This window comes from Mauremys mutica, chromosome 4 (genome assembly GCF_020497125.1).
Source record: "Mauremys mutica isolate MM-2020 ecotype Southern chromosome 4, ASM2049712v1, whole genome shotgun sequence".
Taxonomy (NCBI): domain Eukaryota; kingdom Metazoa; phylum Chordata; order Testudines; family Geoemydidae; genus Mauremys; species Mauremys mutica.
In genome coordinates, this window is record NC_059075.1 from 110,038,939 (window position 1) to 110,160,834 (window position 121,896).

Consider the following 121,896-nt stretch of genomic DNA (forward strand, 5'->3'; position numbering starts at 1 on the left):
TTACTCAATTGGTAAATCATAGATTCCAGATCAGATGCTGTCTTGTGCTGAGAGCTCAGTGGTTGTGTGAAATCAGGGGTAGAGGATTGTCAGGAAACCAGTTATGGTTCCCTGATTCTGAGAGAGAATCTGCACCAGCCATGACTGCTCTAACTTATGCCAGCTTGGTACAGCCCCAGTTGCTGCCATGGTGAATGGTGTGTGAGTTGGCTGAGAGTTCTCCCCACCCACACATTGAGGGAACTCTCACATGGCTAGCTACAATCAGATTTGGACTTCTTTGCACAGCCAGATTGGAATAGAAAATCTGGCCCTCTGATTTGAGACTCCTTAGATAAAATTCTCTTCCCACATAGATAACAGTCACGAAAGCCCCATGCAACCTTGGCCTCTGAGAACTCCTTTCCCAGTATGTCTAAACTTATGCATCTAGTTAGATGATAGCTTGGACCTAATAATCCTCTCCCACTAGTTTTTCACTGGTGTAACTCCTGTGATATTGATGGAGAGACTTTTGATTTACACCAGTGTAGCTAGAGAATCATTGCCAACATATCTCTGTAAGTCTCCTTTTCTGTTACAAAATGAGATAGTGTTCCCGCTTCAGTTGAAACAAAGATATTTTCCCCACAGTTAAAAATAATGGAACCATTTTCCTTTAGAATATTTAATGCAAAGTGTCACTCAAATTCCAGGATTTAAACTAGGGGAGTTTGCAATAACCTTTTATAGTCTTTCCATGTCATAATGATTCTACCTATCTAGGAATGTGTTGCCTGCCCCGATCACAAATTCTATGCAAGGAACAATTGAGAAACCAACTAAGTTTAAAGTCAGTGGCTACAGCCAAGTCAGTAATCTCAGAGATCTGTTTTTTTGACATGATCCAAGCAAGTTAGAGCTGGTGAGCAAAAGAACTCACAAAGTCCTTTGCCTTGGCATCATTCTAGCAAGCCAGAGGAGCTGAACCAGAGTCCTCATAGAAATTTGTATCTTCTTATAAACCCACCAATTGGAGTTACTGATCCAATGACTCCCAAGACCTATACCTGAGCAAGCTACAGGTTTTGAGCCAGCAGGGCCGTAGCAACAAAGAACGTGGCCCTCTCCGAACATATGTCCGGGGCCCCTTACAATGCAGAAACTGGAATGCGGTATTTATTTTATACAATATACAGGGTTCATATTATGTATACATAGGCCTACAGTGTACATGTATTCTGTATTTACGCAAAGTGCTTCTTTCGAGCCTTGTTCTCCGCAAATTGGTTAATCAATGCATCATAGTCCAGAGATCTGGCAATCTTGTTTTCAATTGAGATAACTGCAAGCACAGAAAGCCTGTCATCTGTCATGGTTGAGCGCAGGATATTCTTGATCAGTTTCATTCTGCTGAAGCTCCTTTCAGCACCGGCGACAGTAACTGGTGTGGTCAGAAGAATTCTGATGCAAATGCAAAGATTCAGATATATCTCCTGAAGGCTGTTCTTGTATATGTACATTAAAAAATTGTTTGCTGTGACAAGTCCTCTCTCTTTCTCGATGACATAAACAAAACGATTCAATTCCATTATGAGTTTGTTGGCATCAATGTCTCCCATTTTTCTTTCAAAATTTTTGCTGTGATTCTCCAGTTCATTTTCTCTGTGACACTGCTTCAGGCTGTTAGCGTTGTACAGAAATCCAAACAACTTATACCACTCCACGAGTTGGTCAAATCGCGACGAAACAGAAGATATGGCCTGATCAGTGAGAACAAGAAAGAACTGCGATTTGAATTTTTCTTCGGCAGAAAGACGACTCGAATCATCAGCACATTCGTAATCAAACATTCTCTTCTTATGTCACACCCTGGTTTCTGGAAACACCTGCTCAATACTCATATGCTCTGCTATTTCACGTGCATTTGTGACCACAGAGTTATATCCTGTATTTCGATAGTCTTCCAAAAACTTCATTGTAACACCGACTTCTGCCTGCAGTACGTCAATTGACACATCTGGTGACTGAATTAATGTGCTGGTTTTATTGACGTGAAATAGTATATCGTGCCACGTGTACACAGTCAGAACAAAAGGCCACGTAGTAACATGGTCTAAAAGCGCACTGGCTTCTGTTGCTGTATTGCCATCTTTCTTTTCGAGCGCATATTCTCGCAAAGATGACAAAGCATTGCACAATTCTTCAAGGTGATAACGCAATGGCTTCACAGCATCAATTCTCGACTCCCAACGAGTGTCCGATAACCCTTTAACAGATATTGGCATATGTTCTTGAAGTATATCCCAACGTGAAGGTGACGAAGAAAAGATAACGTATATTCTGTTAATCAGACCGAAAAAGTCAACGGCATATTTCGATGACTTTGCCGCGTCTGAGATCACAAGATTCCAAGTATGAGCTCCACATAGTACATACAAGGCACGGTCATTTATTTCTAGCATGCGGGCTTGAACTCCTTTATTCTTTCCTCTCATATTTGTGCCGTTATCATAAGCTTGGCCTCTCATGTCAGCAATGTCTATTCCTAAGTTGTTTGCCTTTTCAAGAAACGCTTCCAATAAGCCCTCGCCAGTTGTATCATGAACATTAAGAAAACCAACAAACGCTTCACGAATATTGACACCATCTTCACCGTTGCATTCAACAAAGCGTAACACCACAGACATCTGTTCTTCATGTGACACGTCGGGAGTACAGTCCAAAATAACTGAATAATATTTTGCTTTTTTAAGCTGCGCTATGTTGGCCTCTTGAATGTTACTGGCAACAAGTTGAATCAGCTCGTTTTGGATCTGTGGACTGAGGTACTGAACATGTGTCTCTGCCTTCTTAATCCTCTGTAAAAGTTCGCTGAGGACAGTATCATACTTTGCAAGCAATTCAAACAGTCCCAAAAAGTTGCCATTTGAAGGATCGCCGAGCTTTTCATTACTTCCTCGAAATGCCAAGTTTCTTTCAGACAAGAAAATAACGACATCAACCATGCGTTTGACAACATTTCTCCAGAAATCTCTTTCTTTCAGAAAAGCCTGCAATTCGAGTTGGTCAATAGATGTACGGTTTACTATGCCTGACCGAAGGTCAAACCATTTCACCATACAGTCTTGATGACCTTTGCCTGTTTCATGCTGCTGAAGTCTTTTTGACAGTGCTTTCCAAGCAGATGTTCCACGACGTAGCGGTATGTCGCCAGTGCCAAATAATTTACAACAAAAACAAAAAATGGCATCTTTCTAAACTGAGTACATTAACTATGAACGTCTTATTTTCTCACCATTTGCCATGGTTCGATAGAAATGAGTACTTGTGAACCTCTGTCTTTCCTCGTTAAATGGAAATTCATAACTTTCATTCTGCTGCGGTGGGCCACGTGCAACAATGTCACACACTTGCCTGTCCGATATTATAGACGGCCAATATCCTGGATCATCAGTCAGTGGTTCAGATTCAGATACTTCTTTCCCGGCAGCAGCTGGAATATCTGTCACAGTTTGTTTGGTAGAACAACTGGCTTCACCTTCGACCTCACTTGAAGCACTTCTGGATACTTCTGGATACGATTCGTCGCTGCTAGCGCTGTCCGTTTCATATGCCTGTACCTGTACGTTGGATTGCAGCGCAAAATACGTTGACAACTTTGGAATTTTCTCAAGTTCCTTCTCGGCATCTTTTGCTGCCTTTCGTTTACTAGCTCCGCTCTTATACGTTCTCTTTGACGTCACAAAGTACACTAAAATTCGAAACTGACCGACAGACAACTGATGTAGCCAATAGCATTATGATGTATCATAATGACTTCACGGTTTTGTCAGTAAAACCGACATGGATTGTGCAATAGCGTCAATAAATGTCACTTACCTAGTTATACCTTACAGGTTTTTTTGCCACTTTTAGGGGCCCCCTTCCTTGCGGGGCCCCCTCCGGTCGGAGGGTACGGAGGGCGCTCGCTACACCTCTGTGAGCCAGCAATCTCATGGAGATCTGTGCCTTCATCAGACTAGCGAACTGTAGATTTTAAGCCTGTCCCTTGACATGAGACCACCAAGGGAGATGTTCTGAGCCAGACACCTTTTAGAAGTCTCAACCTTCACAAAGCCCAAGAAAACTCCAGCTGTTTACCTAATGCCCTGTGAAAAGGCCTGCACTTTGATATAAGACCAGACCAAGGGGCTGTGCCAGTAACTTACTTCACAAAACCTTGGTTTCAGCCCACCAAGCGAGAGATACCCAGCAAGAGACGTTACAAAGGCTTGTGTTTTGACATCAGTCAGGCATGCTAAAGCTGCTGGGCAAGTGAGCTCAGAGACGCATGATTTAATAACATCTCAACAAGCTAGAAAAGATGACTCAGAGACCTCTTTTGAGAAATCTTTGCCTTGCCATCAGACTGGCAAGCTAAAGGTGATGAGCCAGTAACGCACAAAGCCTGTGGCTTGACAACAGGCCATCATCAGCCCATAAGTGGACAGGGCTTGACTGAAGCTCAAAAGCAACCTCTTGGATCATGAAATCAGGCTGGATATTTCCTGAGACCAGGTTCTCACCACATTTAAATATTTTCTGTCAGCAGTCAAGCACTAAATGCCAAAAGAATGTTTTCACAGGATTTTGGTATTTCTGATGAATCCAGGAATCCCATACAAATGTGGAAACAACAGTTACATTTTTTTAAAAGGAACTCATTTAACTACAGTGTTTTTAAGCTCAAACAATGTTTGGATTAGATTCTGTTCAAGGTTTTGATAAAGATTCAGGGATTTTTAGCTGAATCAGATCACTCATCCGTCACTTCTGCCAGGAACTTTGTATTGAGGGTTTAATCCTCCAAGGCACTGAGTACTTCTTTGTGGGAACTGATACCTCTCAGGATAGCTCAGAACATTGCAGGATCAAGACCTGAGTTAGGAAAGTGAATAATCACTAACTAAGGTAAAGATGCATCGTGGTAATAGGAAATAAAGGCCTTGGTGTGTGTGTGTGTGTGTGTGTACACCAGTGTGAGTGATTGTTACCGGAAGACGCCCAGAGTACCCTGTGAAGCGAAAGCTCGTGACCAGGACTACTCTAATGCAAGCCCGGTAACTAGTGGATCTTTAGGTGATCCGACCCATGGTGGGCTGACGTGGCCTGGCATTGTCCGGCGAGGAAGCTACCTGGGTCTAGGAGTGTGTGAACCCATCTTCCCTCCCCTTTCCTTTCCGTGTGGGCTACTGACAGTCTGATCATCTCACTGGACGCAATCAGAGTAAGCGGTGCCGTCTCCCAGAGACTAGCCGACACTCTTTGCTGAAGGGAGGTGTAGGAGAGTCGTGGTCATCCTCGTTAGCCTCTCCTGTATGAGTACCCTGTAGGGAGAGATCCTTAGTTTATGAGCCGCTAGCGCGGACAGGGCATCCTCCCTGTGTGTGTAAGTGGAAAATGGGGGAGGGACAGTCTAAACATTCACCTCACCCCCTAAGGGTACCCCAGCATATTACATGTATGTACATTATGGTCCTAAAATCTGCAGGTATTTAGAGAATTGGAATCTTTACACGCGTGAAAATCCATCTAAACAATGCCCACTAGAAGGAACCATCAATATAGATAAGATCATACATCTCAGAGGAGCTTTTAATCACCAAAAAAGCCTCTGACACAGTGTGAGCAATTTGTCTATTGAGGAAAGGAACAGGTTAATTTGAAATTCAGCCTGGCCCAGAGATAAAGAGAAAGTTGCTCTGCATTCAAGGTCAAGAATCAACACAGACTATGCTAAGTACAAAGAAAAACTGCTTTCGGCTCCAGCTGGCTGTGGAAAAAAATATAGACAGAGGCAAACCAAAGGCAATGCAAGTTACAGAACTGAGATTACATTTGCAAAGCTTAACTGTCCAGTGAGATCCAACAGTGTGCCTTTGCGACCCCGGAGTGGTGTGGCTTGGTGACACTGGAGAAGCCACAGGCAGCTGACCTGGACTGGAATCTCTGAAAGAGACACCGCAGGAGATTCCAATTTAATATTAAACATAATATTTTTATGAGTTGATAAGTCCTAATCCAAGGATAATTGTTTAGTTTTCCTGGATTGCATGTACTGCTCAGCTTCCCCTCCACCCCCACTGTCCATTAATTTAATGGTAAGTAAAGATAGGGCAAAATGGAGATAATAGTTAACAACTAGCCTAAACAGGTAGGAGCTGCACTTTTAAAACAATTAATCATTAAAAGATGCATTTAAAAGTGAAGAATAGCATGATGTGAAGTATTGGGGTTGCATCAAGGGATCCTCGGTGTTCTGGCAACAGCGGATAGAAAAATATTCTAAGAAGTATGACTATAATGGGGAAAAACAGATTAATGTTTCCCACTAAGTCAAACGTAAGCAGCATGAAAGATTTCCAAATAAGGTGCTGTTATACTTTGTTCTTAATAAGAGGTATCATATTAAATTAGGCTAATAACAGTTGAGTATAGATGTGTGTTGAGAGAATGAAGAACTTTAGAATTTATACAGTCTGTTTTATTTATGTTATAGGAACATTTTCCACACACTGTTTCATCTAGTCAAGATGGCTGTCTCTACTGCATTCAGTGGATGGTAGTAGCAGCTGAGAGAGTACAGAGGTGTTTAGGCCTGCATATGTAGTGATGAATAAACTGGCCCTCCCCTGGCTCAGCCCTGCCACACCTCTGAAGATGCTTCTCTGATCTGCTGTAGAGTCCTCCCTGTGTTCGCCCACAACTTGGCCTACATTTTGCTCCCACTGCATTCAGTGCCTTGGGTTGGTGAGTTAGAAATACCAACAACCTTTCAGGAGCTCTTTTCCTTTTATGATTAAGCTAGACATTGAGATGGCAACACAGAGATGCCTAAGCTGAGGAATTGAAAATTATGGGCTTGATCCAAAGCCCCTTAAAGTCTTTCCATTGACTTCAGTGGCCTTTGGATCTGGCCCTATGTCATCAACTTGACCACTTGACACAGAGAGCTGAAGCCATGCTCTACCAGTGCAACGTTATGCCTCACAGAAGATTGTTGGTTCTAGCTTAGTCCTAATAATGCCACCCAGTCACAAGGCTAGATGTGAAAATGGTGCTGCTGGAAAAAGGCAGGTGTGCACGTCAGGAAGGAATCAGTGACTGCCATCAGAGCTCAGAAGTAATATTTAACTGGGCATTTGCTGACAAAGCTGAAGTCTGTTCTGAAAAGTTATGGAAAATTTTCTTAATCGTGCCTTTTAAGTACTGTTTCTAGGCTAACCCTTTTTCAGTTTTAACGCAGTTAGATTCTGTATTCCAGCAACACATGAGCACACCAAGGCATTGAAATAAAAACAAGGGGAAGTCAAATTTGGGGCTTACCCTTGACACAGTCCTTCAGTGTAAGAGGCCCATGAAAGCTTTATTTTTCACATGATGGACTAATGTACACGTAGAGAGGCTGAGAAAGGTTTTGTAACATACGTGTAAATCAAGTCAGATGGCAGAGCTGTTAACTATCTTTAAATGATTTGTCAGAACAAGCTAATTCAAATTAAATCCCAAGCCCCCACCCCACAAACTGAGTTGTGACTATATCCCTGAAAGCTGTTCAAGATTTATCTTAATCTGCATATATTTTATTCAGTAGTAGTACAGTAGGCTAGTAGTAGGTCTATATAGCTTATATAGCCATATAATGCTATGGCCATAAAATACTATGCAGTACAGACATCTGCATATGTCTTATACAGTAGAGAAGGTTAGTAGTTGAGTTTTATACCCATATAATGCCAAGCACCTACAGAGATACTGCACTCCAGATAAAAGTCAACCTACCAGACAGTCTCCTTTTCAGTTCCCTAGCTGCAACTCCAACAGCAGAGCCAGTGCTAGTCCATTGGGGCCCTAAGCAGGAATATCCCACCCCCGCAATACTAAAACAGGCAAGTTCTTATAATAAAAAGTGAATAGGTGGCCACCTTGAACTGCTTGGGCCCCTAAGCAATTGCTTAGTCTGTTTGTGCCTAGAGCCGGCTGTGTCCACCTGATTCTGGTACCACTAGGCTACGGCAGAGATTAAATTTCCTAACTACCCACCCATGTGCCCCATATGGAAAAGTTATGCTTCAGCTCTACTTCTTGGATTCCTGGCTCATGTAGTGGGAAGAACCCAGTGGTATGTGTGTATGGAGCTGGGACCCAACAAATATAGAGTGTCACAAGATCTGTGGCCAGCCCTGATCATATGCAACCATACATTTGTGCAAGAGAGGTCAAGCAACAGGTAGAATGTATGCAGGCTTGTATTTGTTCGTGGACTGAGATTAAACCCAGATCTTCATGGAACTGAACTGTGCAGAACATATATTAAGAATTCAAGTGCATACCAGAACAGCTTCATGATCACAGAGGATTGTGAGGAGGGAGAAGAAAAGAAAAAGAAAAGCTATTGATCAACCAGAGTGTGAGCATGATCTTGTTATATGTTGGCTGCTGCTGAAGAGTATGGAGGGCACCATCTTTCAGTGTATTTCTCCTAGCTATTTTCACTGGTGTAGGTGAGTTTCTCTCTCAAGTCAGATCTATGCTACTTCTCAAGCCTTCCCATACTATGGTGGCCATTCTGATTTTAGATGTTGTTAACATAGTGAACTGCCATTTTCAGTGAGCTATGTAAGACTGAGCTGTCTAATTAACTGAACATGCAGGATGCAGTTGGGATTCAAATAGAACAGATATTAAACTTATATCCATAGAGTTTATCCCCACACAGTACAGTACATGCCATATTATAGGCATGGTATGCCAGAAGGAAGTAGTGTCATGGAAAGTCTTTGATTTCTTGAAATGTTAGGAGGAAATTATTAAGAAATTTTCCCAAGGGTTAGACCAGCTTGATCAGATCCTGTGCCAACCCCAACCACCTATAACAAGAAAAGTTTTGACCTTCCCTTTGGTGTACAAACCATTAAACCAATAACGCACCATGTCATAACAGATCTCTTTTCTTGCTGGACTGGTTACAACATCTCTGAATCTTTACAATTTGTCAATAGCTATTTTACATCCCGTTAACTCTTCCAGCTCTAGAAGTGGTATGGACTCGGGGACTATGATGTTTCTCAAGTTGCCTAGAACATATCTCAGATTTCTCTGGAATGTGAGGTCATGTGCTGCTTCTGCAGATGCATCACAAACTCACCATACACAGGATATGAAAATGGCAATATTAGATAGTGGGGGATTACAATTCATTCATGCTTTTTGCAGTTTACAGCAAAGGAGCCATCAGATTTTATTTTCTCTCTTTTGGTGTATGAAATAGAGAGGAGTTCAACATGTTCAGAATCTGAACATTCCAAAGTTTGGCTTGTTTGATCCCAGGATTTGGTTCAAACATATTGGAAACTTTTCTATTTATAGTGGAGGGAGGTGGGCTCTGGTCTCAGTCACAGAAGCAGAATATGTGTAAATGGGACCTTTGTCTATGTATAGTAACTCAAGACGATGCCTATTGCAAGCAGAGACAACCATAATAAACCCAGTCTGAAGCTCCACATTTTAAAAAAAATCTTTTCCCCCCTTATTTTGGTTGAGGGCTAAACTTTAGCACCTAGGGCAGAATTACAGATTGAGGGCCAGGAAGGTGATTTTTCAGTCCAGCTTTGTACCACTGCAGAGGTATAAATGGACCCAATGGATGGCAGAAATGGCCCCTGGAGAATGCCACTGGCATAAGGGGATTCCCTAGGGAATGTAGATATTCCCAGTTTAGGGGATGTGTCAGGAATGTGTCCAGCAAGGGAGTTACTCCCTTGGGAGCTCTGCATTAGAGATAAAGTTAGAGCAGCTCTGAGGTTGCTTACTTACAGCAGGGAGGAGCATGCTTAAAGTTAAGCAAATGCTCAAGTGAGTTCCTGAACAGCTATGCACTTAAGCACATGCTTACATTCTGTCCTGAATCAGGGCTTAAAAGATGGTTTTCCAGAATTTGTTTCTCGTATGTCAGTTACTGTATTCAACACAGTTATTACAGCACAAACACAGTCCTAGCTATTTGCAGAAAACTGGGATGATAAGGGTTACTTGAGTTCAAAGTAATGCCTTTGACTTTTTTAAAACTATATTTCAGTGATTTTGTCCTTTTCACTAGGACCAACTTATGACTTTTCCTTAAAAAATGCAGTAACAAAACAATAGCCCTAGTTATCAGTTATAATTGCAAATCACTTGGCAGTGAATGTGGGGAGAAAGGACATTTATTGCTAGAATTTCCTTAATACTTTTGGCATTAGACACAACAAAGTGAACAAGACTTAGAGGAATACTTGTTATAAAGCCACTGGGAGTATTTGTTTAAGTCCAACCCACCATGACTTTTAAATAAACAGCACACAAGAGGGGATTGGTTCATAGAGAATAGCTTCTCTTTTTACGAAAAAAGTGTCATAAAGATGGTAGAGCTGACAAACTAATCTAGTCATGGTCCATCAAACATTTTCCACTCCATATTTCTGATCTGGATGTCACTTCATGGCATTGCAAGCATTCCGTCCAACCTGGAAATTAAACACTTTGCTTCTTTTTACCAGCAGCAAATTGAAAAATTAACCACGTATGGTAGATTCAGGAAATTTTCTTTCAGCTTTCAGGTTTCTAAATTGTAGAAATGTCTGTGAGGGCCATAGACTATCCCAGCTTCATGGCATAAAACAAGTATTTTTGCCATATATTCCAGGAACATTATTTTATTATATTTTGTCATAAATTTAGTGCTCTACTAGCATTCAAAATGGTGTGCATCTCTGAGAGCGGGTGAGTTGTATGCTACAAAAAGGGCCTTGTATAGGAACATCATACAAATTGGGCAAAATACAAACATTCTACACTTCAAAAAATTCTCTCTCTTTTCCTGCTGTTAATGCATTATAAATGGAATTCAGTTGGACTTCAACATTGTCATGGATTGGATTCAATCCCATTAATATTGTACGTAGATATTGATTGTGGTTAAAGCAATATTGATTGAACAAATAGTTCACCTCCTTTAAACCTGTTCTTGTTAACATATTAACAGCGATAATAATACATTGCATTTATACATATGCTGGTAATGACCTCTAATTAATAACAGTGCCTTTCTTCATGAAGGATTCAGAAGTTCTCTGTGTAACAATCTCTATGCTTTAACTGCAAATGTATATTTTAAAAGTGAGAAAATGGCAAAGGTCACCTTTCTACACTAATATTAGCCTCATTATTTTGCAAATACATAAGATTTTCTATTTCTGTTTTTCTTGTTAAATATGTAACAGCTTAATATATTTCCGTTCAAGTTATAAAAATATATATCACAAAAATTAAACATGCAGGATACATGCATCATAAGTTAATATTTCTGTAGGAATTTTTCATTTTCCAACTTTTTTAACTGTGCCAACTGGTTTTTGTATTTGATTAACTTTGGTTTTTTTAAAATACAAGAGGCCCGGGGCAGAAGAAATTACCCATATTTTTTAAAATAGCCTTTAAATGGTCCCAACTTTTTTTTTTAAATTTGACACTCATTGAGAAGAATGGGATAAAGCCTGAGGAAATGCATCCATCTCACTGAAATGATGAGGGTGAATGAATTAACACTTCTGGCTGATTATATTGTTTTCCCGGAGGGACTTTTCTGCAAGGTTGGGATAGTTGGGCAGCAGAACAACAGTTTAGTTTCGGATGGTGATATTGTGGCCACTTAAAGGATGCAAAGTTGGGCCTTCTCTTATATGCAGAGTTGAACCAGTGTAACTAAGGAGATGCCTTCATGGCTATAAAAGGTCTGTTTTCACGTTAAGATTCCTAACTCAAGATAGATAGCTCAATGTCAAATCTTAGTGGAGACAAAGCCCAGGTAGTTTTAACCTCAATGCAGCTAGCTGAGGTAAACCCCAGATAGGGGGTGTAGAAATGACCTAAATTAGCTACATTGAGGTAAAAACTACCTCTGTCTTGTCCCCACTAGGACTTTACATTGAGATAGCAATCTTGAGTTATGTATCTTGAGCAGGGTGAAAGTAGCACAGACGAATTACCATTACAGGGACCAGCTCCAGGCCCCCAGAAGGGGCAGGGACTCGGGTGGAAGAGGCGGGGCTGGGGGGTGAGCCTCCCCCAGCCAGCCCATCCATGCTGCCTGGCCCATGCCGCCTGGGGTTCCAGCAGTGATTTAAAAGGCCCCAGGGCTCCAGCCACTGCTGCAGAAGCGGCGGCAGCAACCAGGAGCCACGGGCCCTTTTAAATCACCGGGCCCCAGGGCAGCTGCCCCTTTTACCCACCCCCACCCCCGTCGCCACGGCCCAACTGGGCGGGGGGAAAGGAGCAGCAACATTAAAGTGCTGCCGCGGCAGCGCTTTAACATCGGCTGGGGTACCGGCCCATACTGGCCTACTTTCGCCCTTGATCTTGAGGCAAAAACACATCTTTTTTTATAATGCAGACATAGCCTAAAGGTGAGATTTTTAAACGGTTTAGTTAAACTGGTTTAGTTACACTGGACACTCTTATTTTGATTTAAATCAGGCTTAGGCTGTGGCTACACTTAGCGCTTCAAAGCGCTGCCGCGGTAGCGCTGCCGCGGCAGCGCTTTGAAGCGCTAAGTGTAGTCAAAGCGCCAGCACTGGGAGAGAGCTCTCCCAGCGCTGTCCGTACTCCACCTCCCTGTGGGGAATAACGTACAGTGCTGGGAGCCGCGCTCCCAGCGCTGGGGCTTTGACCACACTGGCGCTTTGCAGCGCCGCAATTTGCAACGTTGGAGAGGGTGTGTTTTCACACCCTGCTGCAGTGCTGCAAATTTGTAAGTGTAGCCAAGCCCTTATTTTGGTTTAGCTTAAATCGATTAGGAACAGGTTTAAGCTAAACCAAAATAAGCCACTCTTAAACCTAAAGGAAAGTACTCACACAGGAATTTGTACCAATTTAACTAAACTGATGCAAATTTGTACGTAAACAACCCTTTTGACCCCATGATTAGGTAACAACCAAGGGTATGTCTACACAGGAAAAAAAAACAAAAAAACACAGCAGTGAGTCTCAGAGCCTGGCTCAAATGACTTGGACTCATGGGGGTCACACTTGTGGGGCTAAAAATATCAGTGTAGACATTCAAGCTTGGGCTGGAGCCTGGCTCTGAGACCCACCTACTCCTCAGTGGGTTTTTCCAGTCTGAGCCCAAATGTCAACTGTGCTATTTTTAGCCTTGCATGAGTTTGTGTCAGTTGAACTGGGCTCTGGGACTTGCTGTTGTGGGTTTTTTACTGTGTGTAGACGAACCCCTAGGTACATTCTTATTAACCCAAATAGTTTCAATGAGTTCAATGGAACTGTTCACAGAAGAAAGTAAAGCCCATGCATAACTGTTTGGAGGATAGGGGAGTTAATGTGTGTTTAAATGAAAAAAAAAAGAGTTTTCAGAGCACAGAAGACAGTCCCTGACTGTATGGGACCCACACAGGGTTGCAACTGTCTAATTGCACAAACACCCTTGCCCCCAACCCCACCGCAGCCCACCCCACCCCATCTCACCCACCCCCTTCCCTGAGGCCCCACCCTTGTCCTTCCCCTTCTCTGAGGTTCCACCCCCCGCTCACTCCATTCCCTCCTCCCTCTGTCGCCTGTTCTCCCCTACCCTCACTCACTTTCACCAGGCTGGGGTGGGGTGGGGGGTGCAGGCTCTGGACTCGGGGGTGGGGCTCAGGGTTCAGAATGTGGGAGGGGACTCTGGGCTGAGCCTGGGGCAGGGGTTTTGGGTGCAGGAGGAGGTGCAGAGTGCAGACTCTGGGAGGGAGCTTGGGTGTAGGAGGGGCTCAGGACTGGGACAGGGGACTGGGATGCAGGAGCAGGTGCAGGGTGTGGGCTCTGGGAGGGAGTTTGGTTCCCCAAGCACCGACTCCACAACTCCCATTTGCTGGGAACTGTGGCCAGTGGGAGCTGTGGGGGCGGTGCCTGCAGGCAGGGGCAATGCACAGAGCCGCCTGGCCGCCCTGCACCTAGAAGCCAGAGGGACGTACTGGTCACTTCCGGGAGCCACACAGAGCCAGGATAGGTAGGGAGCCTGCCTTAGCCCCACTGTGCCGCCAACTGGACCTTTAGTGGCCTATTAAAATCTCCTGGATTGCTTTCAATAGCCACTGGGAGATTGAGGCTGATTCTGGGAGACTGCCAGCCAATTCAGGAGGGTTGCCAACCCTAGACCAACAGCTTTTTCTTGTCCTGAAGTTAAGACAAGATTTTCTTTGAGATGTTGGCTATGAATAGTTCAATGAGATAACTTCCATTATGCATGTTCTGTTTAGGTATTTATGTGACTCCCATTACCAAGGTATTTAAGCACCTCACAATCTTTAATTTATTTATACTCACAACACCCCTAGGCAGTCGGGAAGAACTATTCTCCCAATTTTAAAGTTGGGGAATGGAGGTACAGAGATACTAAGGCCTGATCTACACTTAAAACTTTGATCACCTGGCTACTTTGCTCAAGACAGAGGGAGGAGGGAATGGAGTGAGCAGGGGGTGGGACCTCAGAGAAGGGGAAGGACAGGGGCGGGGCCTCAGGGAAGGGGGTGGGGTGAGGTGGGGTGGGCTGCAGTCGGGTAGGGGACAAGGGTGTTTGTGTTCGTGAAAAATTCACCCTCCTGAGAGGCATAGTTAAGCTGACCTAAAGCCCATATAGAAACCACTAGGTCAACGGAAGAATTCATTCATTAACGTAGCTACCACCTCTCAAGGGGATGGATTTACTACCAGGGCTGCCCAGAGTATTCAGGGGGCCTGGGGCAGGGCTGGGTCTTCGGCGGCAATTCTGAGAGGGACCTGCCGCTGAATTGCCACCAAAGAATGAAGTGGCGGTGGTAGAGCAGCCTAAGTGCTGCTGATCATGGCTTTTTAAATTTTTTTCCCTGTTGCTAGCGGCACTTGTACTCACTGGGCGGTGCTCCGAGGCTATGGCAGCACATCCGTGGCGGGTCCTTCACTCACTCCAAGTCTTCCGCTGCACTGAAGGACCCACTACTGAAGACCCGGAGCGAGAGAAGGGTCCGCTGTGGAAGTGCCGCCGAAAACCTGGATCAGCTCGCGGGGCCCCTGCGGGGCCTGGGGTAAATCGCCCCACTTGCCCCCACCTCTGGGCGGCCCTGTTTACTACAGTGATAATAAAAATCCTTCCATTTCCATAACAACTGTCTCTATTACTGTGGCCAGCTGTGGCTGCTTGTATGGACATATCGTAAATGACTTATCAAAGGTCACACAGCGTCCTTATGGTAGAGCAGGAAATCAACCCCCACATCTCCCCAGTCCCAACACAGTGTTCTAACCGCTGGGGCTTCCTTCATTTACAGCTAGAACATTTGGGTTGGGCAATGAGGATGTCTACCACGACATCACAAACAGGATGGAGCTTCCTTAAACTTTGCTAAAAAAAATAATTCAGCCAATGTTTGTTGAGCATGCTCAGAAGTGATTTTGATTCACATACGCTATTATTCAAACTAGATAGCAGATGTAACACAAAATGGATACTGTTTATATGCCAAGTTTCAGGGTTCATCTGTTCTCTTTCTTTCTTGATTTTTATTGGTTTTCTTATAGTTATTACAACAATAATATCTAGATCTATAGTTATTACAACAATAATATCTATCTGACCCCCTTTAACATAATACCTCCCTGCCTAAAATAAGGATACTTTACAAAAGCTGGAAAAGAAAGATGGTAGGGGGATCGATCACAAGGACAAACAATGTTAGATGAAAAATACACACTGAATTGCTGGATAGAATGTGTGGTAATTTTTTCCAGCGGGAAAACTCATATTTGGCTGAGGCTAAGCATGGAAAATATCTGCTCCAACGGAAACTTTTTGGATAGTTACATGAACAAAAGAAAAGAAGTGGTTCCAAGGTAAACTGCTTTGCAGCCTTGATACTGTGTTCTTTACCTAGCAAACAGCGTAATAATAGGGAATGGCATATCCATCACTGAAATGCAAGGCATTCCTGGGGCAGCTGTTTGAGAACACACAACACTGACAACAGCTTAGGATAGGAAAAGAAGAATACCTTATTTACAGCAGCTGAAAGTACAGGGCAAATTTAAGTAGGCAGAGTGGAATTACCCAAACTGGAATTTGGCCAAGACTCCAGAGCTAACACGGCTACTCTTGGGCATTTTAATGGCCACAATTTAGAAATAAATAGTGAACACTGTTTGAGATCCCAAATCATTAACAGAATGTATGTGTAAACTTTTAAAATTACACATTTAGCCAGGTTCCTTGAATATTAACCTGATCCTGAATAAGTAACGTGCAAGGAAGTATGTTAACATTTTATGGTAACTTTGCCTTAATCAACTGTTTTAAAACCAAAACCAAAACACAAATAAATTCAGCTTTTCTTGATTATGACCGTTGTTTTTATGGTCTTTGAAAAAGAGCATCTGGAAGCCTTTGAACAGAGATGGTTGTACAATTTGTACAATGGTGATACTTTTATTATTTGTATTGCACTAGCACTAAGGGTATGTCTACACTGCAATTAAAAACCCATGGCTTGCCCATGCCAGCTGACTCAAGGTCTTGGGGCTTGGGCTGAGGGGCTGGTTAATTACAGTGTAGACATTTGGGCTCAGGCTGGAGTTGGGGCTATAGGACCCTGTGAGGCAGGAGGGTCCCAGAGCTTGGGCTGCACCCTGAGCAAGAACAACTACACCATAGTTCAACAACCACACAGATGGAGCCCCATGAGCCTGAGTCAGCTGGCATGGGCCAGCTGTAGGTATCTAATTGCAGTGCAGATGTACCCTTAGAAGCCCCAACAAATTGGGGGCTTATTGTGCTTGGTGCTGTGCATAGACAGTGAGAGCAAGTCCCTTCCATGAACAGCTCACAGACAATATAAAGGGTGAGAGATAAGAAATATTATTCCCACTTTACAGATGGGGAAACTGAGCATTGAACCACAAATCTCCTAAATTCCAGTTCAGTAGTGTAACCATAAACCATTTATCCTCCCTAAACTGGGCAGTTGTTGCCCTAGACAATTTCAGGAACACCTGAGTTGGCATGAAGGGGCATCTCGGCCAGCCAGAATTCCCCTTTGAGGGGGTAGGCCCTGAGACCCACATGTTGTAGTGGTAGCTCAGCCATCCTTGGAGTGGGCGCAGCATGAGCTGGGTAATTATAGGCTTGTCAGTCTGACATTGATCCCTGGCAAGATAATGGAATGATACATGACTTGATTAATAAAGAATGAAAGGAGGGTAATATAATTAATGCCAATCAATGTGGGTTGATGGAAAATAGCTCCTGTCAAACTAACTTGATATCTTTTTTTTTTACATGTTTGGCTGATAAAGGTAATGGTGTTGATGTAATATACTCAGACATCTGTAAGGCATTTGACTTGACAATGCGTGACATTTTGATTAAAAAAACAAGCACAATATGAAATTAACATGGCGCACAGCAAATAGATTAAAAGATGGCCAACTGAAAGGTCTCCAAAGGCAACTGTAAACAAGGAATCATCTTCAAGAGAGTGTGTTTTTAGTGCAGTCCTTCAGGGGTTGGGTTTTGGCCCTACACTCTTTAACATTTTTATCAATGACCTGGAAGAAAACACCATCATCACTGATAAAATTTCCAAGTGACACAAAAATTGAGGGAGTGATAAGTAATGAAGAAAACAGGTCACTGATGCAGAGCGATCTGGATTGCTTGGTAAGCTGAGAACAAGCAAACAGTATGTGTTTTAATATGGCTAAATGTAAATGTATATAACTAGCAACAAAGAATACAGGCCATACTTACAGGAAGTGACCTGAAAAAGATTTGGAGGTGGTGGTGGATAATGACCTGAACATGCGTTCCCAGTGCGACACTGTAGCCAGAAGAACTAATGTGATCCTTGAATGCATTAACAGAGGAATCTTGAGTAGGAGCGGAGAGGTTATTTTACCTCTGTGTTAGGCACTGGTGTGATCACTCCTGGAATACTATGTCCCAGTTCTGGTGCCCACAATTCAAGAAATATATTGATACATTAGAGAGTGTTCAGAGAAGAGCACAACAATGATTAAAGGATTAGAAAACACGCCTTTTAGTGTTAGCTTCAAGGAGTTAAATCTATTAAGTTTAACAAAGAGAAAATTAAGGGATGACTTGATTATAGTCTATAATTACCTACATGGGGAACAAATATTTGATAATGGGCTCTTCAGTCTAGCAGATAAATGTATAGCATGAGCCAATGGCTGAAAGATGAAACTGGACAAATTCAGACTGGAAATAAGGTGTAAATTGTTAACAGTGAGGGTAATTAACCATTTGAACAATTTACCAAGTGTTCTTGTGGATTCTCCATTACTGACAATTTTTAAAATCAAGATTGGATTTTTTTTCTAAAAAATATACTCTAGTAATTGTGGGCAAGTACTCTAGTCTGTGTTTTACAGGAGGTCAGACTGGATAATCACAATGGTCCCTTCTGTCCTTGGACTCTACGAATCTATGAGTATGCACCATACCCAGCCAACCTCAGTGGCCAATGTCGAGGAGACAGAAGCTTTGCCTTCTTTCCAACCTTCCCTGCTGTTTTGGACAGCTGGTCCGTGGTGGAGTACTAGAAGGGAGCAGGTACTATGCTGCATAATGATATTGTAACAGGTCATTCTATAGAGTACAAAGGGCAGGGGAAGCTCCTTGTACCCATATGCAAGGATCAGCCAGTATCTATTCCTAAATAAGTGTGTTTTGATCTTACTCCAAAGAGAAGGTGGATTCCTTGTATTGAAAAAGTTGTCAAGCATTGTCTTCTCTGTTGAAAACATGTCAGTAATATAATCCCCTTAATAAATCAGAAGTCTGGACACACATCCCTGAAAGTAACAAAGGAAGCAATCAAGGGCATTTAGGGAGAGTTTGTTACATAATCTTGCTGAAAATGTTGAGTTTAAGATACAAAGGTTAGCCTTTCATAGATTAATGAGAATCGAGAAGTCCTAGTAATGTTATTCATGAAGAAGGGCTCCAAGTTGTGAAGAGGTTGTATAAAGAAGAGTTTTTCCAAGGTATTGGTCTGATGCCACACTTCGCAGGTAAGTTCAGGCAGAATGTACTTTGCTGATCTAGTGCTCCATTGTGCAAAGCACTGAACATTTCTTGTTAAAGTCAATGGTACCCAAGAGAGTTGTCAACTCTGCGGACAGCAGGATTTAATTGTAAGACAGGACATTTACTGCTGAGTATTTTATAAGAAATGATATGATGGGTTGAATCACAGAAACACCCTGGGAGCTGCCACCTGATGTGCCTAGACTATTTCTGCCCCTGCTTTCCTGCCCCATCAGCTTAGGACTTCAGTGCCCGTCCTGGTTTGAGCCAGACTTGCTAGCCTGCTGCAAACCCAGACCCAGGTCTGAACCACGTCCCCTAACCAGGGCAGGCTCTACAGTTTTTGCCACCCCAAGCAGCGCACTGAATTGCCGCCGTGGCCGGTGGGGGCAGCCCGTGTGCCCTTAGGGCGGCAGGCGCGTTTCTGCGGCTGCGACAATTCAGCGGCAGCTTCTATGTTTAGCTGAAGCTGCCCCGGACAGCTAAACATAGAAGCTGCCGCCGAATTGCCCTCACTGCGGAAACGTGCCTGCTGCCCTAACGGCTCACGGACTGCCCCCGCTGTCTGCGGTGGCAATTCGGCGCGCTGCTTGGGGGCAAAACAACAGAGACTGCCGCCCCTTGCAGAGTGCCGCCCCAAGCAACAGCTTGGAATGCTGGTGCCTGGAGCCGGCCCTGCCCCTAACAGATGTAGGCTTGGCTGAAAGCAGCTCACAGAAGTGTTCCTGTCTTTAACACTCAGATGCCCAACTCCCAGTGGGGTCTAAATCCAGATAAATCCGTTTTACCCTGTATAAAGCTTATACATGGTAAACTCAAATTGTTCACCCTCTATAACACTGATAGAGAGATATGTATATCTCTTTGCCTCCCCCAAGTATTAACACATACTCTGAGTTAATTAATAAGTAAAAAGTGATTTTATTACATACAGAAAGTAGAATTTAAGTGGTTCCAAGTAGTAACAGACAGAACAAAGTAAGTCACCAGGGAAAATAAAATAAAACACGCAAATCTATGTCTAATCAAACTGAATACAGATAAGATCGTCTCCAGTTCCAGAATGCTCCCTTTTACATACTAATCTCCTTTTAGTCTGGGTCCAGCAATCACTCACATCCCTTGCAGTCACTGTTCTTTGTTCCAGTTTCTTTCAGGTATCCTTGGGGTGGAGAGCCTATCTCTTTAGCCATCTGAAGACAAAATGGAGGGGTCTCCCATGGGCTTAAATAGACTTTCTCTTGTGGGTGGAGACGCTCTCCTCTCTCCTATGCAAAGTCCATCTCCAAGATGGAGTTCTGGAGTCACCTGGGCAAGTCACATGTCCATGCATAACTCGCAGTTTCTTACCAGGTAGCAGCCATGGGTCACACGCTATCTTGAACATCCTCAAGTAGACTTCTTATGTGGATTGGAGCATTCCAAGATTCATTGTCCTTTAAGTGTTTCTTGATTAGGTACTTAATTTCAACATTCCTTTATCCAGGAACTGACCAAATGCTCTACTAAGGTTATTTAGAAATCAAGCCAGTACACAGCCAATATTCATAACTTCGAATACAAAAATGATACATGCATGCAGATAGGATTAATAGATTCAGTAGATCATAACCTTTACATAGATATGTTACATAGCATATGTAGCATAGATAGATTCAGTAGATTATATTCCAGTTATGTCATATTCCCATAAAGCATTATGGGGTACAGTGTCACAATGGAGTAAGTTCACTAAAGAAGATTTGTTAGGAGGGCCGCTGTAGGTATGGTTTAATTCACTAGTCAGTTTCTTCTCCAGGATTCAAATGTATTTTAGGTCACAAGTGAAATGGGCCTGTTTGTTACCAAACCACTGCACACTGGTAGTTTGATGGAATGAACAAACTCCACTCAGAGAGATCCAAGGCCTAAAAATTAGTCATCGCTGAAGCAGTGGCAAAATGCGATGGACAGAAAAGAATTGAGCCCACCTCAGGGAGTTACTGTTTGTAAATATACACCATCCTTTTTGGATATTTGGTGATTAGCTCTGTAGACCACAAGCTTAGAGGCTTCCTTGGATTCGGTAACCAAGTTGTCTCTTTACTGCTTTCTCAGAGGGGGATAGAGTCCTCCTAAGCCCATGGTGTAACAGACCTGCTCTTACTGCGTCATTGGTGTTCTGGAACTCTCCCTGTGGTCACATTTGGGACCTTTGTGCCAGCACTTTGCTGTATATGTCCTCTTCTGCTGGATGGGTTCTGCTGCTGTGAATTTCAGACTACATGAACCCCTCCAGCCACTCGAGCCCAATCTCTAGCATTGCTTAGCTGCTGCTGGCTCAGCTCCCTGGCTCACTTCTCAGGCTGCTCTTTCCACTAGAATTAGTACAACTAGCTACCGCACCCACTCCTCGGTGGTTCCCTGAGCCTCTTCAAGCCTCACCATACACAGGTCTCTACTAGGCAACTCACCACTCCTCAGCCCAGCTCTAAACTGTTTTTTCTCCCACCTCGGTAGAGGTCACCTTCTCCTGAACCCAATTCTTCTGGGCTCTGTCTGTGGCCAGCCATGCTACCCTGCTTCCTGGAATTCTTTCTGCAGCTAGATCCCCACCTACTGACTCCAGCCTTCTGATCTCTCACACACGCCAGCCCTTTGTTCGAGTTCTCAATGCCCTAAGCCCCCATTCCTCCTCCTCCATTGTTCTGGATCATGCAGTGCCCTCTACTGGCTCGATAATGATATTGGTCCCTGAACCTTCAGGAAGAACTGTCACTCAACCCTTTCCCCCTCTACCTCACAGTAAAGAGAACACCTGGCTACTCATTAATGAACCAGCAGTTTCCTTACACTGTGGGCTAGATTCACAAAGAGACATAGGTGTGGTGATGCTTAGCATCACCTTGCCTAACTTTTCGGTGCCTAGAAAATGACTGGGATTCATAACATCTGTGTTTGTTGCCTAGGGTCCCAATACAATGAATAGGGAGAGATAAGCACCTCTGAATGGGATTCACAAAAGCCAGCACACTAGGCCACTCCTCACCTAACCTAGCCATTGGGAGATGCCAAACCTAGGGGTGTGTGCTAAGCCCTGCCCTTCTCTTGCAGATCTAAGTCCTACGCCTCTTTTGGCGATAGGCACCTAATTCCAGGCTGGCGGGAAGCATCTCCCTCTGCTTGAGTTTCTTGTTGGCAAACTCCCTCTTGGCATTAGGTGCCTATGCTGTTTTAGCAAGAAGCTAGGAAGGGTGAAGGGAGGAGAACCTCCCTTATAACTTTTAGGCAAATGGTTAGGGTACTCACCTGTGATGCGGGAGACCCCTGGTTCAAGCCCCCCCACTAAACCCAATAGTCTGATGGAGCACTCCTTTAGTCTCTGCTCTTGAAGCAGTGAATGAATAATGAAAGACTCACTGAGCCAGAGAGAGCACACAAGAATAAGAATGACTCTGTATCCTGGTGCTTAGAGTATTCACGCGGGAGACCTAGGAGTCAGTCCTTCTGCTTCAATTTTTATTTATTTATTTATGATCCAAAATGGAGCAGCTTCAATAAGAGTTAATGAGGGACCCCAAGCACCATCAGAATATCGCCCAGCCTAATGGTTAGGACACTCACCCAAGAGGTGCCATATCCCTCTTCAAATCCCTTCCCCCCTGAGATGGAGGAGGTACTTAAACTGAAGTTCTCCCACATCCCAGCTGAGTACCCTAATCAGTCAGCTACAAGTTATGAGGGCTGTGGGCATGGCACCCCTCCATTTTGTGTAGGCTTGTCTAGTGGGGCCAGAGCTGGTAGGCGAGCTCTGAGCATGCTTACTAGATGACTGCCTCGCTCACCTGCAGGGCCCTAACACCTATCTTCCCCAGGTTGATGCATTGCTCTGAGGCTTAGGTGACTGGACACCTGCTGTGGGACTGCAGTGCAGAAACATAGGCACCTAGGGAAATGGAAAAATTTAGGCCCTAGTGATTTTAGGCAACTACAGGGTTTGTGAGTAGCTGAGTGTGTTTTTTTGTGAATCCCAGTGCAGCCTGATTCTGGGATTTAGGTACCTAAAGTGGCAGTGAAGCACCTAAGTCCTTTTGTGAATCCAGCCCCATGAGTTTGCATATGCAAAACTCACTGTACTCACCTCAGGTTTGGGTTTTGAAGTGGAGCCCAATGACAGATGAGTGAAAATATTCAGAAAGATGAGAAAATGAGAGAGAACTCACAAGAATGAAATGGTTAATGCCTTAAAGTCCATTAAGGAAATCCTTCTATATATATAGAAAGGTAAGAACTCAGAGAACAGAGTTTTGTTTGCCTGAGTAATCTTTTTCAGTTTTTTTAATCAATAACATTAAATTAAAAAGATCTGTTTCCTTGTAATGAATTGAACACAGTAATCAAGCCTGTGGAGATGATACAACAAACATTGTTGCTTGATGGAATTTTGCAAGGTACATTTGTGCAAGGAACCCTTTCTAAAACTCAATAGCAACAAAATATATCCTATCATTAGGGTGATTCACTTGTGCTTACATTAGATTTTGAAAAAAGTAAAGGCTTTTAGCAAGATAAAAGCTTTGACTCAACACTGCACATATGTCTGAGAATTTTCTCAACTCTCCATATTGAATTTGTCCTAAATCCTATGTGGTCAGTGACACAAGAGGTTAATGATACTTCAAAGGAAATGCAAATATGCATGAATGATGTATTAATTCTATTGAGCATGAGTTTTCAAAAACAAATGTTATCAAATGCATCCGACAACAACATTAGTGACATACAGTAGTTCACTTCATTAATGCCTGTCATGCCAGCGTCCCAAAGCATGTCACAGTATAGTAAGATTACAGCCCAGTTTCTATATACGAAATGGAAAAACATCACACTAAGCTTAGATTCAAGTGATAAAAAATGTTTGTACCACAAGTAAAACAGGGGAGAGGCTCTGAAACCCATGATTATGGCAACTACAATTACTGAATGTAAGATGACAACAACTGTGGACTTCTAAAAAGAGACGCCTCATGAGATCTCAAAGCATGGGATGGAGCACAAGAAATAACAGGAGTAGCTAGATAAAATTCCGTGGCATGTGTTATAGAGGTCAGACTAGATGAACGAATGGGTATGTCTGATCCAATCACCTATGAATCTGTAGAAATGAAAGGTCACTGAAAGGGCCAGACCAAATTAATGCAATGGCATTATCACAAATTAGGATGGAAGAAAATATAACTGGATATATGTGCTATGGTGAATGCTGGGTATGACTAAGAACCCTGGCAGTAGCATTCTACTTAGTCTGTAATCTGAGCACAATCACTGAAGTCAGGCAAGAGGATAGAGTTCAACTCTGATTTTCCACAGAAAACATATTATCGTCCAGGAAGACAATGTTCAAGCAAGTAAGCAATACCACCTCCATTCATAACTTGTTGCACTAATCCCAGGGGGAAGGGATAGCTCAGTGGTTTGAGCATTGGCCTGCTAAACCCAGGGTTGTAAATTCAGTCATTAAGGGGGCCATTTAGGGATCTGGGGCAAAAATCTGTCTGGGGATTGGTCCTGCTTTGAGCAGGGGGTTGGACTAGATGACCTCCTGAGGTCCCTTCCAATCCTGATATTCTATGATTCTATGTCTCATTTCTACAAATTAAAATTATTCAGAGACCAAATTCACAGGTATGCTTTGCAATGCTGAAGCATACCAGTAAAGCTGTCCCACCTGTCATTGTTGTAAAGATACAGGAAGGATCATTTAGTGAAATTGTGCAGGAGGAGGGTTGGGGGTGTGTGTGTGTATATTTGTTTGGGTTTTAAACAGGGAATATCTTTACTCTGTTACTCACTTTTCTTTTATCCTTTGGGCAGGGCTGGGTTAGCCCTTGACCCATGCCTGGGGCCTAAACTCCTGAAGTCATCAGATAAGATCAGAATCTCAGCTTCCATTAAAAAATGTAAGTGGGAATCAAAAGAAAGATTCATGTTGCAGTTTCATGTTGCAGCACCTAACTTTTAGGTGTCCTGCTGCCAAACAGAAGTCACAACCCTCAGTTAGGTGCCCAGACTCTCCCTGTACAATTCATGGGCAGAGTTAGGCAGTTAAGAATGTGATTAACAAAAACCAGCATGCTAAGCAAGGAGCCACCTAAATTAACCAATAGGAAATGCCACCTAGAGGGCCGTGGCCTGAGCTCCACTCCTCGAAGGGGTTAGGTGTCTAAATCCAGACCAGAGGGAGGCACCTCCCTCCACTTGGGAGTCACAGCTGTGACTTTTCTTTTTCAAGAAAAGGAGGAGATGGTGTCCTTATAACCTTTAGCCCAGTGATTAGAGCACTCACTCAGCCAGATTCGAATCTCAGTTATGTGGAAAGTATAGAATAGCACCACTGGCTTCTGAGGAGTTACTCCGGAGTCACTCACCACATAACGGAGGTCAGAATCCGGCTGAGAATCCATCCAGATTAAAATCATGTAGCCATCATTTATTGGAATGAACAAAATGTTTGACATGTGCTCAGTGACATCTCCATCTGTGTGCCCCTCTCAACCCCAATCATATTTTTTATATTCCTTCCTGATTTCTAATGTTCCTAGCAAATGCTGAATGTATTGACAGTCAGCAGTTATATTTGCAGTTTAAGACTACAAATAAAACTTGTTCTCTTAAGGAGGAAAGACTGAAACAAATGTTTTTCAAAACACTTGCCTTTGTTAAATCTGTTGATCTTTCCACCCTTCTTGTGTTGACTCTCCGGGTGTATATGACGGCAACGAAGGCAATAAGCAAAGTGATCCTAGACCCTTCACTTAAACAGTTCAGACAGCTTAGATTCTCAGCAAACACTGATGATTATTTTCAGAAGTATCATGGACACAAGTGGGAATTAGTAGATCTTTATTTCTCAATAAGTCCTATTTAAAATTCTAGAAGTGCTGTGTCAAAAGGATCAGTGGGCAAGCAAATGGGTATATGATTAATGTAGTGGGTATTTTATACTAAACACAAGATGACTAACTCTTATTCACACTGATTTTATCCCAGTGCAAGTCCATTGACACTGAGAAATAAAGATCTTCAACTAATTCCCACTTGTGTCCATGATATTTCTGAAAATAATCATCAGTGTTTGCTGACAAACTAAGGGATCTAAAGCTGTTTGAACTGTTCAAGTGAAGCGTGTAGGATCACTTTGCTTATTGCCTGGGGTGCAGTCAGATACACCCAGAGAGTCAACACAAGAAGGGTGGAAAGATCAACAGATTAAGCAAAGGCAATTGTTTTGAAAAAACATTTGTGTTTCCAGAACCCATTTCTCCTCTTATTGCTAGTGTAAGTGAGAGGAGAATTGGGCCCAATAATCATGGAAAGTGGATGAATCAGACCTGACACTTCACTGCCTTATATTTTGTGTCATTGTTTTCACAGCGGGTTTAAATGCTAACCAATCAGAATGACACTGTTTTATATCTGGTTTGCCCTCCCTTTGCACAGGGGTAAATGACCGCACCAGGCACAAAAAAAGTGGCTGACCAGGCCCGCCACATTGAGTTGTTAAAAATGAGTTCTAGAGTTGGGACATAATATAACAGAATGTTATCAAAGCACCAGAAGGGTCCTTGGAGCTACTAATAGCAGTAGCATGTTATGTTATCCTGTTAACGTGTCCTGTTAACAGCAGCACTGTATTCTATGGTGCCATGTAGGAACAATCAAACCTTGATGTACTGAATAACTGGGTGATTTTGTAATGTGGGATATTTTTCATTTAATTCATTTGCAAATGCTGAAAAAGGGAACCCATCTGTAGGCTCTAAACACACTTGACATAACTTAAAGAATACATCATATAAAATATCCTAAGTGCAGCAGTACAGTTTTATGTAACCCATCCCCAGACAGTCAGGATACTTAAAAAAATCTCCATCCTGCCATAAAATTCCCCAGTCTAACTTTCTTCTGCCATTTTCAAATGCCTTGATGGACTTCAGAGCTAAGCTATTTCAGACCAAAGGGGCTGGGGAGTGAATTCCATAGCCATGGGACTCTCACAAAGAACACCCTGCTAGAAGCCCCTACACCTTTTTTTATACCAACATAAAACCATCTTGAGCACCTCTGCTGATCTGAACTATGACCATATGGCATGAGGAATGATAAGGCCAAAATTTCATAATCTGTGCAACAAGAAAGACCAAGGTTTTACTTTTTTATGAAGGACAGAATCCTGTCATCAGTTGCATCCTGAGCAGCTAGCCTGTGTGGTGACACTCTCCTTAGGGGCTGAATGTGGGGGATTAGGGAGCAAGGCACTGGAGTAACTTCCACTGCACCTGGTCCCCTTTCCTTGTGGTGAAACAGTCGGTAGATCCATATAGCCATGAATTCATCAGCCCCTTCCACACCCCATACTCCCAACGTGCAGCAAAACTTAGTAAGCTTTCTTGGAGCTGAGCTGTGAAAGAGGGGCAAAATTTTCATCCCAGAAAAATCAGTTGCAAAACTACCATTGGCTTCATTGATATACAAGATTCCCTACATCCTACCCATTCCCCATGTACTGGAACCACTCAGGCTATACTGTAGATGGGTTGTGCCATGCTCCTGGAAATGGAAATTCCAGGTAACTACATTCTGAATGTTCTTTTCTTTTCATTCTTGTCAAAAAGTCAGATGGCAAGATGTATTATCCACAACATATATCCACTGCCCCAAAGGACGAAAGGGATAGTAGAACCAAATACTCACATATATATGTCGTGTGGCATTGTCTGTCTTTGGGATGCGTTATATATCATTATCATTACAATTGTCAGAGCCAGCTTTAGGAGTAGGCTAAATAAGCGGCCACCCAATTTCCAGACTTCTACTAGCCACGCCACTCCACTCCCTCACCAGCTGGGACAACTCGAGTGGGGATCTGCCCCTTTAAGGCCCCTCCACTTTGCCCTGCCCCCTATATTACTGTGAGCTATTTCAGAGGCCAGGACCCACCACACTCGCATGGCTCTGGTCCAGCCCAAATCTGCCCACCCTCACCACGAAAGCCAGGGACAGCACAAAGTGTATGTGTTACTTTCCTTTAGGGTTGCCCCCCACACACACACACAGAGCACTACAGAGCCCTGTGGCAACAGAATGTTAGCCTTGAAATTTGTTTAAAGAACATCTCTTTAAGAGAGTTAATAATTTCTAGTCCGTTGAATTTTAAAATATTTGAACAATTCACTTCCCAAAGTAGGGGCATACAGCTGAAAAATGTATTTCACCTCTAACTCTGGTGCTGTTATTGTGGTTCTGTAATATCATAAAATTGCTTAAAACATCAAATGCTAGTGGAAATAACACATAAAGGAGTTGGGAAAATGCAGTCAGAAGTTTCAAAAGCCATCAGCATATATTTATTCACACCAAAGAACAACAGAATTAATTGTCATTTTGTTAAACAGCTGTGGTATGAGTTAAATAAACAACCATTTTGTATTTCCTCCAAAACAAGCTGTGCAGATGAGCCAACACCTTTCTGTACATTCAAAATCCTCTCGTAGGCCAAAATTAAATATTTTAGTGTTTGCTCTGGGATTCTTGACCACAGAAGGAGGAAAAAAACAATTCTATTTTCCTAATTAGTACCAATCCCTTATACTTACATTAATATAACCAATTTTATCTAAATAACCAGAGCTTAAGGTGTTTTGCAGACTGTATATAGCAGGGGATGGCAAACTATGGCCCGCGGGCTGGATCTAGCCCCTCAGGGCTTTCAGTCCAGCCCATGGGATTGCCAGCCCCATGGTGCAGGGGCCTAAGGGAGGCCACTCCTGGAAGCAGCTGGCACCAGGTCCCTGTGGCCCCTGGGGGAGGGATGGGCACAGGGCTCCGTGCACTGCCCTTGCCTGCAGGCACCAGCCCTCGCAGCTCCCATTGGCTGGGAATGGGGAATCACGGATAATGGAAGATTTGGGCGTGGTACCTGCAGGCAAAGGCAGCATGCGGCAGAGCTGCCTGCCCCACTCCAACCCCTGGAGCCACTGCCGGACATGCTGGCCACTTCCGGGAGCAGCGTGGGGCCAGGGCAGGCAGGGATCCTACCTTAGCCCTGCTGGCGCCACTGTCACCCCAGAGCCGCTCAAGGTAAGCGGCACCAGGCCAGAGCCCACACTCCGAACCCCTCCTGCACCCCTACCCCCTGTCCTGAGCCCCCTCCTGCACCCCAACCCCTTTCCCTGAGCCCCTTCCTGCACACGGCACCCCCTTCCTCACCCCGCACTCCCTTCCGTACCCCAAGCCCCTGCCCTAGCCCTACATTCATGTCCCTGCATACAATTTTCCCACCCAGATGTGGCCCATGGGCCAAAAAGTTTGCCCACCCCTGGTATATACACACTATCTGTCTATCCATCCATCCATACTAATTGAGTAGACCACTACCATAGGCCCTATTTATTATTTATTACTAATTTATTTTTATTGTAAAGCTCCTAGGAACTCAATTCATCATTCAGAAACCCACTGTGTTCCATATCATATGTCCACGGAATAAAAACATAATCCAGTTTTACACTAGTGTAACTCAGCTGATTTACACAAATGTAAGTTAGAAGAGAATCATGTCTGTAGGTCTCATATACTGTAGAATTCAGATTATTTCACCACCAGTGCAGTGCAACTAAACCATTACTTCTGGAGTGGAATGCAACACATATCTGCCCGTGACAGTAATATTACACCAGCAGCTTAGCACCAGATGTGAAGAATAACCCTATTATAATTTTACAGGAATTTTGGCCATGTTAGATAATGGCTTCTGAGCTTCTGGTCTGGTCAGGACAGAAAAGGTTTTCTCACCCATGCTAACTAGTGACTCCATGCTAATTTTAGTGACTATACCATCCAGGGCATTTGTTATATTTTTCATCTGACAACTGACACCTCCAGTAGTACAGGGCCAAATTAGCAGGATGCTGTGGAATTATTTCAGTAATGACTTAACAGGGAAGGCACCAATTACTGAATAACCAGAACTAATTCTTACTGCACCTCATCACGGTACATGGCATCTCATCACGGTACTGATCCTACTCAAGTTACAGGATCTGACAAGGTAACAATGCAAAGTGGTATGCCTGGAAATTTTTCTGTTACCTTGTGACTCAGTCAGCTCCTCTCAAAAACAGTCAAGCAGATTTGTGGCCCCATGTTTTTGACTGAACCACGCATGTTTAGTTTTAATTTGTCCCTAAATAGAAGCCTCAAAGATCACCAAATTTCTCCCTGCCTTCTATACTTTCTTTCACTTTTCCAAATTCATAGACTCTTCACTCAATTAACCAAATATTTATCTTCATATAGTCAATATGGTCAACATCTGCCAATGATTTAGGCCAAAATTTTCAGACTGGGATGCTGAACTTAGGCAGCTAGATCTGTATGTAGGCCCCTAAGTGGCCTGTTAGGGTGACCAGACAGCAAATGTGAAAAATTGGGACAGGGGTGGGGAGTAATAGGAGCCTATATAAGAAAAAGACCCCAAAATCAGAACTGTCCCTATAAAATCGGGACATCTGGTCACCCTACTTGATATTCAGAGCTTCATGCTACCCATATCAAACTTATTGTAAAGTGGTTCTGAGTATAGTGATTGTGAAAGCTGCTGTGCAAAGACCAACTCTTTCCCATTCCCAGGGAATAAAAGATATGGCGTTCTACACCCAATGCCAGACATTTGTTAACTATCTCACTAATCTTAGCAGCTGAAACAATACCCCAAAATGCACTATCACAAACTCAGAGTCTCAGGCTCTTGCTATGGAAGCTCAGTGGTCAATATACTCAGTGTAATCTATTACCTAATTGTAGATGAAGCTCACAATCTGGTAGGACTCCTCACCCAGATATGAGTAGATGGGACAATTAATCCAGTGCTTAAGCACAGAGGTGAATCTCCAGAAGGCCCTATAGAAAGACAAGGGTCCAGCTACAAGAACAAGATATCAATGATATTTTAGAATAGTACAAGTAGCTGCTGGAATGGTAACTCCATGGCTTCTCCCCTGCTCCTGATCATTCTGGTTCATCAATGAGCAATGATAGATGAAGGGGGAAATCAGACAGATGGAAGTCTTATGGTGCATGTACCTATTGGGTTCCAGCCCGCCCACTGCTAAAGGATCCGCCCCTGCAGCCTAAGGGGAGGATCTACAGGACCTCAAAACCCAACTGAGTTCGGGGGACAACTAATAAAAGAACAGGGACAGGGGTGTGGTCAGAGGGTCAAAAAAAGGAAGCCTGATGGGGACACCGAGCAGAGAACCCCGGACAGCACCCACTGCTCTGAGAAGGCATCAAGGGAGCCAGTGGATGCTGCCCAGAGGAACTCTGCCCAGATATGTGAATGGACAGAGGATCGGAAACAAGCCCCACAGTCACCGGAGTCTCCATCTGCCAACCTCCTCTCCCTGGTTTTGTAGATGGCCGTTTTAGCCAGGGCTAGGAGGAGGTTGACCAGGAGGTCCCGTGACTTTGTGAGGCCACGGATAGGGAGTTCATAGAGAAGGAGGTGAGGGGAAAAGTGAAGCTAGAAACACAACAGTATGTTCGTGAGGAGCCGGTATAGGGGCTGAAACCTGGCGCACTCTAAGTAAACGTGCGCCAGGGTCTCCCTCACGCCGCAGAAGGGGCGGGTGTCTGGGACAGGGGTGAACCATGCCAAATACACGCCCATGCTCACGGCCCCCATGAAGGAGCCATCAGGTGATATCCCCGGCAGGCCTCGGGACCAGGGTGGAGTATAGGCTGGCCCACCGGGGCTCCTCACCCTCCAGAGGTGGCAGGAGGTCCCACCACTTTGTGTCAGGGCGGGACACGAGGGTGAGGAAGAGAAGGGTGTGGAGCACGAGTGTGTATAGATGTTTCCTTGGCGTGGTTTGGAAGCGGACCGGCTGCAGATCGTGCAGCTGGCTTACGGAGAAGGGGCAGGGGGGCCGGTTGGGTCCACAGGGCAGAGGCCCGATGAAAAGGTCCGGAGGGCCTTTATGGTGCATGTATCTATTGGGTTTCCGGGAAACGGGGCAGGCAAAGCCCGCCCCATGCTAACGGAACCCCCCCCCCCCGCCTAAGGGGAGCTTCCACAGGGCCTCAGAAACCCACTAATTGCAGGGGACAACTAATAAAAGAACAGGAACAGGAGTGCGGTCAAAGGGTCATAAGAAGGGAGCCTGACGGGGACACCGAGCAGAGAACCCCGGACAGCGCCCACTGCTCCTCGAAGGCGTCAAGGGAGCCAGCGGACGCCGCCCAGAGGAACTCCACCCGGAGACGTGAACGGACTAAGGATCGGAAACAAGCCCCACAGTTGCAGGAGTCTCCATTGGCCAACCGCCTCTCCCTGGTCACGTAGATGGCCATTTTAGCCAGGGCGAGGAGGAGGTTGACCAGGAGGTCCCGCGACTTCGTGGGGCCACGGATAGGGAGTGCATTGAGAAGGAGGTGGGGGGAAAAGTGCAGCCAGAAACGCAATAGGAGATTGGTGAGGAGCCGGTATAGGGGCTGCAGCCTGGCGCACTCTACGTAAACGTGCGCCAGGGTCTCCCTCACGCCGCAGAAGGGGCAGGTGTCTGGGACAGGGGTAAACCGCGCCAAGTACACGCCCGTGCTCACGGCCCCCATGAAGGAGCCATCAGGTGATATCCCCGGCAGGCCTCGGGACCAGGGTGGAGTACAGGCTGGCCCACCGGGGCTCCTCACCCTCCAGAGGTGGCAAGAGGTCCCGCCACTTGGTGTCGGGGCGGGACACGAGGGTGAGGAAGTGAAGGGTGTGGAGCACGAGCGCGTAGAGCTGCTTCCTTGGCGCGGTTTGGAAGCGGATCAGCTGCAGATCGTGCAGCTGGCTTACGGAGAAGGGGTGGGGGGGCCGGTTGGGTCCACAGGGCAGAGGCTCGATGAAAAGGTCCGGAGGGCCTTTATGGTGCATGTAGCGGGTTGGTCACCTGCTCCTGCCTTAAAAGGCTTAAAAAAGCCTGGGGGGAGGGCTGTGGCAGGGAAGGAAAAGCAAGGCTGATTGGGGAAGTCAGCCTCAGCTGGGGGCCATGCCCCAATCAGGCTGAGGCTGGCTTAATGAGGGCCCAGCTGGCCTTTATAAGAGGGCTGGGGCCAGAAGCCAGAGACCTATGCGCTCTCTCTAGCCTTTGAGAGGGAGGGGCCTGGCTGCTGGGGAGTGTATCTGAGTAGGAGAAGGGCTGGGGGAAAGCCAGAGGAGCTGGGGAGCTCTGGCCTGGAAACCCCCCAGGCTGCAGATCTAGTATGAGGCCGAATAGGTACTGGGGTTGCAGGAGGCAGCCCAAGGGTAGGCAGAGGCAGCAGGTCCAAACCCCCCTTGCCTGTGATGAGTGGCTTATATACTGCAGTCTGCCTCAGTGAATGGGGGCTAGATGGGGACTAGGCAGTAGCCATATACTGAGGTGAGGTGAGGTGGGGATAGGGGGTGGGGGTTCCCCTGGAAGGGGGGAGACCCAGAGACTGTAGGGTTACTGACAGGGGGCAGCACCCCAGTGGAAAGGGGCAATGGGGTCCCGGAGGGACACGGGAGCCCAGCAGTAGCGAGACCCTGGCTTGAAGAGGGCACTCTGGAGCTGGAAAGGCTATTTCCCTGGACAACCAGCAGGAGGCATGAGTCCTGCGCTGTTACAGTGCAGCACCCACTTAACTCTAGTTCAGCAAGAGCTCAAGGCCTATTACCTGCAGACATATGCTAGTCAAGTGAAAGAAGCAAAAAGAACCTTCTTTTCAGCAGCAGTCGAAGTCCCCAAGTCATGACTAGCAAAAACTGTTCCATAGAGTAAGCTGACTAATTGACTTGGAATTCTTCTACTTTACTTTGTTGATATAATCAACAGAATCAGAGACAGTGTCACTGACTACACCTTTCTGGGTATGGTTATTAACAGGTTTTAGAGGTAACTAAATGCCAGCCCCCATGTTAATATCCTGGTTCCTTCTTAATTGGGCTTTAGACATGGATACAACACAGAGATAGCCCTGATTTAAATGACCTTGTTTTGGTATGGATTGAAAACAAACCTCCATGCTTACGCTGCTAGTTCTCTCAACAGCCTTCAGCACCATTAACCATATGGTATTTATGCAAACAAGGCCTACTAGAAGTAAACAGAGCACCATTTCAATGAATTAATTCATTCCTTTCAGACTGATGCTAGAAAGTCATGATGGGATTAGTATCTGCTCCTCTTTATCAAGACATCTCACTTGTGAAGTCCTGCAAGGATCAATACTTTCACTTATCCTCTTCAACATACATATTAGATGGCTTGGAAAAATTTTGAGATGACTTCATTGTCACCAGTATGAGGATGACATCCAACTGTATGTCTCCTTTTCAACCTTGATAATCTATGCCATCATCAAAATATCCTGATGCCTGGAAGAAAGAAGCAGATGGAGGAACAGCAGCAGTCTGCTCATCTGTTTCTGTATGTCTGTATGCTTTCAAAACTTCCACATCTAGGCTTGAGATGAATTTTGTTTGACACAATGACAGTGAATTGATGTATATCAGTAAATGGCTGCTAATAGGTGATGTGCCAGCAGCATTCACAGGTGGAAACAGTCATGGAGAATAATTCTCTGAGGAAAGGTGTTGCCTTTCTTTTAACTTACCATTTGTGTGGACTTTTGTGACATGGCCAACCACCTGTATTTCAACTGCTCAAAGCAGGATCTGGGCAGAGTTATTAAAAGTGCAATAATCAGATACACTTATCAGAAATCTCCAGGAACTTTAAATCCTGTTTACAAAAGTGGTGGAGCTGTTTGCTGAAGGATTTCTATTCTTTTTGGTATTTTCTTTAAAAATTAGATAAATGCATTGCAAATAAATAGCTTGAGAGAGAGGAATGGTGGTTGTGTGAATAAGGCATTGGACCCAGGAGAGCTAGGTTCAATTCCCAGGTTTGTCAGCAAATACCTATGGGACCCTGGACAATTCAATATCATTCTGCCTCAGTTCCTCATCTATATTATAGGGATTATAATAAATATTTTCTCCCACTGTTTTCTCTCTGTCTCTTACTATGTCTATGTATAGCATGCACAATGGGACACTAATATCAGTTGGGGCCTCTATAGGCTACCGTAATGTTTCAGAAGAGCAAAGAAAGAGGAACTTCCTGGATTGTGCCCTGGCTTCAGTTCTCACAACAAAGTGAAAAACACCAGCATTTGAAGGGTATTAAATTAATTCTTTGTTGATAAACACATTGCAGGGAGTACTAGCAACCACTCCAGGGCTGGTCAAAAAATAAAACATCATGCTGTAGGGAGGGGAGCAATTATCATTTTTTTCTTCCCATTCTTCATTGTATGAATTTCAGACAACAGGTGAAGGGTGGAATTAATGGGCATAGTTCCCATTTCCAAGTGAGATCTTTATATGATCGGCCTGTCCGTACTGGGACAGCTAATTATCCAATTCAGAAAGTATGGATAACATTGACTATTGAACTGAGACAATCAGATTAGTAGTCTGGCATAGATTTTAAGGCCAGAGGAACCATTATGATAGGCTAGTGTCCCCATGAGAGTTCTTTCAGGTTTTAATCACAGACCACAACCACACCACGTCCCTATCAACACCATGCTTTATTATATTTGTTCTGCAGGTAACAATCTGTAGTGTTATTTACAGATATTTATATTCCACAGCCAGCTTCTTAACTTGATTTTAGGGACAGGAACAGGAACAATGCCAGCCTGTCTGTCTATCTGTCTGTCTCTGTTTGTTTGTCCTTCCTCTGCCTTTCTTTGGGCTCTCTCTTCTCCAGCACTTCCTTCCTGTCAATTTATATAATTCCACCTGCTGAGGTTGCTTCCCCTTCAATTAGCCCGTCACCTGTAGTTTTTCTCAGCTAATTGACACCTTCTGTCAACTACCCATCTTCCCATTAGATCCTGATTAATATATACTGGTGGGTATTAGAGTGACTGGATGTTGAGTTAGCTTCTTCTCAGCACACCCAGTTACATCTAGGCTGATTTGCATAAGACAGGACATAGAATTAACCTGATTAGTCCTGTGTATAGCCTGGAACCACGTCTGGTTATCTTTTTTGGACTTTACAGAGGAAGCAGGCATACAGACAGCGCTCACAGGCCATTTTGGTTCTCAATCAGCAGAGGTGGAATTTTTCACATAAAGCTTAAAGGAAGAGTGACTTGACAGTGACTATAAACATCTTTGAAGGTCCCCATAAAAACTAGTTATTCAGGAAGGGCCTGGCGAAGAGTCTAACTGGTCATGCAAATTTTCATGAGGTGGTCAGAAAGAGAGAGCTGGATTTACATCACTCACTCCAAGACAATTTGGCATGTTTCCCATGCTAATACCCCAAAATGAGATGAATTGATCTGAAAAAGCTGTGGAACCTTATCATGAGCAAACAGACAGGGAAGTGAAGAAGCTGGCTGTGGAATTTCATAAAATTGACAGGGCTTGTGGAGAGGTGAGGTTGGGGTGGTGGGAAGAAGCTGCAATATCCTCTCTTCTTGCATAACCTGAGAGAGACAATGCAGCACAAAAGATGGAGAGAGGGTCATGAAAGGGTCAGGGCTAGAACAGTTTGTCTGTGTGTTAATCCAGTGTATTCCCTTAGCAGCCTTCAGGAACTAAAGCTATACCTTGGCCCTCTAATGGAAAACTCTGAGGGATGGCAGATAAATCCTTAACTGCCCATTTAATGTAGTTTTAAGCCCACTTGGAGTTGCCAGAGTGATGAAAAGGTGCCTTAGGTCAAAATCTGGCACACATTTTTGTCATGGTGCGGAATGAAATCATTGCTCTGTACTACAATGCAAAAAACAAAAGACAAAATAATAGCCTTTCACAAATAATGAACAGAATAAGGTTCCCAGCACCGGTCCTGTTTAAAGTCAGGAGGGAGGGGTCAATTACTCAGAGTCGTGAGATTAGATGAATTTTGATACGTGATCGCTGTAACCTCCAAGTTCTTCCAGAGCCTCATACAAAACCCACTGAAGTCAACTGAAGGGCTCCATTTTGTTCATTTTGTTTATATCAAAGCTAAGGAGACTATCTGTGAATTTTCTGATACAAGTCTGATGGATTGGATCTGCAGACCAGAAAAGACCCACACTCATGAGAGAGACAAGCATTCATGACAGAGACTTTTCCATGCATCTGTGATCAAACCATAGCCTGCTCCTGATCAGGGGCGGCTCTAGGAATTTGGCCGCCCCAAGCAGGGCAGCATGCCGCAGGGGGTGCGCTGCCGGTCCCGCGGCTCCAGGGGACCTCTTGCAGATGCGCCTGCGGAGGGTGCGCTGGGAGGGCGGCAGGCGGCTCCGGCGGACCTTCCGCAGTCATGCCTGCGGGAGGTCCGCTGGTCCCGCGGCTCCGGTGGACCTCCCGCAGGCATGACTGCGGAAGGTCCGCCGGAGCCGCCTGCCGCCCTGCCGGCAAAATGCTGCCCCAAGCGCGCGCTTGGCACGCTGGGGTCTGGAGCCGGCCCTGCTCCTGATACATATATAGTTGGTGTCACTGACACACAGGCTGCTGATTTTTTTTCCCAGGGAGGGAGTATTGTTGAGAAACAGTGAAAATGAATGGGAAAATGAATGTATAGTGAGTAAACCTAGAGGGTTCCCGTTCAGAATTAAACCCAACTGTTGTCCGAAGAGTGTGAATAAATTAAGCCCAAGTGTTGTCCAAAAGAGTCTGAATAACCAGATTTTTTTGGAGTACAAATCAGAAAGATTTTATCAACAGATACTTTTATCTTAGTATCTCTGTAAAAGTTACTGAACTTTAATAAGCGATGCCCTGAGACATTTGTTAGAGGTAATAACAACCCTGAAATCCTCAGATGGGAAATTCTATGTAAGTGCAAAGTGCTTTATGAACATTACTGGATTAACCACCAGACAGGCTGGTGGGATAGCTAGCTATACTTATCCTCATTTTACATATGGAAAAAGGGAAGTTCAAATAAGTTAAGTGACTTGCCTAAGATCTCATAGAAAATTTGTGGGAAAGTTGGACACGGATCCCAGATCTCCTAACTCTTGGTTCTGTGCCTTAACCGCATGAGGATCCTTACTGCCTTGCAGGCTAATTTCTGCACTAGTTTAATGCCACTAACATAACTTTACTGCTTAATATTCAAACAAAATATTTCATGTTTACATTGCAACTTTCTCATTCTAATTGTTAAGCCAGTGTTAAAACTGTGCTGAGCCAAAATGGGTGCAGTGTTCTTTTAAACAATTCCTTCTGTATTTGCTGGATATTTACAGTCTACAGCCTTTGTTTTTAGTTCAAGATTATAGATATCAGAACAGATTTATATCAATACAGCATACTCTAGCTAATACTAGAAGTCCCAGGAGCTGATTCCTCAGCAGGCTGACCTGCTCAATGGAAAGCCATACAAGACAATAGAACCGCTCCCCAAATAAAAAAAAAAATTAATACAAGGAATAATGTTAATGCAGCCTAAGGGCTAAGATTTTAAGGTCACAAAAGATGGGGAAGTTGTCATTAAGGTTCCCATGGCAATCCCTGTGCAGTGTGCGTAAGTATTCTGATGTCTTCAGGACATGACTACATGATGCTGGGCAGCATGATGTATTCTTAGGCAAATATTTATTTTACTTATATGGGTTAGCCAAAGGGCAGCACTTCCTGGAGAGTCGCCTCAAGGCTGTCCTGTCAGTGGGATCGCTTTTAAGATATACAAAGAATGACTTCTGGATTAAACTAGCTTAGCATAGCTCCTACTAGCTTGGCTGAAAGGTGGTGTGACTTTGGTTCCTCTGGTGACTTCTGATGCTTCCAGATGCTGAGGGTCATGAGGTAATGGATGTACATAAAATCAGCCCCCGGGATAACTCCACTGACTTCCATGGCATTACACCACGGATACATTTCACTCACAGAGACTAGCCATTCATTGGATGGGACAAAGTGGGTCAGTTTGTGAATGTAAAACAGAGCAGCCCTCACTGTGTATATGTAGGGGGTGGGGATGTGTGTGAAGGAGCTGAGAAGTGGCCATGCAGTAGCTATGTCCCCCACAGAGGTCCTACCTTCAGGAGGACATGGGGATCTTGTAAGGAGCTATTTGCAGTCCCTTTCCCTGATCTCACTTCATACTCCCCTCACCCTGTTCCTCCCCAGCCACTGTGAGTGAACTAGCATTACGAGAGTGACAAATGGGGCCCAGCCAGTGTCATACCTCCCCTCCTCCCAACACCCAGACCTGTGCGGGAGAAAATACTTCTTCCTCTGGGGACACTAGAACCCAGGAGCTGCCTCCTCTCCCCTCCGCCCGCATGTGTCCTTGGGGGGAAAATAGCAGGAAGGAGTCAGCCAGAGTCTCCAGCTGATAGCAGCAACTGCAGAAGCAGCCAAAGCAGGGACCATCAGACATCCTAAGAACTTCCTACAGTTTTGACCAAACTTCCTCTGCCCTGTGCTGATTGGCTGCTTGCTCTGACCCTCTCTCACCTCCCAACCTCTTCACCCCAGGTTCACGCTACACCTGCACCTTTTCTCCCTGGCCCTGCTCCCCTCACTCCTCTTCCCTGCAAAATTCCCACTCTCATTCTTCCCACTCCCCAGCCTCTTGCAAAAAATGCCTTAGGCTTCTAACTCCACACAGGACTCATTGCTAAGAATCTCCAGCAGAGATAGGCACCTCCCTGCAGCCCAGAAGTCAGTGCCTATCTCTGTGAAAGGGGAAGGTCTTAGCACACACTCCTCTTGTCAGCATCTCCCATTGGCTAGCTTAGGCGACTCCCTGCCTAGCTTGCTGGCTTTTGTGGATTGCAGTCTAATGTGCCTCTCTCCCCCCATTCATTGTATAGGGAGCCTGGGCATCTAACTCAGACTTGGTGAATTGTAGTGTGTTCCTATGATTTTCTAGGCACTTGAAAGTTAGGCATTGGGATGCTGAGCATTGCATTACCTAATTACCTTTGTGAATCTAGGCCTTTCCCCTGGCTGTTGCCCCTTATGCTTTTGTAAGTAGCAATCATAACCTCTTCCCTGGGTCTTCTTTTCTTCTGACAAAATACGACCAGTTGTCTTAACCTTTCTTCTTCAGATCCAGGGTCTATGCTAATGTGCTTTTGTACTACCAGATCAGTTCAAAAGGCAGGGAGACATTTGTTGCATCGCCTGCTCCTGAGTTGAGGGAGCAGAAAGGTAGCATGGAGCCAGCTACATTTTCCCTGCCCTTCTACAAAGTGTTTTGCTCCAGTGCAACTGAGCATTTAACCAAATATGCCATCTAAAGCTCAACAAGTCCACTTCAATGTCAGGCTACCAGACACCATCATTTATGAGAAGTTGCATTATATGGCTGTTGTCCAACATGGCAGGTTGGAGCTGGATTGATTAAACAAGATATTATGCCTACCCCGGAGGTTTGCAGGTGCACCAGACGTCCAGAAGGACAGTATCTTGCAGACTGGAATTAGCCATCTCTAAACTAAACTCATTTTACCCAGCTAAAAACCACCTTGCATGCCAAAGATAAATGAGAAAATATATCTTTAAATAAAAATGTCATTATAAAAATGTCTCATTGTTTGTAAAAGAGTTTTAAGAGCATGCCTTGTCACATTAGTGGTTGTTTTCCCCCCAACACAATGCAGGGGTGGTGAGAGTTTTTCACTAATGCCCTTGTTAAGCTCTCCTAGGGGGAATGATTGATTTACAGAGTTCCCATGCATGTCTCTCTGTCTGGCAACAAAACCTATTTGCCCTGCTCATGACAAAAACACAATTTAATGCAGGATTCCTCACCAAAGGGAGACAGGTGAAAGAAATGTCTTTTTTAGATTTTTGTTGCAAAGTGTGTGTTATTTGACCAATACCAGCAGGAGCACCATCCTTGACAATGTGAAATTTGCCGAGAAGCCTCGTTAACAAAAGATTACCACTTACCCTTTCCCAGGGTCAAACTTATTATTACACAAAGGGTATTCTGTATATTATATTTTTTCTTCTTGCTTTTCAAACTAATGTTTTAAATCAATAATGTACCAAATGTCATTCTTAACCTGGCTATCAGGCGCATTCAGCCCATGTTGCTACAGTTGAGATTTTTTTTTTAATTTTAAACTTTGATGAATGAATATAATGAAATGAGAGAACATGGGTCAGTTCCTCAGCTGGTGTAAATTCCCATTGATTCTACTTCTCCATCTTCATACCTGCCAGTGTATGAAACCAGGAATCTAATGTGTGATGAAATGTGGAACATGTGTATTGTGTTGCATGCTCTGCACGTTTTACAGAATATAATGTTTTTAACTAGTTTTAAAGGATGTTTAATTAAATAAACCACTTTTGAAAAAGAAAGCTGGAAGAACAAATTATATCACATGCAACTATAAGAATCCCCACATGGGTCAAGAACAGGATTTAAACCCAGGCCCTGAGCAGGGGATTGGACTAGATGACCTCCTGAGGTCTCTTCCAACCCTAATCTTCTATGATTCTATAGCCTCAGTAGAGGCTGTGATCACTTGAGTGAATCTCTCCCTTGATCAGCCACTGGAGGAGACTTGGTACATGTGTTGCTCATGGGTTACACAACTCTTTGCTAGGGTGAAGTAAAATACCAAAGATCAGAAATCCTGGTTTCTATCCATTGGTGTGGTATAGTGATTAGAGAGAGGGTAACCAAAGCACATAGATGCCACATTCAACCCTGAAAGCCTGAGTGGATCAGACATTAGAAACTTGTCTATTCCCAACTCTGTCTGAACAGACTTTATGCAAACACTCATTAAATTGTTTATGCAATAGGAAGCTAATACCTGGCTGCCTTTTAGTGTTGGGATAAGAGGCCTTGATCAGTTATAAGAACTGAGTGGCACATAAAATCGCTAGAGATGAGATTGGAGCTTAAGGTCTGCTGGCTAACAGCTCAGCATGCTTTTCCCTCAGGCACTTGGAAGAGATTCTCTTTGGGGTGTGTTTGCAATGCCTTTGCTGTGTAGCAGGACAAGCAGCATGATTGAGTCAAAATGTGGGCCATCCTGCATAACCTGCCACACTTACAACTGTTATTGCTCTTCATGGTCTTACACCAATTTATACCAGCTAAGGATCTGGCAAATAGACAATGTAGAGAGTTTCTTCAGCTTCAGTAACATGATTTCTTTAAAAAAGAGGAAAAAAAGAAAAGAAATTAGTGAATGTTGTGCTTATGACAAGGGACAGCTCAACTTCTTCAGAGAATGACATCCTCTGTCTCAGTGGTTCTCAGAGATATGCGTACCCCTGGGGATATGCAGAGGTTTTCAGGGGGTACATCAACTCATCTAAATATTTGCCTATGTTTTATAAGAGGCTACCTAAAAAGCACTAGCAAAGTCAATACCGGTAAAGTTAAATTTCATGCAATGGTTTGTTTGTACCACAGTTGCCAACTTTCACGCGGTAAATAAGCACCCCAACTTTCACAATAAGCCAAAAATCGAGCTAATCCCATTTCAAAACAAGGCCAAAACAAGCCAATCCCTAAAAACCCCAACACTCTATATGACTAGATCCTCCCGGCATGCAGTCTGGGACTGTGGTGGGCCCACTGTGCACCCCTAACTCTCTCCCCACCCTTGCCCCTGCTTGCTGGGAGCCGATCAAAAAAAAGAAGCAACAAGCTGCAACAAGCTACAAGCCAAACAAGCAACAAGCCAAAAACTAGCAAACAAGCAACTCACAAGCCAATTAAGCCAAAAACAAGCCCAATTTCTGCATTTTTCCCATGGGTTTGGCATGTCTGGTTTATACTGCTCTATATACAATACACCAAAATGTAAGTACAATATTTATTTTCCAATTGATTTATTTTATAATGATATGGTAAAAATGAGAAAGTCAGCAATTTTTCAGTAATAGTGTGATGTGATACTTTTGTATTTTTAATGTCTGACTTTGTAAACAAGTAGTTTTTTAAGTGAGGTGAAACTTGGGCGTAGACAAGACAAATCAGACTTCTGAAAGAGGTACAATAGTCTGGAAAGGTTGAGAGCCACTGCTCTATCTAACCCCACATGTTTTAATTCCTTCTACTGTTCATTGCATTTGATTAATCTTTGTTTGTATCACTCAGCCATGTGACAAGCGGTCGTCTTACTTAGTTACTGGCTAGTTCCATGTGGACAGCCAAATCATCCCGGTCCTTATTTGCAGTGTAAGCAGAGAGGCCCAGGATTGAATAACCCATCCATACCAGAAGTAGCTCATCCACAGTAGGAATAATGGGATATTGGTGGAGCTGTGTGTGGAAACTTGCAGTATTGAAGTCCTCCCAGTGAGCCATATCACATTAACACTTATTGGCTCCCATGTGGTCAATCTAAACAAGGAGCTGCCTTCTTCCCCCAAACCTTGCATGGTTCATAAAAAACAGGAATAAAGTAGTATTGGTAGAGCAGTGTGAGGGAGCTTTGCTGGCGTGAGACCAACTCACCTGGCTGTTTGCTAGAGCCAGGGCCGAGGGAAACAGAGAGAGTATAATTAGATACAATAAAAAAAGGAGGCCCTGAAATGCCTCTGCCAGTACTGTAGCTAAATGGAGGACATTGGTCTGCAGCACTGGCCCCTTCTGTAAGCAATACATTCACTAAACTAAAATAATTTTAAAGAAAACACATTGCTGCAGAAAGCGCTTAAGTGGTATATTTTCAAACTAGGAGCTTTCACTTTTTAATTGTATCCAACCACAAAAGTTAAATTAAAACTTTTTAATTTAACGAGAAGCTGAATATGAGTGTGCAGTGTGCCCTTGTTGCCAAGAAGGCCAAGGGCATATTGAGCTGTATTCGTAGAAGCATTGCCAGCAGATCGAGGGAAGTGATTATTCCCCTCTATTTGGCACTCATGAGGCCATGCCTGGAGAATTGTGTCCAGTTTTGGTCCCCCCCACTACAGAAAGGATTCATAGATTCATAGATTCTAGGGCTGGAAGGGATCTTGAGAGGTCATCGAGTCCAGTCCCCTGCCCTCATGGCAGGACCAAATACTGTCTAGACCATCCCTGATAGACATGTATCTAACCTACTCTTAAATATCTCCAGAGATGGAGATTCCACAACCTCCCTAGGCAGTTTATTCCAGTGTTTAACCACCCTGACAGTTAGGAACTTTTTCCTAATGTCCAACCTAAACCTCCCTTGCTGGAGTTTAAGCCCATTGCTTCTTGTTCTATCCTTAGAGGCTAAGATGAACAAGTTTTCTCCCTCCTCCTTATGACACCCTTTTAGATACCTGAAAACTGCTATCATGTCCCCTCTCAGTCTTCTCTTTTCCAAACTAAACAAACCCAATTCTTTCAGCCTTCCTTCATAGGTCATGTTCTCTAGACCTTTAATCATTCTTGTTGCTCTTCTCTGGACCCTCTCCAATTTCTCCACATCTTTCTTGAAATCCGGTGCCCAGAACTGGACACAATAGTCCATGTGAGGCCTAAACAGCGCAGAGTAAAGCGGAAGAATGACTTCTTGTGTCTTGCTCACAACACACCTGTTAATGCATTCCAGAATCATGTTTGCTTTTTTTGCAACAGCATCACACTATTGACTCATATTTAGCTTGTGGTCCACTATAACCCCTAGATACCTTTCTGCCGTACTCCTTCCTAGACAGTCTCTTCTCATTCTGTCTGTGTGAAACTGATTGTTCCTTCCCAAGTGGAGCACTTTGCATTTGTCTTTATTAAACTTCATCCGGTTTACCTCAGACCATTTCTCCAATTTGTCCAGAACATTTTGAATTATGACCCTATCCTCCAAAGCAGTTGCAATCCCTCCCAGTTTGGTATCATCTGCAAACTTAATAAGCATATTTTCTATGCCAATATCTAAGTCGTTGATGAAGATATTGAACAGAGGTGGTCCCAAAACAGACCCCTGCGGAACCCCACTTGTTATACCTTTCCAGCAGGATTGGGAACCATTAATAACTACTCTCTGAGTACGGTTATCCAGACAGTTATGCACCCACTTTATAGTAGCCCCATCTAAGTTGTATTTGGCTAGTTTATTGATAAGAATATCATGTGAGACCATATCAAATGCCTGACTAAAGTCTAGGTATACCACATCCACTGTTTCTCCCTTATCCACAAGACTCGTTATCCTGTCAAAGAAAGCTATCAGATTGGTTTCACATGATTTGTTCTTTACAGATCCATGCTGGCTATTCCCTGTCACCTTACCACCTTCCAAGTGTTTGCAGATGATTTCTTTAATTACTTGCTCCATTATCTTCCCTGGCACAGAAGTTAAACTAACTGGTCTGTAGTTTCCTGGGTTGTTTTTATTTCCCTTTTTATAGATGGGCACTATATTTGCCCTTTTCCAGTCTTCTGGAATCTCTCCTATCTCCCATGATTTTCCAAAGATAATAGCTAGAGACTCAGATACTGCCTCTATTAGCTCCTTGAGTATTCTAGGATGCATTTCATCAGGCCCTGGTGACTTGCAGGCATCTAACTGTGGACGCATTGGAGAGAGTCCAGCAGAGGACAACAAAATGATTAGGGGGCTGGGGCACATGACTTACGAGGAGAAGCTGAGGGAACTGGGATTATTTAGTCTGCAGAAGAGAAGAGTGAGGGGGGATTTGATAGCAGCCTTCAACTATCTGAAGGGGGGTTCCAAAGAGGATGGAGCTAGGCTGTTCTCAGTGGTGACAGATGACAGAACAAGAAGCAATGGTCTCAAGTTGCAGTGTGGGATGTTTAGGTTGGATATTAGGAAACACTATTTCACTAGGAGGGTGGTGAAGCACTGGAATGGGTTACCTAGGGAGGTGGTGGAATCTCCATCCTTAGAGGTTTTTAAGGCCCAGCTTGACAAAGCCTTGGCTGGGATGATTTAGTTGGTGTTGGTCCTCCTTTGAACAGGGGATTGGACTAGATGACCTCCTGAGGTCTCTTCCAAGCCTGATATTCTATTATTCTAAATGTTTTTGTTTGTTTTTTTTAAATTGTCTCAGCTGTAGTGATATGTGCTGACTGTAGCTAGTAGCCAGACTCAGAGAAGAATAAATACATTACTAGTTTAAAATTAGAATGTAATTTTCCTCCTTCTTACATTTCAAAACTGTCATGGGCTGAATGCCCTTCTCTTCATGATTATTAGGGATTATCAGCATCGCCTGCCACTGCGGAGGTAACTGAGTAAGAACAATGTGAAGACTACTGAAGTGGTTGTGTAAGCTTCCTTACACTGTCCCACTGACTTGCCTCACTCCAGGATGAGCCATTCTGGGTAGGGTGGAGGGAGAAGATCATTCATGTGCTATGCCCACTCAAATCCTGGGCCTGCCTGGGTAGACTGACAACTAGGGTGCCAATAAATACCAGTTTAGTATGTCTGTCCATGTGGTACTGCCCTGAAACCAGCTAAAACATTTACAAAAACAGCATTAAATTACAGTTAAGACTATTTAGCACTCCACACTCTCAATGCTTTAAAATGAAGGAAATTAAAAGATGTTTCTTCATATCTTCATCATTAGTCAATTACAAACATAGGCACATCCCTTTTGAATAAGCATTCTGAGGAGTGAAGTAATGCTATAATCATATTTATCCATTTTAAAATGTATATTCTTATTCCTGAAGAAGAATCCTAAATAGTTCTTCTTAACCTTAACTACAACTATGACCACTGCTGGAATATTATGTCCAGTTCTGGTGTCTACAATTCAAGAAGGATGTTGATAAATTGGAGAGGGTTCAGAGAAGAGCCAAGAGAATGATTTAATGATGAGAAAATGTGCTTTATCATGATAGACAAAAGGAGCTAAATCTATTCAACAAAGAGAAAGTTAAAGGGTGACTTGATTGCAGTCTATAAGAAACTACATGGGGCATAAGTATTTGATAATTGGATCTTCAGTCTAGCAGGGAAAGATATAATACGATCCAATGTATGGAAGTTGAAGCTAGACAAATTCAGACTGGAAATTATGAGTACATTTCTAATAGTGATTCATGGTGGATTCTCCATCATTGGCAATTTTAAAATCATGATTCAATGTTTTTCTAGAAGGTCTTTTGGGGAAGTTCTATGCTATATGTTACACAGGGGGCCAGACTAGATGATCACAATGCTCCCTTCTGGCCTTGGAATCTTTTCCATAGTCTTAACCTATTTGTTTCTACCATCAATTATTTGTATCTATTATCTGTGGTCCTAATTAAGGTTATGAAGCACAATTTAAAAAACGTTATACATTTTTACAGTAGATAAATGCGATTATATTGTATAATTTAATGCTTTAGAATCTTTACTGAGAAGAGACGGGTAGGTTCTGGTTTTGTATTTTGTAGAGAAACTGGAGGGTAAGTGACTTGACATTTCCACTCTTCTCTTGATAGACCCTGATCCTGTGATGTGATGGGGGCTCCCTGTGGACACTGCTGCCAGCCTACATGCATCAAATTGCAGGATTGGGCCATAGATGGGATTAGTAATTCACAACCTCTAGATCGCGTGTGGAAACTAGGCTAGCAGCAAACTCCAGGATGCACCTAAAAAGTGTACTGACCTGCCTTGCTTGTATACTTTACATATGTAACAGTGGTGACATCTAGTGGTCAGCTTTTGACCATGGTCAACATCACATTATCTTAATTCCTCTGTCCCATGGAAGATGCTAGAATAGTAGTTGATTGTTTATAATGTAGCTAGTAGTCACTGCATGATAGCATGTAATGAACAATATTGTTTGGATTTCAGTATCTCATTGGGTACCAATGAAGCCAGTCTGCCAGTGTCACCTTAGTTCCATAGATAGTAGTCTATACAACAAGCCAGACAAGAACAGAATGGTGTACAAATAACCATTTACCTGCATTTACACAAAAGGTGTGTTTTAAGAACTGCATTGGGAAAGCCTTTATTGTAATGTGCAGGATGCAATAGAAAATGACACCTCGCTTCATGTCTTTTTGACCAAGATCCTCAGCCAAGTGGTGCACAGCTCAAGCAGATAGTGCAAAGGTGGTTTTAAGTAATTTTGTGTACCCCTGACTTGACTCTGGACTAGGCTGGTCTGTGCATGTAAGTTAGGGAAGTTGTTTGGCTGCTCTAAATTACACTAGCTGCTAATGGCCGGAAGAGTCAGTCACTGATTGTCAGGGTGCAGAGAAACTTCAGCCACACCCATTTCTCCCTGGCAATGTCACCTACACTGGATGCAGGGAGAATGATGCTGGTGCTGTTATGTTGGCTTTATGGTACCACAGATTCCACTAGGGCCATCTTAACCAAAGCAGCCCAGACACGGGAGATCCCCTAGCAACCTGGGTGCTACATGAAGCCATGTTGGTGATTTGATAGGTGTTGGTCTTCTCTGCCACTTAGCATGAATGCATTACCACAGGGAGAATGCTAGGGGATTCTTGGTGCTGCAGGGATTTGGCTGAGATGTACAGCAGAGATCCTGATCACTCATAGCAATAAGAGATCCCCTTATGCTTATTCATAAGAGTAGGAATTCCAGCCATGGTGCTAGACAAATTACAACTTGTCACTCTGAATTCCTCCTTATAGTTTCAGCTGGTTATGGTATTCATTGCTGCTTTTTCAACTGAACGAGTGCTGTGAAAAAGCGGCTGTGTTTTACTGCAGAGGGGAATCAAGTGTAGGATGCATATGTACAGTTCTTTCAGGCAGGGGCTAAGTCTCGTATTTGCACAGCACCACATATCTCTGGAATTGCCTATAAATAACTTATAAAGTACTTTGGAATGAAAGACACTAGCATACAGATCAGTTGAGAGTATAAATGCCACAGCAGAATATAACAGCTTTGAAACGTAGTTTATTCTACAAACATTTAGAGCAGCATCCTTTAGTACATTTCCACAATTGCACAGATTACTGGAAGGAAAAGCAAAGAGGGAAGGAACCTCATTAAAAGGTCAGTGGACACTCACAGCTATGTTCTAAACTATTCACAGGTGAAGCATTAAAAATAGATGTTTCTCCAGCACTTTGTCTTCATGGCTTTTTCTCTTGGCATTTTGTCTCCACACATTCACACTCATCTACATGAATATACGTGTATTCGATTCTCTTCCTCTTAGAGCAAATCAGTTCCACCTTCACCTCATGGCTCTTTGTTTCATGGCAGCAAGTGCATTTGTGTTTAATTTTACTGTCATCAAAGGCATACCTGGGGGAACAAAACTAATAGATCAATCCATTAGCTATCGCTTTCCTGCTCTTCGTTACCATTAGCTTCCCCTAGAACTGTGAGTGGGGAAGGAAAGCTTTAGTGTTTCTTCTGCTTGTAAGCAGCAGGGGAAAAAACAATATCAGTAACAGCCTATTCTCAGGACATTAGTAGTCCTGGTGGGCCTGATCCAAAGACCTCTGAAGTTGATGGAAAAACTCCCACCTGAAGTAAGTGGGAGGCTTTCCATAGACTTAAAGGGGCCATGGACTAGGCCCAAAATGACCACACAGAAAGGAAGAATCAGCCTAATGCAGAGCCCAAACTGCAAGTAAAAAAACCCAAACATTTAAAAAGGTGTAAGTAAAAATGCGTTAGTTAACCTGTTAAACATGACCTATTTACCTAGCCTACACATGGCAATCCTAGTGACAAAACAGGCAAGCATGACATGTCGACTCATGGCTAAAAGGCTGGTGCTCTGCTCATCCAGCTTCCTTTTCAGAGGATCAAGGAAAAGGGTTAATTGAGATAGTAGCTGTGATCCTGCAGAGGCAAGAACACGTGAGGACAAGACATCACATAAGCATGGAGAAGCAGTTTCTTACTTACACAGAGTATGTACCACAGGACCCTTCACATGAAGGCACTAGAACAGGAGCTGCTGATTTACAGCTCTTGTGAGTGATGTGTTCTTTTTTCAGCTTCAGTTTGCAGACATTTGACAATGGGATACCTAGGAGGGAAGGATCCTATTAGCCTTACTCAGATTAGAGATAAAGCACTGAGAGATATCCGCTAAGCAACCAAGTCCCGTTTCTGTCTTATTAAGAACAGTTAGAGTTCAAATAGCCAAGGAGAGTTTAAAGGCCCCAGGTGAGCAAAGCACTTACACACTTGCATAAGTATTTTGCTGATTAAGGATAGTCTTAAACATGGGCTTAAAAGCACACGCTTAACTGCTTTGTTGGATCAGGGCCCGAAGCAGACACAACTGTATATTTTTTATACAGCCTACATTTCTGTAACGACATTTGTTAGCTATTTGTCACTTTTATGGCTTTACAGCAGCCAACACTGTTTAGCATAGGTCCTACAGTAACAGAACCATGCTTTCTATGCAGTTCCTAGATATCAGAATCCAGGACACATTCTCTAACAGGTTACATCATTCTTCATCAGGAACTTAGTCTAAACTATAAATATCTCACATCTTTATAAAACCAAGAAAGGGAGAGCATGAAGATTTTTTCCAGTGGTACCACTGAAGGATTAGGCTGGTTTTGAACCTAATAAAATGAAGAACTAAGCACTCCTGAGAAGTGATAACCGCCCTCACATCCCACTGACTTCAGTGGGAGTTGAGGGCATTCATTACATTGCAGGATCAGGGCCATAATGAATGGAGAGCCTGACAATGTTTGATTAATGAATCGCTGGATTGACCATACTCACATGTCTTACAACATCCATCTGAAGTTGTCGCAACAGTTCCCTATATTGAAAGCAAACAGAACCAGATTCTAATCTTAGATGTGCACGTTGCAGACTGAACAACAGCAATAAGAGTTTTCTAATAATGAGACACAGTGCCCAATCAATCCACTGGTCTACTATCACAAAGCTGCTTGTACCATTCACTTATGCCATTCCAGCTAAAAAATACTCACGGGGACACAGTTTGATGGATCAAACACTGGGCAGGATATTATTGTGCTAGTCAAGACAAACTGGCCTGATGACTGAGTGCAATTATACAGAGTACAGTTATCCTCCAGAACTTTATAGGTCTTCCCAACCTGAATAAATCAGAAAAAATAAAGTTATCCTGAGACAACACATGATCCAACATAGGGACAGGATTTTTCTTCTGGATTGAAAGGTATTAGCAACTCCCAAACTCTCATCCTGCATTAACTCTCTTAGGCTGCTTTGACAATCCCATCTGTAATTGTTACCTGAGCTGAAATAATCAAAAGCTCACAAAAGTAGGGATATTAAGAGACATACCAAGGCCCACAGTTATGCATTGATGTGTGCGGTGTTACTATTTATGGGAGAAGATAAGCATGGAGGAAAATCCTTTTTTTAATCTAGATTTTCTCCTATTTTCTTTTTTCAGCAGGTGGGGGTGGGGAAGAGCGTGAAATAGGAAGTCAACCTTTATAACAGAGGTCAAAAGATTAATAACGAAATATAGCTACCTTTGGACAATATTAACTTTTGGAGTTGGTGAACGTAGTATACAATATCAGTGACCAGGGAATACAAAAAATAAGATAAAGGAGATGCTGGATGTGGGAGCTACCATATAAGCCACTAGTCAGATCACAGGCTGGTCAAGATTTTCGCCTCTTCTAAACAGATACACTTTGTAATGCAGCAGAGAGAAAGACACTAGTCTAAGACTCAGGAGACTTTGTGTGGCCTTCGTCAGGTCTGTCAGTCTCTGTCCCAGCTGTCCATCTGTAAAATGGGGATAACACTTCCTTACCTCACAGAGGTACTGCATGAATAACTCAGTAATGACTGAGGTGCTCAGATACAGTGATGGTGGGGAGGGGGCATATAAATACCTAGGTAGATTCACTTCAGAAATGCTATATTTCATAAAGGCATTAACTTCCTAATGCTTCAACACATAGCGGGACTCAGTTTTTAAGCAGAACTCTCCATTGAAGTTGACAGGAAGCTGAATTTCTAAAATGATGACCCAGAGCATGGGAACACATACACACCTCAATGGTCACAATGCCAAATGGAAGCTTCGCCACACAGGCCACCTGCACACACTGGCCACAACACCTGCCTTCTTCTCTGATGTAGCGGAAACCCTGGGGGGAACAAATGCACCATCATTTAGACACATCACCAGTGGTTTACCTGTGAAGAGCATTCAGACAAAATCCACATTGCCTTCCTTCGTGCAATGGGGCAAAAACCCAACAGCCCTTGATTATACTTCTGGTTTTTTAGAAGGACTTTTGAACCCCATTGTTTGATGGAGTCTAGGTATTTCAAACCTGATGCTGAGACCCACTTAGTCATCATATCAGCTTTTAATACTTTCCTAATTAGCAACCCTTTTGTCAGGGGTATCATCCTGGGTAATCTGCTATTTCCTATCCTTATCTGAGCTGATATTCAAATCAGGCCAAACTAACTAACTCACCACATGTTACTTGCAAGATCCAAAGACAGCACTTTGTCTGGTACATTTTTCCACAGGGTATGGTCGCTATTTCAGATGTGCTGAGAAGACTGGAGGAACTACTTTCACCTCTTCCCCCTGTGTGGACTTTAGTCGTATGCATATGTGTGGCTCCATCTGCATCATCCAGTGAGGAGCTAGAATGATGCAGTATGCTTGGCCTTATGTGAGCAGGGGCGAGGCAGAAGATCAAGTTTTTCTGTGCTTGCTTTCAAGTTATATAGTCAAGATTTTAAATACAGGGAGCTAGGTTCAGCAAAGCTATTGCAGAGAGATACAAGCTACACCTCCCAGTGCCAGGAGAACTTGTCCACTGAAGGAGCAAATCATCCCTGCGGATGGTAGCCGGTGTTCGCACCACTTCCCTCCACGGTGGTTCTACCAGAGAGGTTTAAGATTTAGCAGTGCACCATAAGAACTCAACTAGGAAGAGCGGCCTCAGAATCCATGGAATCAGCAAACTCAACTGTCATGGAATTAGCCCATTGTCAACAACCAGCACCATCCACTTTTTGACAAATTTGGCATCTTTTAAATACATTCCCTGTGCTGTTAAGTTTCAGAGTAGCAGCCGTGTTAGTCTGTATCTGCAAAAAGAACAGGAGTACTTGTGGCACCTTAGAGACTATATCTTCTTTCTGTATGTTCCATTCTGTGCTGTTAAGTGGAGTTGAAAACCCTTTTGTACCACCAAAACAAACTCTCCTACCAGACCTCACTAGTGGATCTGGCTCAAGGACTTTTAAAAGTCTTAACATACAGTATTTATATTGCCTACAAACAACTAATCCATTTAATTTTAGAGCATTTAGTTTCATTGGGACATTTGTATCTGAGCCAAATCAGAATAGTTTTTCTAACATTTTTACCATATAGTGGTGATAGACATCACCAAGGCAACAATGCAAACACCACCTTTCAATGATTTTATCTTCCCCATTAACTAGTTTGTGGGTGGAGTTGCCATTTTATAGAAAACATTTTTCCCATCATGCCTTTGTGGAACAGGCCCCTTAAATTTGCCAGAGACAAACAGCAACAGCTCTAAAGAAGTAATTTTATAACGAGTAGCTTGCTGTATCTTCCTCTCTTTAAGCAGGTTAAGTACCTATTATGTTTTATTTTTTTGATTGCTGAGATGGCACATCCCCCACCAACCATTGCTCTTCACCTGAACACAAACCTAGTTTTAGTTTAGCAGAGAGAACTACAGTGTAGAAGTTACTTACCTGCCGGCAATCAGTTGAACATTTTACTGGAGTGCACTGAATTTGGTTGGTTTGTGTAGCAGGGTCCTGCTTTTCAGTGCACAAACAATCTTCACAAGAATTTTTAGGCACCACTCTCCCTGGCTTAAAATAAGGAGGAAAGGAGAGGGGAGAGGGAGAGTTCATTAGCCTCTAAAACATGTGCATTTCTCTGTAAAATACTAATAAATTACTATATTTGCCTTTTATTTTTGGCACAAGTTTTTGACTCAAACACCTTCCAATCTCTAATTAACATACCATCAATATCACAAAATTAACATTGTACTAGAATAACATTTCTACAGAATCAAATATGCTAAATGTAGGTATTACTTCAACATCTGACAACTTCCCTATTCCATTTCCTTCTACAGTTTGACCAATTAGCTACTCCTAAAACTTCCATTGATACTTGAAATTTTGTATTCAGTTATTGCCTTCGGCTACATTTCTGACATCTTAGTCCTGAAATACAGGGGAATATCTCTTTTATGATAGAAACTGTTACCCTAGCAATCGCTATTAGGTAATTTCTCCAGTAACACGTAACACCTAACTCTTATGTAGCACTTTTCCATCAGTAGCTCTCCATGTACTTTACAAAGGAGATCCATATTATTATCCCGATTATTATGATTTATTATATGTATTACTGTAGCATCTTGGAATCCCAATCATGGACCAGGGACCTGTTGTGCTATATGCTGCACAAACTCTGGAACAAAGGAAAGTGAAGCACAGAATCATGAAGGGACTTGCCCAAGATCACCCAGCAGGCCAGTAAGCGAGCCAGGATTAGAACCCAGTCCTTCTGAATTCCAGTCCACTACTCACTAGGCTGCAATGAGAAACGATGGATCATTTTAGTCTGGGGCTTTATGTTCATTGAAATGAAATCTTTAGGTGAATTTTGATAATTACACACTAGTAGTATCTTGAAGTCATGACATGCCAGCCCACTGAAAGAAGTAGCAAGTCCTACCTTATATTCAACTCCTTCAGAAACACATACACTTTTTGATACTATAAGAAAGATGGAACAAAAAGGATGCTCTAAGAATGATGTCAACATGTATTAGTTTCACATTTCTTAATTGTCTGTTAAACAAGTTGTAGAAAACAACTATACAAATCTAGTAACCCTAATACCCAACATAAGAAGTGCAGAATGGCTGGGATGTGTTGCTAATTTCCATCCCCTTGCCCATGTTTAGTGCATGAGGGGAAAATTTCACCTACCAGTATTTCCCATCTGGCAAACACTGTTTTCCCCCCCGTGTTTCTAATCACACTTGAAATTAGCTGAGATTCACGTCTTTACTTTATTGTTTGTGACAGCATCATCAGCATTGACCAAAGACCAAATGGGGGTTTGGGTCACACTTAGGGTGACCATACAGCAAGTGTGAAAAATCGGGATGGGGGTGGGGGTAATAGGAGCCTATATAAGAAAAAGACCCAAAAATCAGGACTGTCCCTATAAAATTGGGACATCTGGTCACCTAGTCACACTCATGATATTGTAGTTGTGTATTACAGTTCTATGACTAAAAACTAGTGGATGGAGTACATTTTGGGACTAAACTCCTAGATGAAGTCCCCTTCAAAGTAATGAAAGCCAGCATATAGTAAGGAAATATACTTACTACAGGAAAAAATAGGACAACAGCCATCCTCAGAAATAGCTACCACTGGCTGGAAGCCTAAATCGCATTGTCTTTTGATAAGAGAACAGGACTTTACATCACATTCTGTAAATAGAAGATGCAGACAAATTGAGTCAAAGCCTCTGTGATGGGTTGTATCAGCCCTGCACTGGACAAGAAGGGGTTAACCCATATTGTGGGCAGAGGAAGCCACACCCCCTCACCACTGCTGGGCATACTCCATCTGGGGCTTCAGGATAAAAGGGAGCAGCCCAGCTCAGTCAGGGCTGACTGCTGAAAAGGGAGGATGCACATTGCAAGCTCCCTTCTGGGAGCTGCTGGAGCCCCAGATCACAGAGGTCAAGCATGCTGAGACCTTGGTGTATACCCAGCCGCCCATGGAAGTCTGAGAGGGGACTAAGTTACTGGGAGCTTTGCAAGCCAATGACCCCAGAGGCCCAGTTTCATTGGCCTCTTTGGAGCTTGTGATGTTACGCCCCCATATTCTTCATAGAAATATTGTTATGATATGATTATGGAATAATTAAGATATGTTTTAAGCAAGATGGGTCATGTGATGTATAATTGGAAAGGTTGTAATTTACTGAATGTAATTATCCAATTTGTGTGCGTGTGTCATTTCTGTACCTGAAGTTAGTAATATTGATTATGTAACAATTACAACTGTGTGTGTACTTGGGGAATGCCCACCAGACAGTAGGCAATCAGCCTGGATGGGCCATTAGGAAGAACAATAAGACTTTGAAGATACTAATCTCCCACCTTCCTGAGAAGCTTCCTGGGTTGCTGCTTTGACACTGCAGGATCATGTGATCATGTCACCTGGTATAACACCTCCTCCCCCATCTTGGGCTTCCAGTGTTTTTCCATTAAAAGAGGGGGTGGGGTCAGACTGGGAAACAAAATGTAAATATGTTTCTTCCATATGTAAATCCTACTTAAGGCTGGGGAGTGAGTTAATTGGGGCTCTTCTCCACTGCCTCCCTACCCAAGAAGGAAGACTGCTGAAAACACCCAAAGAAACAAAGGAACTAAGCTGGGGTCAGGGGGTGAGTCCAGGTGAGACAGATCAGCCTGTAAAAGGAATCCCTGGAGATTTAAGCTGCAAGCAGTGCAGTTTACTCTGAACCTCTGCAACCTGCTTGAAACAACATTTAGGGTGAGAAATTATTATTTGTATCCAGTATTCCTTAGTGTATTAAGCTTAGTTTTGTTTTATTTGCTCAGTAATCTGCTTTGTTTTGTTTGGTATCTCTTATAGTCACTTAACATTTACCTTGTGTAGTTAATAAACTTGTTTTTTGTTTATTCCTAAACCCAGTTTGTGCAATTCATAATGAGGGTGCAAAAAGCTGTGCATATCTTCCTCCACATTCAGGGAGCAGGCGAATGTCATGAGCTTACACTGTATGAATTTTTGTACAGCACAAGGCACTATAATTTTGGGTTTACACTCCAGAGGGGGTGTACACCAAAGTGCTGGGCAATTCCCTGAGCCGAGTCCTCCCACACAGAGCTGATTGCAGACTCTATGATTCTACAGCTGGGCGTGTCCCTACCTGTGTGTGTGCTAGAAGGGGGCTGGAGAGCCTGACACAGCAGCACAGAGTGTGTGAGGGTGAGACCAAGGCTGGTGGGACAGGCAGGCTCAGTGGGACCCCAGCACATCAGGGGGCATCCCGGAAGAGGAGTCCAAACTGTCACAGAGCTAGCATTCCAAAAATGACAATCCTTTCTGTAGACAAGTCAATGTCACCGATCTCTTACCACACACTGTCTCTGGACAGCAGGGATCTTCTGAACGTGGTCGTGTTTTAGGAACAAATCCTTCTTTAGTGCAGTTGACTGGCAGAGACTTAACACAAGAGTGGGGTGAACAAGAGATATTCAAGGTTGCCTCATTGCAGGTGCAGTACTGACAATCATGTTCCCATGTCTCTCCAGGCTGTGCAAATAAAAAAGGGACAGTTCAATCAATGAGCGGAACCTAGAAGTAATAAATTAATGAGAAATGAGGGGCTGCTACAAGCCAGAGTCTCTTATTCTAAGGTCTGGTGTTGGGCTCTTTATATGAAACCCTAGAGACTCTTAATTCCAAAGGGAGCTTAAAAGATCTGCATAATAAAACATGCTGTAGCCTCTTCACTTTCTCTGCAGGTGTGTGTGTTGGGAGAGAAACCTGAAGGATCTCCCAAAAAACAGTGATTTTCATTGGCTGCCAATTTTGCATCAGTATCTCAGACGAGGATTGGTGTTATGAAGCATAGTCAACAGTCAGAAGGCCCATTGTTTCCCCACACTATCTCTACTGCACATTGGCATTGACTTCAGCATTAAAAGAATGAAAAATTCTTGCAATCATATTTACAATAGGTGAAGGCATCTGGCTATTGTGTAAAACAGTTATTCAAAGAACACTTCTTCATAGATCCTATTCCTTACCTGTTTCACTAATCCATCAGGTCCAATACAGCCTACAAAATAGAACAATTGTATAATTATAAAGGTCAGTTCAAGAATATAATAGAGCTGCAGAGAGTGGCAGAAGCGGAGAGAAAGAGAGACATACATCAAAACCAGGATCTGGGAGGCTTTGAAAAGGGGACCTGAAAAGAATGAGCCATGGCTGAAAAGCACAGGTCAGCCATCCAAAAGATCTTGAAGATTTCCTGTTTATTACTTCCTGACTCAAAGGGTCATCCTTCTGCATAAAAATAGGGGGGACCATCCCCCTTCAGAACTTACCAGAATCATTTCTGAGCTGGCCAGAAAAGGCCACTCAAAGGCTACATTAGACACTTTCTTTACTTTTCCCCAGAGCTAAGCATACTGTTTCCATAGTACACTCAGCCCCTGGGTGCAAAAGACCAGGCTGGTGAATTGCATTATGGACCCCCTAAAGTGGTAGTTTTAAGCTGGTGTTTCATCTTTTCCCACCTTTTATATTTTCTTACCGCAGACAGAAACACAAATGCCATCAAGATTATTCAGCAGGATCTTTCCATCGGGGCAGTGGCACCCTTCAACAAGCGCTGGATCCTTATCTTGCAAGGGGATGGTGGTTTTCCTGCATGCACATAGGGAAAGATGAGTGACACTGAGCTATTTTCATCCGCTTTTTAGGGCTGATGTAACACAGAATTTTGAGTAGAAATTTGGCCTAGGGGAGTTAAGCACCCAAATCCCATTGGAATTCTGACTCCCTTCAGCTTTTTTGAAAATATCGGCCTTTCCCTTGGTGCTTAGTAAATGACCCACCTGCTGAAGCATGTGCTTCTTTCTGTTCCCCCGCATGGCTTGTAGATCTGGTCCTGAGAACATCTGGCTTCTGTGGAACATTTATAATATGCAGACTAGAGTGCCAGCTCTGTCTAACACTCGTGGATACAAATTATAATGTGTTAGATAAAATATCCCACCCAGATGAAAACACAAAGGAGGTTGTTTCCACTGAGGGGTTCTGTTGTGTTTGCAGTTGCATAGGCTAATTATTCTAGTAATGTAGAATAAATGGTTCTGACAAAAAGAGGCAAAACAAGCAGAGGGAAACCAAATGTATTAAGCAATATTGCCATCTAGTGATGAAATTGTAGTTAATATTTTAACAAGCTAAAAACCATTAATGAAACATTGAACTATAGCCAAGTTCTGATCTTTTCCCCCGCCCATGATAAACCCTTGAATACAAGCAGTATGATAGTGCCTAAACTAGAATGTTATGAATGATGAGGCTGAATTATTAAGCCAAACTCTTCTCTGTTACACTGGCATAAGTTCAGAGTAACTCCACTTAAGTCAGTGGGATTGCTTTTTATTTACGCTAGTGTAACAAAGAAGAATCTGGCCTGCAGGCTTTTTTAATGCGGTGGATTGTCTAGGACTCCAGAGCTGCTCCTCTAACTGATTTGAGAATGTATGAGGATGCAGAACTACATGTGGTATTTTTTTTGTCAGAAAGCCAAAAATCTGAAAATCAAAAAATAAATTGATTTGGGCAGTTTTCAGTTTTTTGATAAAAAATTTAAATTTTCAGGGGGACAAACATTTTTAAACCTAGCCTGGTGCTGAACCATTCAGAAGATGCTATAGGGCCACATTCTCCCCTCATTTATGTTAGTTCTGCACTGGCATAACTCCACTGATTTCAATGGCGCTAGTTCTGATTTGCTCCAGTGCATGTGAAAGAAGATGTAAGCCCCGTGTATCTTCTAGAATGGGAATATACACATTTAAACAGAAAGAGGAACAGAATAAAATAGCTTCCACTCCAGCAAAGTCTTCCCCAACTCACCACACTGCCCGTTAGTTTTGCTCCTCCAGTCAACACAGATCCCATGGAATCCACACAAGGCCGCATAGGTCTGAAGGCTTTGGCATTCAGTCTTCTGGCGTAATGCTGAGCAGCCATCCACAACACAAGCCTCATAGTAAGGTCGAGGGGGAACAGCACTGTGACAGCCTGTCAAATTCCTTATTAAAGAAAGACAAGGGACTTGTTTTTCATAGTGAGTGTTGGCAATTTCATAACAAGAATTCTACTCAGAAACAAGCATCCATCATGAGAAACTGTCAAGCTGACGACCCGACTTTAAATCATTCTGATGGGAAATGTTCCCTCGATACCAAATATCCAGCATAACTATCAATGGAAACATATCAGATTTTCATCTCAATTGATGATGACTTCTGTCTCAACATTATTTTTAGCACCTTGTATTCCCAGGGTATGTCTACACTGGGCTGGCAGCGAGCCTCCCAGCCCAGGTAGACCAACTTGCACAAACTCTGTTTGAGGCAGCATGCTAAAAATTGCAGTGTGGATACTGCAGCTTGGGTGGGAGCTCAGGCTCTCAAGCCCACCTGACCCCCTTGGTCTGAGCTCGGGTGGCTAGCCTGAGTCACCATCGCAGCCACAGTGGCCACATTGCTATTTTAAGCACAGTAGCTCAAGCAAAGTGAGCACGAGTCTCTCTATATGGGTGAGGTGGCTCACTCCCAGCTGCAGCACAGAGATACCCCCACTGAGCTATCTGATAATAGATTGAAACATGACAGTAAGGCTCCTTTGCAGCCGTAGTGCTGTAATTCTAGGTACAAATATTTTTCCATAGCTGTGCAGTTTCATTTTGGTAATTTTATTTTTAATAACAAAATTATTTTAAAAAATTAACTATTTGAACATACTTGATAGTGCCCATTTTAATTCACAGTTTGCAAGCAAATAATCAAAATACCCAAAAATGTTGGCCTAAGTTTTCCAAAGATGACTACTTATATCGGACGCCAAACTTTAGACACCTTAAATCCCCTCCTCGGAAATCAACTCTGGAGTATCCAGTCTCTGAAAATCAGAGTCCCAAACCACTAGCCACTGTTTAAAATCTGTGACCTCGATGCCTGGCTAAATTTACCATTCTTTAATTTACTTTATATTTTAAAGACAATTCACCCAGTCACCTTGTGAAGTACAGAGCTGTCTTCTTGTAGAACTGATTATGTACATAACACACCCAGGAATGTGTCTTACCAGATGAGTTTACAAAGAGCACTGGGAGCACAAGCTCCCACTTTGGATAATGAGGTCTCTGTCTGAGCTGGCACCAGGGTACTTAATTCACAATGTCTGTTGGTAGAATCTGGCACTCTCCAGTCTAAAGCCATCTCTCTGAAGGAGTCTGCAATCTCACCATTCCTCTTCATAGCATCATCAGACTTTTGGTTGGTGCATGTACCTGACAGCAATATAAAGGCAAATTGTGTAATGGTTAAAGAACACAGAGCACTTCTATAAGAGAGGACAGGGGTATCCTCACAAAAGGAACAGGGAAAGTTTTAACTCCTGTTGGAAGGATGTCAGGCACAGGGCCTCGCTTGAGTTCATAGGAAGAAAGTGTCTGGAGGAGGAGAAGGCTAATATAGCTAGCTTGGCATTTACCTGTGACAAGTACAGTTAAAGTGTCAGGTAATGAATTCTTCCAGGCGGCTTAAGTGATTGAGACAGTTCTGCCTAACACAGGGCTCCCCAAGGTCTCCTAAAATGGACTTTATGAACATTCTTGAGCAGATATGATCAGGCGATGGGGTCAAGAGTGAAGGAACACTATCTCCCTCACACACACACACACACACACACACACACACACACACACACACACACACACACACACACACACCACCACCACCACCTCCACCTCCAAATGGGAAAGGGTAAAAGGAGGTGACTTGAGACTCTCTTACCACCCTGACCCCACTGAATAGAAAGCAACACGTTAAACTGCAGTGCTAAATAATCTTATCCTGAGGTAACAGAACTTTGATACAAATAAGGGAGGAACAGTTGGTATATCTGTTAATTAAAACTGAATGTAACACTTACCACATTGCCCCAGGGTATTGTTATAAAAGGTGCTGAAAGGGAGTTTTATGTAAAACATAAGTCGTCCATAGGAGACATAGAGTTTTTGTTCAGGTATTTCAACCACGACGTAGAGGCCAGAACTGGTTATGATGATATCATTCTTGGAAACATTTGGCACAACCTTCTTATTATTAAACAAAACCTAAAGGGGCAAGTCAAAAGCCCTCCATGAACATCCTTATTATGTTGCTTAGTGTATAAATTTTATATTTCTGGAAAGCATGGGGTAAATTCTGCCCTCAGAGAATTCTGCAATCCCTCCAGGGCTAGACTGTTGGTTGTTTGTTGTCTTTCAAGCATTAATATTTTTGTTATTGACTTCCGGGAAAATATTAACAGCAAAAAAAGACATGGTGGTGATTTGCAAGAAGTGTGATCAATTTTCATCAGACTGTTTTTCTGGCTCACTCACTGTTTCATTTATGGTCATTTCCTTACAATCAAAAATTGAATAGATAATATCAAAAAACCCACAACTAATTTACAGTATATGGCTTATATCATCAAGGAGCTATTGCATTCAGGCAAGAGAGTACCGGTAAATCATGGGCCTGATCCAAAGCTGAAGTCTCACTGGAAATAATCCCATTGACATCAGGGTCTTTGGATCAGACTTGGTAACAACAAAGCCCAAAATGGCATTATTTATTATTGAGGAACAAATATATACACCAGACACAAATATTCACTAATATATGGAGTAATATCAGGCTCTTGAAATAGGCTGGATAGTCAGCCCTTCAGTGTGAGACCCTCCAGCAAACCACAGAGCAGGTAAGGGCCTGCAGTGCAAACTTCCCTATGTTGCTATGCTAACATGCTTTAGCCCTAACCTAGAGGGACCACCTCTAGGTGTAAAAGAATAATGTAGCTTCCAGACCTTTTCGATTGGCTTTTCTGTTGAAACTCCCAATCTGCTACCATAAATGTCCCTGCTGTAAGAAACTGGGTAACCCCACCAAATCTTTAATGGGACTTATTTTTATTTTGCGGTAGGAGAACAAGATCCCACAATGCTAGTTAGTACCAATTGTGGCGATTGTTTTTGTGATGTAGGTGCTTATCACTGGGAACTGGACAGACAGCACCAAACCGGTTTGACAGGGGCCACTGAGCAGCCAGAGAGGAACAGATAATAAAAGGGGATTAAATTTCCATGAGTTTCCCACACACACATCTCCCATTTCATAGCCCTTCTCTACAGTCAAAATGTTATAATCTGCAAATTTTCATTGACATTTCCCCAAACTAACAAGGAGAGCAAATATTTCACAGAACTGTTTGTGGATTCCCCCACTACACCCCCTCTCCCCAATTTTGATCAGCTGTATCCTTGATCCTGATTGGGCTCACTAGGCAGTAGCATAATAATAATACCCAGACCGACACTGTAAAATACATTACCAAGTTGGTTTCTTTCCTATGTTCTACTGCTTGTGTCAGAATCACCATGGAATTCTTATAAAAAATGACAAGGGACTTTGAGCAAATTGCTCCATCAGTTGTACCACAGTAGTAGTTGTCCATGTGAATCCAGAAGCTCTGAGAGTCAGGCTGGATTGGCTTCACCAGGAGATAGGTGCAATTCCCCTGGAAATTATAATATGTTCCATCGAAAGTCACATAATGTTCATTTCCCCACCCACTGCATACACCTAGAAAGTAGAGACAGAGTTAAAGTTTGGTTACTTTGGGCTTTCCGAATGTATGTTTTGTCAGTGACATTTGAACTCTGTGACATCTGATAGAGTTGCATCTTGTCACACAATGTTTCTTTGGCCAGTCTCATAGTATGACTTTTTCTTTGTGACATTTCATCTCCACTGGTTTACTCATTTTAGTGGTCTGGTTCTACCAGGTTCCCCATGCCATAACAAAGATGAAGTGTCCTCTAAGAGAGGGCCACAAGCAAAGTTGTATAATAAGATATAACATGTTTCAGTTTCCTACACATCCCTGATCGAATACAAATGCTTCCTCTCCTTATCCTCTTCTTTCCATACTCACTCACATATGGTCCTTTCCCATCCATTCTACTTTCTATTCTCACTCCCCTACTGTGCCATATAGCCCATTGCTATTCCCTTCACTCACCAGTCTCACTCCCATACCCCTTCCCTTTTAGTCTCCATACCCAATATTGCATCTTGGCAAACCCTGCTCACCTGCAGACATTTCCACATCTGTATATCCCACACCTATTATATACAGTCCTATCCTCTCTTCATCTGATCCCATTCTGGTACATCCTTGCTCCCTTCGGCTTCCCATCTCCCCTACTTATTGTATTTATTCCCTTACAATTCCTTCCTAATATTAATTTTAGAAAGCTACACAATAAAAATGACTGGTTTACATACTCAAACTAGTTTGTTTCTGCCACAGTGATATAGACATTTTTGTATGGAGCAACCCGCTTGAACTGAGTATAATGCAGAGCACAATTTGAGCACATGGATGTACATCACTTGAGACTCAGTTCAAACACATTATGAAAGTCAGAATCTCACTGCAATATTACTTACACTGACACTCAAACACTTCACAGCAGCCAGTTTCATCATAATGTTTTGTGAGTGGGAAACCATTGACACAGAGGTTTAATAGTTGAGGAGGGCAATTCACATTGGACAGCTTAATATCGTTTCCACCTCCCAAGCAAGTGGCAATTTGACAGTTTCCAAAGTCCCATGATTCATTAAACTGTTGACATTTTAAAAGAAAGAGAAAGGGAGGGATATGCATGAGAAATTAGTGTCATTTTCAGAGCTTTAGTACGTGTAGGGAACAGGCCACTCAATTAAAAATCTAGCATGCAGAATTTAATATTCATTAATTCTTTAACTCTGAGGCTCTTAAAACATACTATATGTAATAATCAATGAAGACTTCATACCTATTTCCATGCTATACAATATTTTGTATAAGACCCAGTGTTGAAATCATGACCGCTTCTGATCTTTAAAGACCAGTTTGAAGGAGTAGTTTCCTAGTTTAGTTTACAGCTGCAGGGAGGGCACAAATATGATCCACCTTTGCATTGCCCAGATGCTCTGTTTCCAGGTGCAAGGCAGAGCAGTCTCACGGATCATGTTGTGTGTGCCATCCATAGCTTATAATTTTTGTTCACTCACCTTTCTAGGAGGACTGAGATATGGACAGTCTCTCGTAGGAGTTACTTTGGGAGCAGGTGCGTTTGCTGCATTTGCAGGAGTGTTTTCACAACGTCCATTCTGTAAAGCTGGATCACAGTGGTTGCTGGGCTGCTCAGGAGCTGTGCTTGGTCTTGGAGTGGTGGCACATTCTCCCTGGATTAATTCACTCTGACATGAGGCATTACATATGGAGTAAAAACACCGACCCAAACCATCAGTTGTCTGAGATATAATATTCCCTGTGAGACCAGAAAGTAAATTACTAGAATTGAATTGCCCATGTGTTTGACATACTTTTGCAGTAATGTTGTCATGAATTATCAGTCTCCATGTGGCACGGTAGCACTCTGAACAGGAAAATTCCTTTCTTCTCCCACATTAGCTACAAGCTGAGCAGTAAATTTTACTGGCTTGGGATGACTATCTACAGTACATCTCATGGCCATAACCAGTTGTGATGGTGAGTCTACAGTTCTCTGAATCCACCGTAGCTGGCCTCATCCCAGTGGCAGAGACTGGGAGAGCCTCTCATTCAGGAATGTGTGCTTGCTCAAGAGCAGGTATTTTACTGAACAGCCAAACATTTCTACCTTTAGACAAAAGTGACACAGATGAAAGAAAGATTAAATTAGACTGCTACTCACCCTGAGATATCAGCTGTCCATTTACATTGCAGTAGCATGGGGATGCCCTTGTTACTGCTGGTGTTGATGTAATAGAAGGTGCTTCTATAATGTTCCTTACTCCTACAATAATTAAAAGCAGGTGACATTCTAATCCTGCATCATGGACCAGAAGATGCTAAATTTAATCCTCCTCCCCCACCCGCCCCCCCAGTCATCTATACATTCTGTGTAACTGCAGCACGTGGGAAAAAATGAAGACTATAGAAAGAAGAAAAGTCAAATTCACTGGTCTTCATTTTCCTAGATCCCTCTTTTATCTCTCTTAGGGCTAGTCTACACTTACCGTCCGGGTCGACGCGGTGAGTTCGACTTCTCGGAGTTCGAACTATTGCGTCTGATCTAGACGCGATAGTTCGAACTCCGGAAGCGCCGCGGTCGACTCCGGTACTCCACCACTGCAAACGGCGGTGGCGGAGTCGACCTTGGAGCCGCGGAGTTCGACCCCGCCGCGTCTGGATGGGTGAGTAGTTCGAATTAGGGTACTTCGAATTCAGCTACGCTATTCACGTAGCTGAATTTGCGTACTCTAATTCGAACCCCCTTTTTAGTGTGGACCAGGCCTTAAACAAACACTCTTTGCCCTTTTCAATCCTCCAGGACCTCACCTGACCTCCGTGACTTTGGGGAAGTGATTTCCGATTCTTCATCTGCGCTTCCCTTGGGTTTGGGCCCTGTTGATTTGGAGACATGCAGGTTATTCAGGTGGTGTTTAACCAGCCCACTTCATTTTGCTTTTGACTTCTCTCTTTTTTAAGCTGTTATTCCATTACATGTCCTTTTACTGCTATCTCTGCAGTAAAGAAGCTACTGAGCACTTTGCTCTGTCCCTTGTCATTGGTTCTCCCACCCAGTTGAGTAGAGCAGCTACACTCTCTTTTCCCTTGTCCAAATTTATATCTTTGGTCTTTGTGCAAGAAGCAGTACATTGGGTAATTTTACTCTTTTATTTTGCTTTCTTTCCTATATTAATGCTTTGTAATTTCTCCTTCTTTTCATTTATTTGTTTTTGGTTGATTCCTGGTTTCAATTTCAGGTCTTTAAAAGCCCTGGGTGCAACTGCATTGATTGTTCACTCCCTTCCCGCCATGTTTCCTTTGTAATGGGAGTATTTTTTAGTTTGTCTTAAATATGGGGCCTTCCAGAAACAAACAGCTGGCTGGAGGTGCTTTTCTTTGCAATGATGATCCATGCGGATTGGCTGACTTCTGGCTGCAGGGCAAGTGTAGCAAGAATAGTGCAGTGAGGAATGAGATGGGGCCAGGAAAAAGGTTTAGAATAAAAAGTTGGTACTGTTGGCAGCTGGGTGCAAATTAGAGCAGCCCTGGTGCTGCTATAAAAGATGTACTGCGAATCTTCAAAAAATGGCATAAAATCATCTTTGCCTCCAACAGTCTGGTCCTTCAGCTCAGCCAGACTAGAGAATGTGGCTCCATCTCTCTGAGACTTGTACAGTCTTGAATTATACACAGCTCTTACAGGTACACTGTATTATACATATGGTATTTTTCAAGAACTAGGAATTTTGCCACAATTGCAAACTTTGATATCAACTAAAATACACCAAAACTTATATAAACAAACTCTAGTACCTGACTCCTCTATAGCAGGCACCATTGTAGGAGATGTTCCACAAGGAATAAATGTTCTAATGATATTCCCATTAGGGCCACAGACAGCCTTCCAGCAGCTGACCCCATCTGTTTTACTATATATACTTTCATTTAAGGTGTAGGTCTTTTCCTGGTAGCAGCAAAGGCAGTCTGAGGCAGTGAGAAGGTAAATGCAATGACAGCAGATAACATCATACCACAAACCGATATAAACAAAGACAAAATAACCCAGATTTGCCATAATCCACCCCAGACCATCAAGTGTAAAGTTAAAGGTGCTCATGGCTGCAGCATTCACTCCATCTTTTGATGCAAAGATGTGCTTTAGAATCTAAATTTCATTTTTAAAAAGTAGATCTCACTTTTGCACCACTGGTAGCCAGAAAGCTGGCTTGAGTAGCTCCCTTGTGTAAAGGGAAATACTGGATCACAGAGTCATTAGTAGCATAGAACTGCTATTTTAAGCCAGTCCTGCGCATAACAGGCATTACCTGAAGAAAGCGGGTATAGTTGGGATGTCCATATGCATTGGCAAGACCCTCTATGGCTCAGTGGCTTTCCAGGAAGCTATTGGACACCACCACCCAACAGGGCAGGTAACTACTATCAACAAGTTTAAATGCATGAAAAGCCTCTCAGATCTCCATGGAATGTGTGCTGAAGGTAATAAAGGGGAAGCTGTGTGGTCCAATAATAGAGCATGAGACTGGAATTACAGAGAGCTGGGTTCTACTTCTAGCTCTACCGCTGACCTGCTGTGTGACCACGAGCAAGCCACTTTACTGCTGTTTCCCCACCCACTCTTTGTCTGTCTTGTCTATCTAGATAGCAGGCTCTTCAGGGCAGAGGTGGCCTCTCACAATGTGTTTGTACAGGCCCCATCTCTGCTGCGGTTTCTCCATGCTAACAGAAAACAATTATTAATCAATAAGCCAATGAGAAGGTTACCCTTGGAGTCCTCTGTGCACAGTTTTTCTTTAGGGTTGCTGTGGACAAACAACAAACAAACATGATTAGTGCTTTATTGCCCTAAATCCTTACAGAGTAGCAAAATAAATTCACAACTGTATCCAATTAAAAAGAGAACCACCTTCTGTTAAGAAGCTGATGAGAGCCTGAACTGCAGAGATTCCCTGCTAGCAGAGCCCACATAATGCCTGGCTAATAGGCGATCTCTATCCAAACCTCTTACCCATTGACCTACCATGACATGCAGTTGAGAAGCAAGACACAGTCCCTTTGTTCCTCATCGTAATATGGCTTCTCAGTGCTGCATTCTGGGTAACAGCCTGGAAAGTGAACAAAGAGCATGGAGTCTTTTGTCTGAGTAGTAAAAACCCAAATGCAAACACACACACTGAAATAGCTGTAAAAGATATGTATTTGTCTTCACAGACAGAGCTGGAATTCTTCATGAATAGATCACCTGTCCCCTCTTTTTCTCTCCCTATAACCAGCAACTATTAGTTGACTATAGATGACCAATAATTCTCTTATAAACACAGTATTAGTGACCCTCTATCTCTGTAAGACTTTGAAGGCATTAGGCTAAGTTTTCCCTGACTTACACTCCTTGATGTCAATACAGACACACGGGGAGTAAGTCAGGAAACAGGGGCAGCTCCAGGCCCCAGCACGCCAAGCGCATGCTTGGGGCGGCAAACCTCGGGAGGCGCTCGGGGGGCGCTCGGGGAGCACACCTGCGGCAGGTCCGCCGAAGCCGCTGGACCAGCGGACCCTCTGCAGGCAAACCGCCGGAGGCAGCCTGCCTGCAGTGCTTGGGGCGGCAAAATCCCTAGAGCAGCCCCTGTCAGGAAAGAATTTGGCCAGTGGTGCTCTGGGGCAGTTTGATTAGTCTTCCAAGGAAAGACAAAGCGACCCCATTGCTTAAGACAGTCAAAACAAGATTGGACTAGTTTAGGCCCCTACAGTAAAGCACTTTAACACATGCTTATGTAAGCAGAGTCAGGATGAGATCTACCCTGACATCTGGTGGTACAGTATGAGGAGTGGGCAAAGGAATTTTAGGAATGTGCATTTGCATTGGTAAACCCACTCCACTTAGCATAACACACAGCAGCATGGGATGGTTATTTTCACACTGTGGAATCCCCAATTTCTTTGTTATTGGGGCAGGAAGGAAAAAAAGGGGCTGTTACCTTAATTATGTGAATGAGGAACTATGAGACTGCTTTATGACAGAAATGACTCAACCTACATTAAATAGTACTTGCTAGACAAGGGACATGGGTTCCAAAACCCAGTGAAGGGAGAGAGGCTGGGGACTGGTGTGTGTACCTGATGGTATGGGCCCCTTTTGAGGGCCTGGAACACCAATTGCACTTCCTCCTCTCTCCACTGTTAAAGAGCAGAGCTAATTTTGAATCCTTTAGGAGTCCATCTAGAGGTTGCTGACCTGAATTCACGTTGGGCCATGTGGCAGTGGGGCTCTCCTACTACAAGTTGAAATCACTAAGAGCTGAAATCACTAAAAGAGCTAAGCTTACTAAGCTGAGATCACTGAGTGCTGTGTTAAGTAGTGGGAGAGCCTGAAGATCTATCACCAAGCAGCTGGCAGAGCGGAGCAGTCTGCAGCACGTTGGAGCAGCCCATGGAACAGTGAGCAGTGTGGAGCGGTTTGTGGGGGACGGCTGACGTGGTTCACGGGTCTGCTGGAGGAGCGGCACAGCTGGTGGAGTGGAGCCAGTCGTGGTGAAGGCTGCAGCAGAACTCCACGGAGAAGCGGGGCAGTCGGCCCTGGCCCACGTAAGGTGTCCCTAGCACCCTGTGTGTGTGACCCCCCCATTCCCACCCAGGCTGGGGGGGAGTAAAACTCTGCAGATAAACTTTTGAACTCTGGGGTGGCACTGACCGGAGACTGAGACTTTTGGGTTGTTGGACTTTGGGGTGATTGGACTTAAGACCCTAAGGACAGTGCCAAATGTACTTGGAGGTGGGTTTTTGCTTATGGTTTGTGTATAGTCCTGTTTGTGGTGTCTCTCCAACGTGATGCCACATTGTTTCCCTCCTTTATTAAAAGGATTTTGCTACACTCAGACTTCGTGCTTGCGAGTGGGGAAGTATTGCCTCCTAGAGGCGCCCGGGGGGGGGGGGGGTAGGTAATTGTCCCAAGTCACTGGGTGGGGGCTCGAGCCGGTTTTGCATTGTGTTATTGAAACGGAACCCCTGGATACTGAACTCGGCCCTTGTTGCTGCCAACTCAGAGGGGCAGAAGGGTTACATTTTAGACCCATCAAAAGCAAACAAGAATTTACCTTCTAAACTATACAGCAGGTTACCACATTTTCCCTGTGGATTCCTGCAGGTCCTTAGACAGGGGGCTCCACAAGGCCTATAGAACCATTCGTGTTTGTCAGGTGGATTGTAATAATCGCAGAACACAGCTGGAAGAGAAAAAATGCCAAATCTCAGATAACGGATAAGGTCCATGTTCTAATTCTTTAAAGCAAGAGGGCTCGTTAGTCATGCACCTGCACAGCAGTTAGGATTTTATCCTTCTTATCTTGACTATAACTCGCTGTATGGACAGTATTTCTTAATGTGCATTTCCATCTGTGAGTACTTACGACAAACGCTAGGTCTCCTCCAGTCAATACACACACCAACTCTATTACAGCTCCTTGAATAAGCAGCTACTGAGGTACAGAAGCACTCGCAGTCTCCCACGCTGTCACAGCCACAGAAGTCAGACACACAAGACTCATAATATGGCATCGGGTTGATCTAACAAAATAACAAAAACTCTGTTATAACACATATTCCTTCTCAGTACTTTGTCTTCAGAGGAGACAAAGGGCTCTAAAAATCTGCCATTCAGTGTCAGTTTCTTTGGCAGCATTTGAATGAGCCTATGAGGGAAGGTGCTATTTATATATTAAAGGGATCGGGCTATTTGACTAGCATTTTAAGCTGCCTTGTTTTCATTTGCCTGGATTGTTTTGGTAGAGCTGGACCTTATAAATTTTGTGATTCAAATGTATAAAATGATTAAACCTGCACTGAAGGTACCTTTAGAACATATGCTCTGTAACATAGGACTAGAGCTGTTTAGAACAGCTATCTATTGTGAGACCTTTGTAATAGGCAGGCATCACTTCAAAGTGATAAAATCCTGGCTCCACTGAATTCAACGGGGCCAGGATTTCCCTTCTCTTTGGCAACCGTATGCTACAATTATCCCAAAGGTTTCCAGCCAGTTCTTAGATATTACCCTCTTCTAGCCAAGCATTATCTTTTGGGTCTTTGGTCACTTAAAACAAGTTTCACTCTATATTTCCTTGAGAAGGATACAATGGGATTTCACTGGTGTAACAGTGAAAAAGTGGTCTGTGTAGCTCTTCTACTCTTGTGTATTTATGTAGCTCTCTACAATAGTAATAAGATTTGTGTATGTAAATCTGCTGCATAGAGATGACCAAATATGCCTCTGAAGTGTCAAGAGTATTGGGATAATGAGAAAGATCACCTTACTGTGGCAGGCCCCAAAGACATTGCTCTTGATAATGCTGCAGTGCTTTTGTCCCAGTACGGATTTGAAAGGCTGATCAGCACACAGGTCAGTCATGTTTATGTTTGAGCAGCTGCTGGTGACTTTCCAGCTGTTCCCAAACTCCTGCACTCTCATCTCCACTGACTGCCCTCTGGTGGTAAAGTCATTCTTCGAACGGCCATCAAAATTACCACAAAGGCCACAGACTTTGCCCTGAAGAATGTATACAGATTTTAAAACAAAATGAGGTCTGCTTGTGCACAGAAAATGAACTAACAAACTGCTAGTAAAAGCCTAGTAAAAATATTTACAAATTCCAAACATTCCCGAAAACACACCAACCTGCAGAACACTTCTTGGAAAGAACTGAGGTTAAAGTAACAAGATGTAGCCATTAAAGGCCTGTATAGTCCTGTACTCTGTCCTGGCTTTACATCTAGCTTCAATAATTTGAATATTTCATACTGATGTGATCATGAAATACACTTCTACCTCAATATAACGCTGTCCTCGGGAGCCAAAAAATCTTACCGCGTTATAGGTGAAACCGCATTATACTGAACTTGCTTTGACCCACCAGAGTGCGCAGCCCTGCCCCACCCCCGAGCACTACTTTACTGCGTTATATCCGAATTCATGTTATATCGGGTCACATTATATCGAGGTAGTGGTGTAATTTAACTATGGCAATAAATTAGTGCCCTTTTACCCATTAGAATGAATTTGTTTTCATGCCAGGATTTTTAAACAGGGGCTCCATTTTTGCAGGCATAATTTTTAGATGACCCCCCCCTCCACCCTCAAAACTAAAAAAACCCCAACCCTGACAATTCATTACTGAAAGAAAAGTTGAGAGCACCATTAATCATTGGCACATAATTGGCCCTCACAGAAATGGAGGCACAGTTTGAAAATCAGTCCCTCAGTTGCTGCACTTGTACCCACCTGGAAAGAGGGCGCCACTAGAACAATTACTGTGGTCTTTTGGTCCCACATGAAGGTCATTCCCTGGGAAGTTTCAATCACAATATAAACCCCCCTGAGATCCAACTTGTAATTCTTTACAGCATCTGGCTCAGTGGTTATCTCCTGAATTTTTCCTTCCAGGAGTCTGATTTCAATGTTCTAGAATAAGGAATTAAATTGCGCCAAAGGAAACAAGAATGGAGTCACAACTGACTAGGAAACATAGCATTACAGACAGACAAACTTTTATCCCATTCTGTGCAGGAGTCTCATTCAGATCCCTGCATCACACCCCATCTTATTTCTTCTACCGTTGAACCTCTGCATCTTGGCCAAGGTCCCACTGGGACAATTTATACCCATGCAGCATCACTGAAGTCAATAGGGCATAATTTGGTCCCATGACTCCATGGCCACAGAATCTTTCAGGGTAGCTTCCTCAAAAAGCCTTTTCTTGGTCACAGAAATCCACTTCTGCTGGAAATTCAGTTGTCATCTTGAGTTCTGCCTTAGCAGCTCCCTGAAGCACACAGTCAGATGTGCTAGAATTCTCTTTATTATGCCCACCTGTCTCTTCCTCTTCCCATCCCTTAAATGTCCACAATCCCTTCACACATTCATTTGTTGCTGCCTTCCCTGCTTCCCTCCCATCTCCAGCTTAAATGCCCAGTCCCCCTGCACCACTGATCTACTCCGCATGCCCATCCCTTCCAAACCTCACCTGCTTTTTGGCCATAGGGCATCATTAGGGACGTCTCTAACATTAGCTGCACAGTATTAGACTATAATAAATTAATTACTCACAAAATTAAGTCAGATATCCCATTCTATCAGCTCCTCCCACATAATCCAGAGTTAAGGCTGGACTCACCTCCAAAATCAATGTGATCTTCAAGGAACAGATGGAGAGTGATTTCCCACACGCATTGTTTTGAGTTACAATTCGGAAGGTGCCGTCATTGGGGTTATTGGGGCAAAAGTCCTTATACAAATAAAGAAAAACATCTGATCTTCTTATCTGACTAGGGCATGTCTTAGAAATATCCATGAGGGAGTTGTAAATGAACTATATTTCTAACATTTGACTCCATATTTCCTGTCTTTTTTTTTTTTGTTCAAAAAAAGTTACAGGTGGGATTTTCAGAAGTGCTCAGCATTGGCCTATCTCTTCCCACGTTGAAGTCAAGGGAAAATTTAACAGGGTGAAGAACTAAGTTAATGCTGAACACTTTTATAACACCCCACCTGATATGTCGAAATATATACAGTAAAATCATTCTGTAATGCATTTTTCACTCTACACAGGCTCTTCACTATAAGCAGAACTGAAACCTCTACATTTCAAAACACTGAAATAACAAAGGCCTTGATTTCTACCTCCCTGCAAAAAGAGTTTCACTGCATCTAAGGTCACTAACCTGCAGGTTTAACCTTCATATGTTTTATTCACAAAAAGGTATTGTCAGTTTAGGGACTGCCTGTGCTGTAGAAGCATTTGGTTTTTCAAGTGGACTCAGAATTAGCATACTCTACAAAGCAGTGCGTTACTGAAGTCAGTGGTGTTACACCAAGGATAAATCTGTCCCTCAGTTATGTTAACCATATAACAGCACACACCCAAAAAACAGAGCACACTGGAATCAGGCTGGCATTATTTGGATGTGGGTTGGGAGGGCCAAATTCAAAAGGAAGTGTAAAGAAATCTAAACTGGTTAAACATACAGATTACACTACTTTAAGGCCAGATCTCTTTATTGCTGAGTGGTCACATAGAAGCCAATGGTCTAACACAGGGAGTAAGGCCATGCCTAGACTAGGAAAACAGGTCATGTTTTAAAAGGTTCGCTAACACCAATACAGACAGGGTTTTACACCTTGAAACACATGCTTGATGGTTGTGGTCAACCCTAAGCTTTCATCTAGTATTTTTCTAGTCTAGATATGGCCCATATCAAAATCTGGCCCTTAGGATCTCCATCACTTCTCCAAGGATACATTGCAGCCCCTTCACATCACCTCTGAACTGGGTCCTGATGTCTAGCTGAGTTATGGGAGTCTAAATTAGGGTAAATTGGTGGAAGGAAGAAAGGTATTTATCAGGAAAAGTAATACAATGGCGTGGGCTGGTGACACCGACTGTGCTACCTACACTCAACTCTGAACGTGGCCCTGAGTCAGCCTCCACACCTTTCCCCCCAATATCATAGGACAGAGAGTACCCCCGATTTCATTATTATCTCCTCTCAGGTTTACTTTTTCAGTTAGCTTGGCAGTCTTAGCAGAGAGACCAGGGAGAGTGAGCCATGGTACTCAACTGCCAGTCAGAACCTTCTCTTAGAGATACCTGTGCATTATTCACTCAGCTCAAAATCCTGTGTCTTGTGCTCAGCCTCCTGTGCTTCAGCTTTCCCTGGAGCAGATGCCTCCTGCACTGTTGCTCCTACTTCAACCCAGAGACTGAAGTAGAGTTTATAGTCTTAGTGTCCCAATTCTACCAGGGGCAATGACTAGTGCATCTACATGGCACAGGATTCATCAGTCTTGCTCCACCCCTAAAATCTCTCTGTGTGATAACTTAGAGGGAGACACCAAGGAAATAAGTGCCCCTTGTGTGGGTATTGATATCCTGATTGCCCTGCCCTTGTGTGTGGAACATCACCAGGTCTGAAGTAGTTTGGGATCTCCTATACCCATGCAGAGGTGGAGGGGCAGGATCTGTCCCTCGGTGCCTATTACCATCTAGTTACTCAAGCAGCACTGAAACTTGAGCCTGTGAAGAGCAACAGCTCTCAGACAGATAATGTCACTTTGTTACCTGAGCTAGGATATAATCACAGTCTCCCATGAAATCAAACTTTTCTCCATCGAAGCTCAAGTAATGTCCATTTCCGTACACAGTGCATGTTCCCTGGCAAGGGTTCTCTGTGCAGTTCCACTGTCTGTTGTTACATGTGCTAGGAGATGGAAGGCAAAACATTACGATCTTTACATCAAAGGTGGTTTTATATAACTCTGGGTAGGTACAGAATTATTGAAAATTTAATTTAATTCCTTTTAGTGGATCACAGAATACAGTGGCCCCTCATACTAGCAGGGTTGGACTGTGTAAGCTACTTTGAGGCCTTGCTTTAAAATTGGCTTAACAATCACAAAAAGAACATGAATGCTGAATATTGAGCATCAAAGATGGGCTGCAGGCAGCCAGATCTAGTAGTTAGAGCCAGAATCCAGAATCACAAGACAGGAATCAAAAGTCAGCAGGATCAAGATAGCAGGAGGTCAGAAGCAAAAGACAAACTGGAGATCAGAAATGAAGTTGGGAACCTGGGTCAGGATACCAGGGAGATCAGAGGCAGGAGACAAACTGGAGGTCAGGAACCATAAGTCAGATGGGAGGAATCAAGCCGGGTCAGGACACTAGGATATCAGGCTCAGAGAGTAGGATGCATACAGTGTAGCAGGGTGAGCCCGGTTGTTCAAACAGCTTCCTGCTGCTCGCTTCAGTAGAACCAATCAACCCTGGGAGTGCACCAGTTGGACATCAGGGGTGGAGCCTCATATTAAAGCTAGGCTTCATTGATCCTAACTAAGCTGCTGCTAGGTGGAAGGTTGGAATATAGCTGCTCTTGTAGGCCTGGGTTCAATACTGTGGATCATGTCATTGAGACATATGTGTGATTTTTACATTTTGATTAATTTGGTTGTTTAAATTGCATTAAAACAACTAATGAATTTTCCCAGTGTCACCCACATAAAGGCCTGAGACCTGATAATGGGGATTTGGGGGAAGATCACTTTGGAGAAAGCCATTTCAACATTAATGAAGCATCATGGGAAAAAGTCAGCTCTTAGTTACACAGGTGTGTATCCCATGTAATTCCGTTGACTTCACTGAAATTACATCAGATTCAGATCAGTGTGACCAAGAGCAGAGTACTTAGCCTGTGAGCTCTTCAAGGCAGGGTCTGTAGTTTTTTCCTGTGTGTGTACAGAGCACCTTGCACAATAGGCATTGATCTTGATGGGGCATCTAGGTGCCTCTGTAACACAAATAATTAATAATGGTGGTTTGGCAGTGCACATTAATACTTAATGCTCATACAAAATGGTGATCTCCTGCCCACAGGCCAAACAGTCTTATGGCTTTTGGCTCTTCCTTAGTCTTTGTGTCCCACTGAAATGCTTGTGAGGAGATGGATATGCCATTGTCACCTAGATAGCCAAATATTTACTCTTCCTGACAGATCTACATGATCTTTCTGGAAGTCTCCTCCTTGTTGAAGTGGATATCAGTCCAATGTGCTCAGCCATAAACTGCAGGCACTGCATAAATTATAGCAGGAGCTGGAGAAATTCAACTATTTCCCGAGAGCTGCATGTACAGGAGACAATGACCTGTAATGTAGGATTCCCTCCTACATTACAGGTCCAAGAAGAGAAGATTTCCTCCAACTCCTCTCTGCTGGAATTTCACTCCTCATGTAAGTCCCAGCTGTGCCCAGTAGATATGGGCTTGAACTGAGGTCAGTGCTGAAACCCTTGGGGTACAGGGGTAGCCACAAAACCCTTAATTAGGTATATGTGAGCCTGGCCTGGCTCTTCCCCACTCATTTTGGGATGCTTACAGCCCACATGGACTCCAGAAGAGAGCAGTCCATGCATGCAGGTGAACACAAGGAATCAATTATAGACTCATAGACTTTTAGGCCAGAAGGGACTATCATGATCATCTAGTCTGACCTCCTGCACATTGCAGGCCACAGACCCTTGCCCACCCACTGCTGTAATAGACCCTTAACCTCTGTCTGAGTTACTTAAGTCCTGAAATCATGATTTAAAAACTTCAGGTTACAGAGAATCCACCATTTACACTAGTTTAAACCTACAAGTGATCACCCCGTCTCATTCTGCAGAGGAAGGTGAAAAACTCCCAGGGTCTATGCCAATCTGACCCAGAAGAAAATTCCTTCCTGACACCATATATGGTGATCAGTTAGACCCTGACCATGTGGGCAAGACCCACCAGTCATATACCTGAGAAAGAATTCTCAGAGCCTTCCCCATCTAGTGTCCCATCACTGGCTGTCAGATATATTTGCCACTAGCAGTCACAGATCGGCTACATGCCATTGTAGGCAGTCTCATCATACCCTCCTCTCCATAAACTTATCAAGTTCAGTCTTGAAGCCAGTTAGTGTTTTTGTCCCCACTGCTCTCCTTGGAAGATTATTCCAGAGCTGATGGTTAGAAACCTTCATCTAATTTCAAGCCTAAACTTGTGATGGCCAATTTATATCCATTTGTTCTCATGTCAATGTTGGTGCTTAACTTAAACAGCGTCTCCCCGTCCCTGGTATTTCTCTCTCTGATGTATTTACAGAGAGTAATCATATCTCCCCATAGCCTTCTTTTTGTTAGGCTAAACAAGCCAAGCTCTTTGAGTCTCCTCTCATAAGGTAGGGTTTCCATTTCTTTGATCATCCTAGTAGACCTTCTCTGCAGCTGTTCCAGCTTATAGCAAAAATTCTTCTTGTCAGTCCCTGAGTGCATGACCTTGCACTTTGCACTATTAAATTTTATTCTGTTTCTATTACTCCAGTTTTCAAGGTTCTCCAGTTATTTTTGTATGATAGCCCACTCTTCCTCTAGATTGGCAATACCTCCCAGCTTTGCGTCATTCACAAATTTTATTAATACACTCCCACTTTTTGGGCCAAAGTCATTAATAAAAATGTTAAATAAGACAGGTCCCAATACCAATCCCTGAGGAACTTCATTAGTAACCTCCCTCCAGCCCAAGAGTCCACCATTCAGTATGACCCATTTTAGTCTCCCCTTTAACCAGTTCCTTACCCACCTTTCAATTCTCATATTAATTTCCCATCTTCTCAAATTTTATAATTTCCCATGGGGAACTATAACAAATTCCTTACTGACATCCAGGTAGATTACATCTACTGCATGTCCTTTGTCAGGGGCGGCTCTATGTTTTTTGCTGCCCCCAGCACGGCAGTCAGGCAGCCTTTGGCGGCGTTTCTGCAGGGGGTCCGCCAGTCCCGTGGATTTGGCGGTGGTTCTGCGGGTGATCTGCCGGTCCTGTGCCTTCGGCGTACCCGCTGCCAAATTGCTGCTGAAGCAGCGGGACCTCCCACAGAAACCTTGCTGTGCTGGTGCCTGGAGCTGCCCCTGTCCTTTGTAAAAAAAAAATCATTTATCTTCTCAAAGAAGGAGATCAGGTTGGTCTGGCATAATCTACCTTTTGTAAAACCATGTTATTTTTTTATCCCAAATACCAATTACCTCTATGTCCTAACTACTTTCCCTTTCAAAATTTGTTCCAAGACCTTGAATACAACTGAGGTCAAACTAACAGGCCCATAGTTTCCTTGATTACTTTTCCCCTTCTTTTTTTAAAAATAGGCACTATATTAGCAATTCTCCAGTCATAGGGTATGCACCATGAGTTTACAGATTAATTAAAAATCCTTGTTACTGGGCTTGCAATTTCATGTGCCAGTTCCTGTAATATTTTTGGATGGAGATTATCCGCCCCACACCATTTAGTCCCATTAAACTGTTTGAGTTTAATGTCCACCTCAGATGTGCTAATTTCTATTTCCATTAGGCACCCGGCCACTACCCCTAAGATCCTCATTACCCTTATTAAAAACTGAGGCAAAGTATTTGTTTAGGTGTTGGGCCATGCCTAGATTATCTTTAATCTCCACCCCCTCTTCAATGTTTAGCAGGGGTGGGCAAACTTTGGCCCGAGGGCCACATCTGGGTATGGAAATTGTATGGCGGGCCATGAATGCTCACAAAATTGGGGGTTGAGGTGGGGGAGGGGTGAGGGCCCCAGCTGGGGGTGCAGGCTCTGGGGTGGGGCAAGAAATGAGGAGTTCAGGGTGCAGGAAGGGGCTCCGGGCTGAGGCAGGGAGTAGGGGTGTAGGGCTTCTGGCTGGGGGTGCGGGCTTTGGGGTGGGGCTGGGGATGACAGGTTTGGGGTGCAGGAGGGTGCTCCAGGCTGGGACCAAGGGGTTTGGAGGGGGATCAGGGCTCGGGCAGGAGGTTGAGGTGCAGGAGGGGGTCAGGGATGCAGGCTCTGGGTGGCGCTTACCTCAAGCAGCTCCCAGAAGCAGCGGTATGTTCCCCTCTCCAGCTCCTATGCAGAGCTGTGGCTAGGTGGCTCTGCGCGCTGCCCGGTCTGCAGGCACCGCCCCTGCAGCTCCCATTGGCCGTGGTTCCCAGCCAATGGGAGCTGTGAGGGTGGTTCTTGGGGCAGGGGCAGCATGCAGAGCCTCCTGGCTGTCCCTATGCATTGGAGCCAGAGGGGGGACATGCCGCTGCTTCTGGGAGCTGCATGTAGTGGGGCAAGCCCCCACCCTGTTCCCCAGCTGAAGCAACAGAGCAGGACAAGCCCCAGACCGCATTCCCCGGAGGGAGCTCGAGGGCCGGATTAAAATGTCTGGAGGGCCGGATGCCGCCCCCGGGCCGTAGTTTGCCCACCTCTGCTATAGAACCTTGTATTATTAGTTTTAATCTCCTTTGTAAGGTCCAGCTCTGCTTGGCTTTTGGCAATTGTTACTTTTTCTCTAGGCTTTCTGACCTCCAAGAGATAGCTTTCCTTACTGATCCTGCCCAGCTTCCATTCCTTGTAGATGTTCTGCTTTCTCTGTTCGAGATGCTTGCTCATCCAGCTTGGTCTGCAACCCTTCCCTATGAATTTTTTCCCCTTGCTTGGGATGCAGGCTGCAACTTTGACTTAAAGTAATTTCAAGCCTCCTCCACATTCAGATCTTTGAGTTCTTCAGTCCAGTCCACTTTTCTGACTAGTTCCTTTAATTTTTTGAAGTGGCTGGTCCCTGTGTAGAGGGGTTGGTAAGGACGGAAGCCACCAGCAGCCTCACCCCTGTATACCTGTGTAATGAGACACCACAGTCTTGCTCTGAACCAGGCAGGGATTTTCATGTTTCATGCTCCAGGCAGGTTATGTGCATGACCAGTTCACAGAAGTGGTCAAAAGTAATTTAAGGGTGAGATGATACCTGGTGTCGCCATATATGCATATGAATTGGTGCAATGTGGTGCAGACAGGAAAGGATAACACCTTTCCCCTTTTATTCCAAGTGGAAGTGTGGGGTACTGAAATGAAGCCTCCATAATGGATGGGAAGATCCTGCACAGATCTCAAAATACATCCTGCTTCTGGGCATTAACTCTCATTTTTTTACTGGCCTGCATTTTACGAGTTATTACCTTATGAAGAAACAAGTTATAAGACTTCGTGGAATATCATACCATGTGTTACAGCGGACTGTGATATTTTCCCCAGGGTTATAGAAATTTCCTCCATGGACACATGGGCACTGGTCCTCAGCAATGCAGCCCCCTTTACCATCAGATACAAGCCCATTGGGGCACATGCAGCCAGAGACACATTCTGTGACATACTGTGAACATACAAATACAATGCAAAGTGATGTATTAATCGTCCAGGAAGGAGAAAGAAAAAGTGGAGACAATTAGTTCTGGTTGCTAAATTGCAGCTGCCAAATCAGAAGCTGAGCTAGGAGCCTTCTAAGAATCAGGTCCATGATATTCACTTGGAATCCAACTGTTTTACAGATCTATGGTTTTCTGTACATTAATTTATTCTAGACCCAGTGGGAAATAAGATTTTAAAAATCATCAAATCAGATTGCTGCATATCCATTAATATGACAACGGCAGGCATGGTGACAAAGTGGGTAGCTATAGCTTCTCTACTGTTATCAATGAAAAAGGTGGTTTGTGAGCAATGCAATGTTAGCATTTGTTAAGCACAATCATTTATGCAAAATACTAAATAAGCTATGCATGTTCTTATTGATATAAATTTAGCCCCTTACACACTGCATGTCCTGTGTCTTACAACTTTTCTGACACTCAGATCCAATTGCTCCTGGGCCGGCAGAGCTGCAGTCGAAGTAAAACATAGGAGCAGGACAATCTACAAGAGGGAAAAGCCATTACAGAAGGGTCAGTTGGTGAAACTTGAATGGCACAAACAATTTGTGCCAACCTAGACATTTCCCAGAATACATGGCTGAGCATTTAATCTAGGATTGGGAGAATTTCTTTTATACAATTTTGAGCTGTTGGCTGAATTCAAAAAGTGAAACTGACAGACATTTTTTTGTCTTTTCAGACATTTTCCCCATTGATCAACTTTACATAGAGTAAATATTTATCTTTTCCTATAAAATGTGAGATTAATGCTCCACTGATTTTCCTTATGAAGATCAGTCTCCAGCAGGGCTGCCCAGAGGATTCAGGGGACCTGGGGCAAAGCAATTTTGGAGGCCCCTTCCATAAAAGAAAGTTGCAATACTATAGAATATTATATTCTTGTGGGGGCCCCTGTGGGGCCCGAGGCCTGGGGCAAATTGCCCCACTTCCCACCCCTCAGGCGGCCCTGGTGTCCAGAGGTCTCAGCTGTACTTGCTCAGATTTAATTTTTTTTTGTGAAAACAATTTTCCAATATAAACAAAAATGTTCACAGAAAAATTTCATTTTGGTTGATTTTTTTTCATTTTGAGGAAAAACCAGAAACAAAACATTGTTTAGTAAAATGTTTGGGTTTTGGTAAATTTTTTTCAGTTTTTGGTTTTTAAAAACTGATAATTTTACTGAAAATTTGAAGTGAATTGAATTTGAAGGTTTTGGAAAACAAAAAAATTGTTAAGTTTTCTGTTTAGTTATTTGTTAAAAACAAAAATTCAAATGAGATGGTGTACTGGAAACTCCTGTCCCTTTCCTCTCATGGGAAAAGGGTTTCTAGCTTTATACTGGGATGTGTGTCAGATACAGCCTGGAAATCTTGTGCAGCAGCCATGCTGTAACTCTCAATCCCACATTGGTAGTGTTGAGAGACCTCCCATTTAGAATCCTCCACCCTCTTGCCATTGGTTATCCCCACATCTGTGCCTTCCCACTTTGGAATAGAAGGGGAGATGCCAGTCTTAGACAAGACCATGCTGCAGACACCAGCTGCTCCCCACTTCCTCTTGATCTAATGAACCTTGCTTCCACATTATGGTTTGAATAGATTCAGGGGGACAGGGAAGCATGGATCCCCCATCCTTTCACACTTGTCAGTTTCCACTGGCTTTAGCTTCTCTTCGCTGAAGGATGGAGTACCCAGCCCTGGACATAGGAATCCTTTGAGTCAGATGCTGGCTTAAACCAGAGAATCAACTCTGTCAGGAGCAGAGCCAATATGAAGCTACTGATACCACTTGTACCTTGTATGATTGATTTTTATCAGTTTATTAGGGATCCAGGGAACAAGCAGAAATATGTATATCAGATGACTAAAGAGCCTAACCTTTGAAAGCAGAGCCAGCACTTCACACTGACAGTCATTGCTGACAAAAATTCTGCTTCCACACCTTCAGGATGCAAAAGATCAAGTTCCTCCCTGAGAGATTTTCTGAGAGACCAGTAACCAAGCAGTATTAAAAGGCCTTTATATTTTTTTATCTATATCAGAAAAATGGCATGATATAGAATTGCTTGTGAAATAACTCATTCTTACATATTCATTTGAACACATCCAGACACATTCTGCTACCCTGTCAGAGATAGGAATTATTTATGATATTGGAATGAATGCCCTTTTTGGAAAAGAAGAAATACAGAGGTGATAGGCACCTCACAAATTCTAGATTTGTATACATTTGAGATGATGTGTTCAAAAGAACAGAGAGTCCAAATGAACCATCTTTCCATCTTTGAAGGACTAGTTATTAAGATGATCTGAAGCATCTAGAAGTGAGAAGTACCCTTTTCTCATCTCATGAACTTTGAGAGAGAGAGAGAGATCTATTTTTTAAGAGTTCAGCAAGCATGATGACATTTTTATAAAGGAAGTTGTTGTCAACAGGCTAATACTCATCTCTATAATTAACACATTTCAGGGAGAAGCAAGACATGCATACAACACAGCTATCTGTTAAAAAAAACATGACAAATACATTGAAAACCACTTTAAATTCTAAATTACAGCTCAATGGTAGAATTTAGCAAAATCTCACCTTTTTTCATTATGGCTTCTCCAATGCAGTCTAATCTTCCTCGAATACATTTGCTAAAGATATTTCATAAAATGAGAAACTCATCAGCTCTTCTCACATTTATACAAGAAAGCATACATAATCTAAAAGCTCTGCCTCTCAGGTGAATATCAGTCACACCACAGTGAGCGGTTCATGTAATCACCCATAAACCAAGATGGAATTGTCACCTCAGAGACAGGAGGAGGAAAAGGGCATAAAACTCTTAGGTTCTGTTCTCTCACTTGCAACAGACTTGTTTTATATCTTTAGGCAGTTCACTTCAGCTTTCTGCATCTGTTTCTCCATGGTACTTACCTACTTAAGAGGCGTCTTGGGATGCCAAATTAATTAGTGTTTATAAAATACTTTGAGATCCTCCAGTGAAAGGGGCTATATAAGTGCACATTATTATAATTAGCGATTCTGTTATTCGGTGTAGTATGTAGAGCTAGTTGAAAATGCCAGTTATTTGTCATGGAAAATTTAAATCCTTTTATTGTTTTAGTGTTTGTCAATTTCTTGATTATTCAATGCTGGAAAATTTTTATTCTCAAAGGTCATTTTTGGCTCCAAAGCATTCTGTTTTTGAAAACTGTAAAAATGTTCTGATTTCCTTTCTCATTTTTCATTTCAAAAAGAAGAAATTTTCAGTGAAAATAATTTTTTTCCCCACAAAAAGTTGTAATAGTGGCAAAAAGCCATTTTTTACCAAAATTACAAAAAAAAAGTGAAATTTCAATCAGTCCTAATACTGCATGAGGGGGACTCCTGAGGCCAGGCCAGTCACAAATCTACCATTGTGTCCCACATTTGCTTCCACCCCACCATTCTTTTTTCTTTTTCTGCAGCTCATTATTCCTTCCCCATTCTCTACTGCCCTCCTACCTCCCTGCTAATGCTACTTCTACTCTGCTAGCCCCTCTGACCTCCCTCCTCCTGACTTCGGATCAACTCTCCATTTCTTCTCCCTTTTCATGCACTCAACCCTTTCCCATTGCAGGAGCTAATCTCTCCTCTTGCTCCTACCAATTAGGCGGGAGGGATAGCTCAGTGGTTTGAGCATTGGCCTGCTAAACCCAGGGTTGTGAGTTTAATCCTTGATTATGTGTGGCTCTCACTTCCCATGTTATAGAAGCCTTTTGTTCACTCTTAGAGCACTTGGACTCAACCACTTTGGGGTTTGTCCTTTGGACCATTGTGGAACCTGACCCAGTATTGTCAAATAGAAAATCTCATCATTCCGAGATTATTACTCTCATTCAGAGATTCATTCAGAGATTATTACTCTCGTGGACTGCAGCGTACATTTAACATGACAATGCATCTACCATACATTCTTCAGTTCATCTGAAACAACTTACCACATGAGTTTGTCCTCTTGGAATGATTTCCCAGCTTGAATTGTCTTGTCTTTGTAGTAACATGGACAGTCTTCTGGAGACACACATTCATCAGCATTTAGGTAGGTCTCCTTGGGACAACCACAGCCCTCTACAGGAGTGCTCTGGATATTACACAGCAGATCAGGCTCGCTCAGGGAGCGGCAGGAGTGGTTACAGAACTTCACATCGTAGCTGAATACCATCGTTTCAGGACAGTCCTTAGAGACATCTTTACAAGACAAATAAAATAAGGACTAAAATGGGCTTGGGACCTGCAGTGCTAAATTATCACCTCTGCTCTTGGATAACTACATATACTTTTCCTCCTAACGATGAAGACTCTCTCCAAAGGAAAGTGTTGGAACTCGCCTTACCTAAGGTATTTAGAATTAATTAGCCAAAACACTGAAATATATACAATGCTATCACGTCAGGGCGCAAATACTGCAAACCTCTAATATGTCCTTATGTTTAAAAATAAACCTGTGTTCTGCATTACTAATGAGTGTCACAGTTCAGGGCAATTACAGCTGGATTTCCTCTCTGTGGTCCAGCAAGGGCATGCACTCTAGGCTCCAGGCTCCTTAGCTATCATCTCTCTTGGGCAAAACCGCACATCTCTCTCCCTCCCAACAGACAGAGGTGCTGGAACAATTTGTATAGTGGGGGTGCTGAGAGACATTGAACCAAACTGTAAACCCTGTATATAATGGAAACCACTTCAAGCAGCACCCCCAGCACCTGTAGTTCGAGCACCTATGCTGACCGAGGTTTTTCCAGGCTGCACAGTTACCTGTGTTGTTCCCCGGCAGGTCAGACTGCCTAAGCAGACCTGCTTTACTTTTTCTCTAGATGTTAGAAACAGCATAATTGCCCAACGTTACTTTACCACACTGCTCTTTCTGAGCAAAAACATTTATTCTTAAAGCGAAAGCATTAAAGAAAACAAATGAAAAATAATAAAAGAACCTACACACATGCTAATGAAGCTTTCCAGGGATCACCCTCCCCTGCCCAACACCAACAAGGGCTCTGGAAGGAGTCAGTCCTTCAAACCCCACACAGGGTCTTCTCTGTGGCTACAAGTTCATAACTGCTTTTGCTCAGAACAAGAACCCTCATGAATAGGTCAAGTCCTTCCAGTTCTTCCCAGGAAAGACTGGGGCCTCCCTTGGATAGACGGTCCTGTCTGTTTGCTGGATCAGAAAGCAGGGCCTGAGTCAGTTTAAACTCACACTATTTTACCCAAATGTCCTTTCTTTGTCTGTTGGTATCTAAAGCATCCAGTTTGAACCAGTATATGCAAGCCTCTCCAGGTGGTGGCACCCCTCTGGAGGTGTTATAATCTGACAGAATTTACCTAATTCCCCCCACCACACACACACTGTTCTTTGCTGCTGGAGGAGCTGTGGTCACCCTCTCCCATGAAATTACATACAGTCCCTGGCCCACAATGATCCATCAACTTAGTACAGTAAGATCTACCAAAGATATGAGACTCTCTAATTAGGAGTAATTTGAAAAAAAAATTAACACTATTATTGTATGTGTGAAGTTGAATGGGCAGCTGCCAGAGAACTCTCTGCTGATGACATACTGTTGCCAAGGAAACTACATGTAGGTTCTAGAAGCTTTCTGGAGAAGAATGGAAAGACAGAATGACTCTTGTAGCATCCTTTGGGAAAAAGAGAAGCAAAGTCTTTTGGCTTCTCTGCATGGACTGAAAGGCGAAGTATCAAGTCTAACAGGGCTCAGTTATCCTTCTGAGCAAGTGGAAGACTGATCAAACTGCATGGGCTACTGAGGAGTAGCATCTTCCAATCTCTACACCAAGTATGTGGTAAAATAACCTTGGCTTACACTGAGAGGTAAGTGGCTCCTGCCATTTTTGCTCATGCCAGATTATAGGGAAGAGCCAGAAAGGTGGATTTAACCATAAGGTAGGGCAGTGCAGTGTCCTCTGCGGCTATTGATCAGTCCAAGGGCCTCTAAAAGGGAGTGGGACTTGGTGGTGTTAGGCAGTGCAGGTCAGTTGGGCCAAAATTTGGAGCCATCAGAGGGACAAATGCTGCTCCATCCTCCTGTCTTTGCTGCATAAGTATCTAATTCAGGGATTAGAGCTCTACTGTGAGGTTTTCAGAGAAGAAGATGTTTGATTATACTATTCACTGTTAAAGACGTGTAACCTTTGAGGTTTGAACTGCCTTGCATCTGGCTGCAGTCCTGTCCTTTTTTAATATCTCTGCAGTATCTGAAAGAGCCTTGGAAATCAAAGCAGTGTAAAACACCAGTGAAATGGAGCACAATCTGGCCTATTTACTCATTCTCTCATGAATAATGCTGCACAACAGACTTTATTCTTAGCACTGGTATGTTCCCAAAAGGGTACTTATTCTTCTTTAAACAAGTCTGAAGGCAAAGAAGTATTGTGAAGGTTGAACAATCAGTATTTTTTTCCCAGCATTAGAGGGTAAATTGGGTATTGTTTGAAGCTGATATTACCAACTTCATCATGAGTGAATGGAGTTTTGTTTCTTAAACCAATGCTACAGCCCTCTCCTGCTTTTCATAATGTAGTTTCTAACTTTTGGCACACACTGAAGTGCATCTTGTTCTGCAATTCTTCACCTGTCAGGAAAGCTTTCAATAGACAGACACTGTATATAATACATACAGCTGTATATTTATACGCCAATCAGCTGTAGAATACACTGTGTTCCTTTTGAATTACTGTACCAAAAGTTTGTTAAATTGCTTGTACCGTAATTTTAAATTCTTTCTACAAGTCACTACTCTAATTACATTGTTTACCACATCTGGAAAATTCAAGTAGTCTCAAAGGCATGTAATTAACCAATAGATAGACAAACTGTAGTAGATCCAAGGGGAATCTAAATTGCATATATACCATTATCTTATGGTTTTATATTCAGATGGGTTTCCAGTCATGAAATCATGCTTAGGAAAAATGAGACATTTTCCAAAAATGCTGTCAATGACCAGCTATTCTCATACCAATCACTTGGGAATTATTGCAAACAAACCACACTTATGATAGCAAGAGTTAATCAAGTGAATCCTCTGATCATCAATGGAAGAATGGCAATGCAGAAATAAAAATGAAGGTAATGGAGAAAACTTAGTCCCCGAGTGTCGATCCTGATCCAGTACCCAGTGGGGTCAGTGGAAGGTCTCCCATTAACTTCAACAGTGAATTGATCAAGCCCCAAAGGAGTAACCCCATTTAGCAAAAAGAAGTCTGTGATGTAATATATACCCATTTAAAAGCATAAATGCATTTATCCATATATACCCTCCAAAGACCATTGAAACGGTCTATAAGAGACACAGCTATCTAGTAGTAAGATCAGAACACTAAAAACGAGGACTCCTATATTATTCCTGTCGATGCTACTGACTTGCTATGTGGCCTTTTGAAAGTCATTTAATCGCTTGGTGCCACAGACTACCTATCTATACAATGGGGATATTAGTACTTAAATTACAGGAGAGTTTGTGGGCTGAATTAATTAATATTTATGAAGTATGTTATGCTCCTCAGATGATATGTGCAAATACACTTTTTGCAAGAAACTATTACTTTAATGTAACATAAAACAAATCAGTATAATTAAAATGGTGCAAGTTTGTATATAGGTAAGGACTGGTGTAATGGTAGATGTTGTCGGTCAGAAACTGAACAGAAATGGATCTTATGGCAGCCAAGACTAAAATATATTGGAAGTCCTTTGTATTCAGAGTTTGCCTAATTCCTGCCCATGCTATGCCTTGATTTAGCTAAGGATATTAATCCCTCATGTACATGAATGATAAATTCATCCATTATTCCCATAGAAAGAACACACGAGGTCAGACCCTCATCTGGTTTCAATCAGCGTAGCTATCTTGACTTCAGTGGAACAACATCAATTTACAACAAGCTGAGGATATGGCCCAGAGTATGCTTCTATCCCAGGGGTAGGCAACCTATGGCACGTGTGCCAAAGGCGGCACGCGAGCTGATTTTCAGTGGCACTTACACTGCCCAGGTCCTGGCCACCGATCTGGGGGGCTCAGCATTTTAATTTAATTTTAAATGAAGCTTCTTAAACATTTTTAAAACCTTATTTACTTTACATACAACAATAGTTTAGTTATATATTATGGACTTCTAGAAAGAGACCTTCTAAAAACATTAACATGTATTTCTGGCACGCAAAACCTTAAATTAGAGTGAATAAATGAAGATTCAGACCACTTCTGAAAGGTTGCCAACCCCTGTTCTATCCTATTTCTAAGATACCTATCACCTTGGCACATGAGCACAGAACATAGTTGTTTCAACAGCGTAAGAGCTCCAAAAAGTGTTCTCCTGTGCATATACACATGTTAATATGTTACACATACCACAGACCCCAAGCCTCCAGCCTTTCAGGTGTACTCCTCTTGCAGCACAATCTCTGGAGTATGTAGAGAGCACGCTACACAGGGCCGCTTCACTCTTCTCAGCATTACAAGTGTCATAAACACAGTTCTAGGCAATACACAAGGAAACTGATATTATGATGAGAGCCCGAGCAGCAGAAACAAGGAGCCATCTTAAATATTTATATGATCATAAACTCATTGCCAGTGAGACTTAATCCTCAATATTTGAAAGCCAAAGAATGTTCCTTTTTTGGATTACAAAGTGAACAAATTCAACTTTATTATGGGACAGTGTTTGCAACTTTTAAGGTACCCAGATTATTTCCTCCTCATAACACACATTTGGTTAGCTGAGACTGAAACCCTGATCCTCCCTCTTAAAAAACACAGCCTCTACCACTGAGCTAAAACAAGAGCTCTGGTAGCTATCACCTACAGAAATACCCTTATGTTCTTTCTAAGCGGCAACCAGTCAGTAGAAGGCAACATGCTCAGACAGTGGCCATGCCTGCTCCTGCTTATATTAATGGGAAAAGCTCCCATTTGACATCAGTGGGAGAATTGGGCCAATAACTCTCATTGAAATCAACAGGAGCAGCAAAATTATCCAAAACAATAATTAATTAATTGCAACCTATTTTAAACATAGCTGGCCCATGAGTTTTCAATGAGATTTAATAATTTGGAACATTTGAAAGGTAACTTACAAGCCATTTTTCAGTTGGACCCAAAGACACATTGGACAAGTCAAAGTTAAAATCCCAGGTGATTTCTAAGTGACTTGTATCAAAAAAAACACTAGAGGGTTGTTTTTTTTTCAAATTTTTCAGAAACATCTGTACCTTCAGAATAAAAATGGCCATTTTCAGGCCAAGTCAGTTTTTCCATATCATAATTACAGAGGTGTGAAATCAGGGCTTTCTAAGGACAGTTTGTTGCAATTTTAATAGGGAGTGGCTAATGTCTTCACCACAAAGAGTATGATATAAAAGCCGCTGATGTTGAGTATATTCTTTTTTTTAGATCTGAATTTTAAATGAAGTGTGAAGCCAAGATGTTTCAGAAGCACTGAACTCTTTCTTGGAAGATTTCTTAAGTAACGTGTTAGATTACCTTCTAGGTATAAACAATGTGCGCAGAAAGCTAGTGTCTTACCTCCATTTATTCAGTTTCTTTTATTTAGACCTTAATACCTACAAGTCTTATCATTTCACAATGAAAATGAGCTAGCACCATTTGTGGCAAGATATCAAACTAGTTAGTTTAAATGCCTTGCTGGTTACTAAAGCCCCAGTCCAGCAAAACACTGAGGCCTATGCTTCACTTTAGACATATGAGCAGCCCCATTGACTACAATGGGGCTATGCATCAGAGCTCATCAACATTTTTTTCATTGGAATCTTTTTGATGAAAATGGGTCTGTGATGTTGTCTAATTAAAATATAATCATGCAAATCATCATTTCTACCATTGTTATATAATTTCAATGCATCTTATACAAAATATAACTCATGGTCAGAAAGGGTTAAACAGCTTGCAGGTTGAATGACCCAAGGCCAACTTTAAAGTCATGTTAGAAAGGTATGTGAATGGTAATTAGGGCCATTCACATAAATAGGCTAGAACTTTGAAATGCAAACCTATATTGTTAGAAGTTAGAAGCAATACTGATTATGTGTATCTTAAATGCTAGCCAGGTAAACAGACTGTTCCTGTCTGTCCCTATAACTATTAATTCAGAGATCAAAAGGGAATATTAACATTTAGATGAATCTTGGATGAATGATGATAGTCTGCCAACTGGATAAATTGCCCTATGTTAATTTGTGTAACTAATTACTAGTGGTGTTTAGGAAACAGAAGGTTACTTCAAAAGCCTATTGTTTACCCAGGACTGTATGGTCAAGAGGAGGCTAGAAAACTGTATAAAAAATCATTGGGTCCTGATTCTGTCCTCTCAGATCTGCTTGAGGCTTCATACAGGGGAAGTTTAGGCCACAAGGACTGAGCTCCCAGTTCTAAGCTGAAACACCCTGCAATGACATCGGACTATAACCTATGGGACTATTTCTGAAAGAACTCTTTGCAACTACAAAGCTCACCATCTCTGCTATGAATCTGAACCTTAATGAATTGAACCCATGTCTGTATGTATATTGATCTTTTAACCGTACTCTCACCCTCTTTTCTTTTTTAATACATTTTAGCTTAGTTAATAAGAATTGGCATAAGCATGTATTTGGGTTAGATCTGGAATATTCAATAACCTGGGAGGTAATGTGTCCAATCATTTGGGATTAGTAGAACCTTTTCTTTTATATGATAAAATAACATTTTCAGAAATCATCATATTTGACGAGGGTACCCAGATGGAGGCCTGAGGCTGGATCACTTTAAGGGAACTGTGGTGTTTGAACTTCTGAGTAACCAGTGAGGTATAACAGAAGCTGTTTAATGCTGGCTTGGGTAAATCTAACTATTGAATTATCCACCAGCTTTGGGGTTTGTCTGCCCCATTCTTTGTAGTTCACCCTAATTGAGTGACCACAGCTGGCCCCCACTGGGACCCCGGTCACAGTGGCATAGTAGCGCTAGGATACATATTACCACAGGTTAATTGGGATCTTGGATCAGAACTACATGCTTTTCAAAAATTAATTTTGATATTGGAGAGTTTAAAGGTTAAAAATCAGTGAGTGAGTGACCCATGATCAAGAGCCCGACAGAAAAAGCCTGGAAGAATTGTGCTCACAGAGGGAGTTGTCTTTTAAGAAAAAGCCCCAGAGCAGGAACTGAAAAATCTGTTAATTGCCAGTGATAAGGAAGTAGACCCAGCAAAAATGCTTGCATTGAGAAACCAGCAGCAGTTTGAACATGAACAAAAAATAGCTGATATGAAAAGAGAAGCTGCTGAAAGAAAGAAAGGAAGAAAGAAAGGAAAAGCCCATGCAAGGCACATGGAATGGCTGGCTGCTGAGGAGAGGGTTGCAAGACTTAAGATCCAAATAAAAAAAACCAATGGAAGAACAGCAGAAGCTGTATCATCCTGAAAAGCCATCTTCTCATAACAACAAAGATAGGGATAGAATCTATCCAGTTTATAACAATGTTGGTATATTGTATGAGTCTAAGCAGTTGTCTGTGTGTAACCAAATATACCCCAACACTGCCACCTTTTATGTAAATGCTTTTACTGTGAGCTCAGGTAAAGGTAACCCCATAACATGAGCAGAGAATGTAAAAATCAATGGTAAAAGCTGTTTAGGGCAAATTACAGCTTCAAATATCACTCTTGTTAAAGCAGATCTTGTCAAAAAGAAAGATTACTTACCAGATAAGAGTGTTAATAGTGTAATCTTCTATGAGTAAATGTAAATGTGCCTTTAGCCAAAATCCACCTTGAGTGGAATGGTGTTAAACAGGAAGTTATAGCTGGTGTAAGGAAGTTATTGCCTAAGGATCTTTTGATTGGGGATGATGTTAAAGCTTTGTTCAGTCAGGTTGACATAAACCAGTCAGAGGAAAGAAATAATCCTAAACCTGTGTCAATTAGGGGCAAGGACTTGCCTCTGGAGCGTTTCTCCGAATGTTTGTCTGACAAAGAGAGCTGTTTATCTGTTGAAAAGAGCAGTTTGTCTGTAAATGAAGTTTCTGAATGTCTGTCTAGTATCTGAGAAGTGAATCTGGAATTAGATAAAGTACAAAGAATACTCTTTGGTCAGGAAAATGTTTCTCTAGAGCAGATTAAAGTTAATGGTCAGGTTAAAGCCCTAACTGAGGAAGGAAAGGGTACATTCTTGGGGAGTAATGGATTGTTGGCTAGTAAAGCTTGTAAAAGTGAGCCTAGGCAATGTAAAAGTGATTTGCTTAAAGTAGATCAGTATGAGTCACTGTCTGTGGAAAGCAGAAGTTTGTTTGTTGGAAGTGGCAACTTGCCTGTTAAGGAAGCTGTCCCACTATCTGAGCATTTGTCTGTGAACAGCCATAAGTGCTGGGACAAAGGAAATGATATCCTGAGCTGTTTGTCTGTTAAAGGGGAATGTTTCTCCAGCTCTTTTTTGCCTGTGAAGCAGACAGAAGAAGCCTGTCAGCCTATGATGGTTGAAAATTTATCAGTTGACTCAGAGTTGATTCTGGATACAACTAAAGCCCAGAAAGGAAGAGATCCTAAATTTGTGTCTGCTAGGAATAATGACATTGTAACCAGGTTGCATCCAGCTAATGTCATAAATAGCTCCCAGAGACCAAGCAATTCTGATGCTTCTATTTTGCCTGTTGCTAGTGTGTTGCTGGGTAAAGATATGACAACCTTGTTTGATCAGGTTGATATCATAGCCAGGACATAAGGAACGCATAAGGGTGATTTGACTATGTTGCCCACAGACAGTGTGGAAACTTGTGATAAGGAAGAAATGGTTCCTAAGCTTGTAGTTGTTGAGCAAAGAGCGCTGCAGGGGAGAAAACACTTCTAACCCTTTGACTATGAAGTCTACCAGCTTGCCTGAAAGCAGGGCCAGATTAATCTTTTGTGGGCCCGGCATCAAACATATTTGTGGGTCACCATGGAGGCAATGGAGCACGGCGCAGGAAGATCAGTCCCCAGAGCAAGGGGCCAGCCAAAGTAAATGGGGCATGGCAGGGGCGACCCCGCTCCACCCAGCCCATTGCGAGGGCACTATTTACAAACCGGTAGTTGCCAGATGCACAGTGGCCCGCTTGACCCTGTGCTGCCAGCATGCCCCTTCCCCTCAGGGGCGGGCCCATGCCACACCACACCTCCCACACCTCCGCCCAACAATTCCCCAACTCCCTATGGCCAGAGTCCCCCTGGACCCACTATGCCCAGTGCTCCCCCAGTCCTCCCCCACAAATGCACAGCACCCTGCACAAAACCACCTCTGCCCAAAGCCCCCCTGCCCACAGCTCCACCACAACTGCAAGTGGTGAGTAGGGGGAGCCAGCAGGGTCTCGGGGCGCAGTGCAAGTGGAGCAGGCCGGGGCCCCTTCTGAGCATGGGCCTGGCTCCATGGAGCCACTGGCACCCCTGTAAACTCGCCTATGCCTGAAAGGGAGTTGTGTAAAAATCCTCCTAATGTGCCAGAGGTGATTCTGGATGTAAGTGAAACTCAGAAGGAGTTTGGTTATTTGTCTGCTGTGCCACGGTCTGTTCTGGACATAATGAAAGTTCAGAAAGAATCTGTTGCAGTTCATGATATTGCAGAAGGAAAGGAATTTCTGGGTGAAATCTTTGAAGTTTGTGAGACCTCAATAGCTGTGCCTAGGGAGGGTGAAAAGGAATTGCTTCTTTTGACTCTTAATGGGCCATTGTTGATAGTAAACAGTCTCTCTTCTGAGGAAAGTGTGTTGGTGCCTAATGGCCAAAGTCTTTCAAACAAAAATGAATCTACTGAATTTGCTTTGGAAAAAGCTAGTCTGGATAGCTTAAAGGAGGCTTCATTAGCTAATATTGGAAGTGAACAGACTGTGTCTCAGGTTCAAGGAAAAGGCTGGATTCCTGGCTTTACACAGCAAAGCAGCCTTCTGAATAGACCTGTAGTGAGGTAGCCTGGCTCCCAGCTGCCTCAGAGAGGGACGAGCCCCTCTGGATGCCAAAGTGGGGGGAGCCACTGGAGCCTGCACCCGCCCCCCAGAGGTCAAGGCACAGGACAGGAAGTATAAAAGCCCAACCCCAGGGCTCAGAAGCTGCCTGGCTGCCAGAGAGGCTGGACGCTGGTGCCCTAGCTCCCGCTGGGGAGACTCCTGCCACTGTGACCGACCCGAGGAGTGGCCATACCCGTTGAGGCCGGACGCCGACCAGACGCCGGAGAAGCCAGTAAGCCTACCGGTGAGAAGGGACCCAGAGGAGCTGCCCAGCTTACCACTCGTGGAGTACACCGAGGAGCCCATGGTGCTCGATGCCGTAGAGGACGCTGACCAGATACTAGAGGGGGAGGTCCAAAGTAGCCCGAGGGCAGCCGACTCTAGTCTGGCTGTGGCACACCCAGAGCTGATGTCAGTGTGTTGCGGCCAGGATCCCCACTGACACATCAGCAGGTTGCCTGCTGCTGTCAGGGTCCCGGACTGGGACGCAGTGGAGAGGGTGGGCCTGCGTCCCCCCTGCCACCCCACCCATGGGTGGCAGTCTCCCCCTTGCCCCGATGCTCAGGACCAGGAGCCTGGGCTTTGCTCTTGAACTGCTTGTTTGCTGCCCCGCCCTGACCTAGTGCCTGGGCTTATTACTGAACTCTCTGCTCAGCCCCTGCCTGAGGATCTGAGCCTGGAACTGTTTGTTTGCTGCCCTGCCCTGACCTAGGGCCTGGGCTTATGACTGAACTCTCTGCTCAGCCCCTGCCTGAGGATCTGAGCCCTGAAGTGTTTGTTTGCTGCCCCGCCCTGACCTGGGCGTGTTACTGAACTATTTGCTCAGCCCCTGCCGGAAGGCCTGAGCCCTTGACTGTTTCCTGCCCCACCAAGCTAATTCGCCGACTCACCGGACTTGTGTAGTGAGGCAGCATGGCTCCCAGCCGCCTCAGAGAGGGGCGACCCCAACAGCACACACCTACAAGACCCATAGACACTTGGGAATTGTCATGTGATTTCTTAATAAGTTCTAATGCATCTGATGCCTTGTGGGTGCAGAAATTGGCAGTTGAAAAGCAGCTGTGTCCACAATAGAAAAGAACCACAAACCCTTGCAGAACATTCTTAAACTTTTGTTTTGTTACTTCCTCATTGGCATCGGTGCATTTAATTTTAAAGAGCAAGTAGAATACAGCATGTAATCCCCACCTGATCAAAATACATTTATGGCAGGTCAAGTTTTGGACTAGACTAAAACAATTCCTTACCTTGACATATGATGCGGGATCTACAACGGAATGACAGGAAGCAAATACACCACTTGTGTTAGACAGAAGTTCACACCAATGCTGCCCAAATTTTTCTGAAAGGGAAAATAGGGATAAACTGCCCAAAGTCATATATGCAAATTTATAATCTCCCTCTTTCTCAATGGGCTTTACAAATCTCTAAAATGTTTTTCATCTTGAAGATATTTTAAGACATTCAGGTAAGAGTGGAAGGAAATAGTAGACAATCAGAAACCATGGTGATGAGTGTGATTAGATTGACAGATATAGTGGACAGACAGTTAGCTATGCCCCTGTCTGAACATTTCCATTTGCTACTAATATCAGTCCTGTGGTTTAAGTTTGCAGGACAGATGTTAGAATGCATTTTTCTCATTTCAAGCGGTTTTTTCCAATCGCTTCCAAAGACATGACCGAACTAGCCATGTGATCACCAGCAAACTGTAGATTTCCTAACACACAGTGGCAGTTACCAGGGCAGATGTTGCACTGAAGCCAAACTGGAAGTTTTGGCTGCAGATAGGTACAGCTTGTTCAGAAAGGACAGGCAGGGGAAAAGGGAGAACGTGTTGCCTAGTATACCAAAGATGTATACACCTGCACTGAGGTTGAGATAGAAATGAGGCAACCCTGTTGAAAGTCTCAAGGAAAGGAAAAAAGGAGTAAAAACCAAGGGTGACGTTATGGCAGGAGCCAACTATAGACCACCTAACCAAGAAGAAGAGGTGAATGAGGATTTTTTTAAACGACTAATAAAATAATTGAAAGCACAGGACTTGGTGGTGATGGGGGATTTCAAATACCTACACATCTGTTGGGAAAATAATACAGCAGGGCACAGATTATCCAACAGGTTCTTGAAATGCATTGGAGACAATTTTTATTAAAAAAAGTGGAGAAAGCAACTAGGGGAGAAGTTGTTCTACACTTGATTCTGACAAATGGGGAGGCACTGATTGAGAATTTGAAGGTTGAAGGCAGATTGGGTGAAAATGATCATAAAATGATAGAAATCATGATTCTAAGGAATAGTAGGAGGGAAAATAGCAGAATAAAGACAATGGACTTCAAGAAGGCAAACTTTAACTAACTCAGAGAACTGGCAGGTAAGATTTGATGGGAAGCAAGTCTAAGGGAAAAAAGAGTTCAGGAGAATTGGCAGGTTTTTTAAGGAGACATTATTAAGAGCACAAAAGCAAACTATCCCAATGAGTAGGAAAGATAGAAAGTATGGTTGAAGACCACTCCGGCTTAACCAGGAGATCTTCAATGACCTGAAACTCCAAAAAGAGTGATACAAAAAGTAGAAACTAGGTCAAATTATGAAGAATGAATATTAAAAAAAACACACACACAAGCATGTAGGGATAAAATTAGAAAGGCCAAGGCACAAAATTAGATTAAACTAGCTACGGACATAAAGGGTAACAAGAAAACATTGTGCAAGTACATTAGAAGCAAGAGGAAGACCAACGAAGGGTAGGCCCATTACTTAATGAGGAGGGAAAGACAATAACAGAAAATGCAGCAATGGTCAAAGAGTCAAATGTCTCTTTTGTTTCATTTTTTACCAAAAAGGCTACCAGTGTTTGGATAACTAACATAGTAAACGTCAGTGTAAATGGGGTAGAATCTGGGGCTAAAATAGGGAAAGAACAAGTTTAAAATTACTTAGACAAATTAAATGTCTTCAAGTTGGCAGGGTCTAACAAAATACATCCTAGAATACTAAAGGAACTGATTGAACAGATCTCTGAGCCATTAGTGATCATCTTTGAGAACTCATGGAGGACAGAACAGACCCCAGAGGACTGGAAAGGGGCAAATATAGTGCCTACTTATAAAAAGGGGAATAAGGACAATCCAGGGTATTATCGACCAGTAAGCTGAATTTTCGCACCCAGAAAGATAATGGAGCAAATATTCAAGCAATCTGTTTGTAAGCATCAGGAAGATAATAAGGTGATAAATAACCGTCAACATGGATTTGTCAAGAACAAATCATGTCAAAACAACCTGACATCCCTCTTTGACAGGGTAACAAGCCTTTTGGATGGGAGGAAGCACTGGATGCGATATATCTCAACTTTAGTAAGGCTTTTGATACTGTCTCATATGACCATCTCATGAGCAAACTAGGGAAATATAGCCTAGATGAACCTATTATATAAGGTGGGTGCATAACTGGTTGGAAAACCATACTCAGAGTAGTTTTCAATGGTTTCCAGTCAAGTTGGAAGGTCATATCATCTGGGGTCCTGCCTGGATCTGTCCTGTGTCTGGTTCTGTTCAATATCTTCGTAAATTATATGGTTAATGCCATGGAGAGTACACTTATAAAGTTTGCAGATGATACCAAGCTGGAACGGGTTACAAATGCTTCAGAGGACACGATGAGCACTCAAAATGATCTTGGCAAACTGGAGAAATGGTCTAACTAAATAGGATGAAAGTCAGTAAGAACAAATTAAAAGTTCTACACTTAGGAACAAATAATCAATTTCACAAATACAAAATGGGAAATGACCACCTAGGAAGAAGTACTGCAGAAAAGGATCTGTGTGTTACAGTGGATTACAAACTAAATATGAGTCAACAATGTAATACTGTTGCCAAAAAAGCCATATTATGTATTAGCAGGAGTGTTGTAAGCAAGACACGAGAAATAAATCTTCTGCTGTACTCAGCACCAATAAGGCCTCAACTGGAGTATTGTGTCCAGTTCTGGGCACCACATTTCAGGAAAGATGTGGACATATTGGAAAGTCCAGAGGAGAGCAACAGAAATGATTAAAGGTCTAGAAAACATGAGCTATGAGGAAAGACTGAAACAAATGCATTTGTTTGGTCTGGAAAGAGGAGACTGCAGGGAGATATGATAAAAGCCTTCAAACTTTTAAAGGGTTGTTATAAAGAGAAGAGTGAAAATTGTTTTCCTTACCCACTGAGGACAGCACGAGAAGTAATAGGTTTAAATTGCAGCAAGGGAAATTTAGGGTAGACACTAAGGAAAGCTTCCTAACTGTAAGGGTAGTTAAGCCTGAAACAAATTATCTAGGGAGATTGTGGAATCTCCATCAGTGGAAGTTTTAAAGAACAAGTTAGATAAACTCCTCTCAGGGATGGTCTAGATAATACTTAGAACTGCCTCAGTGCAGGGGACTGGACTAGATGACTTATCAAGTTCCCTTCCAGTCCTACACTTCTATGATTCAGTGATTCTATGGAATGCAGGGTCAGGCTTATCGGGCCAGATCCTCAGCTAGTGCAGTATGGTATAGTTCCACTGATTTCAGTGGTGCTATGCCAATTTATGTCAGCAGTAGATATGGAGCATAATGTTAATAACAATTTATTTGTAGTCTTTAAAGTCCTTTATTCTAATACATCTTCTTTGGGTTTTCAAATTATTCAGTGATCAAATCAAATGGAATGTGCCACATCTTTCTGCATTACTATGTATGTTCTGTTTTAAAAAACAAAACTATCACCTTTTAAACATGGAAGAACAACCTTTTTAAGGTTAAATCCACCTCCAGACGAAACCATTGTGTTCTCTCTTCTAATAGCATTGGAAGACAGACAGCTCTTGCGACCATAAACTCCCTGGTTAAAAGATTTCTAAAGCATTATAGTCTACCCGAAATACAAAAGACATTTAGCTCTGGAACATCAGTGAGGATAAGTACCTTTGTCCACACTGTTTGCACAAGGGTCCTCAAAGTTATCTTCAACATCAGGACAGCTGCCCCTAGTCTTCCATGAGTTACCAAAGGCTGAAGCTGAATCCTCCACAACTCTACTAATTGTCCGAAAGTCATCAATCTGGATGTTGTTGAAATTGCCACAAAGACCTGGGTGGGGGATAAATCACAATCAAATGGTATAAATAGTGTTTTGAGATTTAGAGGGATGAGCTTAGCTCTCTGGTGCTCTAGGTTTCCATCCAGGAAGTAGGAAATGAAGACTTGTCTTGCTTGGTATATTTAATATCCACACACAGTAGACTAATATTTTAAGGTATAATTTTTATTATCTATACTACAGTAGCATCAAGGGGCCCCAACAGAGCTGGTGCTGTACATACACATAGTGAGAGACTGTCTCTGCCTCAAAGAGTTTACAAACTAAAAAAATGGCCAAAAAAAGTTGGAGAAACAGAATATTATGCCATTTTACAGGCAGGAAATAGAGGCACTGAGAGGTTAAGTGACTTGCCCAGGGTGTAACAGAAAGTCTGTGGAAAAGGTAGGAATCTAATCCACAGCCCTTGAGTCCTGGCCCAATATCTTAACCAGTCTTCCTTTATAGTCTAATAATTCAAAAGATTCTCACATACCACATAATATGAAATTCAATTTATCTACCTCAGCAGAGTGGAAGGATTTAATCAATCCTACCTAGACTTTAAGTTTTTGTTCCAGGTGTGACATTGCACTCCATATGTTTATGGAAATATGCTTATGAGTGTGAATATGATGTAACTGGAACATGCTTTATGCAAAAGGTCTCTTGTAAGGTATCATTACAAAGCTTATAATCTACTGAATATATTCATCCTATTTGTATGAATGTATCATTCTTGTATCTGAAACTAGAAATATGAAGTATTACTCTGAGGTCCTATTGTAATTTTGCAAAGTGTGGGCCATTAATGGTGGGTTGGAATCTTGATGGAGCCCATTAACCAGGACAACTGGTTGTAAATGGCTCTGTTTACTCGCATACCTTCCTGGGTACATGCAGACCAACCCTGAAAGAATGGAGAATGAAGTCTTACAGTGATGTGTGATCATGTCACCTAGTATTGGAATCCATCTTAAACCTGGTGCTTTTACATTTAGAAGGAAGGGTGGGAACCCAGAGAGAGACAAAGGATTCCCACCTTGTGCCAAAGTTATAAAAGAAGGAGGAACAGAACAAAGGAGGTGGCAGTCATGAGAAATCCCCTAGTTACCACCTGAGCTGGAACTAACAAGAACTGTACTGGGGGAAGGATTGGGCCCAGACTGAGAAGGAGTCTAGTCTGTGAAAGAAGCTTATTAGAACATCTCTGAGGGTGAGATTTACCTGTATTCAGTTTCTTAATGCATTAGGCTTAGACATGTGTGTTTTGTTTTATTTTACTTGGTAACTTACTTTATTCTGCCTGTTATTTCTTGAAACCACTTAAACCGTACTTTTTATACTTAATAAAATCACTTTTGTTTATTAATTAAACCAGAATAGGTGATTAATACCTGGGGGAGCAAACAGCTGTGCATATATCTCTATCAGTGTTACAGAGGGCAGACAATTTATGAATTTACCCTGTATAAGCTTTATACAGAGTAAAACAGATTTATTTGGGGTTTGGATCCCATTGGGAGCTGGGTGTTTGAGTGCTGAAGACAGGAGCACTTCTTAAGCTGTTTTCAGTTAAGTCTGCAGCTTTGAGGCATGGTTCAGACCCTGGGTCTGTATTGCTGTGGAGTAGCGTGTCTGGCTCAACAAGGCAGGGTTCTTGAGTCCCAAGCTGTCAGGGAAAATGGGCTCAGATGTAGTTTCAGCATGTCAGGTGACAGTCCCAAGGGCATCTCTGTGACTGAACCCATCACACAAGGGATGCAAAGTATTTGAATAAGACTCTCAGTTCACTAAGGTCAAAATGGAAGCAAGTAATTTGGACAGGAAGTGTGATGGATGTACCATTATAACATGGGTAGACATCAAGAGCGTAATATACTGTACCAGATGTATGATTTTGGTAAGAGTCATCCACTGTTATGAAGAGCTGCATAATCGGTTTTATTTGCACTTGAATCTGTACTCCAAATGAGGTCAAGATATTGATGTAGAATGTAGATGGTCTGAAGATAGTGATGCCATCTAAAATATATAAATATATCTTTACCAAGAAAATATGCACAAACCTGCAGATATGTGAAAAGTGGACGACACCAAATGTACACCTCCATTTGCTTGCTCAATTAACAGGAATGTAGCGATTGTAATATTGCATCAGATTGTGGTCCATCTAGTCCAGTACCTTGTCTCTGACAGTGGCCAGAAACAGATGCTTCAGAGGAAGGTGCAAGAACCCTGCTGCAGGCAGGTGTGGGATAACCTGGGGCAGATGTGAACACTGAAGAAGGAACACTTACCTCTAGTTATTGGCAGCACTGCAATGAAATTATTGATATAGACATTTCCACAGGAACAGAGTCGAATATTCTGCAAATGGAAAATGAGATATGCCACAATGACAATCAAATATCAAAGAAAGGGATGGAATTGGTGTCACATTCTGACGTGCATCAGCCTTGGAAACTTGCTTACAGAAGGGAGAGTCTTTAATAAATCAAGACCCCTCCACCCCATAACACAGTTTGATATTATCTGGTGAGTGGTGGTGTCCAGGGATCTGTGCAGCAACACTTAAAAATTCTGAGAGCTGTACTGGAAAAAAAGAGAACCCATCCCCTAAGCAATATTCTTGACAGCATATGTTAACTCACTTAACTTTTTGAGGACAATAGAGGAAATTTACTTAGAGGAAATTTATATCTTCAGAGCACTGTGTGGACATCAGGCCTGATTCTATTCCCAGAGCAGTAAATTGGAATTTTGCCATAGGCTACAGGGGGAGCAGGATCAGGCCTTCCATCTGGAAAACGATGTGCTGTTTTGGTGATTCTACTCCACAAAGGAGATTAGAGAGGATACAGCATAAGGTAACAAAGGTACTATTAAGTCTCATGAATCTTAATGATAAGAAAGGTATAAGAGATATGGGCTTCTATTTATTTCTTGGAAAAGAGGAGATGTTTTTGAAGTAGAAATTCTCAAAATTATGAAAAGGACCAAGAAGACTGATAGAAATTCTTTTTGAACCTCTTACTACTGTGAAAAATGCAAGAGGCAGAATCTCAAAAATTAGTAACTTGAGAGAAAACAGAGGATTTATGTAGAACTAAGCTGGTAAACATATGGACCAGATCCTTAACTGGTGTAAAGTGGTGTAACACCATGAATTTCAATGGAGCTATGCTGATTTATATTACCAGAGGAGACCCATAAAACCAAATTCAAGCCCTTTTCCCTTTTCCCTTCAAAACCGTCAAGAAGGCATGCTGCAAGGGTGGTGATACTTTAGATCCATTTTTGGTGGCTCCTTCTTACCCGCACCCCATATATGTATATAAGAGTTGCCTGACTTAGGTTGGAGGACATTCCCAGGAAAGATATTTGAAGCAAAAAGTACAAATGAATTCAATAATTCCCCAATGGTTTGTTCCTGGAGTAGGAGAGTTTGTGGATGATAGAAAAGCACACGGGTTAGAGAAACAATGGTCTTTGATCAAGGCACCCAACAGAGGCTCCTGAGATCTATGTCTGGTTCCTGGCTCTGCCACAGACTTGCTGTGTGGCTTTGAATAACTCAGTCTCTGTGTTCCACTGTTATCTGTCAAATGGGGACAATAATACATCCCCTCTCCCACCCTTCATCAGTCTGTTTAGATGGTAAAATATTTGGGGCAAGGACTGCCTCTTCTTATGTGTTTATACAGAGCCTAGCACAGAGCTCTGATCTTGAAAGGAATATTACAAACATTTAATCAAAAAGTGCAGGCATGGAGGGCCAGATGATCTTTCCTGGTCCTTACGTTTCTTTTTAACCTAAGTAGTTACCAGTGACTTACAAGGGCTCTTAATGTGACTAATACATTCTTCAAGCAAGTCATAGTGCTTGATATCCCACACTGAATGATCTCGCCAACAACCACAAAGCTGCTGCCATTGTCCTGAAAATAAGCCAGAAAAACAGGTATGTAAACCATTTTCTATCATCTAATAAGAAGCAAGCAGTGGGGAAAATAGATCTCTAAAACATTTACAGGGAAATAAGAAAGGACCCAGGCATGCTAACTACAATAGAAAAATGTTGCCTTTCACTCCCACTGGCAAAACCATGCCCGTTAACCTTTCCCTTATGGTCCATTCCTTCAGCATCTGCTGCTAGTCTATTTTCCAAAGGGCTACTTGGAGGTGGGTCTTTGGATAAGAAGGGGCCAGCTCATCCACCTTCGTTTGCCAGACAATTTTCCACCAGGACAAAGTGACGAAATCTATGCTAATAGGTCCACTAGAAAAGTAAATAATTTTTTAAAACTTATTTAAAATGTGTTGATGCAGAAAGGACCCAGTGATAAGCACCGAGCAGATGAGATCCAGACTTATGAGGTAGCAAATAGGACCACTCGTGCTTAAAAGTTAAGCACATGCTCAAGTACTTTGTTAGATTGGGAGCCATCTGAGCAAATGAGGCGATAAAGCTTTAACATAGCTTAAATTTTGATCCTAAAACGATTGAGAAATTAAAGAAGCTATTTTTCATACCTTAGCTAAGACATAATGACAATTGCCATGAAAAATGAACTCTTTGTTATCAAACGTAGTAATGTGGAACCCTCCCTCCACGTTGCAATTTCCAGAAAGAGGCAGAGATACACAAACCCACTGGCCACCAGCACAGGTACTATTAAAAAAAAAAAGAACAGTTATAATCGGAATACATGTGAGGAGATATCATCTGTGTTGAAAACTTGAGATGTCTGTATAAATCAGTCACATCTTCTTTCTGATGTTAGTAGAGCTGGCTGAAACTTAGAATTTCCATTTCATGGGAAATTTCAACATTTTAAAATTTGTGTCATTCTGAATCAGAACAAAAACAAATATTTTCAAATTTTTCTGCCAAACAGAAATTCCAAATTGGAAAATTTTCATTTTGTTTAGAATTTTATTCTATTTTATAACTTTTTTATTTTTACATTCCTTCATAACATGCACTAGTGTAAAACCCACACATCATAATGTGACAGAATATGATGGTTGAAATAGCCTGTTATTTTATTTCATTTCATTTTTAAAATAATCAATTGCAGCTGCTACTTAATACTGATTGATTGATTATCTTCCTTTCTAGATCAAATTGTTTCCTGTTCATGTTGTTATGAAACAGTTTGAATAAAATATCAGAATTCCCTGAAACAAAGCTTTGGAATTTCCCCCCAAAAAATTTCAGAAACAACATTTTTTAAATTTAGAAATATTATTGTTCCCCTGGAATGTCAGAGACAATTGACACATTTTTTAAACAGCAAAGAGTCCTGTGGCACCTTATAGACTAACAGACATATTGGAGCATGAGCTTTCGTGGGTGAATACCCACTTCGTCGGTGCACTTCGTATTCACGCACGAAAGCTCATGCTCCAATATGTCTGTTAGTCTATAAGGTGCCACAGGACTCTTTGCTGCTTTTACAGATCCAGACTAACACGGCTACCCCTCTGATACTTGATTTTTTAAACAATGTGTCCATTTCTATCCACAATGGCATGTTTAGTCGGAAAGACATTTCAATGCATAGTTTTGGACCAGCTCTAGTTAGTTTGTTACTCAGCTACCTATTCAATGCAATGCTCCTCCCAAATGTATAAGGCTTTGCATCATCAGGCCTTGAAATAATAAAAGCTTACTGAAGTTAATGGAAAGAAATTCACCCTTGGGTACTTAAAGATCTAGCTGAAGCGATCCTGGAATCATTAACTGTTATCTTCAAGAGCTATTTGGAAGATGAGTGAGGTCCGAGAGGACAAGACAAGGGCAAACATAGTACCTATCTTTCACAAGGGGGAACAAAGATGGCCTGTGAAATTACAGACTAGTCAGCCTAACTTCTATACCTGGAAAGATACTGGAACAAATGATTAAACAATCAATTTGTGAGCACCTGAAGAATAATAGGATGAATAAGTAATAGCCCACATGGATTTGTCAAGAACAAATCATGCCAAACTAACCTAATTTCCTTCTTTGACAGTGTTATTAGACTAGTGCATAGGGAGGAAGCAGTAGACATGATACATCTTGATTTTGACACAGTCTCTCATGACTATCTCATAAGCAAACTAGGGAAATATAACTAGATGAACCTACTGTATAAGGTGGGTGCACAACTGGTTGGAAAACTCTACTCAGAGAGAAGTTATCAATGGTTCCCAGTCAAGGTGGAAGGAAATATCTGCAGGGATCTGTCCTCTATCTGGTTTTATTCAATATCTTCATAAATGATTTGGATAATAGCATAGAGAGCACAGTTTGCAGATAGTACTGAGCTGGAATTTAATAACAAGTGCAAAGTACTACATTTAGGATTAAAAAATCAAAAATTGCACAAATACAAAATGGAGAATAAGTGGGTAGGCGGTAGTACTGCAGAAAAAGGTTTGAGGGTTATAGTGGATCGCAAATTGAATATGAGCCAACAATGTAATGCAGTTGTGGAAAAGGTTAATGTCATTCTGGGGTGTCATATGTAAGAAATGAGAGGTAATTGTTTTGCTCTACTTGGCACTGGTGAGGCCTCCTCTGGAGTATTCTGTCCAGTTCTGGGCACCACATTTTAAGAAAGATGTGGACACATTGAAGACATATTTACTCTTGAGAAAAGAAGTGTGAAGGGGGACCTGATAAAAATCTTCAAATATGTTAAGGGCTGCTATAAAGAGGCCAGTGATCAATTGTTCTCTATGTCCACTGAAATTAGGACAAGAAGTAATCGGCTTAATATGCAGCATGGGAGATGTAAGTTAGATATTAGGAAAAACTTTGTCACTATAAAGATAGTTAAATAGCAGAATAAGTTACCCAGGGAGGTTGTGGAAGTGCTACCATTGGAGGCTTTTAAGAACAGGTTAGACAAACACTTGCCAGGGATGATCTAGATATACATGGTCCTGCCTCTGTGCACAAGGATGGACTAGATGATCCCTTGAGGTCCCTTCCAGCCCAACATTGCTATGATTCCTTTAATTCAATAGGCTTTGACTCAGGCACTTGAAAGGGACACTATTTCAAAACCCAGGATGTTATAATTAGTTGAGAAATATCTTACAGATTCTAAAGCAATAGCTTTCTTTCCCCAGTGTTGCAGAGAACATAAATGAGTCTGTATGCAGGACCTACACTACTTTGTGCTGCAGATGTAGCTCTTCAGCTGGTATGGAGAACTCAAGGTAACAGGCAATCTTCATTCTTAGAGCTATGCACACATAAGGAAAACAGCAAAACATGGGCATATTGCTTGGACTTCGTGAGGAACTAGGGAAATTTTGCAAACAGGAAAAGACAAGGCCCACAGGAAAAACAAGCATGTTTGCTGAGCTTCTCAATGGACACTAGAATGATGAATAAAGAAGTAAAATGAAAACCGGCAAACAGCATACATGACAGGTCTCTTCAGTGAAAACCTTCTCAGTGAAGACTAGAGATGGGCTCATGCTGCAAAGTTTGGACCCAGATCCACACATTCTCAACTTTCAGAGGGTTTTAGATCCAGGGCTTTGAAGCAGACCATTATTTCTATAGGAACTAATTGTGAATGCAACCCACACTAACACAGTGTAACTGTCCCCCCATAGTGACTAGACCACATAGAAGTTTGAATCAGTTAATGCCTCCAAGCTAACGGACCTGATCCTTTATCTCAGACAGGAGAGGCTCATGCTCATGCTCAGGTTCTGTATCTGCAAAGGACTCCCAACTAAGGTCATAACTACATGATGTTCAGATCTCACTATGAACTTCCCTAGAGTGTGGTGGTGATCAGATCCTAAGTTTTGTGTCAATACTATCTTTAGTAAAGACAAATACTAGGACTGGGATGAGGAGACAATGACATTTAACTCATCAATGCTTTCTAATAAATGCATCTGCTTCATTAATATAATTAGGCTTGTAACAATACCAGTTTTGAGAAGGAGTGGAGTAGGACTCTCCGGTTGCATAGACTTTGCCTTGAAACAAGCATGGACAGCTGTTAGTGGGGATGCATTTGTTGCCATTCATGTCATCGAGAATAGTCCCTGTTCAGAAACACTGGCTAATTAATATTTCTTAAGGTAGGAAGGACACTGAAGAAAATTCAGAAAATAAGAAAACACAGTACATCATACTTGGACATTTCTGCATGTCTGGCTTGGGGTGAACTATAAGTTTTAAAGGAAAATCACGTCTTTTTGCTCATTGTCAGCAGCATTCTGAATGTTCATCTGTTAGCTGATAGGAGACATTTCTCCCCATGGCTAAAATGCAAATGGTTTTAATTGCAATGTGCATTTCTGATCCCATCGGGCTGTGTATTGTCACCTTCCTGAAAAGTGACATCATGTGTGGCAAATGCAAGATTATGATACAGTCTCCATCCATTTCTCATACCGGTTCAGAAATCAGAAAGGAACTTCAGGGCCACAACCCAGCCTTCATTTATCTATGTGCAAGCCTGCATCTGCACACACATTTTTTGTATTTGACTTCAGCAAGAGCACGTTCCCAGTGATTTGGACACATATCGAAAACTTAACTGAAACTATGGGGGCACCTGACCACCCATTCAGGGTCACTCAACATTTCTCTGAATATATTCTCCCTATCGAGACAGCTTCTCCTTCCCTGATCCTTCCCCAACCAGACCTGTGCCTTTTTCTCTGATCCTACACCAGTGACCCTCCTGTCTTCCTTTCCATTGTCATGATACTGACCCATTAGAGGTTTGGCTTCAGCCAGGAGAAAGAGAAGTAATTCAAACCAGTCTTTACATTAATCCATTCTTCAGCTATAAGAAACTGTTCATTCATCTCTAGTCATGGGTCAATACTGGATATTCCATGACTGCCTGGGACAATCCATGCAAACTTGTAAGACACAAACTATTATCTGTCTACTTGCCAGTTTTCCAGACAAAGAAATGTAAAATTCTGTCTACAGTTTTATTTAAGTATGTTCACATTTTAATGAAGATGAAGAATGCCTTTCACTGAACAACAAGAGGTCTCCCCATTAGTCCCTTGATGAGCGTGGCCTGTTAGAAGAAGGATACTACTTTACCAGCAGGGCAGAAGCAACCATCAGTACATGGGGCTTTACAGATCTTGCTCCTCTCTGGATTGGCGCATGTGTCTGCACAGGGGTTTCCACATTCCATATATTCCAGGTTGTTTGGACATTCCTGGACTGCAAACCCAAATGAAGCAGTTGTAGAGGGTAATGTAGAGGGTAAATCAATGCTCTAAATGCAGTTTATCATTTTCCAAAGGAAACTAACAATCTTGGTTATAAAATGTTCTATCCAGAGCATTAGTGTAATTTTGTCCACTTTCAGAACCAGTTATGTTTATAGTTACTTTGGTTTTATAAGCCAACACGTCTTGCAGTTTTTAAATTGGCAGGCATTATCGACTATAACACTACTTACACTAATAGTTCACTGTTCACTCACTCTCAAACTGAAGTAGTCACTGTTGTAACATGCTCTGTCAGGCAGATGATCATCACACACTCTCAGAAGCTTGCCCTAAATACCTGCATTACTAACCTTTATTTAACTTATTCAGTTCTTGGAATAATCATTTGAAAGAGAGAGTTTTATGAAAGCACGTAATTTCAGAAGCTCTTAAAAAACACATTAAAAGGAACACTGCAGTTATCTCTCTGATAAATACTGTTAAGGATATATAAATTATTCTTAGATGTCAATTGAATTGGTTACAGAATTCAAATTCTATAGTTACTTACAGCAAAGATCTTTGGTTCTCCATTTACCAGGGATTCCCCCATTCAGGACACAGTCCCGGGAATACTGACTAAGGGTACTGCATATGCAGCTGGAAACCAAAGCAGAATCAGAAGAAAAATTCTTTGCACAGATGCACATGTCTCCAGTGCAGGTGGCTACATAGTCATCAAAAGCAACCACTCTGGAACAGTTCCCAAGTTGGGCTAGGAGTTTCTTGCATTTTGATTTCTGTAATGAAAGAAAAAGGAATAATCCACATCTTATCTTGGGGCCTGATCCTCATCCAATATAAATTGGCAAAGCTTCACTGACTTACAGAGTCCGAGAGTTTAAGGCCAGAAGGGACCATCAGATCATCTAGCTTCAGTGAACTCTCCTGAGCTATGCTGATTTACACCAGCTAAGGATATGTCCCATGATCACTAAGCCCACAGAAAAAGCCTGCCAGACATTTGATGTACTCATTTTCTGTTCTTCTTGGACTGGAGGCTGTAATTCATTCATGTGCATTTTTCCACTGTAAACCCCTGTAATACTATAATAGCACAGTCTTACAACTACAGGTTCATTTTGGGCTCTGATTCATGGTTGGATTCCTGAAGAATTTTAATTCTTTGAACATTGTTTATATAATAACCTCTGGAATTGTACTTTATTGTATTTCAGGGAGGTTTATACTTACTGTGCCACCAGCTGCACACACTTACATATTTACTACATTTATTTTTTTGTTGATGAGAGCGACCTTTATGGTTTCTGGCATCTTCATCTTCAGCTACATCAGGGCACTTTTCTGTAGGCTCCTCTACTTTGTGAAGGTTTCCAAACTGCCTTGGGAGTAGTTTATAGCCTGGAAAATTCCAAAGTTCATCCTGAATACCAATCAAATGCAGAATCAAATCTTCAGCTCTGCTTCTGTATTGTGAAGACGCATTTAATTATTGTGCTCTAGGGCAACATGTTCTTCACCCAAATTATTTAATATAACCCAGACACCTGAAATATAGTGACTGACAGACTTACATCATTCCTATTGAGTTAGAATCCTGAAATAAGGAACACTTTTTTATTAGGAATTGATGAGTCTTTTTTTAAAAAGTGAACTCTGACCTTTCACTTAGAGGTCATCAGTCTTAAGGGGTTTCAACTGTTTAAGTGCCTATTTGAGCTAGATGGCAAATCTATTAAAAGTATCTAAGTGGCTTAGGAGCCTAAGTCCCATTGACTTTCAGTGAAACTTATGGTGAAATTTTCAAAATGGTCCTAAATGACTGAGTCCCATTGGAAAGTAATGTCATTTAGGTTCCTCAATCACTTAAGCCATTTTGAACATTTTGTCTTTAGGCTCCTAAGTCACTTCTGAAAATAGAATTTAGGTGCTGTTGAAATTGTTACCCAGAATCCTGAAGTTCCCTACATTAGCCTGGTAGGGTTATGTAAGAATGGTAAAGGGTACACATAGTGTTCTCTTCATTTCTCCCCTTTGCAGGGGGTGAGTGCAGTTGAAATCCTTATATTTCTCATGTATCCAGGAGCTATCAGCAGCACAAGATTTTGGCTGATCCAGGCTGTGAGCACTGCCAATGTTGTCAACATGCAGTGTGGATCCAGAATGGATTTTAAAGTTATGTTGTTTTTGGAGGTATTTTGCTCAACCACTTTGGCTTTGTGTCTAGATAACTCTCGGTTTCAGCTCAGAGTTTCAGTTGAATTCTGCCAGTCAGGGGGAAGGGAATGTTCCCTTCCCATGGAAAGAGATTGGGAACATGCAGATCCCTCGGGATCCAATGAAGGCACAGTGTTACCACAGAGAGGGGCATTGCCTAGGGTAGCCAACTGTCTAATCACATAAACCCAAACACCCTTGCCCTGCCCCTTGACCTGCCCCTTCCCTGAGACCTAACCCCGCTCACTCCATCCCCCCTCTCTCCGTCGCTCACGCTCCCCCACCCTCCTCTTACTTGGTGCTTAACTTAGGCAGCTCCCAGTCGGCGGCACAGCAGGACTAAGGCAGGCTCTCTGCCTGGCCTGGCCCTGAGCCACTCCCGGAAATGGCTGGCATGTCCCTGCAGCCCCTGGGGGGAGCCCCAGGAGGCTCGATGCACTCCCCCTGCCTGTGGGCACCCCGCCTCTGCAGCTCCCATTGGCCACAGTTCCCAATCAATGTGAGCTGCGGAGTCAGTGCTCGGGGCGGGGGCAGGGTGCGTAGCCCGCTACCCCCCTCCTTCAGGGGCTGCAGGGATGTGCCGGCCGCTTCCAGGAGTAGCGCGGAGCCAGACCAGGCAAAGTCTGCCTTAACCCTGCTGTGCAGCTGGACTTTTACCAGCCTAAAATCTCCTGGTTTGGCTTTGGTAGCCTCTGGGAGTCAGAGCCCGATTCCAGGAGACTCCCGGAGAAACCGGGAGGGTTGGCAACCGTACCCTTGCCTCTTCAGTGCTGTTCAGTCCCATGAGTAGCTGCAGGCCTCAGATAGCCTGGCTCCTGCAGGAGCCATCGCTGCAAGGGGCTTTCCAAGTCACTGTGTGCCCCTAGAACTACCACAGGGCATGAAGTTTAAGTTGATAAAGACTCTGTTTGCTTCCTGCACAGATATTGGCAGGCAAAAGAATCCTCCTGGGAACGCCACCTGCAAAGCCCAAACCTGAGGAACATCCAGGAGGGGAGCCCAAATGCAGGGGGACATTCCCCCTGCTGCTCCCCTTCAGCACTGATCCAGGGGTGCAGGCTTCCCTCCATTTCAGAAGCAGAGGGAGCCTGGGGACCAGAGTTGAGGGTTGCATTGGCCTCTTTCCAGCGCAGTGGAATATTTGAAGCTGCCAGTAGCTTGCACTATGGTTTTTGTAAACATTATCCTGAGCTCACTGAAGTTACTGAAAAATATGGATCACTGTTGATGGTTTTTAACAATATACAAATGAAAAATCACACTGATTCCTAACTGTAAGAAGATGAAAATGTGAACACCTGTCATGAAGGGAACTTCTACCCACCCCTACTATGAAAGTGCAACTACCTTAGAATCTATTACTATCAAAGGGAAATATTTAGGGTTGCCAGGCGTCCAGTTTTCAACCGGAACATCCAGTCAAAAAGGGACCCTGGCGGCTCCAGTCAGCACCACCGACTGAGCCATTAAAAGTCCAGTTGGCAGTGCTGCGGGTCTAAGCCAGACTAGTTCCTTCCTCTCCTGGCACCACGCTGCACTCTGGAAGCAGCCAGCAGGTCCGTCTCCTAGGTGGGGGGGCCACGGGGCTCCACGTGCTGCCCCCGCCCCGAGCACCGGCTCCATACTCCCATTGGCCAGGAACCACGACCAATGGGAGCTGGGTGGTGGGTGGTGCCTGCAGGCGAGAGCAGTGTGTGGAACCTCCTGGACCCCCTACCTAGGAGCCAGACCTGCTGCTGGCCACTTCCAGGGTGCAGCGCGAAGCCAGGACAGTCAGGGAGCCTGCCTTAGTCCCGCTCGCTGCTGACTGGGAGCCTCCAGAGGTAAGCCCGAGCCCCAAACCCCTGCCACCACCCTGAGCCCCCCAAAACCCAGAGCCCCCTCCTGCACCCCAAAACCCTGCCCTAGCCCAGAGCCCATACCACCTCCTGCACCCCAACCCCCTGCTTCAACCCACAGCCCCTTCCCACATTCTGAATCCCTCGGCCCCATCCCCCAGCCTGGAACCCCCTCCTGCTCCCCAAACCCCTCATCCCCAGCCCCACCCCAGAGCCCACACCCCTAGTTAGATTCCTCACCCCCTCCCACACCCCAAACCCTGCCCCAGCCCAGTGAAAGTGAGTGAGGGTGGGGGAAAGTGAGCCACCAAGAGTGGGGGAATGTAGTGAGTGGGGCTGTGGCCTCAGGGAAGGGGTGGGGCTAGAGTGTTCAGTTTTGTGTGATTAGAAAGTTAGCAACCCTAAATATGGTAGCGGTACAATATGAGAGGTCTGCAATTAACTTTGGTTCAATGGGGCTTGTGTGAATCTTTTCAGGTTTGCAACCCCCTGAGAATCATGAATCAGCTTTAGGTTTCTCAAAATTCACCCTAGGTTTGTCAAAATGTGTATATCAGGGTACCTTTCAGCAAACCAGAGGAAAATGGTTTTTAGTCATACTTCATAAAACTCCAGGGAACATATAATATCCAGTTCCTACCATTCAAATGCAAATCATTCTTCTCATTGCCATCATAGTTCCCACACAAACCACATGTTTTCCCCTTGTATGTATCTTCCAAGTCCAGCTACAAAATAAAAACAAACAGGAAGACCAGAGTTTTAAGTGGTTCAATATGTAAAAGCACTAAGGTGTCAAATTTCTTCTATCATGTGAAAACATTGAATGGTATGTCAGAACAAAAGGAAACTCTCTAAACAAACAGCTAAGCCACATTCCTTTAGTGTTTATCTATTCATTTCTTTGGAGCATTATTTAATGTACATCATTTGCTTCAATACCTTTACGGTATGACAATTCAGTTAAATATAAAATGTTGCTTTCTTCATTATATATATTTGGTCTTAACAAGTCCTGTCTCATTATCCACGCTGTGGCCCAAATCCTGAGGTCCTTACTAGAAGGGGCACATTCTGCTCTCAGTCACATGGTGTAAATCTGGACTATCTATAGTTACTACAGATTTATACCAAGGTGGCTGAGTAGTGTTTGGACCTGAGTTTTCTTCAGGGATATTACCATTGATTTCAGTGGAGAGTAAACAGCTGAATAAGGACCACAGACTGGACCATATATACTTACAACTTAATTAGAAAAAAAGATGGACAAATCCTGAGAATAAATGCTCATGAAACACCTATTAAATGAAGATCAAGAAGCCAGGAAAATAATTGGGAGTACTTTACCCAAGCTCTTCCAATTAGAAACTGTTTAGATAAACTCAGCTACATCGAACGAAGGAGGGTAGGTGATCCCCCCCAACAGAAGGATGGGGTGGGAGAAATCAGATTACAACATATATATATAAACTTGCACATACAAGTGACTGGATTACAAGATGTAAATATATGTTTGGCAAATTTGCAACATTACTGTTTAGTAATAAACCTGTAATAGAACTTCATAGGAGACAGTCAAATAGGCCAAAGTCAAAGGGAAAAACAGTTAACAATTGCTATTCCTACCAGATAAACAGCTAATTGCAATATATTACACAGCTAGATCAATAAGTATCCTGTGATAGGACAACTTCTTCCCTCCCCATATCAGGCACTACAGCCCCACTCTAGACAGGATGCTAAGTGTTCATGGAACAGGGGAAACCTGGTGAGAATAAGCTCCTGGCCACTTGATAGTGACTTCTATTGGCTTATCCTCTTCATCACTGGATTGAAAGGCAAACTTCATAGCACTTCTACATCTTGCTGGCTGGGGCAAATAGACTAAATTGGAATTTGAACTACCATGTGACTGTAGAACCTTTTCCCATATGGATACCAAGCTGGCCTTCTAGCCACATGAGCAACTTTTCAATCTTTTTCTATCTTTTCTATTCCCTTCTTTAACACTCTGAATTGTGAGGCAGGGAATAAAAATCTCTGAAGCACCCATTAAGTGTATAATTAGAGAACCACAGTCTCTAGGGGCTGTCAACCCGCACCTTTCAGCAACACTAAAATTCACTAAAAGAACCAACTAACTGGATCTTCATACTAAGAGAGTGTCAGCCCAGTTCCACTTGAGAGTCAGGCCAAGCGTGGATGTGACTTGGAAGTAAGTACAGGTGTCTTCAATCAAAATGCTCTTCAAGCTGAAGGGGAGGGGAATCCTAAAAAACAGAGCAGAAAAAACAACAAACTATAAAATAGAGCCCAAATCAAATTCTCTCATCAGTGCTACTGAAAAATTAACAAAAGTCAAATTGAAGCAATGAAAGGTATAAGTATGTTCATATAAAAGTTAGGGTTGGTCTCCATTTATGCACAATGCATTCTTTTATCTTGTCCAATATGCCCTTTCACCAATCCTAATCCACAAGGCAACGTATTTTGCCCATTAGCCTCTTGATACTGGGCCACATCTTCAGCTGGTGTAAACCGATTGACTCCATTGACTTCAGTGTAGCTATGTTGATTTATATCAGATCCATCAAGACAGTAAGAGGAGCCAGATCATAGTACGGGGGTGGGGGGCGGGCTGCTTGTCTGCCCTGGGGACTCCGCCGTATGAGGTACCACAGGTTCCTGTTCTCTCTCCACTATTTTTAAGGGGTATGGGAGATGCTTTGGCCTGCAGTGCCATCTATATTGCTTTTGCATCTGAGCCAGATGATAGTCTCTCACTTTGCCTGTGCCTGGCTGAGAACGGAGTTTGGATAGCCAGCTAATGCTCAGCCTATGTAAGTCAAAGCAGGGGTTCCTCAACATTTTCCATAGTGTGATCCTCTCTTACCTACCAGGACCATGCTGGGGCCCTATTCCATTTAGCAATACAGGAAGAGTAGGTGGTTTGGTTGGAGAAATAACTGAAAGAAATTGCAGATTTTTTCTCCTTTGATTGACGAGATGCATCTGCCTTTTGTCACTAAGATTTGCAATCTAATGACTCTTTCCTATGTTCCATTACTTCTGGATGTCTGGACAGAAACAATGGTCAATAGTACTTTTTCCATCTTTGCTTGGTCAGGGAGGGTCTGAGTGTTTTTGCCACGTTTAGCCTTTGCCCATGCTCTTGACATCTCTTTGCTGGAATATGGCAACACATTTTACAGGGGGTTGCCCTTGAAAAATCACTCCAAAAATTCAGCTAATTCTACATGTGGCTGGCAGTGTATTTAGCAGTGGTTCATGCATGGATCATACTTACTCCATGCTCCACAGAGTGCTACCAGTTCATTTAAGGTTACCATTCAAGGTGAAATTCCACATGTATACTTTTTCAGTGTTTCAGTATATTTGTATAATTTGAAATAGGAGAAGACAGTTTCTGGACTGACCTTTTAGTTGCAGAAGATTCTTTCAATTCTTATTTTGAACTCCACCTAATTGTGGGTCTCTAAGTAAGTATGAAAAATTGGGATGGGGGTGGGGGGTATTAGGCACCTATATAAGACAAAGGCCCAAATATCGGGACTGTCACTATAAAATTGGGACATTTGGTCACCCTAGTCCCACAATGCAGGAATCATTGGCTGGAAATGTGTATGTATTATGTAGAAAATCAAAATAGATTACCATAAGGGTCCCTTTTGTCTTTACCATCTATGAACTCTAATGGAACACTTGCCAGGTGCTGAGTGTCTCATCTCCTATTAGTGTCAGTGGCAGCTGAGATGCTGTCACTGAAATTGTTCAGCACATCAAAGGATCAGTCCCTGTATAAAGAACAGGAGTATTTGTGGCACCTTAGAGACTAACAAATTTATTTGAGCATAAGCTTTCATGGAGATAAACTTTCTTATCTCCTCAATATATGTTCCATTCTATGCATCTGAAGAAGTGGGCTGTAGCCCATGAAAGCTTATGCTCAAATAAATGTCTCTAAGGTGCCACAAGTACTCCTGTTCTTTTTGCGGATACAGGCTAACATGGCTGCTACTCTGAAACCACTCCCTGTATAACTTTCTAAGAGTTTTCAGTGGCAGAAGGGCTTTAGTTGCACTAACTTGGGGCTAGTCTACACTTACGAGCCGGGTCGACGCGGTGAGTTCGACTTCTCGGAGTTCGAACTATCGCGTCTAATCTGGACGCGATAGTTCGAACTCCGAAAGCGCCGTGGTCGACTCCGGTACTCCACCACTGCAAAAGGCGGTGGCGGAGTCGACCTTGGAGCCACGGACTTCGATTCTGCGGTGTCTGGACGGGTGAGTAGTTCGAACTAGGGTACTTCGAATTCAGCTACGCTATTCACGTAGCTGAATTTGCGTACCCTAGTTCGACCCCGCTTCTTAGTGTGGACCAGCCCTTGGATACAAACTACAGTACAAGCTCTGTCAATCCTCATCCTTTGTGGCACAATCTGGTCTACCAGCTGAGTGCAGGTTGAAAACTCTCTCACCTGGTATACAGTTGCATTGCGTAATGTGGGTATTTAGAATGTCTTATTCCTTCCTTTGATGATTCTGCCAAGTCTAGAAGGGCTATTAATGCATTGCTAATATACAAGAATGTACTTATAACAAACAACTTAGTCCAGGGAGAACAATAAATGTTTACTTACTCATGTCCATTCACTGTGATGCCTGACTCTTTCACCTCTAGAAGCACTCCATCAATGGTAGCAGTGAAGCAGACTGGAAATCCATTCTTCTCGCTGCGTCTGACCTGGATGTTGAAGTCCTGGTAGCTGTCATTGCAGTGCGAGGCGAAAACATAGTGGCAGATTCCAGGGAAATCAAATTTAACATGGTCAAATGTCTGAAAGTGGAAACTGCCCCAGGTGGAACATTCACTCCTGGTGACTGCAGGACGCTGGACTGTAGAAAGAGATAGCGGGGTAATGTTATCAGTGTGTATTGCAAGGTTTTATTTATACAGTGCTTAGCATCTGCCATTGACGTGGCACTTTAAAGATTTAAGGGGGAGATTTTCAGACATCCATGGCACTTTGGCATCCAACTCTCATTGGCTTTCAGCTGGAGTTAGGTACCTAAGTGCTCTTGGTGCCTCTGTAAATCTCCCTTTAAACAGTATTAAAGCAGGTTGGAAACTGGTTTGCAGTCTCGTCTATCGGGTTGTCATCCAACAAGTGTCACAAATGACATCACTTTTCAGCAAGATGGCTGCCTCCAGCAGTAGACTCAGAAATGCCAGTTGTAATTAAAAAGTTTTCTAAACTACTCTTCATTTCTCAGGTTACTCAAATTCAGAAGTGTGTCTAATATTGACTCAGCAGACATTTCCCTTCTTTGAGAGGGATGCCAGAAATGAACTTTTGCTGTACTTTAAATGGACCTTCAACTTCTAGTACATCTCAGTCCTATCTCAAAAACTTTGGGCCAGAACCTTGGCCCCTACACAGCCAATTTGTGATGCTTAGAGACATCTTTGCTTCATCCGCCACTCAGGACTGAGCCCCTTGAGTTTTCAATTGCATATGCTAAAGTTACACATCAAAACTTTCTTTGACTGTGTATGAAACTACATCTCAGAAACAACCTCAGACTGCGAAGCTAAGCAAAATCAGTGTAATTCTCCTTTAACAGGAATTACACTTTGCTGCAATATGCTTTAAGCCTCTCATTTTGCCTACCTGGCAGAATGGAAGGAGAAAATGGGAAAGTTTTTCTGATTTGTTGACGTGATGGCCTTCAGTAATATTAACCTAGCAATATACATCACAGACCACATCAAAATCAGTGCTTAACGTACTCTGTGAACTCTGAAATGTTATGAAATATTCATAACTGGGAATCAGCAGGGGTGCATTGAAAATATATTTTATTTAAATAAGATGCATCAATAAAACAAACTAAGGTGCCAATATGTCTTTCCAGATTGCATTTGGTAATAGGTGTTTGTAACACTTGAATAGAGTAGAATAAAATAGCACCTTTCTGCATAGGAGGCGGGGGAAAATAGGTAGGTTTTACTCATTTGTTGATGTGGAGTTGCTAGAAATACTAAACCTGCAGCAGCCATCGCATGAATTCACAATCAACTGTTTGTGTAATAAATTAACTAAGAAAGCTATGAGACATTCAGAACCAGGAATCAAAAGGTAACAGTGCACTAAGGAAAAAAAATAGTACTACTACAGTGTGGGTACCAGGCAATTAGCTCTAGGGGACATCATGCAGAAAAATTTCTCCTAGAGACTATATAAAAGTCAAACAATTAAAAAGGATGTCACCATTTTCTATATTACAAAATGTGTCCAGCAAATCTGTTCTTTAAACAACTAATCTTGGAACAGTGGAATGGCTGATGAATTGCTTTTTAACGCAAAGAAAAACAATGAATTACTTAAATGAGGTTCATTTGCAGTGTACATACACAGTGCTAAGCTATTTACAGTATACACATATATCTCAGTCTAACCAAGTATATTTTAATTTGACATTTGTACTTGTTACTTAATGGAGGTAAATATCGAGGCAAACAACTTCAGAGTTAGATTTTTCTTACCTATCTGCACTGGTGTTTTGCCCTTGCAATAACTCCAAATTAGGCAGAATATCCATAGTGGCCCTCCCTTTTGTTTCCCCATCACACCTACGAAGAGGTAACTTGAAAATCCTTCCAGGGAAATGCCTTTTTCTTGACTTACCGGCACAGTTTTATAGTCCAGGAATTTGGCGTGAGAACAAAACATTGATGGCAGGGTCCCTGAAAGGTGGAGCTTCACTGATTATTCCCTTGCTGATTCAAGCTTAAAAGACTGAGCACTCACATTTCCTTCTGAAAAGACAGCCATGTGTTTTTGTGGTACTTAATTTTGGGGGTAGATGGGGCATGAGGGGATTTGCTGCAGCTTTTTCCATTCCCCTTTTAAGTACTTTAAAGTGGTGTTTCTTTCTTCCCTTCCAGTTTTGTCTTTTCCTTTGTAGCAAACATTTTCCTTTTTATTGTGACTTATTGGACACAAGCACTCTGGCCCTGATTCAGTCCCTTACTTCTTTGTTCAGACACCAGTGGAATAGCTCTTCCTGAGGATTAGTTTGTTGGTTATTATTACATGCTCCCTCTGCTGGCTGGATGGTTACTTCTGAGCAATAGAGGAAAAAATACCGTAGGCTCAGGCATAAAGGAATGGCTTATTTAAAGAAAAAAATATTGACAGCTGAGTGGTGGATTTTAAAAAGTGAAATCAAAATGGCTCATGAAAGGGGCCAGGTTAACTGCATTGGACACTGAAGTCGACTTTCCACAGAACAGGTGCAATGTTAGTGCAGAGAATGCAAACTTCTTACCCCTGCCATATAAATGTGGCTCAACCTTGCTTTGCAGGGAAAGGAGGGTGATGGGCAGGTCTACACTATGGGGGAAAATCGATATAAGATACGCAACTTCAGCTACGTGAATAACGTAGCTGAAGTTGAAGTATCTAATATCGAATTACCTACCGTCCTCACGGCGCGGGATCGATGTCCGCGGCTCCCCATGTCGACTCCGCTACCGCCGTTCAGGTTGGTGGAGTTACGGAGTCGACAGGGGCGCGTTCGGGGATCGATATATCATGTCTAGATGAGACGCGATATATCGATCCCCGAGAAATCGATTGCTACCCGCCGATACGGCGGGTAGTGAAGACGTACCCTTAGTCTTCAACCTCATAAAGCTGGGATTCATTGGTTCATTGGAGTTGGTTTTCATTGTGAGGCTCTAAGATTTCAAAAGTCCAATTCACACAGGCCCACTGAAATACCATTAGGGCTCAATCATGAGCTGGTCTATGCACTTGTGCAAGGGGTAACCTAGAGGGACGGAGACACAAAATATATCTGCATCGCCAGTCACCTCAAATCAAGGCCCATTACTTAGGTTGTAGCTTGCTGGAGTCAATGGGACCACTCATGGAGTAAGGTGCTTTTCAATGTGAGTAAGAGCATCAGAATCTGGCCCAAAAACATTAAGCCAAGGAGACAGTCATTCTTGAACCCTATGGACATCTATGGACAGTGATTTCTCTTGCAACAGTTTTCCCTGCTGTTCCAGCATCACTAGGGTTTGAGACACTTTATTCTCAATGAACTCAAGACTGTGAGTGACACTTGACTTATGTACAAATGGAAG

The 121,896-nt window shown here is 42.9% G+C and overlaps 1 protein-coding gene across 1 annotated transcript; it reads right to left on the reverse strand.

The window, feature by feature from the left end:
- Nucleotides 1–48,999: 48,999 nt before the first annotated feature.
- LOC123369010 (mucin-5B-like) lies at nt 49,000–120,370 on the reverse strand. The gene is made up of 48 exons (XM_045014389.1): nt 120,289–120,370; nt 118,382–118,637; nt 115,877–115,991; nt 114,362–114,449; nt 110,925–111,067; nt 110,217–110,445; nt 109,530–109,655; nt 108,391–108,508; nt 104,978–105,116; nt 104,281–104,382; nt 102,742–102,811; nt 102,329–102,466; nt 100,288–100,452; nt 96,578–96,672; nt 89,709–89,835; nt 85,281–85,530; nt 83,899–83,951; nt 81,711–81,811; nt 81,121–81,272; nt 75,638–75,776; nt 73,694–73,804; nt 72,802–72,981; nt 71,833–72,069; nt 70,934–71,090; nt 70,622–70,750; nt 68,551–68,635; nt 68,295–68,332; nt 67,326–67,496; nt 66,342–66,407; nt 65,695–65,796; nt 65,030–65,289; nt 64,421–64,598; nt 63,300–63,550; nt 61,854–62,037; nt 61,005–61,209; nt 59,769–59,947; nt 58,736–58,805; nt 58,432–58,544; nt 57,920–57,951; nt 57,245–57,422; nt 55,457–55,561; nt 54,793–54,833; nt 53,790–53,912; nt 52,088–52,183; nt 51,020–51,148; nt 50,805–50,844; nt 49,962–50,085; nt 49,000–49,349 (listed from the first exon to the last, which is right to left on the reverse strand). Exons 1-48 carry the CDS (start codon nt 120,368–120,370, stop codon nt 49,175–49,177), a joined length of 6,447 nt encoding a protein of 2,148 aa, XP_044870324.1. The 3' UTR covers nt 49,000–49,174.
- Between the last annotated feature and the right edge of the window lie 1,526 nt (nt 120,371–121,896).

Bases quoted from the DNA above. Each gene is read 5' to 3' on its own strand.
- LOC123369010 (XM_045014389.1), bottom strand. From the start codon at position 120,370: ATGGGGAAACAAAAGGGAGGGCCACTATGGATATTCTGCCTAATTTGG. The intron at 102,467-102,741 runs GTAAGTGTTCCT...TATATATTTTAG, and splicing joins AGTGCTGCCAATAACTAGAG to ATGGCATCACTATCTTCAGA. The intron at 89,836-96,577 runs GTAAGGAATTGT...TGTATTGCCTAG, and splicing joins ATCCCGCATCATATGTCAAG to AACTGTGTTTATGACACTTG.